This window comes from Coffea arabica, chromosome 4c, assembly GCF_036785885.1.
Source record: "Coffea arabica cultivar ET-39 chromosome 4c, Coffea Arabica ET-39 HiFi, whole genome shotgun sequence".
NCBI classification, from domain to species: Eukaryota; Viridiplantae; Streptophyta; class Magnoliopsida; order Gentianales; family Rubiaceae; genus Coffea; species Coffea arabica.
The window spans coordinates 7,215,452-7,359,630 of NC_092316.1; the positions used below are offsets into that span (position 1 = coordinate 7,215,452).

The following is a 144,179-nucleotide window of genomic DNA, read 5'->3' on the forward strand; positions in this document are numbered from 1 at the left end:
CCTCTTGGGACTTTTCTTTCTTTTTCAAACTTGCCCCAGTGTGGGGTTGGCGATTCTCTGGGGTTGCCAAACGAAATAACTTATTCTGAAAGCTCAAAAGGGATAACTAGGGATAGAATGTCCGATTGGAAAAGAAGATGGCCTGACTTGTATTCCGTTCCTTACAATAACTCTGAAAGGAAACTTCCATTGATGGGAAATTTCTTGCATATATCTAAATTAAATGACTGAGGAAGACCCTTGTTCGTCCATATTGGTGAAACGTAGGCGATCTACGCGGACAAAACTCTTCCCTTTCTTCCTTTTTTTCAAAATTGAAACCCAAGTGGAATCAAATTTCCCAATTTGCGGTTCCCTCCTTATTCTAGCATTTTTGCTTTTCCCCTTTTTGGAAAAATTCTGCAATCTCCCTCCCCAATGCGGAGTGCGATCATATGTGCACTCGAAAAGAACCATCAATTTTTAGCTCAAATGAGGATGCAAGGGATGATCAGTGTTTAGATTGTAGAAATGACGGCCAAAGTATCATTCTTACACCTCATGACAACCAAAGTAACGAAATGGTCATTGAAAATCCATTCCTCTTTTGATATTTGAAAATTTTCCAATGAAGGGTAGTAATCATTAGGGCTCTTAATTGAAACGAAATTATTCTTTCAAAAGCTCAAATGGGAGAGCAAATGATAAAATGTGTATAGGTAGAGAAACGAATGCTCGAAGTATCATTCCAAATTTTCAAAACAAACAAGAATAATGCACATTTTTGCATTCACTTAGATGTGAATTGAATCTGGTTAAACCAATAGGCATTTTTCAAGCAAGGATGGCCCCAATTTGTAATTTATCAATCAATGTGACTGATTTTCTTTTGGGGTTTAATGAAATGGGCAAAATATGAATTGTACAGTGAATTGTACAGTGAATGAGAAAATGTATCTCATGAGGCCTTTGGAGTGACCATTCACCTTTTTCTGAGCACTCTTATTATATGACTCGGATCACCAATCGAGTGTAAGGATTTTAGGAAGCATACACTTGTGAATTTTCAGGCTGGAGGTTGAAAAAATCTCAATTTAGTTTTATTTCTCAAAATTCATCATGAAATCTCCAATGAGTAAGAATAAAGAATGAAATGTACATAAATATACACAAAACAATAATTGTCCAAAAATTTTATTGTTGAAAAAGTTTGAAACAAAATTCCTCATTCAATTATGATACAAATGAGAAAAGAGAAACTTGTAAAGGGCTCCACATATACACTTTTCATCTCCTTTTCTTTTGGAACAAAATGTATTAACAAAACAGAATTTCCTTTTGGAAAATAATTACAAAATCTCTCAGAGGCTTTAGCATAGAGCTTCTAGATAGATCATTTATGTTTTCATTGTAGGATCTACCCAAGAATCAAATAACACTTGCAGTTTTGACACTTTATTAGATCGGAAGTGCCATCAGATATAGAAAAATATTTTCCATTTATTGAAGTATTTTTATGAATGCAGGGAAGGGGGAAGACAAAAGAAAAATACCCTGAATTAGTAAGAAAGAATATAAAATCGGTATGCATGTCCTATGGGGGAACCCTTTTATGCCAAGGGTAGGCCTAGCATGAAAATGCAATCCTCCAGAGCAAGCACTATACAATACCTGACGGATCCAATCAGCTTATGGAGTAAAAAATAATTTGAAAAATTTGGCCCATTGGAATGAGAAGAGACGTTTGTCAAAATGAGGATCTCGTCCGAAGAGATTGATCACTTTTATTCGATACAAGAACTTGCAAAAACGCACGGGTTTGACCTTGACGAACTTCCTATCGAAGAAATTGGAATTCGTTTTGACAACTTTTCTCAGTGAAGCACGGGTCAAAACTCCAACTGATCAAAATGGCTGGATGCAATGGATGTTTTTCTCAAAATCGACTAGGTTTTCCATTTTGAAATTCGACATTGAAATTCTAATTGGTCAAATGAAATTGACAATTTATTAAAAATCGACCGGATTACCCTAAAAAGGGAAACAGGTCAAATGAATTGAATGAAATTTAACTTATCCAAAATTAATCAGATCACCCTAAAAAGGGTAAATTGATCAAATAGATTGAACGAAACTTGATTTATTCAAAATCGGCTCGGTTGCCCTAAAAATGGGTAAATCGGCCAAATGAATGAAATTGAATTAGTGATTTATTCACAAATCGGCCGAATGACCCTAAAAAGGGTAAATTGGTCAAATGAATTGACAATTTATTCAAAATCGACCGGATGACCCTAAAAAGGGTAAATTGGTCAAATGACCCTGAAAAGGGTAAATTGGTCAAATGAATTGACGATTTATTCAAAATTGACCAGGTGACCCTAAAAAGGGTAAATTGGTCAAATGACCCTAAAAAAGGGTAAATTGATCAAATGAATTGTCAAAATCGACCAGGTGACCCTAAAAAGGGTAAATTGGTCAAATGACCCTAAAAAGGATAAATTGATCAAATGAATTGACGATTTATTCAAAATCGACCAGGTGACCCTAAAAAGGGTAAATTGGTCAAATGACCCTAAAAAGGGTAAATTGGTCAAATGATGGTTTATTCAAAATTGATTATGAATTGACAAAATGGATCGATTGAATCGGCCGGCCATTGGTGGTTTCAGAAAATTAGTTTATGAACCTTCTAAAATCACGATTTGGCCTCAATTTATTTATCGTCTCAATAGGAGGAATTATTTGTGAATTTCTTCAAATTAATGTCCTTCACGCAAGGAATTTTTACCAATTTTTGATAAAATGGCCAAAAAGTGATTATTAGATGCTCATATTCCAAAGATCACTCTATGAAAATGATTGGATCCTACCTTACCTTGTGCACTACCCCTTTGGAAGGTACAAAATGTAAACGTGCAAGTCTCACTGGATTAAGTATCCGAGACACAAGGTGGTTTATTCCTGACACGGGATCCCCTAAATGGCATTTCCTTTCTAGAGTTATGCATGATGCCATTTATTAAAGCAGTAAAATATGCAATTTGAAATGAAACATGACCTAAGGGACCCTTTATTTGCCAGGGTAAGCCTGAAATGGCATGGCATTATTAATTTATGAATGAAATATATCGAAATTTCTAAATGTGCAATAACCTATCTATAAGGGTAGGTCCTAAAAGAGGATCGTGCCTGACCTCTTATTTCCTAACGTTTGTGAATGCAAAAGACAAGAAACAAGGAAAGTTAGTTCAACACATAATCACATAACACATTTGGACAATTAGATAACATAAAAAGCAACAAAGACAGATAAAGAAAGAGGGGTGGGACCCCTCCCCTCGTGAACAGTGTTTCCTAATTTTAGGGTAAGGTCGACTCTACCCTAAGCAATTCTAATATGGATGCATGAGGCTGTGGTTCGCTAATGCATCTAGACTCAATAAGCTCAAGTCCCCGAGCTTTCAGACTTAGAAACCAAGGGTCATCAATCCCAAGGTTCTTTGTCGGTGGCTCGAGCGATTCCCCAAACACCGCTACGCACATATCGTGTCGCGGCTACGTGTTTGAGTGAATCTATCAAAATCCTCAACCTTCGACTAAAAGCTAAAGGCTATCAACCCATAGCTTAAAGCGGAAGATTGAGTGACCCATTGGATCATGCTACACACACATCGTGTCGTGATCACATGTCCAAGTGGATCACCTAATCCTAATAGGGTGGAGTGGCGTGACAAGCCACTAAAAGGAAAATAAAAGAGGGATAAAAGAAGAAAAACGTATGCTCGTATGCTAGTGCTCGTTTTAGAGGGGAGGGGTCAAGAACCAACGCGAGACTCTAAGGTGACACATATCCCCCAAATGCAATGCAAGCGCGAGATAAGCAAGTAAACATACATCCAATCAACCAATCATACATTCGCGAGCGAGGGAGCAGTTGGACACCCGTGAAATGCAAAATCCTAAAAAAGGAAAAAATGCAACCTTAAAACACCCAAATGTGATATATGAAAATGTTAAAAGAAGAAAAATGTTGATTAAATCAAATTTGCTCGGACTCTCAAATGTACCCAGTGGAGTCGCCAACTGTCGCGCCCCATTTTTTGATAAATAAATAAATGGTTTAAAAATGTATTTTTTGATTCAATTTGTGATTGAAAAATGAATTGTGATTTAAAAGAAAAATGGGTCTAAATGGGGGTTTGAGAATGCGACGATTTGACCCAAAATTATAGTTTAAAAAGGGGTTTTTTTTTTTCCATCCCAAGCTTTTTTGGCCGTCCCCTCTTTTTTTCAGCCCGAGCCTTTTCTATTTTCTTGCTCTCAGTTTTTGACCCTCAGCCGCCAAGCTGCCCAAGTTTTCCCCAGTTTTCTTTTTTTGTTGTTCGGCCCAGCTTCCCCCAGACGAAAACCTCTTCCCTTTTCTCTCTTGCGGCCCTTTCATTTTTTCATCCGCCGCCCTCCTGAATTTTTCTCTACTCTCTCTCGCCTTTTTCTTCCGTTTCCCCTTGTTTTTATTTTTTAGCCCTCACAAAATTCTACTTTGACCCTCAAAAATTCCTTAACTTCCCAAATGTCCCTAACACCTCACCCCTTAGGTGCTTAGTTGTCTAAAACATAGAAAAGACACTTGTCCGAGTGCATGCAGTCCCACTTGTCATTTTCACCTTTTTTCTTTTTCCTTTTCTCTTTTTCTTTTGTTTTTCCTGAAATTTAATGTGAAGCCAAAAAATACACTAGAACAAAAAATAAAATAAATAACAATAATAAAAAAATAATAATAAATGAAAAACCTAAAATTGAAATAAATAAAGCTAAGATTAAATTAATTAAACAAATAAAGTCAAAAAATCAAAAATTTGGTGTCTACACAACTGCCACAGGTGCCCATGCTTTTCATTGAAGTTTTTGATACTTGGGGTATAGATTTCATGGGTCTCTTTCCAAATTCTTGTGAATTTTTATACATTTTACTAGCAGTGGATTATGTCTCGAAGTGGGTGGAAGCAAAAGTCACCCGCACTAATGATTCTAAGGTGGTTGCAGATTTCATAAAGTCTAACATTTTTATACGATTTGGAATGCCACGGGCAGTTATGAGTGATAGGGGGACGCATTTTTGCAACAAGACAATTGCTGCTTTGTTCAGGAGATATGGTGTACTTCATAAGGTTTCCACTTCTTACCATCCACAGACCAATGGCCAGGCTGAAGTCTCGAATAGGGAAATAAAGTCTATTTTGGAAAAGATGGTCCGCCCTGATAGGATGGACTGGAGTTCAAGGTTGGAAGATGCTTTGTGGGCATACAGAACCGCTTACAAGACACCTATAGGAATGTCTCCCTATAGGTTGGTATTTGGTAAGTATTGCCATCTTCCAGTGGAGTTCGAGCATAGAGCATTTTGGGCGGTAAAACAATACAATATGGATATTGAGGAGAGCGGAATTCAAAGGAAGTTACAGTTACAGGAGTTGGAGGAGATTCGCAATGAAACCTATGAGAATGCGGTGATTTATAAGGAAAAAAATAAGATTTTTCATGACCAACAGATCTCAAGAAAGACATTCGAGTGTGGGCAAAAAGTTCTCCTGTACCACTCCAAATTGAAGTTATTTTCAGGTAAATTACGCTCTCGTTGGATTGGCCCTTTTGTTGTGACTAATGTCTTTCATTATGGTGCAGTGGAGATCCAAAGTTTGAAAACTGAGAAGCAATTTGTAGTGAATGGTCACCGTTTCAAGCCATATTATGAAGGTTTTCCAATTGAGCGGGTGGAGATGATGCACTTGGAGGACTCGCTTAGCTTAGTTTAAGCAAAGTTTTGGACAACGCCTAGCCAAAAACGTTAAAGAAAGGCGCTTTTGGGAGGCAACCCAAGACTATCTGTTCAGTTTTCATGCATTTTTGAAGTTTTAGTTAAGTGTTAGTGTCAATTAATAGTTTGATGTTTGATGGCAGGAAATTAGTAGTTAGACGTGCCCATGCCAGGTGGTCACGCCTGAGGGAAAGAAATTTTCGCCCAGGATCTGCGGACTCCATGGCAGTTAGACGTGCCCCGCGCCTAAGACTGGGTTTCTTTGTAAAAATAAAAAAAAAATTTCAAAAGACACGAAACCCTATTTTCTTTCTTTCCTTCTTTTCTTCTTTTCCTTCTTTTGCTTGGTCCGCCGCTCCACACCGCGCCGCCACCACCACTCCTTTCTCGATCGCCGCAGCCCAACACTACAGCCGCACGATCGGCCGCCGCCATCGCGCCGCCCGATCACCTCGCTTCGTGCCGCCGCTCGCCGGACCAGCCGTACAGCAGCTCGCCGTGCGCAGCAAGCGGCCAGAGTACCAGCGCGCACTCCGCGCGCACGACCAGCCTTCAGCCTCAACAGCTCGCGACAGCCACGCCAGCGCTCCACCCCGCCTCGCCTCCAACCGAGCTCGCAGGTCGCTTCACCTCGCTTCGCACCGCCGCCCGCCGAACCAACCGTGCGCGCGACCACACCGCCCCCTTGCGCGCGAACTAGCAGATCGAGCCACCTCCAGGCAGAGCTCGCACCAGCCGCACAGCAGCCCACCGCGCGCGCAGCTCGCCCCTATCGCGTGCGACTCCGCCTGGCGCTCCGCACGCCGTCCATTGCAACCTCGACGCAAAACTCAGGCGCGCGGCGCCTGCCCTCCCAGCGCAACTCAACTGTCAGCACCAGCGAACATCTTGCGCGCGTCCCTCCTCAACCTGAAAATTTTTCTCCGGTGATATTTCTCTTTAATTTACTGTCACTAATTAACTGAGGCCAGATTATTAGTTCTAATTAGCCGAGGACAGATTTTTAAATTGTTAGCTGAGGCCAGACATTTTTGTGGTTGATTTGAGTGCTGTGATATCATCTGTAGTTGGTTGACGACTATTTGTCCAATTTTGGGATGGAATCTGAAGTAATTGGGGAAAATTTCATTGTTTCCATGTTTAATTAGTTTTTGGGTGAAGTTTTTATGTGTTTATCTACCTAATTAATTTTTGGGCTGTTTAGTTTCTATTTGTTCAAGTGTTGGTGTTTGGAGCTGTGTTTAGGGACCCATTGCTTTGTTGATTTTCCACCGCTTCATTTTACCCAGTTTCACCTTGTCTTCGCCCTCTCTTCTAATCCCCCAATGACTAAACCGAAAACTAAAGGCAAGAATAAGCCATCCACCTCCACCCCTCAGCCTACGGTCCCCTTAGGGGGACCTGCCCCATCGATTGGACCTGGAGGGCCCCGTACCCGTCTTGGACGGAATAGGGAGGTTCATATCTCCTCTCTAGCCCACTTTGGCAGCAATTGGCCTTCACCCGGGCTGCCGACAAGGAGCGGTATGCCTCGGCTTGCACAAGGAAGATAATTCCTTGTAAATACATCCATGGCCCTACACTTGATATGCTAAACTTGAGGAATGAGGTCGCGCAGCACTTGACTAACGTAGGTTGGACCCGCTATACTTCTATCAATCTACCTGCTTTTACTGAACTCACATGGGAATTCTATGCTACTTTTGAATTTAATATTCCTGATGAATTCTCCGTTACCACTCCTAGGGTAGTGAGGTTTCGATTAATGGGTAGAGAGTTCACCCAATCTATAACTGATTTTAATTTGGCTCTTGGATTCATTGATATTCCCTACTCCCAGAGTAAGGAATATATGCACAGTGCGTGCGAGTACACGGAGCCATTTTTCTCTCATTACATTGATTATTGGAGAGATTTGTCGGTTGACCGACACTGCTATGACCCCAGTCAGTCTAAGGTTTCTTATCTTAAGAGCGCCGCCTACCGGTATTTACATAGATTCATGGCCTATAGTTTCTCAGGTAGGAAGGATAGCTCGGGTACTCTGACCAAGCCCGAGTTCTTTTTCGTTTGGTGCATGGTCACTCGAACTAAGGTTAATTTGGGTAGCTGGTTTGCCCTCCACCTCCGAACTGTGCTAAGTAAGAAAAATAAGCCATTAATCTTAGGCTCATTTATTACTCAGTTGGCTGTAAATCTTGGGGTTTTGGACTTGAATAATCATAATTTACATCGTGCTTGTACTATGGAACCCCTCGATTTGGTTTGTTTGGAAAAAATAGGTCTTGTGAGACAGGTGGCGGGCGTTTTTCAGTTTGCTCCCTCGGGGCCAATCTCCGTTCCTCCAAAGCGCAGAGCTTCCAAAACCACTGACCCGGAGGCTGGTGGTCCTTCTACGGATACCCCCGAACCATCCTCTTAGGCACCTCCAACATCTTCCTCTGTCGATAGCCAGCTTGCAGCTCTTCGGTTCCAGATGCAGCACATGGACACTCGTATGGATCGGATGGAGCGTCAAATGGGCGGGATGGCCCAAAATTTACCACAGTATCTCCATCACGTGGGTTTCCGCCCGCCTTTCCCTCCACAACCGTGATTCATTTCTGCCCTCCTCCGTTTCAGGGAAGTATCGTTGCCCCAGTACCTCTGTTGTGATCTTCCTTTGCTTACATTGAGGGCAATGTAAGGTTTAGGTGTGAGGGAGGGTTGACTATGCCTTGGTTGTCTGATTACGTTTTTCCTTGCCTTAGTAGTTCATTTCTTTAAACGATGATGAATGCAAATTGAGATATGAGCGTACATAGTAAGTTCATGCCATGGGGTGTTCTACTTTCCTTGATACTGAATTGATTGATTAATATGCTGAACTTGACATAAATTTGACCACTTGTGCGATTTTTGGGTCTAATTTTTCGTTTGTTTGAGTGGTTATTGCACATGATTTGTCATTCTAGAACTTGCTCGGTTATGCATATTAAGGCTGCATTTATATGAGTTTAATGCGGTGAAATGATAGGGCACCTAGGAATGAGCCATTTTTGGACTTTATTAAAACCGACCCTTGGATTGTTTACTACCATTAGGAAGCCAAGTTGAGCCTTAACCCCTATTCTTTGCTTGAGACCTCAGCTTTTAGCCGCGAAACCTGTTTTTAGACTTTCTTTCTGAACCTCGTGTGAAGAAGTGTTTTGATTTCATTATACAGAATTGTGGAATAGTATCTGAGAGGCATTGCAATTTAAAAAAAAAAGCCACAAAAAGAGAAAGAAAAAAAAAAGAGGTGGAAAGAAGGCAAAATGCAAGAAAGCAACGAGTAAAGTTGATTCTTATGGTGCTGGTTGGGAGTTGTTAAAAAAAAAAGAAAAAAAAAAGAAAAAAATATAGAAAAAAAAGAGGAGAAAGGAAAAGTCGAAGGTCGTGGCAAGTGCCAATTTACTCTACTCGTGTGATGGTTGAGATGCCTTGAAATTCCCAATGTGCAAGAATCTGTGTAGTGAGTTTCTGAACACTTTTTTTTATACCTTTACACCCTTTTAATTCCTTTTTATCCTACCTTTTCACTCTAGTCCCATTACAACCTTGCAAAGTCCCTTGATTGCTGCATTTAAATTCATAAGTAAGTGGTGGAGATATGATATATGAGCAAGTTTATGGTAGTGTCATTCTATTGTGTTGATTTGAGAGCCATCTTATATATATATCCTATACACTTCGGAGTGAATGAGTGCACTTTGAACTATGAGCATTGTTGATTTGGTATATTTTGATTTCGACGAAGTTATTGGGGAATTTGGAGTGCCGTTTTTGGTATGAACTGCTGTAAATTGCTTCGTATCTTGATTGTATTTCTGAGATAATTATGCTTGAGGGCAAGCATGATTCAGGTGTGGGGGGAATTGATAGGGTATAATTTGTTAGTAATTTTATTATTTATTTCCCCTTTTATCCTTGATAAATATTGTGTTAATTGCTGATATTTACTCATATTTGGTATCTGGACTTAATTTCAGGAATGAAGCAGAAAACTATCAAAAAGGAAGGACTTTATGAAAAATTGGAGACTTCTAAGGGCTTCAGTTCTTGGACCCTTGAATTGGTGGGGAACCACAAGTTAGTGGAAGACATTTAATCATTTGGACTCTTCAAAGAAAGCAACGTAGAGAGACTTGGAAGAAGAAGAACTTTGGAGGCTTTGTCCACATGTGTGGGGACCACCTAGATAGCTTTAGTCTATCTTTCTTTTGTTTCTTAAATAGGGATAACGTAGGGAAGGAAGACACCACCTTTTAGTTTAGTTCTTAGCCTAGTCTTTAGTTTTTTCTTTTCTCTCTCCTGACTGGCCTCTGACACACGCCAGATGTTCGACAATATTCCCCAACGGAAAAAACACCTTTTATTCCTTGCTTCTTAATAGAAAACGCAATGCCTTTGCAATCTATTAATTCATGTGGTGATTTAATTATGCGGCGTGGCTAAACCTTCCATCTAGTCAAGGGTCAATTCGACGGCGCAGTTCCGAAAATCTGTGAGATCTAATTAGTTTTCACGTGTTCTTTTATTTATTAATATTTGCACGTTGTCTGCTTGAATTTTCATGGGATTATTTTATTAATTGGATGTCAAGGGCCCGATGTTCAATGTGATTTATTAATCTCGTGCCAATTTAGTCAATTAAATCCGTAATTGTTTAATTGATTAATATTAGTGGCAACTGGTGTGTTTACGCATTAGGAGAACGTGCAATCTAATTTAAATAACCCTCGTAGCGTGTTATTGATTAGAGTTAGGTTTTTCTAGTTATTAATGCAATTGAAAAATTAATTCTTACGGTCGTACCTAGGAATACTTTTCTGGTTAGGGGTGATTAATGGTCGTACCTTGGTCATCTATAAAATAAGGAAAAATTGGTCATTAGAGCTCCTCGATGGCTATAACTAGTCTATTAATGAATTAAGTGAACCTCTCTTGCATCAATGATCGGATAAATGGATTGTGCCCAAATAGTTGCATCCTTGGCTAGAATTTGTTTAGTCTTGATTTAATTCCTGCTCAATTTGTGCTAGTTATTTGTTCATTTTTAGTAAATTGTTTAATTATTTTTAGTTTCATTTCGGTGAAATCCCCCCTTACCAATTGGCATTTAAAAGAGACAAATATCTCCAGTCCCTGAGGAGACGACCATACTTGCCACTGTCTACTATTCAGTAATTTTTGCCAACTAATTAATTCTGATATATTGGATTCAGCAAACTCTTCGGGAACAGGGTGAATCAAGTAACCCATTGCACACCTAGAGTCCCTGCTCCAGTACCTAGGATTAATTATTGACAGCTTTTTGGTGGTATTTAGGTTATTATTATTATTACTATTGCGCAGGTTTGACGCCCTGTCAGGTATCAGAGCAGGCTGAATCCTTGGAATAACATCTAAATCAATGGCGGAAAGTACCAGATTCAAAACCTTGGAGGAACAAATCAAGAAGCAGGAGATCAGACTCCAGGAGGTAATGGCAGATCTACAATCTTCACAGTTACAACAACAGCCAATGCAGAAGGAAATTCGCTCGGAACTGGAAGAAAACAGCAAAAGAGTAGAGAACCTAGTAGCGAAAATGATGCAGGAATTCAGCGCCTTTATGAGAGCCATGATAGGCAAGGAGCGAGCTGTTCCAGAAGATGATCGACAGAGGATGGAACAAGCACCACTCTTACCAACTCCTCCAATGAACCAGAGACTACAGATTGGAACAGACAGCAACAGATCCGCAAGGAAAGAAACGAGTAAGCTTCTGGTACCTAATCCTCCTAGAATTGATTTACCTATGTTTACTGGTGAGAATCCGAGGGAGTGGATTCGGAAATGCAATAAGTATTGCCTAAATTACCAAATTCCGGAGGATCAAAAAGTTGATGTTATAGAAATGTATTTGGAAAGGAAGGCAGATAACTGGTTCCAGGGGGTTAAGATAGAAAAACCAGGAATGACTTGGAAACTATTTGAAGAATTGCTATATAAGAGGTTTGACAATAGAAACGGGAGAGATGTGGTAGAGGAATTCAACAAACTGAGACAGTCTGGTAAGGTGGAGGAATACCAGGAAAGATTTGAGGAACTTAAAACCTTGATGATGGTTAGGAATCCGCATCTGGATGAAAAGTATTATGTATCTAGTTTTGTCAGTGGACTTAAGGACGAAATCAGAACTATGATCAAAATGTTAAAGCCTACAGGTCTGTCAGAAGCATTTGAACTAGCCGTACTACAGGAGGAGGCCTTGAGACTTCAGAATAGGACAGGCAAAGAGGGAGGAAAAACTGCGTTTGAAGATAGGTTTGGAATTTCCAGGAACTCTTCCCCACACCAGATCCAAGGTTCGCAGTATAGGGTACCTCCTACCAGCACCTTTAGGAACACTCCTTTCAAAGGGAAAACACTGACCGCATCAGGATCTGAACCTAAGAGACTTTCAGCAGAGGAGTTGCAATACAGAAGGAGTAATGGACTTTGTTTCAAGTGTGGAGAGAAATTTGGGCAGGGGCATCAATGCAAACCTGGCCACCTAAATCTTTTAGTTACTGAGGAAAAAGAAGAGGGGGAGTTTGAAGACGCGGTGGGGGAGCAGGATGAGTCCACAGGGAATCCAGGTCAAGTCATGGAAATGTCTTTGCATGCTCTGTCAGAGGCCATGCAGAGAAAAACAATCACACTGGTAGGGAAGTGGGATGGGGAAGAGATGCTTATCCTAGTGGATACAGGAAGTTCAGACAGTTATATCAGTAGTGAGAAGGTGATTGCCTATGATATTCCCTACCAACTAGTAGAACCATTCTCTGTGATAGTGGGAATGGAGCTTGTGTGACCAGTAAGGCCATCTGTCCTAAGGTGACCTGGGGAATCAATCAGCATCAGTTCTGTTTTGATCTCAAGCTGATGGATCTAAATGGTTGGGATATGGTGCTAGGAGTGGACTGGATGACTCACTTTAGCCCCATTACGTTCGACTTCCATCAGTTGACTATATCCCTACACAATCAAGGTGAAGTAGTGCAACTGAGGGGGCGGGCAGAGAACTGTGATTTGGATCTGATCAGAGGGAGTGACTTGAGAAATTTCATTGAATATAAAAAGCAAATGTGTCTAGCTATGAGGATGAGCCAAGATCAGCTGACAGAAGAATCTAAGGTGCCTGTTGAAGTCCAGCAGGTCATTGAAGACTTTAATGATGTGTTTCAGACCCTTACTGAGTTACCACCTACCAGGGAGATAGACCATGAGATTCCCCTAAAGTAAGGATCACAGGCTTTCAAAATGAAGCCGTATAGATATCCTCACTCCCAGAAGGGTGAAATTGAAAAGCAGGTGAAGGAAATGTTGCAGCATGGGATAATTATTAACAGTAATAGCCCCTTTGCCTCCCCAGTATTGTTGGTCAAGAAAAAGGAAGGAACATGGCGCTTTTGTGTGGATTACAGGCGTTTGAAAGAAATGACTGTTAAGGACAGGTATCCTATCCCAAATGTTGATGAACTGATCAATGAATTAGCAGGATCCAAATACAAGACCAAATTAGACCTAACATCTGGCTACCATCAGATCAGAGTTAAGCCTAAAGACACTCACAAGACTGCCTTCCAGACTCACTGTGGTCACTATGAATTTCTGGTCATGCCATTTGGGCTGACCAATGCACCAGCAACCTTTCAATCCCTTATGAATCAGATTTTTCAGCCATATCTCAGAAAGTTTGTTCTGATATTTTTTGATGACATCTTGATTTACAGTGCCACCCTTGAGTTGCATTTGGAACATCTGAAGTTAGTATTGGCTGTCCTACGAGAGCACAGTTTATTTGCAAAGAAGTCCAAATGCTCCTTTGCTCAGCAGAAGGTGGATTATCTTGGCCACACTATAACTACAGATGATGTATCCATGGATCAGTCGAAAATAGACAGCATTATGAACTGGCCTACCCCCAAAACCTTAAAGGAGTTGAGGGGATTTTTGGGACTGACTGGATATTACAGGAGGTTCATCAGACACTATGGGATCATCTGCAAACCACTGACAGACTTACTCAAGAAAGACAACTTTCATTGGAATAAGGAAGCACAGGAGGCCCTCGATTCACTGAAACACATTATGTGCAAGGCTCCTGTACTTAGACTGCCAGATTTCCAGAAGACTTTCATTATAGAAACTGATGCTAGTGGAGGGGGAATAGGAGCGGTGTTAATGCAGGAGGGTCACCCTATAGCCTTCCTCAGCAAGGCTTTGTCACCTAGGAATCTGGGGTTGTCAGCTTATGAGAAGGAGCTATTGGCACTCGTAATGGTAGTAACCAAATGGAGACATTTTCTGCTGGGATGTCACTTTATTATCAGGACAGATCACCAGTCCTTGAAGTATCTGCTAGACCAAAAACTGACCACTACTCTGCAACACAAATGGTTGGCTAAGCTGCTTGGCCTAGATTATGAAATCCAGTACAAGAAGGGATCAACAAATAAGGTTGCTGATGCACTGTCTAGATTGTATGACAGAAACACTGTTGAGATTCCTCCATAAGGGTCTTGCCTAGCTATCACCTCGGTTACCCCCTTGTGGATACAAGAGCTTCAGAGAAGTTATGAGACTGACCCTCAATGTCAGGATATTATCTCTCAATTGTTACTAGACCCTAATGCTCAACCACAGTATGAGTGGAATCAAGGATTGTTGAAATACAGAGGTAAGCTTTATGTGGGCGCTGCCTATGGATTAAGAGAGAAACTGATTCAGGCTCTCCATGCATCTGCTATTGGGGGACACTCTGGACAAAAAGGGTGTTGGCAAAGGATGAGGGCTCTATTTTTCTGGCCTAACATGAAGCAGGATGTCATCAGATTCGTCCAAGCTTGTGATACCTGCCAAAGGTTTAAACCTGAACATGTCCCATATCCTGGTCTACTGCAACCTCTGCCTATACCCCACCTAGCCTGGACTCATCTTACTATGGATTTTATAGAAAGTCTACAAGAATCCCAAGGATACAATACAGTGTTGGTTATCATCGACAGGCTCACCAAAGTGGGACATTTCCTTGCTTTGGCTCATCCTTTCACAGCCAAACAGGTGGCTCAGCTGTTCCTTGACAACATTTTTAGATTGCATGGCATTCCAGAGTCCCTCGTGACTGACAGGGATAAGATTTTTACTAGTGCTTTCTGGCAAGAGCTTTTCAGATTGGCAGGCACGGAACTAAGGTACAGCTCTGCTTACCATCCCCAATCAGATGGTCAGAGCGAAAGACTTAATCAGTGTGTGGAAACTTACCTCAGATGTATGACTGGGGAGTTTCCTCACAATTGGAGCAGGTGGCTCCCCTTAGCAGAATGGTGGTACAATTCTTCCTATCATTCTAGCCTGCAACTCACTCCTTTCGAAGCACTGTATCGGTACAAACCTCCTCCTTTACCTTTAAGACCTCACCTGGAAACCATCATACCAGTAGCTTCTCACTTTCTCCAGGAGAGGTTGAGGATTTCCAGTAGCATCAAAGACCACCTTGCGAAGGCACAGCAGCGAATGAAGCATTTTGCTGACCAGAAGCGCACTGAGAGACAGTTCGAGGTGGGTGATTGGGTTTTCTTGAAACTGCAGCCTTACAGGCAACAATCAGTTGCCATCAGGAAATGTCTTAAGCTGTCAGCCAGATTCTATGGTCCTTTTCAGGTCGAGGCCAAGGTGGGATCAGTGGCTTATCGCCTCAAGTTACCTGCAGGGGCACGTATCCACCCTGTTTTTCATGTGTCACTGCTCAAAAGGAAGTTAGGACCACTGCAGCCAGTTGCAGCTACTCTGCCTGAACCTGATGACAATGATCAATGTCCCTTGCTTCCTAAACGGATTATGCGAAGGAGAGTGATCATGCGGAATGGGCAAACTGTTATCCAATTTTTGATCAAATGGTGTCAGCTCGGTGACGAGGAAGCTTCTTGGGAAGATCGGGATTTCATTCACACTCAGTTTCCACAGTTTCAGCCTTGAGGACAAGACTATTAAAGGGAGAGGCAATGTCAGGAACACAACCCAATTGAAGCCAAAACGTTGTCGTTTGTCAGGAACACAATAATTTCCCCAATTGAAGCCAAAACGTTGTCGTTTGCATTTATTTGAGCAAATTAGGTTTGATTGTACTAGAATAAGTGTAACGGCGCCGTATAGTTTAGAACCTATGAAAACGACGTCGCGGCACTGTAACAGAATTAGTTACACAATTTCATTGAGTCGGTTGTCCAGCTTATTTGTACGCGTACGATTGGCCAAGAAGGCATCAGATGAAATAACAGAAATTCATTTCTTTCCCTCTCACTTTCTCTCTCTAATCTTCCCTCTCTTTCCCAGACCTCTTTCCTCTCTTCCCTTCTCTGCCAAATTCTTCCCCAATCTCCAACTCAACACCTGACTAAGGCCATCCATGGAGTCAGTAGCCTGACACTCACGTTGCATCATTAACTCATACAAACTTGCCCACTTGATAATGTCCAGTCATGTTATCTTGGGGATAAAAGTAACCCACTCGAGGTTATCCAAGACTCAGCGGGTGAGCCAACCAGCTCGCCCAGTGGCAATTTCTCCAGGTAGGATTGCAAATGAGTCAAGCCGCTCGTTCGTGCTCGTAATTCGGTTCGATCAAATCTCGATTCGAGCACGGATAACATTGAACTCGAATTGAATTCGAGATCGAGCTCGAGCTTAGAAAAACTTAGCTCGTTAGATCACGAGCCGCTTGATATTTTATATATGTATACATATTATTTTTTATTTTATTAGTAAAATAATATATATCCCTAATATTTTATTATTTTAAAGAAAAAATGCCATTTTATTTATTTATTAAAAAATAAATAATTATATTTTATTTTTGAAAGCTCGAGTAGACTCGAGTTCAAACGCTATTCGACTTGAATTTGAGGTGGAACTCGAGTTTAGTGTTACATTGAGAATTCGTTGAACTCAAATTTGTAAAATTGAATCGAAACTCGATTTGATTAAATTACAATTTGAACTGAATCGATTCGTTTGCAATTCTACTTTAGTAAACTACAAGAAATGTCCAATTCGGATCTCAATAGACCTAAACAATAATTATGTTCTCAACAAAACTTGTAACGTCTATCCATATTGATCATTTTGATTCTTCAGCTGTCGACACTATTCCTAAAATAGGTGGGAAGGATAGAAAGGAAAACCAGGTCCAATACCATATCACATGGACCGACCCAAATCATATTTATTACAGATGTTGGCTGAAGATTGACAAGATTTTGGGCTTTGATCCAGTATTGTTAAATTCAGACTGGACTGACTGGTATGATCGGTCCGACTGTAAACCAGCTGTCTTTTTGAACTGATTTGTAGTACAAAATCGTTTTGGTAAAAAATTATTCAAAATCATCAAAAATCGGTTAAACTAATGACCCAATTTGACTGATTGACCCGTTTCTCAAATTTTTCTTTCTTGTTTTTTTCCAAACATAATTTGATTTACCTAAATTTTAACACTTTTATTATTAAGAGGAATAAGAAAACGCCATCCAGTTAGTGAAAATACCAAAATCACTCGTTTTCATGAATGATCTCTAAATCAATATGTTTTCATCCCTATCATCTTATCAGTTTAGTACCAGTGATTCTAGTTTGCATTAATTTGTTTTAATTTAGTTTTTCAAGGAGTTTTCGAGAATGGACATATTTTAGCTATGAATTTACATTTTTATACATAATTATTAGGTGTATATTTGATTGCAAGTCTAATATTTTTGGCAAATTTTGTATGATTAACATAATATAACCAAGAGCTTAATTTCAATGTTTCTGAAACTTATAAAATAAAAAATAATTATGACATCATGCTAACGTTAACAAATTTTTTCAAGAAAGATTCGACCGATTTGAGCAGTTAATTCTTGACATAATAGTTTAGCTGAGTCGCTATCTGATCCGAGTTTAACAACCAACAGTGCTTTGATGTAAGCTTGTTTAATGCCTATAGTTTGCAGGCATCGTGACAACTAAAATAGAGATTGAGAAATGACATTCTTTTCGTTTCGAAGATTAAATTCTAAAATTTATGTTTTTAATTTGAACACGTGTTTATTTCGTTTAGTAGACCAGTTTTTGCATTATTTACATCACTAAAAAATACAACATGAAGTGGTTCCAACCGCACTGGCAAAAAGGTTAAGACTTTTGAAGCCGAAAACGAAGTGCACCAAGGATCAATTTCTTTGACTTGATGCAAACGCACTCCACATGTTACAATTGGCCGAAGTACTAAGATATGGACCGGCTTAAAAGATAAATTGGCATACTTCTTGTTCACAGTAATATTACTGCGACATTTAGGCAATGAAGATCTTACTCTTGAGTGCTGGCTGACCTAAAAGACTGCAATCCATCCCTGATCAAGTTCAAACGGTGGCTAAAGCCCGCCTGTAGCTTTTAATTGGTTTTGAATCTACCTGTTTGTTTATACAAACTTGATAGAATTAATCAGTTCAGAGCGATAAAATCAGTCAAAATCTATCCAATGAAATGGAAATGCAACAAATGTATTCGGAAAATCAATTTCAGGCAGCCCACACCCTCCAGTGTTTTTATGGTACATGACATACTTAACCCATTTGGACTGGCATCAGCTATTTAAGCAGAAGATTGTAGCCATTTTCCACATCCTCAAACACTGCAATCTTTTCTTGGTTGATTGATAAGCTAAGAAATACTAGCAATGAAGATATCTCTACTCTTCTTGATTTCATTCCTTCCATTTTTCATTTCCACAGTCTCCTCCTTCGCTTCAGCTGCTGAACCCGAGCCGGTGCTCGATGTTGCTGGAAATGTGCTTCGAACTGACCTCTACTACTACATATTACCTGCCAATGTCCGCGGTAGGTTCAGAGGTGGAGGGCTTACATTATCCAGCATTGGCAATGACACTTGCCCAGTTGGTGCGTTTCAAGAATTGTCTGCGCAAAGAAATGGCATCCCCGTGACATTTTCGCCTGTGAAACCGAGAAATGGTGTTGTTCGTATCTCGACAGATTTAAACATCGAATTTGCTTATCCAGAAACCTGTGGCGAATCTCCAGTTTGGAGGGTTGATAATTATGTTGACCCATCGGCTGATAGTTTTGTATCCATCGGTGGAGTTGTTGGAAATCCTGGTCCTGCGACTTTAGGCAGCTGGTTCAAAATTCAAAAATTTGGCTATGACTACAAGCTTGTTTATTGTCCCACAGTCTGCAGCTATTGTGATGTTATTTGCAAAGATGTTGGCATATTGTACCAGAATGGGGAAAGACGTTTGTTTCTGATCGATTATCCACTCAGGGTCGTATTCAAGCAAGCATGATAATCGTGAGATTCGAGATCAGTTGATTTTCTTGGATGTATTCTATGTAATGCTGTAATAAGGAAATCTCCTTGGAAAATGGGGGAAAACCATGTAATAAGGAAGCATCCTAAGTGCTTTTTTCTCAAGTACTAGTTTCGTAGCATATTTGTTAGTGTTACATATCGCATGTCTCGTGCATAGTAACTCTTAGGGTTACTATAACTTTATCCCCTTAATATTCTATGTCATTATCAATTTTTCCATTAATGTTATCTTTTAGTTACTTTATCTCCAAAACTAACGGTCAAATCTAACAGACTTTGTTAATTAAAGTGAAAAGACATGTTTAACCCTTAAAGTTATTATCAATTTACCCACATAAACTATAGTATCATTATCAATTTATCTCATAGAATTATTTTTTAGGCAATTTATCCCACCATTAAACCAACTTAATAAGTTAAAAAATGTTAGAAGAAAGTATCCCCTTTTTGTATAATAAAAATAATAAAAAATTTAGAGTAACTCTTCACCTTTTTAGTATCAAGAAAACAATCAAATGTATTAATCTCTTTCTTCTTGATAATTTTATTAATATTAATGAATAGACAGATAGGGAGGGGGAAGAGAGAGAGAGAGAGCTCAATTCTTTGTAATTTTTAAAAAATATAAAATTAAATAGTTTTGTTATTTTAAAATTATTTCACTTTTCTATTTACCACCAAATTCCAATCCTAATCCCAACAACTTTAAAGTAATACGATAATATTAGACTCTTCTTTTTTTTTTTCTTTTTTTTTAAATCTAATTTTTTGCCTCCTTCTTTCCTACCTCTTTTTCTTTTTCTAGTATTAATAGGTGTGAAAAAAGAAATTTGAGAAATCCTTTTATTTTTATGTTTTTGGATCTCTTAAGGTGAAAAAAGGAAGGATAATCATTCCAGTTTTTTTGAAAATCATAAGGGGGTTATATGGTAAAGTATTAAACTATAAGGGGGTTATATGGTAAAATATAAAAATCATAGGGGGTTAATGTGTCATGTATTTATAAGGGTAATTTCGACATTTTTAGAAGTTCCGTTACGAGTGACTATTTCCGTTACTTTGACACTTTAATCCAAACCATGAGGGGGTTATGTATAGGTTTTAAAATCATAGTGGAGTTATGTAAAAAAAGGGTAAACCACAGGGGGGTAAAATGTAATTTACCCTTTTAATTATATATATAAAAGGGTAAATATATTTAATTTTTTTTACCACACTAGTTAGATTAACGATGAAGTGAAATGCCTAGAAAATTATGTTAGGAATTGAAGCGATTATATCATTATAATTTAAAGGGATACAATAATAATAACAATGTAGTGATGCTATAGAACAAAAGGATATTTTGTCCAAAACTTCTTAATATGTTGAGTTGGATTACTTATGGAGGTGAAGTAACTAAAAGATAACGTTAGGGAATAAACTGATAGTAGTGATATAGTTTAAGGTGTAAAGTGACAACAACCCTAACTCTTGTTAGCTAGTTACTTTTTAACGATAAATAAAGCGAGTGAAATATATTCTACATCTTTGATTTCGCTTCAAATTTTTCCACAAAGTAAAAGTATTCAAGGAAAGAGTTCTGCTTCCCATAACACGTGCAGGACAATAAATGCAGTAGTAGATACAAATAGAAGTTCTCGATTTTATAGCAAAAGTACCATGTTATTTCTTCACACTATTTAATTCTTGTAGTTTTCATTTTTTTTTCTTTTTTTTTTCCACTTAAAGAGTGAATTTCACTTGCCTTCTTGAACACTAGTTAGTGTATATAATATCAATGTAAGAAAGATTAATTCTTTATACAAATGTTGTGAGAAGACCTGATTTACGACGAAAGCCTAGTAATGTCGTCTGAGGAGGTAGCATTCTATTTGAGCACTTTTGTTATTTTAAATTATTTCACTTTTCTATTTACCATCAAATTCCAATCCTAATTCCAACAACTTTAAAGTAATACGATAATATTAGACTCTTCTTTTTTTTTTCTTTTTTTTGTAAAATCTAATTTTTTGATTCCATTTTAGAATCAGGAATAAGAGATGAAGTTAGCCTGCAGCACAAACCGTTGAGAGAGATTGAGAAATTAAACATCAAACACTAAAATATGTAGTGGTCAAATTTAGCTTAAAATTACTTCAAAAACAATAATGAAGCAATTCCAACCCACACCAAGGACCTCCACGCCCCCCCCCCTACCGGGGGTTCCCCAAAAAAAAAAAGAAAAAGAAAGAAAGAAAGAGTAAAGCAGTAAGTTGTGAAGCCGAAAAACATGCACCAAGGGCCAACTTCTTTGACTAAATGCAGCTCCTTGGGACGCGTTCCACAGTACTATTGGCTGAAGTGCTAAGATTTGGACCAGTTTAAAAGATAGATTTGCATATTATTACTTAAATAATTACACAAGAATATTACTCCAATTGACTTTAGGCCAGCGAAGATGTTAATCCTGAGTACGTACTTGTGGCTGACCTGAAGAAGTATAAAAAATGATCCTGAAGAAGTTAAAACAGCAGTTAAAGCCCGCCCGTAGCTTTGCATTGTTTCGAATCTACCTGTTTCTTTGACAAATTGGACAGAATTCATTAGCTTAAAGCAATAAAACGAGATAAATTGCGTCCAATCAAAACTGGAATGGAAGAAACTGTGTTCGGAAAATCAGTTTCAGGCAGCCCACAGCTCCATTGTCGTAGATACCGTACATGCAACCTGAATTTTTTTTTGAACAGGCAGTAGCTATATAAGCAGAAGGTAGGAGCCATTTTCTACATCATCAAACACTCAAATCATTACTTGTTAAGTGATAAGCTAAGAAGTGCTACTAATGGTGAAGGCATCACTACTCTTTATCCTTTCATTCCTTGTCTTTTCCATTTCCGTTTCCACAAACTCCTCCTTTACTTCAGCTGCTGGAGCACCCGAGCCAGTGCGCGATGTAGCTGGAAAGATGCTGCGAACTGACCGCCACTACTACATATTACCAGCAGCCAATGTCTTTGACAAATTCAGAGGCGGAGGTCTTACACTATCCGGCATTGGCAAGAACACTTGCCCAGCGGCTGTGTTTCAAGAAACGTCTGAGCAAAAAAATGGCATCCCCTTGGCATTTTTGCCTGTGAACCCGAAAAAAGGTGTGGTTCGAGTCTCCACAGATTTAAACATCAAATTTGCTTATCCAGAAACCTGTGGCCAATCTCCAGTTTGGAGCATTGATAATTATGTTTATCCATCCGGTGACAGCTTTGTCAACATCGGTGGCGTTGTTGGAAATCCTGGTCCTAAGACTTTAAGCAGCTGGTTCAAGATTGAAAAATTTGGTTATCAGGATTACAAGCTCGTTTATTGTCCCGCGGTATGCAGCTATTGTAAAGTTATTTGCAAAGATGTTGGCATAGAGTACCAGAATGGCAAAAGACGTTTGCATCTCACAACTGATTATCCACTCAGGGTCGTATTCAAGAAGGCATAAAGATGAGATTTTAGGTATAAAACACAGGAGATAAAGAAGCCTCCCTGGAAAAATGGGAAAAACCATGTAATAAGAAAGCATTCAAGTGCTTTTGTTGATGTATAAAATATGCAAGTAAACCATCTGAAGTTGCTTGCTCTTCCTTGTTTCTTAAATTCATAATAAGGCAATAATTGTAACTACAGAAAATGTCCAAAATTTTGAATTACTCGGGTGCCTTTTAGAAATTAAATATATAGTGGGAAGCATTGAAGCAAAAAAAAGAAAAGTTGGTTAGGAAACCCAGTAACTATCATCTTCCAACAGGTCATGGCCTCATGGGCCCATTCTTTATTCTTCGTAAGGTTGACAATATGGAATCAAGAAGGGTTAATTTCAGAAACCTCTCGTGAAGTTTCTAACAATTTCACTGGCATTCCTTGAGTTATGAAAAGTTATACTGATCTCCTTTAGTAGAATAAAAGACTCATTTGCTCACATCACTTAGCTTGAAATTACTCATATACCCCAACATATTATCTTAGATTAGAAATAGAATCTAAGAATTAAGTAATTAAGGCACAAATCAACTAATTAACAGAATTATCTGCTAACAGCATAAATAGTATTGTGGAAGATATAAAATGCTGCGAATTTGCTACACCAATTGGCTCAATTTTGTGATTGACTGGATTTGACATAACCAAATTTCAATCATATACAAGAAAGGCTCGGGCAAAATGAAAGAAGCACAGAGGAGAGAAATAGAAAAACAAGTATGTTCTTAAGGATTTTTTCCCTTGGTTTAAAAACTAAAGAGATGGTCTTTTCATTAGAGTAATTTCGTGGAAGTGGTTGAGAAAAGTGGTAGAAGAAAAGGAAAATTAGAAATTCTTTTCTATGCAAAATCACAAAAGGCAAGCCCTAAATCAGTTAAACAATCTCTACTATTTTTTAGTTTAATATTTAAAAGTTATAATCTTAGTTAAAAACCATAAGAGAGTTTGGCTCTGAGTAATCATGATCCTTTCAAACACCCTTTTTCTCCGAGTAGCTCCGAGTAATCTACTATCCAAACAGCCTATTCTATTTCCAGAATAGCAAGAGAGTTTGGCTCTGAGTGATCATGATCCTTTCAAGGTTGCATTCAAGAAGGCGTGATGGATTGATCATTGAATGCGGAAAAACGGCATATGCACCCAAGAGATGTTGTCACAATTGATGCTTTGTGGTTTAGTTTTTGAGGTTTTTGAAGCATGATTTTGTTACTTTTACCTGGTTTTCTTGTCAAATAATATCTTGGGAAAATTATTGTACTATTCGGCCATTTCTTATTTAGAAATTAAAATGTAGTAGGAAGTATTGATTGAAGCTAAAAAAGTCGGTAGGAAATCCACTAACTATTCCATCTTAGCTTACAACAGTAAAAGGCATATATATTCGTTATCCTTCATAACGTTGACTTGCTACACAATTTGCTCTTGATACAATTATAACAAACCTTATTGGCTATTGCAACTTGCAAATGCATACCCAATTATGTCTAATTTGGGGGATGAAAATTTTTAATATTTAAAAGTTTGTTTTATTTTCTGAGATTTAAATTTCTGCCATCAAGTGTAGCATGTCTGCTTAGGATGCTAGATTCTGGTGATGAAATTAACTGTGATTAATATCATCTCGCTATGAAAAAGGTGCTTTTGCAGAATTGAAAAGCTAGTTAATTTGCAACTCAAAAAGATAAAGTGGAATACCATTTGAAGAATTACATGACCTATAAATGCTCAAGTTACGCATCCTTTTCTTTTGGTTGACTTGACTCCTACCATGGGATATTTCGTCAAAAAAAAATTTTTTTTTTTGTTTTCCCGGTACTTGTATGAATGAGGAATAAAGGAATGAAGGGCTTCTAAGAACTTTCTCTGTTTCAAAAGGCATTTATCCAACCCAATCCATACGGTGTTATGGCAACTATCGCAATTGCCCAGTCTTTCAACTAAGAATTTTTTTTGGGATAATTTCAGAAACCTTCCTTGAGATTTCTGACAATTTTACTCAGCTTCCCCCAATTTTAAAAAATTATACTGACCTTCATTGCTTTTACTATTTAAGTAACATTATAGACCCATTAGGCTAGAATTATACTTAAGTGTCATAAAATACCCTTGTGCAATATCATAACATCAAAAGAAAGTGAAAGAAGATTTAGTGATCAATTTAACCAAAAAAAAAGTAACCAACACTTTTATCCAAATTTGCTATGCTTTCACGATAATTGTAAACCCAAAATCTCATCAACCGTTCAAGCAAACTCCAATTTAATTCCCAAATTCTATCAATTTTGGTATCACTAAAATTCCAAATTTTACCAAAATCGTATTCCAACTTAATCCCCAAATTCTATCAATTTTGGCATCATCAAAATCCCAAATTCTACCCGAATCACTTTACAAATAGACCATAACCACCACCAACAACTAAAATACTTTCAAAAGTTTCTTGCCCCAAATTAACACTATATGTTGTTTATTGGCTAATCTCACACCTCAAATTATGAATCCAACACCTATCGCATATCACCTTCCTTGAATAAAAGATCTGGCCAACCACTATTGATGTTTATACCAAAAGTAACCCCATACTCCAATGGCGTTAGGAATAGAGAAACTAATCTTTATGACAAACCACCACCAATACTTGTAAATCAAACAAAAATCAAACTAAATGATCTAGTGCGTAATAGACATAATAGCATAACTCAGAGTCATCCCTTTTTCTCTTCCAACCATAGCCCATCAATTTCATTTTTTTTCTCTCTCTCACAACCATCTTCATCATCTCCGCTAATTTGACCATGAAATTTTCATTTGCTCCCTCAATTTATAATTTGGAAATTTTGATTCTTTAATAGATGCAAATAATTATACGAGAAGAAATAAACAATGAGGTTGATAGTTAAGTACTACGAAAAAAGAGAAATAGACAAGAAATAAACACTTCGGGTAGGTTTGTATGGTATTGTAGTTGATGAGTGGAAGAGATTATGGGGTTATCGATAGGAAGGAGAGAATCATAAGAGGTAGAAAAAAAGGGAGGGAAAGAGAAAAGAAACTGTAGTTAATAAAAGTAGGATTGGAGATGATGACGAGTTATTGTAGGTTTTTATATTTTCTTTTACTTTTGGTTTGGTTTTTGTATCCCACATATGTAGTAAATTATCTATTAAGTAGAGGGTATTGTAGTCATTTTATTGAACCAAGGGAGGTTAGTGTAATTTTCTAAAATTGGGAAGAGCTAAGTGAAATTGTTAAAAACCTCAAGGGAGGTTTCTGAAATTATCCCTTTTTTATAATAAAATGGAAGAATTTTTAATAACACTTATTCAACTAAGAATTTGAAAAGCCAAACATGCATTTCTCTATTATTCAAAGTAAACACGGGAGAAGTCAAGCATAAGCCAAGTATACGGTGAGAAACAAGCACGCGTCAACCAGCTGAAAAATAAAGATCACCGCAGATCACGGCCAAACAGAGAATTCACATAATATGATGAAGAAAGAGATTGTCTATCCTAAATTGGGTCAGTTTGTACTTTGAGCAAAGGCAAACCTTGCTTCCGTATATTCTTTATGCAAGCTCATAAGCCAGAACAACCAGCTTAAGTCAAGCAATGATGGTTGTAGAGCAGAGATTATGTTTTGCCTTTTTTTCTTGCTAGTCTGCTTCTGTCGTCCTCATCATCTCTGAATGATCCGAAAAAGAAATTATATTGCAACTGCCCATCTTCCCGCTTCGTGGGTTAACCATGCCTCTGGGGCCGTGTTGCTCATTGGCACGGGTACAGTGGTTGGGCGTGATGGGCAATTAAAGGTATGCCAGTGGGGATCTGTGGGATTTACGGAGGTAATTGATCTTTTGAACAGATATGCCGATGATTGTGGATACCCTATGGTGTGTGGCAACTATGGGGGTCTGTACGAAGGGGCAATGTGGTTGTATTGAAGCAACAAATGCCCACGAGAGCCAAATAAATTTCAGACAACCAGAACTTGGATGTTCTCTGTTCACTCCAATTTCTTGTGATCACGTCCACGATCATAGTCTTTTGGAGCTAAAGAATGCATCATACTTTGCATTTCAAACTAGTTTTGCAGTTAAAAGTGGCTTGGACAAAATGCACACCATCATGGAGGACTGCAAAAGTAGGTGTCAACGTAACTGTTCATGCAAAGCAGCTGTGTTTTCCTATACAGATCCGCGGCTTAAACATTTAAGAAGCAACGGAAGTTGCTTATTGCTAAATGAAGTTTTTCCTATCATTAAAAATGAGAATTTTGGCTGATCAGCTTATAATACAACTCTTCTTGTTAAGGCACAAAATGCTTCTGTCAAAGCATCAAGGCGTAAAACAGTTATACTGGCCTCTACATTTGGGGCCTTTTTTTTGGGGTGATATGCGTTTAATCGGCTCTTGCCTGGTTTTTTTTAAGCAAAAATTTTAGGGTATCCGAAGAAATTGAGGGGGACTTTTTGAACAAGTTATCAGGAATGCCTGCTAGATATTCTCGTGAGAACTTGAAAGCAATGTCAGAAGATTTTAGCAAAAAACTTGGGGAAGTTGGATTTGGTTCTGTTTATGAAGGGGCACTAAGTAATGGCCCGAAGATAACAGTCAAGTGTCTTGATGGTTTGTCTTGATAGCAGTCAAGCAGTCGTTTATGAAGGGGCACTATTAGACCGTACACTTTCTTTCTTCATTTTCCCCAATTCTTCTACGTCTGCATAGCATGTTAAGGGAATGGTGAGAATATGACCAAGCTGGTACAAACTTGTGGTGCTAGATTTTGCTGCTGAGTCCACGAACTTGAACTTAATTTCAGAAGGCTGATCATAATTCGATAACTCTTGGGCAATATTTAACAAATTTTGTTGAGCCACTCACTCTATTATTGATCATCTAAGTGTACATCAAATGTCGTTGTATGCTGCTGCCACTGGAATACTAAAATAATGCTAGTTACTGGTAGTTGTCTAAGTTACTCACCATTAGCGACAATTTTGATCCTTTAACATCTTTTCGGATTCCATTAAAATAATAATTATAAATTCTATGTAAGTTTTTTAATTAAAATGGTAAGTTTGTTCACTAAATTTGTAGTAACTTTAATCATTCATCAAATTTACCAATTTATTTGTAAAAATTATCATTTTTTAACAAAAGCTTACCGTTATTTGAATTAAACTTACAAATTATAATTGTTGTAGCTTTCGTAAGTAAAATGGTAAGTTTGCGAAATAAAGTAGTAAGTTTGGACAATTCATTAATTTACCATTTTATTTGTAAAACTTACCATTTTTTCAACAAAAACTCACCATTATTTGAGTTAAACTTACTAATTATAATTGTTGTAACTTTCTTAAGTAAAATGGTAAGTTTGTGAAATAAAACAGTAAGTTGGAACAATTCACCAATTTACCATTTTATTTGTAAAACTTACCATTTTTCAACAAAAACTTACCATTATTTGAATTAAACTTACTAATTTTAAAGTACTAAGTTTCGTTGGAGAAGTAGTAATGTTCGGTATTTAAAGAGAAAATTTATATCACATTTATAAGTTACCAATTTTATTACCAAATTCACCATATTACCATCTGATGTTGTAAGGCCTGGTGCAACCCAATGAGTACAAATAATTTCACAATGATGCACAAAGATATATCAAATTTAAGCACAATAAAGAAAACTTAATTACAGAGAAAAGATAAGAAATGCAAACCAAATATCAATCCAATAGCCTCTTCAATAGATGGCGATGCTAACCAAGATGTACAAGTGAATGCTCACTCCTTCCTCACCCCAAACACACTTTGGTTGAACCAAGGAGTTTTACAACTATTCTAGTTAACCCTCAACAACTTACACTTGAAAGATCACTCACCCAATTAAGAACTATTTTATACAAATGAGACAACCTTCACCAAGGTTTTACCACTTCAAGTGATAGGTTCACCTTTACCAAGGTTTTACTCCTCCTAGAGAGTAACTTTCACTTCAGCAACCTCACAACCCAACTTTCCCAACCCCTTATACAACCAACAAAGAATCTTACTATTCAAAAATCTCACTTGTAAGCTTGTATTTTGTGTTGGTAAAAGTCCCTAGTCTTCTTGTGCTTTGGAGTATTTATAGAAGGTGAGAAATAACTCCAAAAGGCTCTCCAACGGTCAAATATTAAATGCTGTCAAAACTAGCCGTTGGCCTGTTGGACGTCCGAACCACCTGTCGGACGTCCGAACCCTGCGTCCAAACCACCTGTCGGACGTCCGAACCCTGCGTCCGAACGTCGTCAGAGAGTCATCAAATCTTTGCGAAATTTCTCGGACGTCCGATGCGATTGATATGCGTCCGAGGCGTGCGTCCGATCCTTCCGGACGTCTGATGCTTCCTCACGAGCGTCCGACAGAGTTTCCTTCTTGATGTTTTTCATCCTTTCGGACGTCCAATAGCTTCCTTTCGGACGTCCGACATGAGTGCCCTGTTTTTGTTTCTTCTTTTGTGCCACAAGAATCTGTTCTAACAAATTGCTCACATAAAAACATTAGCCCAAATCTACATTTTGGTTTGTAAATCATCAAAACCAAGGATTGATCAACCAAGGTCAACAATCTCCCCCTTTTTGATGATGACAAACAAAATGAAGATTTCTTTTATCAAATAAGTTCAAATAAAGCTCCCCCTTAGAAAGTGCCAACATACAAAGAAATTTCAATAAATCCTACTCCCCCTTTTGGCATCAATCAAAAAAACAAACTCCCCCTTTATTTTTCAAATCAAAACCATATTGAATATCAAAATTTTCAAATGTACTTACAACCATTTAGCACTTCTTGGATCAAATCTTCATGATGTACCTAAATATGAGAAATTTCATTTGGTACCCTTTCTTTATAGGGTTCTTGGGAGTTAATACGACATGATCTAGCAATCCACATGGATTTCATGCCTTTTCTCATATTTTTCTTTACATAGCAATCATTTTGCATATGTCCAAATTTGCAACAAAAGTGACACATGATAGAAGTATTTTGCACATAGGTGGATTTAATGCAACTAATTTTCTTATTTCTTATCATAGCAAACTTATTTGTGCCTTGAAAAGATTTGCTTTCTTTTGTTTGAGAAAACTTTTGTTTTTCATTTTGGAGAAACTCATTCAAGTCATTAATTCTTTTTTTTAACAAATTTTGTTCCTCCAACATTTTTTCATAAAACTTTGTTTTCTCTTCCAACTTCCTTTTCAAATTATTTTTGCAATCAAAAATATTTTTTTGATTTTTTAAATCATCATTTTCCATTCTCAAACATTTGTTTTCTTGAAAAAGTTTGGAGTTTTCTTCCAACAAATCATTTATTTTTGTTTTCAAATCTTTATTTTTAGCATAAGATTTTCTCAAACTTTTATGCATTTTAATCATAAGAATTTTCACATCATCATCTTCATTATTTTCATCACAAGAAGAGTGATAAGAATTTACCTCATCTTCTCCAAAGGCCATTAGTGCCATTTGTGCCAACTCTTCTTTTTCTCTTTTTGAATTGCATTCATCCCATGTAATTTTGCAATCTCCTCTTGAACTTCTCTTGTTGAAGATCTTCTTGAAACTTTTGATGTGAGGAGTTATATCATTGTCCACTTCCATGTTTTCATTACCCATGAAGGATGGGTTATCCCCCACTTGAGATGCTTTAAAAGCTATGCCTCTCTTATACATTCTTGCATTTTCTTCCTCTTGCACTTTGAATTTCAGTTTTAATTCATAAGAGGTTAGGGTATCCACAAGAGATTCAATGGACATAGAATTTAAATCATTTGCCTCTTCTATAGCATTTATTTTGTTTTCCCATTCTTTTGGCAAGGCATTCAAAATCTTTCTATTTTTCTCACCCAAAGAATATTCTTTTCCAAGCAATTTAAGATCTTGAATAATGTCACAAAATCTACTACACATCTTATCAACATTTTCAAGAGGATGCATTTTGAAAAATTCACATTGAGAAACAAGTAAAGATGATAGGGTGTTAATTGTTGGTTATTTTATTATTAATTTCCCTTTTTATCCTTGCCAAATATTGCTTAATTGTTAAATATATATTTATATTTGGTATTTGAATCTCATTTCAGGAATGGAGCAGAAAACTACAAAAATGAGGGACTTTTTGGAAATAATTGAGACTTCAAATAAGCCACAGACTTGGCCCACATGGTGATATACGTGGACTGCATTTCTTTTGCTAATTGGGAGTGTCTTGAGTACTTAAGAGTCCTAAGAGCAATGAAAGACGAAAAAGAGGAGGAAACATCAAGAGGCATTGCCTTTTGTACTTTGATTTGGAATCTGCGGCGGGGACCACGGGAAAGCATTGAGTCATTTTCAGCTTTGGAAGGAAAGAAACGTAGGGAGTTTTGAGAGTTGTTTTTGTTCTTTATTCGTGGGGACCACTGGATAGATAGCTTTAGTCATTTCCTTTGGCTATATAAGGACAATCGTAAGAAAGGCTACGAGGACCTTTTTTTTAGCATAGTTTAGTTTTTATTCTTCCGCATGGTTGTTCTCCATTAATGGAGGACTAACCTCTCAATTCTAGTCAAGGGGACAACTGAAGATTTGGTTCAACAATTACTGTGAGATCTAATTTATTTTAATTGCTTCCTTAATTTATTGGTATTTATATGTTTCCTGCTTTTAATTGCTATAGATCGTGTGAGTGATTGAATAGATACGCAATATTTAATTATTTACATAGGCTATTTTGCTAAATAGGGATAATTGAATCCGTAATTGTTCGTTATCTTTATCTCAGTAGCAACTGGCGTAATTAGGTTTATGTCAGGGGAGCATACGATCTAACTTAAACAAACCCTCGTAGCGTGTTTGTTAGTTAGGATTGGGTCTTTCTAATTATTAATGCAATCTAGAAATTAAATCCTACGGTCGTACCTAGGGTTGTTTTTGGGTTAGAGAAATAGTTAACGGTCGTACCTTAACTATCGAGAAATTAAGAAAAGATTGGTTGTTTATCGCGTGCATGACAACTATAACTGGTCTATTAATAAATGTGGAATTATCTGTGAATCAATGATCAGTGCCTGAACCATTTCTGAAGTGTACCCTTGGCTAGAGTTTTCCCTTAATTATTTCTCTTAATCAATTATTTTCTGCAGTTAATTTATTTAGTTAGCATTTAATCCAAAACCCCCCATACCTTGGACTCTAGAAGAAACGAATTATCCCCAGTCCCTGTGGATTCGACTCTACTCACCGCTATATACAAAATCTGTATTTTTCTCGAGTAGGTATTTATTATTGCACAGGTTCGGCACCTGTCAAAAGATTTCTTTTGTTCTTTAATATCTTGGTTACCTTCATGAAATTCACACAATTTATCCCAAATATCTTTAGCTGATTTACAACCTTTAATCCTACCAGATTCATTTACATCTAATGCAATGCACAATATATACATGGCCTTGGCATTCAAAGAAAGATGTATCTTGTTTTTTTCATTCAATTCTTGTCTAATCTTTAATCTACTCAAATTAGTGGTAGAGTCAATTATTCTGGCTTCATAAGGACCATCTTTTACCACATACCATAATTCAATATAAACGGATTGTAAGAAAATCATCATTCTTTGTTTCCACATGCTAAAATGAGAACCATTAAACATAAGTGGTCCATCAATAGATTGCCCTTCTAAAAAAGAAACTTTTATGGTTGTCATGATCTTTACTCTAAGCGGTTAAGCTTGATCAAAAGAGACCAAACTCTGATACCAATTGTAAAGCCTGGTGCAACCCAATGAGTACAAACAATTTCACAATGATGCACAAAGATATATCAAATTTAAGCACAATAAAGAAAACTTAATTACAGAGAAAAGATAAGAAATGCAAACCAAATATCAATCCAATAGCCTCTTCAATAGATGGCGATGCTAACCAAGATGTATAAGTAAAGACTCACTCCTTCCTCACCTCAAACACACTTTGGTTGAGCCAAGGAGTTTTACAACTATTCTAGTTAACCCTCAACAACTTACACTTGAAAGATCACTCACCCAATTAAGAACTATTTTATACAAATGAGACAACCTTCACCAAGGTTTTACCACTTCAAGTGATAGGTTCACCTTTACCAAGGTTTTACTCCTCCTAGAGAGTAACTTTCACTTCAGCAACCTCACAACCCAACTTTCCCAACCCCTTATACAACCAACAAAGAATCTTTCTATTCAAAAATCTCACTTGTAAGCTTGTATTTTGTGTTGGCAAAAGTCCCTAGTCTTCTTGTGCTTTGGAGTATTTATAGAAGGTGAGAAATAGCTCCAAAAGGCTCTCCAACGGTCAAATATTAAATGCTGTCAAAACTAGCCGTTGGCCTGTCGGACGTCCGAACCCTGCGTCCAAACCACCTGTCGGACGTCCGAACCCTGCATCCGAACGTCGTCAGAGAGTCATCAAATCTTTGCGAAATTTCTCGGACGTCCGATGCGATCGATGTGCGTCCGAGGCGTGCGTCCGATCCTTCCGGACGTCCGATGCTTCCTCACGAGCGTCCGACAGAGTTTCCTTCTTGATGTTTTTCATCCTTTCGGACGTCCAATAGCTTCCTTTCGGACGTCCGACATAAGTGCCCTGTTTTTGCTTCTTCTTTTGTGCCACAAGAATCTGTTCTAACAAATTACTCACATAAAAACATTAACCCAAATCTACATTTTGGTTTGTAAATCATCAAAAGCAAGGATTGATCGACCAAGGTCAACAGATGTTACTTTGAATATTGATAACCTGAACGAACAGTTGTGCAATTGTAGTTAAAGATCCTAATCTTGGATGTTGGGACCACTATTAAGCAGTTGTACGAGTATTTTAATGTAAAATATTCACAAGTTATGGTAATAAGATCGTCACTATAGCATTATCCTAGAAGCAAGTCATGCAAAATTTCCAGAGTAAAAGTGGGAATGAATCATACACAGTGAATAACGAGTTTCTTGTTAAACATCTGACCCCCATTAAATCTTCCTTATTTAACATGCCACCTTGTCATTGCATTATGCGTTCCAAAATATGTTCATTTAGATAATAAATAAATATTAGTATTTAGTTTTTGAATCTCCACTTAATGAGAAAACTATTTTTTTACTAGCTAGTTAATAATATTATTTTGTCCAAATCTCATAGTTCTATCCATCCTATATTTGTCTTGTAGGATTTTTTTTTTTTGAGGGATTTGTCTTGTAGGTTAGTGTGTCTAATTTGCTGTTGCTTGTTATCACTCACGTTGCATCATTAACTCATACAAACTTGCCCACCACTGTTTGGATGGGAGTATTTTTCAAAAACTAATTTTTTAAATATAATAAAATTTTTGAAATGTACTCTAAAAGATAATTTAAAAATTAGTTTAAATTTTTTTAAAATTTTAAAAAAATTTCTCAAAATATATTTTAGATATTCTTCTACTCTTAAATATCTCAAAATATTTTCTGAAAATATCTCAAAATATAATCTAAAAATTCTGCTACAGCAAAATTTTTTTAAAAACACCCTAAAAAACAGCTAATCCAAACGGATAAGGGACTCGAGGTTATCCAAGACTCAACGGGTGAGCCAACCAACTCTCCCAGCGGCAATTTCTCTAGGTAGAGTTGCAAATGAGTCAAGGCACTCGCTCATGCTCATAATTCAGTTCGATCAAAACTCGATTCAAGCTCAAATAACATTGAATTCGAATTGCATTCGAGTTCGAGCTCGAGTTTAGAAAAATTGAGCTTGTTAGATCACGAGCCGCTTGATATTTTATATATGTATATATGTTATTTTTTATTTAATTAGTAAAATTACATATATATCACTAATATTTTATTATTTATTAAAGGAAAAATTTCCATGTTATTTATTTTTTAAAAAATAAAATAATTATATTTTATTTTTGAAAGCTCGAGTAGACTCGAGTTCGAATGCTATTCGATTTGAATTTGAGATTGATCTCGAGTTCAATTTTAAATTCCAATTCTAATTCCACAGCCAGATTCTCGTTGGGTCAACACGCGGACTTTAAATGGGTAAAAACTAAAAAACGGGTCAACTATAAAGCTAGATTAAGGAAACAAAGCTAGCTTCTTCCTCTGTCTTCATTAGCAAATCGCCATATGCTCCAGCGTTCTCTGTCGTTGCTGCCGCCGCGCCTTCTCCTTGTCCCAGCACCTCTGCCGTAACCCCTACAAGCCTTTCCTCCCTCTTTTCCTCCCTCTGCCGCAACATCGAGTGGGTGAAATTTACAGATTGAGTTATATTTTGGTTTCCTTTCTTTCGTTTCCTATTAATCTTGAATTGTGCCTCCTGCTTTTACCTTTGCCGCCGCTTCCATTGCCGTCACCACCACCACCGTCGCGTCCTATCGTCCTCACTCTCCTTCCGCTCCTTCAATTCTCAATTCTCGACAAATTTAGGGTTTATGATGGTATATTCATTTTTAAATTTTTGCCAATCAAAGATTGATTTTTTTTGGTTGTTCCTCTGATAATGTTTGCCATTAATGTTATAAATTTGCTACTGTTTTTTTGCTTCTAATTCAACATTTGGATGAGGATAGAAAAAAAGGTAGCACTCTGTTGCCCTGTTCTTCTAGATTTAACGTAACCAAGCAAAATCTTTTTTGTTTTTGATACAGTAGCAACCAGGTTTTTGTTTGAGATTTTTCCAATAGCTAATTTGGTCTTTTGAATTAATAGCTAGTTTGGAATATATAATGTTAGTTTAAAATCATATTGGTGATGAAGATGAAAGGGGTAATCTCGTATGTCTTCCTTAAAATGGTTTTTTGAGATCTATTAGAAGTTTTTGCATTGTGGAACCACAAATTGATACTGCATTTTGATTCTACACTGAAAGATGAGATATTTAGCTTTGTTGTGGTTCATGTCTGCTTCATATCCTGTATTTTGTGCAAGCAGTGTTCTAGTAAATTATCAATATTCTGCAATGTATATTATTTCTCCATCATCTAGATAAGATTAATGTCTCATATGATTTACGGAAACTTGTTCTCCATCATATGATTTTTCTGGTGCATATTTGCCTCCCGCTTTTAGTTCTATAATGCAGTGGCTGTTGAATCTATTCTTAAAAACATGACATTGTGATGTTTTTCTGGTGCATATATTTGCCTTAGATATGGCATCTGAAGCAACATCTCAGTCAAAAGGGAAAGGCAAAGGGTATTTCACTTGGACTCCTGAAATGGATCGTGTAATGGGCACCTGTTTTATTGACCAAATAAACCAAGGAAACAAATTGGATGGTAAATGTGCATGGAAAACAGTAGCCTACACCGCAGTAATGAATGCTTTATTCGATAAACTCAATATATCTATGACAAAGACTAATATTATATCTCGTTTGAAGACATGGGAGAAACACTATGACATCTTATACCCACTGCTCCAGTCCTGTAACTCTGGGTCTACGATAATATGAGACTACTCTAGAGGTAGAATTGATGTTCGTAATGAGGATGTATGGAATGCTCGAGTTGGTGGGTATGTTCAGATCTATGAGAGAGCTGGTGGGCATGTTCAGATCTTGCAAGAGAGCATCCAGATTCCATTCTTGATGGGAAGCTTGTTGTTTCTGGTAGGAGCAATCCTTAACAGCAGAGAGCAGACAGGGCATATCCATCACGGTATGAAATTATTGGTAAGTCAAATTCTTTGTGGGGCTGAGCACAAAATCCTGAGCCAGAGACAAGAGCAGTACCCATGCTTGAAACTTTGACTGATCTTCCAGCTTTGCTTCTATTCGGGAAGTTGATCTCTATATTTCACGTATTGGTTCGCAGGGTTTGACGTGGATATGGATTGGCATATTTGGGAGCCTGTTATTCTTCGCTAGGGGCCTAGCAAATCTTGTAAAAGTGTTCAAGATGCAGCAAGGTGATGGATTACAGTTGGAGAAACTGCGAGGTGGAGCACAAGAGCGACTGCTTGACTTGAGAGAAGGCCAGGTGCCGTTCATCTTGGAGGAGTCCTCTAGGAGGAGGGAAGGGCCTGCGGAGGAAGGGAAGATTGCTATTGTTCCTGCAACTCCTTACAAAGATGTTCTCCTTAGTCAGACCTGAGTATTTGGTGCTTCAATATCGTCTGTCTGTACCTGTTTCTTCTCCACGACTTGTAACATGATTCTGAAGTAGTAATAGTGTCCAGTATAACTCAAGCATGTTAGATTTTTTTTTCTTTTTGGTCCTTCCACCTTTCTCCACACCCTTTTCCACCATCAACTGTTAGATTCAGAATTCGAATAGTAAACTGAATTTATTTGTTGAGAATGTTAATTAAATTGTTTTAGAAACGTACTATTTGAGTTAATTAGTGACTAATTCACTGTCTAGTATTCTACCATGTTTTAAGAAATATGTTAGTGTCATTGGGGATTTACTTTGAAGGGGGTGAGGTCCAGTTTTGGTTGGATGCCAATATGTATACCATACTTGAACAAAAGAAGGCAGTCAATATGATATGAGAGTGGGAAAAAATAAATTATTAAAGGCACAAATTGGTTCTTTCTTTTAAATCTTTAGTAAAAAATAGCTAAATGTAAGAAAAAAAAGAAATTATTATATAAAAAAGAAAAAAAAAGAAAAATTTTATGTAAGCAAATGTTTCATGAAAACAATTCTAATTCCTAATGAATTCTTCTCTCATACAAACAAAGAATTTGGAATTTCAAATAAATTCCGTATCAATTCTATGCATTTCCCAAACGAAAGAATTGAAATGACTTGGAATTCTAATTCATAGAATTCCAATTCTATAGAATTTCAATTCTAATTCAATTCTAATTCTGTAGAACCAAACGTACCCTGAGAGTTTGCTGAGCTCAAACTTGATAAAATTGAATCGAGACTTGATTTGATTAAACTAAAATTCGACTTGAATCGATTCGTTTACAACTCTACTTTAGTGAACTACAAGAAATGTGCAATTCGGACCTCAATAGACCTAAACAATAATTATGTTCTCACCAAAACTTGTAACGTTTGTCCATATTGATCCTTTTGATTCTTCAGCTGTCGACACTATTCCTAAAATAGGTAGCAAGGGTAGAAGGGAAACCAGGTCCAATACCATATCACATTGACGGACCCAAATCATATTTATTACAGAAGTTGGCTGAAGATTGACAAGATTTTGGGCTTTGATCCAGCTTTGTTAAATTCAGACTGGACTGACTAGTATGATTGGTCTGACGGTAAACCGGCCCTCTTTTTGAACTGATTTGTAGTACAAAACCGTTTTGATAAAAAATCAGTCAAAATTGTCAAAAATCGGTTAAAGTAATGGCCCAATTTGACTGATTGATCTGTTTCTTAAATTTTTCTTTCTTTTTTTTTTCCAAACATAATTTGATTTACCTGAATTTTAACACTTTTATTTATTAAGAGGAATAAGAAAACGCCATCCAATTAGTGAAAAATATCAAAATCACTCACTTTCATGAATGATCTCAAAATCAATATGTTTTCATCCCTATCATCTTATCAGCTTAGTATCAGTGATTCCAGTTTGCATTAATTTAGTTTTTCAAGTAGTTTTGGAGAATGGACATATTTTAGCCATGAATTTACATTTTTATACATAATTATTAGGTCTATATTTGATTGCAAGTCTAATTTTTTTGGCACATTTTGTATGATTAACAGAATATAACCAAAAGCTTAATTTCAATATTTCTGAAACTTATAAAATAAAAAATAATTATGGCATCATGCTAACGTTAGCAAATTTTGTTGAGAAAGATTCGACCGATCTGAGCAGTTAATCCCTGACCCAATAATTTAGCTGAGTCGCTATCTAATCCGAGTTTAATAACATTGCTTTGATGTAAGCTTGTTTAATGCCCTATAGTTTGCAGGCATCGTCACAACAAAAATAGAGATTGAGAAATGACATTCTTTTCGTTTCGAAGATTAAATTCTAAAATTTATGTTTTTAATTTGAACACGTGTTTATTTCGTTTAGTAGACCAGTTTTTGCATTATTTACATCACTAAAAAATACAACATGAAGTGGTTCCAACCGCACTGGCAAAAAGGTTATGACTTTTGAAGCCGAAAACGAAGTGCACCAAGGATCAATTTCTTTGACTTGATGCAAACGCACTCCACATGTTACAATTGGCCGAAGTACTAAGATATGGACCGGCTTAAAAGATAAATTGGCATACTTCTTGTTCACAGTAATATTACTGCGACATTTAGGCAATGAAGATCTTACTCTTGAGTGCTGGCTGACCTAAAAGACTGCAATCCATCCCTGATCAAGTTCAAACGGTGGCTAAAGCCCGGCCGTAGCTTTTAATTGGTTTTGAATCTACCTCTTTGTTTATACAAACTTGATAGAATTAATCAGTTCAGAGCGATAAAATCAGTCAAAATCTATCCAATGAAAATGGAAATGTAACAAATGTATTCGGAAAATCAATTTCAGGCAGCCCACACCCTCCAGTGTTTTTATGGTACATGACATACTTAACCCATTTGGACTGGCATCAGCTATTTAAGCAGAAGATTGTAGCCATTTTCCACATCCTCAAACACTGCAATCTTTTCTTGGTTGATTGATAAGCTAAGAAGTACTAGCAATGAAGATATCTCTACTCTTCTTGATTTCATTCCTTCCATTTTTCATTTCCACAGTCTCCTCCTTCGCTTCAGCTGCTGAACCCGAGCCGGTGCTCGATGTTGCTGGAAATGTGCTTCGAACTGACCTCTACTACTACATATTACCCGCCAATGTCCGCGGTAGGTTCGGAGGTGGAGGGCTTACATTATCGAGCATTGGCAATGACACTTGCCCAGTAGGTGTGTTTCAAGAATTGTCTGCGCAAAGAAATGGCATCCCTGTGACATTTTCGCCTGTGAAACCGAGAAATGGTGTTGTTCGTATCTCGACAGATTTAAACATCGAATTTGCTTATCCAGAAACCTGTGGCGAATCTCCAGTTTGGAGGGTTGATAATTATCTTGATCCATCGGCTGATAGTTTTGTATCCATCGGTGGAGTTGTTGGAAATCCTGGTCCTGCGACTTTAGGCAGCTGGTTCAAAATTCAAAAATTTGGCTATGACTACAAGCTTGTTTATTGTCCCACAGTCTGCAGCTATTGTGATGTTATTTGCAAAGATGTTGGCATATTGTACCAGAATGGGGAAAGACGTTTGTTTCTGATCGATTATCCACTCAGGGTAGTATTCAAGCTGGCTTGAAAATCATGAGATTCGAGATCAGTTGATTTTCTTGGATGTATTCTCTGTATTGCTGGTAATAAGGAAATCTCCCTGGAAAATGGGGGAAAACCATGTAATAAGGAAGAATTCTAAGTGCTTTTTTCTTAAGTACTAGTTTCGTAGCATATGTGTTAGTGTTACATATCGCATATCTCTGCATGGTAACTCTTAGGGTTACTATCACTTTATCCCTTTAACATTATGAGTCATTATCAATTTCTTCTTTTAACGTTATTTTTTAGTCATTTTACCTCCAAAATTAACGGTCAAATTTAACGGAGTTTGTTAATTAAAGTGAAAAGACATGTTTAACCCATAAAGTTATTATCACTTTATCCCCGTAAACTATAGTCTTATTATCAACTTACTCCATAGAATTATTTTTTAGGCAATTTATCCCACCATTTAACCAACTTATTAAGTTAAAAAATTTTAAAAGAAAATATCCCCCTCTTTGTATAATAAAAATAATAAAAATTTTGGAATAGCTCTTCACCTTTTTAGTATCAAGAAAACAATCAAATGTATTAATCTCTTTCTTCTTGATAATTCTATTAATATTAATAAATAGAAAGATAATTCTATTAATATTAATATTAATAAATGTATCCCCCATTGTTTTTTTCTTTTTTTGTAAAATCTAATTTTTTGATTCCATTTTAGAATCAGGAATAAGAGATGAAGTTAGCCTGCAGCACAAACCGTTGAGAGAGATTGAGAAATTAAACATCAAACACTAAAATATGTAGTGGTCAAATTTAGTTTAAAATTACTTCAAAAACAATAATGAAGCAATTCCAACCCACACCAAGGACCTCCACGCCCCCCCCCCCCCCAATCCAAACAAACAAAAAAACTACCGGGGGTTCCCCAAAAAAAAAAAAAAGAAAAAGAAAGAAAGAAAGAGTAAAGCAGTAAGTTGTGAAGCCGAAAAACATGCACCAAGGACCAACTTCTTTGACTAAATGCAGCTCCTTGGGACGCGTTCCACAGTACTATTGGCTGAAGTACTAAGATTTGGACCAGTTTAAAAGATAGATTTGCATATTATTACTTAAATAATTACACAAGAATATTACTCCAATTGACTTTAGGCCAGCGAAGATGTTAATCCTGAGTACGTACTTGTGGCTGACCTGAAGAAGTATAAAAAATGATCCTGAAGAAGTTAAAACAGCAGTTAAAGCCCGCCCGTAGCTTTGCATTGTTTCGAATCTACCTGTTTCTTTGACAAATTGGACAGAATTCATTAGCTTAAAGCAATAAAACGAGATAAATTGCGTCCAATCAAAACTGGAATGGAAGAAACTGTGTTCGGAAAATCAGTTTCAGGCAGCCCACAGCTCCATTGTCGTAGATACAGTACATGCAACCTGAATTTTTTTTGAACAGGCAGTAGCTATATAAGCAGAAGGTAGGAGCCATTTTCTACATCATCAAACACTCAAATCATTACTTGTTAAGTGATAAGCTAAGAAGTGCTACTAATGATGAAGGCATCACTACTCTTTATCCTTTCATTCCTTGTCTTTTCCATTTCCGTTTCCACAAACTCCTCCTTTACTTCAGCTGCTGAAGCACCCGAGCCAGTGCGCGATGTAGCTGGAAAGATGCTGCGAACTGACCGCCACTACTACATATTACCAGCAGCCAATGTCTTTGACAAATTCAGAGGCGGAGGTCTTACACTATCCGGCATTGGCAAGAACACTTGCCCAGCGGCTGTGTTTCAAGAAACGTCTGAGCAAAAAAATGGCATCCCCTTGGCATTTTTGCCTGTGAACCCGAAAAAAGGTGTGGTTCGAGTCTCCACAGATTTAAACATCAAATTTGCTTATCCAGAAACCTGTGGCCAATCTCCAGTTTGGAGCATTGATAATTATGTTTATCCATCTGGTGACAGCTTTGTCAACATCGGTGGAGTTGTTGGAAATCCTGGTCCTAAGACTTTAAGCAGTTGGTTCAAGATTGAAAAATTTGGCTATCAGGAATACAAGCTCGTCTATTGTCCCGCGGTATGCAGCTATTGTAAAGTTATTTGCAAAGATGTTGGCATAGAGTTCCAGAATGGCAAAAGACGTTTGCATCTCACGACTGATTATCCACTCAGGGTCGTATTCAAGAAGGCATAAAGATGCGATTTTGCATTCAATTGCTTTGGTTGATGTATAAAATATGCAAGTAAACTATCTGAAGTTGCTTGCTCTTTCTTGTTTCGTATGTTCATAATAAGGCAATAATTGTAACTACAGAAAATGTTCAAAATTATCACTAAACTATTTAGAATTTTTTATTTTGGCCATTAAAGTTTATATTTAGCCGAAAGTGGCACTCAATTAATTGGAACATACATTTTGCAGCCGAAAATTTTGTATTACTTGGGTGCCTTTTAGAAATTAAATATATAGTGGGAAGTATTGAAGCAAAAAAAAAAAAAAAAAAAAAAAAATAGGTTGGTAGGAAATCCAGTAACTATTCCATTGCGGCGTACAACAGTTAAAAAATGACGATCATATTCCAACGGGTTTTGGCCTCATGGGCCCATTCTTTATTCTTCATAAGGTTGACTGTGTGGAATTAAGAAGGGATAATTTCAGAAACCTCCCCTTAGGTTTCCAACAATTTCGCTAACCTCCCTTGAGGTATAGAAATTTACACTGGTCTCCCTTGGCAGTGCTGACATCACTTAGCGTGAAATTACTCATGTACCCCAGCACATTATCTGAGATTAGAAACTAAAATCTAAGAATTGAGTAATTGTGGCACAAATAAACTAATTAACAGAATTATCTGCTAACAACATAAATAGTATTGTGGAAGATATAAAATGGTGTGAATTTGCTATACCAATTGGTTCCATTTTGTGATTGACAGGATTTGACATGACCGTATTTCAATCGTATACAAGAAAGACTCGGGCAAAACAAAAGAAGCACATAGGAAAGAAATAGAAAAATAAGTATGTTCTTAAGGATTTTTTTCCCTTGGTTTAAAAACTAAAGTGGTTGAGAAAATAGGTAAAAGAAAGGCAAAATTAGAATTCTATTCTGTGCAAAATCACAAAAGGCAAACCCTAAATCAGTTAAACAATCTCTACTATTTTCAATTTAATATTTAAAAGTTATAATCTTAGTTGAAAATCATGAAAATTTCGAGACCATCGTAACTGCAATACACCTTGACTGATAATTGTTTGCAATTGATAATCATTTTTACTAATACATTTTGATTGGAGTGCATAAGGGGCATTTGTGGAACAAAATTTTCATTTCTCTCTTGGAAGTAATTTTTTAATTATTCTTTTTCAGAGATGGACTGATTTTTTACCAAATCTTAAATCTCAAGGAAGATTAGTATAATTTTTCAAATTTTAGAAGTGGTCGGTGAAATTGTTAGAAACCTCAGGGGAGGTTTTTGAAATTATCCCTATTAAGAATGAAGGATTTCTAAGAAATTTTTGTCTCAAAAGGCAGTTATCCTTCATAAGTGAATTGTAAAGCATTGGCTCTTGTTTGGTTCCGAGTGATCATCCTTTCAAACACCTTTTTACTCCGATTGGCTACGAGTAATCTACTATCCAAACACCTTAGTCTTTTCCAGAACGGCAAGAGAGTTTAACTACGAATGATTATGATCCTTTCAAGGTTGCATTCAAGAAGGCGGCATGATGGATTGATCATTGAATGCAGAAAAACGGCAAATGCACCGAAGAGATGTTGTCACAATTTGATGCTTTGTGGCTTAGTTTTTGAGGTTTTGAAGCATGATTTTGTTACTTTTACCTGGTTTTCTTGTCAAATAACATCTTGGGAAAATGTTTGTACTATTCAGCCATTTCTTATTTAGAAATTAATATGTAGTAGGAAGTATTAATTGAAGCTAAAAAAAGTAGGTTGGAAATCCTAACTATTCCAGCTTAGCTTACAAGAGTAAAAGACCTATATCCTTCATAATGTTGACATGCTACACAATTTCCTCTTGATATAATTATAAGGGTTTTTATTCCCTTTAAACTATATTACTACTATTAATTTACTAGGGATGGCAATCAAGTCCAAAACGGGTTGACGAGTCGGGTTGAGACTTGGATATAACAAAAAACCCTGATAGGTTGCAATTTATTCATTTATTTTATTATTAATTTTCCCTATTACCTGACTTGATATGGATTAATTGCTGGATTCTACTCAATTTTAGTATTTGGCATTTATTTCAGGGAGTAGAATAAAAATATGATAATAAGTACCAATTTAGCAGAAAAGGAACCCAAGTGATGGAGCTTGTTCCAGGGGTATTTTTGGAAAAGAAGATGTTACGCCTATTTTGGTAAATTCCGCGAGCAAAGGACGGCTGAAGGGTTTTTTTGGTTCTGCTGAAGTGCCGCGGAAATAAAAGGGAAAAGGAGGAGGCAATAGAAGGGGAGAGTTTCTAGCCGCAATGGCGGATTTTTCCCTTGGGGTGCTTTTTGGCTCCTTTCTCTTACGCAGACGCATGGCAGAGGACTAGCATGACTGCTATGTTCTTTTTCCTTTCTCTTGTAGCTTTGACTTTTCCTTTCTTAGCATTTTAGTAGGAGTTCTCTCGTTGGTGATGATAAGGAAAACAATGGAGTTCCTTTAGCTTTCTTTGACTTTTTTCTTTCGTCTTTTGTGGCTGCTCCCTGCGCATGTCAGGGAGAATTAGGAATTAACTATCACTTCTGGTAGTTTGCTTTTCGTATCGATTGGGACGAATTGAATTTGCCCACGCAATGGCCGCAGTTGTTGTTTCGATTTTGCATGGGTTTCCCTCGTCAATAATGAGCTAAACCCCTTTTTCTAGTCAAGGAGCAACGGAAGCTTTGATTCGCCTAAACTTGTGAGATCGATTTAATTTTATTTTTTTCTCTTATTTATTGGTATTTGCATATTCCCTGATTACAGTGTTTATGATTGTTTAATTAATTGACTGTCTTGGATCCGGATAATTAGTTAATTCAATAATCTATTGTCAATTAGGGCATTAAATCCGTAATTGTTTAATTGCTCTAAAATAGTGACAACTGGCATGATTAGGTTTGTGTCAGGGGAATACGCGGGCTAATCTAAAATAACCCTGGTAGTGTGTTATTTGGTTAGAATAGGGCTCCTCTAATACGTAAGGCAATTGGGGAATTAAATTCTACGGGCGTACCTAGGATTGTTTTCCAATTAGAGCAGTGATTAACGGGCGTACCTTGATCACCGACACAGTAAGGAGGGGTTGACTGTCATCGCTTGTTTGGCAGTTATAACCTATTTATTAGTAAATAATTGGAATTGCCTTTGCTTATCGATGATCAATTAGGTGAACCATTGCTGAAATTATTCCTTGGCTAGATCCTTTGATTTTAGTAAATTGTTATTTAATTTCATTTTGGCTATTTTATTTTTATTATTTTACTTTTAGTTGGATTGCTTAAATTGTCACCCCTGAGATAAAAACACCCCCTTTGTCACTTTGAATTTGGAAAGGAACAATTACTCCCAGTCCCTGTGGATTCGACCCTGCTTACTGCTATCTACAGAAATTACTTTTAGTTTGAGCAGGTTTTATTATTGCACAGGCTTCGACAACCTGTCAATTTTTGGCGCCGCTGCCGGGGACTGGTGCCAGATTAATTTGTTTCTTTTTGAGTTTATTTTGTTTTTATTTTTTCTTAATTTATTTTATTTTTCTTTGATGGCTGCTAACATTCCATATTTTGATGATAGACTAGACTTTGTTCCTGAATGGGGTTATGAGACTCATGTTTTTCCTAATGATCAATGGGCTGTTGCAAATTGTGGAACTTATTTTGATTCAGGTTATTCAACTGACACATGCCCCGCATTTCAAGATAATCTAAGCGCTCCAATTGATACTTTTGGAGATTTTTCACCCCAATATCAAACGCAGTATGACCCTTATTCAAACGGGTATGATCAAGGATGGTGGGATAATTTCAATTTTAATTATGCGACCGGGCCAATGATTTTTCAACAGCAAGAGTCTCAGCAATCATCCTCCGTGTCAGGTATGTCTCTTGAAGAAATGATGGGATTACTAATTGCTAATTCAAATCGATTTCATCAGGAGACACAAGCGAGCCTAAATCGATTTTATCAGAAGACACAAGCGAGCCTTCGCGACCTGGCGGATCAAATGCGTCAATTGACATCCAGGATAGATCGATTGGCTTCTCAAATGGAAGAATTGCCCGCACAAACCAATATCAATCTTGAGGAAGATGAGAGTGCAATTGTCCGGCAAAATGACATGGAACTGCAAGAGTTTCAAGAAAACGGATTTAAAGATGCAGTTGAAAAGGAAGCTGAAGTGCAAGAAATGAGACTCCAAGATCAACTCGTTCAAGTGAATGAATCCAGTGAACAATCTCCAAATACGGTGACATCTTCTCCACTCCTTCATCAATATTCTCCTGACTCTTATTCTTCAATTCCTGTTAACGAAATTGACTTTATTATACCAGACAATTTTGAATTTCATGACAGGAATAAATTAAGAGTGGCGATGGCAAGATATCTTGAACCAATAAATGCAAATGAGGGAGAAGTGAATGGAGAATGCAAATTATCATCGACTCGTTTGGCGCCATTCACTAGTCCATGGAAGCTCGTAACTCGTATGCTCAAGGATTATTCTATTTACGAGGGTTATCAGGACTATATAGAGGATGAAGCATTAAAACGAGTCACACGATTTTATCCTCCATGAGCAAAACGTGATAATGTCTAGCCAAAGACAGTAAAGAAAGGCGCTCATTGGGAGGCAACCCAATTGTTTCTTTTAGTTGTTTGTTGGTTTCGTGTCATAGTTTAAATATGTTTTCCTTGAATTTGACCGATTTTGGGTGTTAATTTTCGTTTTTGCTGATTTCTAGGTGACCTTCACTCATGACGCGCCCGCGTGGTGACGTGCATGAAGCTCACGATCAGAAACTTCTGGGAGCTCTCTTACCCTCATGACGCGCCCGCATGGTGATGTGCAGGAAGCTCACGATCAGAAACTTCTGGGAGCTCTCTTGCTCTCTTGACGTGCCCGCGTCACGTTCGCGGGAAAGGTAAGGATCCAAAAAAAAAAAAAGGGAAAAAAAGAAGAGAAAATTTTCTCAACCGTAGCTAGGTTTCTCAATTTAAAAAAAAATAAAAGAATTTTTTTTTCTTCTTCCCTTTTCACCGTAGCTCAGTTTTCCAAAAAAAAAAAAAAAATTTTTTTCTTTTTTTTTCTTTCTTTCTTCTTTCTTCTTTCTTTCTTCCTTCTCCCCTGCTCTCTCTCTGTTGTCCGAATCCCTTCTGCTCGCCGCCCACTCGCGCCGCCCACCTCACTCGCCGTCCACACTGCCATCGCCCACACCAGCGGTCACCCTCGCAGCCAAGACGCGCCACCAATCTCCCCTAGCTCTCCTCCACTCTGCCCAGGCTCTACGACCACAACCACCATTTCTCCTCCTGCCCAGCAGCGCACCACCACGCAACCTCCTCCAGTTCACCACCCTCTCGGCCACCTCAGCTCACGTTCCACCAAAGCCACAAGCAGCCGCGCGCATCTCCCGTTCTCTTCCATTGCCGCACGTCATCACCTGTCAAAATTGACAGGTGGAGGTATTGTAATTTCTTCCCCGATTAGCATAAATTTCTGGAATTTGTGTTTGGGTTTCTGATGATTAGAAGAAGGTGTTGTTTTGGGAAATTTCTAGGGTAAAATTGTGGACGGAATTGGGTTTAATTGCTGCCATATGTGGGGATATTTCCTGATATTTATTGAGTTGCTGCTGTTTGATTTAAATCCTCCCTGTGTGTACACCAGTGGTACTGGTTGTGGTGTTGACTAAAATTTCATAGTCCTTTATGCTTGACTGCCTACTTGATTCTTGGGTTTTAGACTTTTAGTGCTTAAATTGTTTCTCAAATTCTAAACGGTGGTTGCTGGAATTGCCAGTTGCTTGGCTCAATTGCTAATTTTGGTCGGTTGAATTGGGTAATTAAATGTCCAATTGGTGACATTTGTTGAATTTCACTTGCTCCAATTGGTTGAATTCTTTGCTCTGTTGGGGTCCCTGTTGGTATCACTTGAGTTCTGCTTTGTTAGTTTCTGTATCATGCCCCTTGATCTTATTTTGACTGAATGGGTGACCCAGTGCATATTCATTCAATTTGCGGTGTTGTTATGGTACTTTTCTAGCCTTTGGGGTGCTTCAGTTGTGCTTTTTATTCATTGGGTTGGCCATGTGGTTCCCTCCTTTCCTGTGTATACACCAGTGGTACTGGTTGTGCTAATTTGCTTACAATTTCTTATTTCGATATGATTGAGCATCTGTGACTGAGTATCCTTCGATCTTGCTGCTTTGTTGGGATCGTTTTTGGTGTCAATTGAGTATCATTTGGTACTTTCTGCCTGGAGTTTATTGAGCTGCCTTTGGTTGGGGTTTATTGCATTTAATTGATGCATTGGAAGGCTCCTGTGCCATTTCCGTTGCTTATTGAAGTAGGTTGCCTCTATTTGCCTTGGGAGTTATTTGCCCAATTGACTACCATTTTGGTCTTTTCGATTTCTGGTACTGCTTGGCGTTGCTTGGAATTATCAATACTTTGGGTTGGTCATTTGCTTTAATTTTTCCCTGTGCCTCCACCAGTGGTACTGGTTGGAGTAATTGGACCTGGATTTGTTACTTTTATTTGGTTGGTTGCCTGCCTAATAGCTACGAGTTTGTAATTGAGATACTGAGGTCAAAGTTGTGCGCTACTTTGCTGGATTATGTTGGTTTCGAAGGTCATATGCTTGTTACTATGAGCGGTTATGCTTTATGGGAATGTTCGCAACTAGTGGTTGGGTGGATTTTCCTTGGATTGCTTGATAGCAATTGGTAGAGTACATTTGAATTGGTGGGCTGTGGTTTCAATTGTGGTAGCTGGCCTGTTTTGTTCTTGTCAAAATTTGGATCTACTATTGCTAGAATTGTCGATTTTGAGTTGAGATACTCACTGACCAATTGGAGCCTTTGTTGAGATTTTGGGTGGACAGAGTTTGGCATTTGCTGGTTGAATTGAGTTATGATGTCTCAGAACTTGGGCGCGTACTTCCACCACATTGGTTTCCCTCCATCGTCCCCGCCTACCCCGTAGCCACTTGAGAGGGAAGTTTCGTTGTCCTCTTCACTTTAATTGCTTTAATTCCTCCATTGAGGACAATGTAGGGTCTAGGTGTGGGGGAGCAGCTGTGCTAGTTTCTTTTTCTAGTTTTTAGTTTTCAGATATTTTTCTTTTATTTTTAGTTTGTTATTTGTCTAGTTTTCGCCTACTTTTTGTCATTTATCTGTCTAGCTCTACCAAGTTTGATGTTGGATTATTGCCTATATTTCTACTTTTGTCAAGTTTTAATAATAAAAGGGTATCAAGTTAATGTGGTTGAATCCAAAAACATCTCTTTGGTGAATATCGATGATTGTTTTACTCTTATAATTTTTGGTTAACTTTCCTAGGCATAGGGAATGATTATTGGCATTTTCATGTGAATTGGTCCGGTTATTAACTTTAGTTCTCCATGTTTGAAAATGAGGCTAGCTGATGCAAGTTTTCTTTTGGTTCTTGTGTTATATTGAGTTTTTGTGATTTTTAGCTATGCATAAACTTGACTGTACTCCGCTATTAGTTACTACTGAGTAACCGGGGATCTGCACCTAAAAGTGTTGATTCTCGCGTCAAAAGGTAGTAATTCCTATGAGTTCGTGGTCACGTGGCGATAGAAGCTGAGTAACCGGGCTCCTTCATCTGGCCAATGTTGGAGTTCGCGTCAAAAGGCTCAAATGGCTAGCGACTAAGTCTCTTGTTACTATAAAAAAAAAAAAAAAAAAAAGAGAAAAGGAGAAGAAAAATGTGAAAAAAAAAGTGAATGTTGTGTTAGTGTACAATAAAAGTCAGCTTGCCGATTTATGGATTTAATGTTGAGATTTTGGTTAATAGTTGGACCATTTGCTGATAAATGTTATGTGTCATTCCTTTTTCTTAGATTAGTTAACCTGAAATTAGAGGAGTTTGTGGTTTAGAAGCTAACCAAAGTGATATTTCTTGGATCTTATTCACTGATGCTTGATTATTGTTTTTCTTGGTATCTTGGCAATTTGTGAAATAGAGCAATAGTCACTATCAAATATTGGTACTTGTCTGCTGTTCTCATGCTTGAGGACAAGCATGGTTCAGGTGTGGGGGGAATTGATAGGTTGCAATTTATTCATTTATTTTATTATTAATTTTTCCTATTACCTGACTTGATATGGATTAATTACTGGATTCTACTCACTTTTAGTATTTGTCATTTATTTCATGGAGTAGAATAAAAATATGATAATAAGTACCAATTTAGCAGAAAAGGAACCCAAGTGATGGAGCTTGTTCCAGGGGTATTTTTGGAAAAGAAGATGTTACACCTATTTTGGTAAATTCCGCGAGCAAAGGACGGCTGAAGGGTTTTTTTGGTTCTGCTGAAGTGCCGCGGAAATAAAAGGGAAAAGGAGGAGGCAATAGAAGGGGAGAGTTTCTAGCCGCAATGGCGGATTTTTCCCTTGGGGTGCTTTTTGGCTCCTTTCTCTTACGCAGACGCATGGCAGAGGACTAGCATGACTGCTATGTTCTTTTTCCTTTCTCTTGTAGCTTTGACTTTTCCTTTCTTAGCATTTTAGTAGGAGTTCTCTCGTTGGTGATGATAAGTAAAACAATGGAGTTCCTTTAGCTTTCTTTGACTTTTTTCTTTCGTCTTTTGTGGCTGCTCCCTGCGCATGTCAGGGAGAATTAGGAATTAACCATCACTTCTGGTAGTTTGCTTTTCGTATCGATTGGGACGAATTGAATTTGCCCACGCAATGGCCGCAGTTGTTGTTTCGATTTTGCATGGGTTTCCCTCATCAATAATGAGCTAAACCCCTTTTTCTAGTCAAGGAGCAACGGAAGCTTTGATTCGCCTAAACTTGTGAGATCGATTTAATTTTATCTTTTTCTCTTATTTATTGGTATTTGCATATTCCCTGATTGCAGTGTTTATGATTGTTTAATTAATTGACTGTCTTGGATCCGGATAATTAGTTAATTCAATAATCTATTGTCAATTAGGGCATTAAATCCGTAATTGTTTAATTGCTCTAAAATAGTGACAACTGGCATGATTAGGTTTGTGTCAGGGGAATACGCGGGCTAATCTAAAATAACCCTGGTAGTATGTTATTTGGTTAGAATAGGGCTCCTCTAATACGTAAGGCAATTGGGGAATTAAATTCTACGGGCGTACCTAGGATTGTTTTCCAATTAGAGCAGTGATTAACGGGCGTACCTTGATCACCGACACAGTAAGGAGGGGTTGACTGTCATCGCTTGTTTGGCAGTTATAACCTATTTATTAGTAAATAATTGGAATTGCCTTTGCTTATCGATGATCAATTAGGTGAACCATTGCTGAAATTATTCCTTGGCTAGATCCTTTGATTTTAGTAAATTGTTATTTAATTTCATTTTGGCTATTTTATTTTTATTATTTTACTTTTAGTTGGATTGCTTAAATTGTCACCCCTAAGATAAAAACACCCCCTTTGTCACTTTGAATTTGGAAATGAACAATTACTCCCAGTCCCTGTGGATTCGACCCTGCTTACTGCTATCTACAGAAATTACTTTTAGTTTGAGCAGGTTTTATTATTGCACAGGCTTCGACAACCTGTCAAACCCACTGACCCGAATCCGACCCGTCAACTCGAAATGGGTCAGGATACTAGATACGAACATGAAAATTTCAAGTTGGCGGGTTGGTGGGTCGATCCAAATGACCTGAAACTCAATTTTAATTTATTAATTTACCATTGTAATTTCTAATAAAATCAATTTAGCACAAGAATAATTACATAATGAAGTAATAACAATTTAAATAAAATAATCCCAAACCAAATCTAAAATAAATTAAAAAAGTATAAAAGTAAAAAATAATGTAATACATTGTTTGTCCAAATATAATAATTTCAACTTTACACAAGTTAAATAAATTCATTTAAAATTAAGTGATTAATGCCTTTGGAAAAAAGAAAAACTTAGTTTAGTTAGATAAAATAATTTTTATGTTTATTAAATTATTTTTATTTCGTAAACGGGTTATCGAGTAACCCACGGGTTGACTTGAATTCGACCCTTTTCTTTTCGGGTTCATTGGGTTCGGCCCAATTTTAACTCGAACCCGCGAAACCTCAACTCAAACCCATTAATTTCGTGTTAGATTCGTGTCGTGTTTTCAGATCGTGTCAAAAATTGACATCCCTATAGTTTACTTCCTAACGTTATCTTTTAATCACTTTACCCCCATAAGTAATTCAACTCAACATGTTAAGAAATTTTAGACAAAAATACCCTTTTATTTTATAGTATTACTACATTATTATTATCACTTTATTCGTTTAGATTATAGTGATACAATCACTTTAGTTTCTAACATTATTTTTTAGGCATTTTACCTCATCGTTAATCTACCTAGTATGGTCAAAAATTTTTAAATATATTTACCCTTTGTATATATATAATGAAAAATAAAAAATTTGGAATGGTTATTAGTCCTTTTTTTCACTTTAAGAGATCGAAAAATATAAAAATAAAAGGGTTTTCTCAAATTTCTTTTTTTCACACTTATTAATATTAGAAACAGAAAAAGAGAAAGGAAAGAAGGAGACAGAAAATTAGATTTTACAAAGAAAGAAAATAAAGAAAAGTCTAACATTATCGTATTACTTTAAAGTTGTCGGGATTAGAATTGAAATTTGGTAGTAAACAGAAAAGTGAAATAATTTTAAAATAATAAAAGTATTTAATTCTTTCTTATTTGTAATTTTTAAAGAATTGAGCTCTCTCTCTTCCCCTCCCCCTTCCCCTCTCCATCTTTCTTTTTTTCTTTAATATTAATAAGATTGCCAAGAAGAAAGAAATTAATACTTCAACTTTTTTTTCTTGATACTAAAACGGAGAAGAGTTACTCTAAATTTTTTATTATTTTTATTATGCAAAGAGGAGGATATTTTCTTCTAAAGTTTTTTAACTTGCTAAGTTGGTTTAATGGTAAGATAAATTACCTAAAAAATAACTCTAGAGGGGTAATTGATAATAAGACTATAGTTTATGGGGGTAAAGTGATAATATTTTAAGGGTTAAACATATCTTTTCACTTTAATTAACAAACTTTGTTACGTTTGACCGTTAGTCTTGGGGGTAAAGTGACTAAAAGTAATGTTAAGGGAGAAATTGATAGTGGCACCAAACGTTAAGAGGGTAAAGTGAACCCTTTTTAACAAACCTTATTGGCTATTGCAACTTACAAATGCATACCCAATTATTTCTAATTTGGAAGAGGAAAAAAATTTTAATGTTTAAAAGTTTGTTTTAGTTTCTGAAATTTAAATTTCTGCAATCAAGTGTAGGATGTCTGCTTAGGGAGCGAGATAATAGTGCTGAAATTAACCGTGATTAATATCATTTCGCTATGAAAAAAGGGCTTTTGCAGAACTGAAAAGCTAGTTAAATTGGATCTCAAAAGATAAAGCGGAATACCATTTGAAGAATTACATGACTTATAAATGCTCAAATTACATATCCTTTTCTTTTGGTTGACTTGACACCTACGATGGGATACTTCGTAAAAAAAAAAAAAAATGTTTTCACGGTACTTGTATGAGGAATAAAGGAATGATGAAGGGCTTCTAAGAAATTTCTTTGTTTCAATAGGCATTTATCCAACCCAATCCATACGCTGTTGTGGACAACAATCGCTATTGCCCAGTCTTTCAACTAAGAATTTGAAAAGCCAAACGCGCATATCTCTATTATTCAAAGTAAACAACGGAGAAGTCAAGATACTGGGAGAAACAAGCACGCATCAACCTGTTGAAAATGAAGATCACCGCAGATCACGGCCAAGCAGAGAATTCACATAATGTGATGAAGAAAGAGATTGTCTATCCTAAATTGGCTCAGCTTGTATTTTGAGCTGAGGCAAACCTTGCCTTCGTATTTTCTTTATGCAAGCTTATAAGCCAAACAACCAGCTAAGTCAAGCAATGATGGTTGTAGAGCAGAGATTATGTTTTGCCTTTTTTCTTGCTAGTCTGCTTCTGTCGTCCTCATCATCTCTGAATGTCCGATAAAGAAATTATAATTCAACTGCAAATCTTCCCGCTCTGAATGTCCAAAAAAGAAATTATAATGCAACTGCCCATCTTCCCGCTTTGTGGATTAACCATGCTTCTGGGGCCATGTTGATCAATGGCACGGGTACAGTGGTACCCATCCTCCTGAGGGAAAGTGATGGACCAACTTATGTGTGCAGCTTTTACTGTAACACAGGAGATAGTGATAGTGAATGCCTCTTTGCCTTTGGAGTTCTCATCTCCCAAGGTCGGGTAATTAATATTGATGGACGTGGATTTCTGCAGGCCCCAGAATTAGTCTGGTCTGCTAACGGGAATAATCCTGTTCAGAGTAATGCAATATTGCAACTTAAGGAAGACGGAGATCTGGTCTTGGCAAACTCTAATGGCACCTTGATATGGTCCAGCAATACGAGGGGAAGGTCTGTTTCAGGCTTAAACTTGACAGAAATGGGAAATCTCGTACTGTTTGGGCCCAACAATGAACCCATTTGGCAGTCTTTTGATCATCCCACCGACTCGTTACTTCTGGGACAGAAGTTGGCTCGTGGGCAGAAGCTGGTAGCTAGTGTTTCCGCATCCAATTGGAGTCAAGGTCCGCTTTCTCTTGCTGTTGGCTCTGATGGCTTGTCAGCTTATATAGAGTCTGATCCACCACAAAGATACTATGTGTCTGGCATCAATAGTTATCCTTATTATGAGTTCAGGAACGGAGGCTTCAATGACTTTACCATTCCTCTAGCATCAGTAGCTCAATTCATGAAGTTTGGGCCTGCTGGGCATTTAAAGGTATATCAGTGGGGATCTAATGGATTTACGGAGGTAATTGATCTTTTGAACGCATATGTCGGTGCCGGTGATTGTGGATACCCTATGGTGTGTGGCAACTATGGGGTCTGTACTCTGTACAGAAGGGCAATGTGGTTGTATTGAAGGAACAAATGCCCACGAGAGTTATTTCAGCTAAATAAATTTCAGAAAACCAGAACTTGGATGTTCTCTGCTCAATCCAATTTCTTGTGATCACGTCCACGATCATAGTCTTCTGGAGCTAAAGAATACATCTTACTTTGCATTTGAAACTAGCTTGGACAAAATGCATACCGTCATGGAGGAGTGCAAAAGTAGGTGTCTAAGTAACTGTTCATGCAAAGCAGCTGTGTTTTCCTATACAGATCCATGGCTTAAACATTTAAGAAGCAACGGAAGTTGCTTATTGCTAAGTGAAGTTTTTTCTATTATTAACAATGAGAATTATGGCGGATCAGCATATAGTACAACTCTTCTTGTTAAGGTACAAAATACTCGTGTCAATAAGGCAAGGCGTAAAACAGTTATACCGGCATCAACATTTGGCGGTTTCTTTGGTGTGGCATGTCTAGTCGGTTCTTGTCTGGTTCTTTTAATGAGAGTATTCAAGGAATCCAATGAAATTGAGGTGGATTTTCTGAGCAAGGTACCAGGAATGCCTGCAAGATACTCTTATGAGAACTTGAAAGCAGTGACAGAAGATTTTAGCAAAAAACTTGGGGAAGGAGGATTTGGTTCTGTTTATGAAGGGGCACTAAGTAATGGCACGAAGATAGCAGTCAAGTGTCTTGATGGTTTGGCTCAAGTGAAGGACTCCTTTATAGCGGAAGTGCAGATAATTGGTAGCATCCACCATGTTAACTTGGTAAAACTTATTGGTTTTTGTTTTGAGAAATCGCACCGGCTTTTGGTTTACGAGTACATGGCAAGTGGATCTTTGGATAAATGGATCTATGGTGGAAAGGAGAAACAATCTCTTCCATGGAGTGCAAGGAGAAGAATCATCACAGACATTGCTAAGGGATTAGCTTATCTCCATGAAGACTGCAGTTATAAAATAATTCATTTTGACATCAAGCCCCAAAACATCCTCTTAGATCAGAACTTCAATGCAAAAGTTGCTGATTTTGGATTGTCAAAGCAGGTTGAAAAGGATCAGAGCAGAGTCATTACAAGGATGAGAGGAACACCAGGGTATTTGGCTCCTGAATGGTTGAGCTCCGTGATCACAGAAAAAGTGGATGTTTACAGCTTTGGCATCGTGATGTCGGAAATCCTTTGTGGGCGGAAGAATTTGGATTGGTCTCAGATCGAGGAAGACAGGCACTTGCTGAGTGTTTTCAACAGAAAAGCAGAAGAAGCAAGACTTGAAGACTTGATGGTGTGCTGTTTGGTGACTTAGACTACGAATCTGTCTGCTCCACATTTTTTTGGTTCATCAATCCAGTCAGAAAAACAGGGCAAATCTTTTTACATAAAAGTAGAAATAAAACAAGGAAAGGCAGAGCGTTGAGAAGCAGCGCAATTTAAACTATGTGGCCATTCAAGTAACTAATAAGTAGCTTTGGACTCTCCGAAGTATATGAAATATGAAAATTACTAATGAATGATAGTGTAATTTCTCATTAATTATGACTTCGACAGACATTAGCATTGACATTAGTGTTCTGCTATAACCATTGGCTAAGTTTATAGCCAGTCATGCAAAGTTTCCAGAGTAAAAGTGGGAATGAATCATACATAGTGAATAACGAGTTTCTTGTTAAACATCTGACCACCATTAAATCTTACTTATTTAACATGCCACCTTGTCATTGCATTATGCGTTCCTAAATATGTTCATTTAGATAATAAATAAATAAATATTAGCATTTAGTTTTTGAATCTCCACTTAATGAGAAAACTATTTTTTTTTACTAGCTAGTTAATAATATTATTTTGTCGAAATCTCATAGTTCTATCAGTCCAATATTTGTCTTGTAGGCTTCTTTTTTTTTTTTTTTTTTTTTTGAGGAATTTGCCTTGTAGGCTAGTGTGTCTAATTTGTCGTTGCTTGTTATCACTCACGTTGCATCATTAACACAAACAAACTTGCCCACTTGATAATGTCCAGTCATGTTATCTCGGGGATAAAAGTAGCCCACTCGATGTCATCCAAGACTCAATGGGTGAGCCTACCAGGTCTCCCAGTGGCAATTTCTCCGAGTAGGGTTGCAGATAAGTCAAGCCGCTCGCGGGCGCTCGTAATTCAATTCGATCAAAACTTGATTCAAGCTCGGACAACACTAATATTTTATTATTTGTATATATATTATGAGCCGCTCGATATTTCATATATGTATATATATATTATTTTTTTATTTTATTAGCAAAATTACATATATATCCCGAATATTTCATTATGTATTAAAGGAAAAATTGCTATTTTATTTACTTTTTAAAAAATATAATAATTATTGTTTAATTTTTGAAAGCTTGAGTAGACAAGAGTTCAAACGCTATTCGACCTGAATTTGAGGTTGAACTTTAGTTCAACTTTACATTGAGAATTCGTCGAGTTCAAACTTGGTAAAATTGAATTAAGACTCGAATTGATTAGGCTAAAATTCGATTCGAATCGGTTCGTTTGCAACTCTACTTTAGTAAACTACAAGAAATGTGCAATTCGGATTTCAATAGACCTAAACAATAATTATGTTTTCACCAAAACTTGTAACGTCTGTCCATATTGATCATTTTGATTCTTCAGCTGTCGACAGTATTCCTAAAATAAGTAGGAAGGGTAGAAGGAAAACCAGGTCCAGTACCATATCACATTGACGGACCCAAATCATATTTATTACAGAAGTTGGCTGAAGATTGACAAGATTTGGGCTTTGATCCAGCGTTGTTAAATTCGGGCCGGACTGACTAGTATGATCGATCCAACTGTAAATCGGCCTTCTTTTCGAACTGATTTGTCGTACAAAATCATTTTGATAAAAAATCAGTCAAAGTCATCAAAAATCAGTTAAACTGGTGACCTAATTTGACTGGTTGACCCATTTCTCAAACTTTTCTTGTTTTTTTTCCAAACATAATTTGAGTTATCTAAACTTTAAGACTTTTATTTATTAATAGGAATAAGAAAATGTCATTCAATTAGTGAAAATACCAAAATCACTCGCTTTCATGAATGATCTATAAATCAAGATATTTTCATCCCTATCATCTTATTAGTTTAGTACCAGCGATTCCAGTTTGCATTAATTTGTTTTAATTTAGTTTTTCAAGTTGTTTTGGAGAATGGACATATTTTAGCCATGAATTTATATTTTTATATATAATTATTAGGTGTATGTTTGATTGCAAGTCTAATATTTTTGGCACATTTTGTATGATTAACCGAATATAACCTAGAGCTTAATTCCAATATTTCTGAAACTTATAAAAATAAAAAATAATTATGACGTCATGCTGATACTAGAAAATTTTTTAGAATGGTCCGACCAATCTAACTAGTTGATTTTTGACCCAATAGTTTAGCAGAGTCGCTATACGATTCGAGTTTAACAACATTGCTTTTATATAAGCTTGTTAATGGCCTCCAGTTTGTATGTAGGCATCGTCAAAACTGAAATAGAGACTGAGAAATGACATTCTTTTTTGTTGGAAGATTAAATTCTAAAATCTATGTTTTTAATTTGAACACTTGTGTTTATTTCTTTTAGTAGACCAGTTTTTGCATTATTTACATCACTCAAAAATGCAACATGAAGTAGTTCCAACCCCACTAGCAAAAAAGTTAAGCAGTAACTTTTGAAGCCGAAAACGAAGTGCACCAAGGATCAATTTCTTTGACTTCGTGCAAACGCACTCCACATGTTACAATTGGCTGAAGTACTAAGATTTGGACCAGCTTAAAAGATAAATTGGCTTACGTCTTATTCACAGTAATATTACTGCAACATTTTGGCAATGAATATCTTGCTCCTGAGTGCTGGCTGACCTAAAAGACTACAATCCATCCCTGATCAAATTCAAATGGTAGCTAAAGCCCGCCTGTAGCTTTTAATTGGTTTTGAATCTACCTGTTTGTTATACAAACTTGATAGAATTTATCAGTTCAGAGCGATAAAATGAAGTCAAAATCTATCTAATCAAAATGGAAATGTAACAAAATGTATTCGGAAAATCAGTTTCAGGCAGCCCACAGCTCCAGTGTTTTTATAGCACATGACAACCTTAATCCATCTGTACTAGCATTAGCTATTTAAGCAGGAGATTGTAGCCATTTTCCACATCCTCAAACACTGCAATCTTTTCTTGGTTGAGTGATAAGCTGAGAAGTACTAACAATGAAGATATCACTGCTCTTCATGATTTCATTCCTTCTATTTTTCATTTCCACAGTCTCCTCCTTCTCTTCAGCTGCTGAACCCGAGCCAGTGCTCGATATAGATGGAAATGTGCTTCGAACTAACCACTACTACTACATATTACCTGCCAAAGTCCGCGGAAGGTTCAGAGGTGGAGGGCTTGCGTTATCGAGCATTGGCAATGACACTTGCCCAGTTGGCGTGTTTCAAGAATTGTCTGAGCAAAGAAATGGCATCCCCTTGACATTTTCGCCTGTGAAACCGAGACATGGTGTTGTTCGTACCTCGACAGATTTAAACATCGAATTTGCTTATCCAGAAACCTGTGGCGAATCTCCGGTTTGGAGGGTTGATAATTATCTTGATCCATTGGTTGATAGCTTTGTATCCATCGGTGGAGTTGTTGGAAATCCTGGTCCTGCGACTTTAGGCAGTTGGTTCAAAATTCAAAAATTTGGCTATGACTACAAGCTTGTTTATTGTCCCACAGTCTGCAGCAATTGTGATGTTATTTGCAAAGATGTTGGCATATTGTACCAGAATGGGGAAAGACGTTTGTTTCTGAACGATTATCCACTTAGGGTCGTATTCAAGCAGGCATGAAAATCATGAGATTCGAGATCAGTTGATTTTCTTGGATGTATTCTGTGTAATGCTATAAGCTTGTGACAAAAAATATAAAATAATACTGGTAATAAGGAAATCTCCCTGGAAAATGGGGGAAAACCATGTAATAAGGAAGCATTCTAAGTCCTTTTTTTTTAAAAGAACTAGTTTCGTCGCATGTGTGTTAGTGTTACATATTGCATATCTCGTGCATTGTAACTCTTATTAGCTATGTTAATTTTTAACAATAAATAAAGTGAATGAAATATAATCTACATCTTTCATTCCGCTTCAAATCATATGTTCCTTTCTTTCTTTCTTTTTTTTTCTTTTTTGTTGTGATATATAATTTTTCCATGAAGTACAAATATTCAAAGAAAGAGTTCTGCTTCCCAAAACACATGCAGGACAATATATGCTGTAGCAGATACAAATAGAAGTTCTCGAATTTATGGCAAAAGTACCATGTTATTTCTTTACACTATTTAATTCTGGTAGTCTTGATTTTTTTTTTCTTTTTTCCACTTAAAAAGTGAATTTTCATTTAGTTTCTTGAACACTAGTTGGTGTATATAGTATCAATGTAGGAAAGATTATTCATATTGCATATCTCGTGCATTGTAACTGTTATTAGTTATGTTACTTTTTAACGATAAATAAAGCAATGAAATATAATCTACATGTTCAATTTCATATGTTCCTTTCTTTCTTTTTTTTTTGGGTGCAATATAATCTTTCCATGATCCCATTCTTTTGTAAATAGTTTAGCAATAGAGTTGGATTAACGTTCAATCTGTGATGTAAATTGATATGGGGAGCCCCAATCTTTGTGTAAACTCAACAACTTATCAATAAAACTATGAAACGTACAATATATATATAATCTTTCCACAAAGTACAAGTATTCAAAGAAAGAGCTCTGCTTCCCATAACATGTGCAGGACAATATACAGAGAAGTCGACACATATAGAAGTTCCCAAATTTTTGGCAAAAGTACTGTGTTATTTCCTTACACTATTTATTTCAGGAACTAGGCATAGGAAGTTCAAGGGCTGTTGAAGACAAATGTACAGTATGAAGTTCAAGGGATGGTTGAAGATTTTGTCGCGGCTTTTGTTTTCCTTCTTTCAACTTGAAGCCAACCCGTTTACTTATAATCTCTCTCACCTTACCATCTAGCCCAACCGTCTCCCAACTCTTGTTTTCCTTTAAAAGAGTCTTTCCTCACTTATTTCCTTGAAAATCCACTAATGTATGCACTATAGTTCAAGAAAGATTAATTCTTTGCAGAAAAGTCACGAAAAAACTTAATCTACATCAAAAGTCTGACAACATAGCATTTTGTTTGAGCAATTTAGGAACTAGGACCAAGAGATAAAGTTAACCTGCACAAACAGAGAGAGATTGAGAAGTTACTTTCTGATAAGCCGAACGAACACTTAGAACTCTTCTAAAATGTTCAGAGGTAGCTACAAAGAGTCAAGAGAGAACTCTCTCACACATACATATGTTTTGCTAGAAAATACTTGTCTCTTTGATGAAAGAACATTTAACCCCTTTTTATAGGGTTTACAAGACAGGAAACTGATTCAAACTAGGAGACCCTAGTGACTACTTGCAGCCTTGTGTCTTTCCAAAGTTGGCCGACTATAAAACTCCTAAAATAACTAGGAAAACCAAGACTAAACAACGTAAAATTGACTCACTAACAAAGACTACCAATCGGACTACAGTATATGAACTTTATAACAAATGACTAAACTGATGTGCCCACGCCTTGTCGAACGCAAGTATTCTGACCAATGTCTTGATCAACCCGAATGGCATTAACACTTGAGGATTCTTCTTGAATAAGAACTTCAATCGTGTTAGAACCTTCAAAAGTGCTAATCATGTAATTTGAATGGAACCTGGCGAGGGAAGGGTATCCGGAAGGAAAGAGAGAAATAAGAAAGAAAGAGAGAAATAAGAAAGAAAGAGAGAGAACAGAGAGAGAGAAATGAGTAGAGAGGGAATTAACGAATTCAGTTATTTTCTTGTCTGCTGGTACACAGGTGGGCCCACCTTTAATACATTCATCCGACTCAGCAATTAGCCGCCCTACCCAATATCATTTCTATTAAATGAAATGACATCGTTTCATGCCCTCAATTCCTGACCCGAATTCCCAATTTCTAACCCAATTACCCGCTCCTAACAATTCCTCCCTCACAAGAACAGACTTGTCCTCAAGTCTGGAACTCAGGAAACTGGTTGTCAATGAACGACTTATCTTCCCACGAAGCTTCATCATAGCCCAAGTGATTCCACTTGATCAAGAATTGGATGACAGTCCTTCCTTCACGCAGGATAGCCCTTCGCTTAAGTATGGTTTCTGGTCTCAATGGACATTGATCACAGTCGTCCAGTTCTGGTAACTTAGGAGAGCTGGATTTCAGCGGTCCTAGCTTCCTTTTTAAAAGAGAAACATGGAACACAGGGTGAATTTTCGCATCAGCTGGTAGTTTAAGCTTGTAGGCTACTGCTCCCACCTTCTCCTCAACCTGGAATGGTCCGTAATACTTGGCAGCCAATTTGAGACATTTCCTTACTGCTACAGTTTGCTGCCTATAAGGTTGTAGCTTCAAGAACACCCAATCTCCTTCCGAGAAACTCCTCTCAGTCCTGTGCTGGTCCGCATAGTGCTTCATACGCTGTTGAGCTTTCGCAAGATGTTCCTTGATGTAGCTTGAAATCCTGCTTCTCTCTTGGACCATATCAGTCACTGTAGGTACCACTGAGTCCAGATATGGCCCTAGTGGCAATGGTGTAGGTTTGTAGCCAAACAAAGCTTCAAAAGGGGTCATATTCAAGCTAGAATGGAAAGTGGAATTGTACCACCATTCTGCCAGTGGTAGCCACTTGCTCCACTGTGAGGGTAGTTCACCAGTCATGCACCTCAGATAGCTTTCTACACACTGGTTTAACCTTTCACTCTAGCCGTCAGTCTGAGGGTGATAAGCTGATGAATAATGAAGACTCACTCCAACTAATTTGAAAAGCTCCTTCCAGAACACACTGGTGAACACTTTGTCTCTATCAGTGATAATAGACTCTGGCAGTCCATGCAGCTTGTAGATATGGTCTAGGAAAACCTGAGCGACTGTCTTAGCTATGAAGGGATGAGTAAGTCTGATGAAGTGCCCAGACTTGGTGAATCTGTCTATTACTACCAGAACAATGTCATACCCTTGTGACTTAGGCAATCGCTCAATAAAATCCATAGTGATGTGAAGCCAAGCTTGTTGAGGAATAGAAATTGGTTGTAGCAATCCGGGATAAGGAACATGCTCAGCTTTATTCTTTTGGCAAGTATCACAGTTCTGCACATATGCAATCACTGCCTGCTTCATTCCAGGCCAATAAAACAAGGATTTGAGCTTCTGCCAGCAGTTCCTTTGGCCTGAGTGCCCCCCCAAGGCAGAGTCATGCAAGGTCTGAATCAGTTGGCTCCCCCTACATAAATCTTTCCCTGATACTTCAGAATTCCATCCATCAGGCTATACTCCGCGTGTGCATTAGGGTGTAGAACCAGTTGGCTCATGATATCTTGGCATTGCAAGTCCCCTTCATAGCTCTTCTGCAACTCCTTCATCCATCCAGGTTTAACCGATGAGATGGCTAAGCAGGACCCCAGCTCAATTGGTTGTGCAGGTTCATGCCTCCTGGATAAGGCATCCGCTATCAAATTTTCAGCTCCCTTCTTATATTCTATCTTATAGTCCAACCCCAAGAGTTTAGTCATCCACTTGTGTTGGATAGCAGTGTTAAGCTTCTGGTCCAAGAGATATTTCAGTGACTGATGATCAGTCCTTATAATGAAATGGTTGCCCACCAGATAGTGTCTCCATTTTGTGACAGCCATTACCAGAGCTAACAGTTCTTTTTCATAGACTGAGAGTCCCAAGTTTTCGACTGAAAGTGCCTTACTCAGGAAGGCAATGGGGTGTCCTTCCTGCATTAAGACAACTCCAATTCCTCCCCCACTCGCATCTGTCTCAACCACAAAAGGTTTTGTAAAATCTGGTAACTGCAGAACTGGAGCTGAGCACATCAATTTTTTTAAGTGTTCGAATGCACCCTGAGCTTGACTGTTCCATTTGAAGTTATCCTTTCTTAGTAATTCAGTGAGTGGTTTACAAACCAGACCATAGTATTGGATAAACCTCCTATAATACCTTGTAAGACCCAGAAAACCCCTCAACTCCTTAACTGACTAAGGCACAGGCCACTGCAGAATGCTGCTAACTTTTGAGCAGTCCATGCTAACACCCTGATCTGTGATAGTATGCCCTAAGTAGTCAACCCTCTTCTGAGCAAATGCACACTTAGATCTTTTCACATAAAGTTGGTGTTTCCTTAGAATCTCGAATACAGCCCTCAAGTGTTGAACATGAGCATCCATGCTAGGGCTATATACCAGAATATCATCAAAAAAAATCAATACAAACCTCCTCAGATGAGGTTGAAATATCTGATTCATCAATGATTGGAAAGTAGCTGGTGCATTAGTAAGCCCAAAGGGCATGACCAAGAATTCAAAGTGCCCACAGTGAGTTTGGAAGGCAGTCTTGAAGGTGTCATGAGGCTTAACCCTGATCTGATGGTACCCTGCGGTGAGATCCAATTTTATCTTGTAAACAGACCCTACTAACTCGTCCGGTAGTTCATCCACATTGGGAATTGGAAACCTGTCCTTGATGGTCATTTCATTCAATTTTCTATAATCCACACAGAAACGCCAAGTCACTTCTTTCTTCTTAACTAGCAGAACAGGTGAAGCAAAAGGGCTGTTGCTGTACTTGACTATTCCTTTCTGAAGCATTTCTTCCACCTGTTTCTCTATTTCCTCCTTGTGGCAATGGGGGTACCTGTAGGGCTTCAACTTGAAGGGTTGTGCCTCCTTTTTGAGAAGAATCTCATGGTCCACACTCCTGTGAGGGGGCAAGGATTTTGGAGTCTGGAACACATCATCATAATCCTGAAGCACCTCCCTGATTTCCTGGGGAATAACTGTTGCTTCTTCTTCTACCTCCTTCTTACAGTTCAAAGCCAAGCACATCTGTCTTTTATACTCTATGAAGGTTCTCAGGTCTCTTCCTCTGATCAAATCCATATCACAATCTTCTGCTTGTCCATGTAAGTGAATTTCATTTCCTTCATTGTGTAAAGATATCCTGAGTTGTTGGAAGTCAAACGTGATAGGACTAAAGTGTGTCATCCAGTCCACCCCTAAAATTATGTCCCATCCCTCTAACTCCATCACCTTCAAATCAAATCTGAAACTATGTTGGTTAATTTTTCAGTGCACATTGGGATAGATAGCATTGCTGGTCACAGTAGTTCCATTTCCCATTATGACAGAAAATGGCTGTTTAACCATTCTGTAAGCAATATCCATCCCAATTACCATTTCACTGTTGATATAACTGTCTGAACTACCCGTATCTACCAAAATAAAAACTTTCTCCCCATCCAGGTTGCCTGTCAATGTGATTGTTTTCCTTCTCAGGGATTCAGACAATGCATGTAGGGACAGCTCCATAGTTTGTCCTGGATTCCCTGTCTGTTCATCCTGCTCACCCACAGCATCTTCAAATACTGCCTCCTCTTCATCCTCCAATATCATACAGTTTACATACCCTCGCTTACACTGATGTCCTACACCATATTTTTCCCCACACTTGAAGCACAGTCCCCTACTTCTTCTATACTGCAGCTCCTGTGTTGAAATCCTCTTCACGTCCTTAGCATCTTCCTGCACCTTGTTACTGTACCTAGGGCCCTTAAGAGCATTACTGACAGGGACCTTGTAAGTGTTGCTGTCTACCACTGATGTATTACTCCTTGAAAATCCAAACCTACCCTCTCCCAACTGTTTAGAGTTTTTATTCTGCACCTGGAGTGAGCACTCCTGCCACTGAGACAGTTCGAAAGCTTCAGTCAAAGTAGCAGGCCTCAGCATCCTAAGCATAGGTTTGATCTCCTCCTTCATGCCACTAATGAAGCTAGAAATGAAGTAGGTTTCATCTAAATTCCTGTTCTTAATTAACATTAGTGGTTTCAATTCTTCGAACTGCTCCTGATATTCCTTCACACTGCCTTCCTGTTGCAACTTATTAAATTCCTCTACTATATCCTTGCAAATACTGTCTGTGAATCGTTTGCATAACAGATCTCCAAATTCTGTCCAACTCAACTCAAGCCTTTCAAGTTTAATACCTTGGAACCACTTGTCCGCTCTTCCATCTAAGTACATTTCTATGATTTCAACCTTCTAATTTTCCAGAATTTGATAATTCATGAAGTATTTATCACATTTGCGCAACCATTCCCTAGGATTTTCTCCACTAAACAGTTGCAAATCTATCTTAGGAGGATTAGGAAGTTGATACTTACTCCAGTCTCTTCTGTAGGAATTCTGTTGATCTCCTTCAGGTTGCAATCTTTGATGAGGTGGCGGCGTAGGAAGAAGTGATCCTTGATCCATCATGATTCTTTCTCCTCTGTCCGCTACTTTTTCCTGCGCAGTAGTCATCCTGGATAGCAGTGCATTGAATTTCTGATCCAGAGACTTGCTGAAGTTCTGTTCCATTCCTGACAACATATTCTCCATCCGTTTGTTGTTTTCTTCCAATTCCATTGTTAAGTTGTTCTTGAGCTGTTGCTGCTCCGATTGATGTGAAAGTAGAGATTCCATCAGTTCTTGGAGTTTGATTTCCTGCCTCTTAACTTGTTCCTCCAATGTTCTGAATCTCGTACCTTCTGCCATGGATTTGATCTCACTCCAAGGATCTAAAGCTCTGATTACCAATTGTTAAGCTCTGAAGTGCTAATCATGTAATTTGAATGGAACCTGGCGAGGGAAGGGTATCCGGAAGGAAAGAGAGAAATAAGAAAGAAAGAGAGAGAACAGAGAGAGAGAAATGAGTAGAGAGGGAATTAACGAATTCAGTTATTTTCTTGTCTGCTGGTACACAGGTGGGCCCACCTTTAATACATTCATCCGACTCAGCAATTAGCCGCCCTACCCAATATCATTTCTATTAAATGAAACGACATCGTTTCATGCCCTCAATTCCTGACCCGAATTCCCAACTTCTAACCCAATTACCCGCTCCTAACAGTTTTGCTGGAAAATACTTGTCTCTTTGATGAAAGAACATTTAACCCCTTTTTATAGGGTTTACAAGACAGGAAACTGATTCAAACTAGGAGACCCTAGTGACTACTTGCAGCCTTGTGTCTTTCCAAAGTTGGCCGACTATAAAACTCCTAAAATAACTAGGAAAACCAAGACTAAACAACGTAAAATTGACTCACTAACAAAGACTACCAATCGGACTACAGTATATGAACTTTATAACAAATGACTAAACTGATGTGCCCACGCCTTGTCGAACGCAAGTCTTCTGACCAATGTCTTGATCAACCCGAATGGCATTAACACTTGAGGATTCTTCTTGAATAAGAACTTCAATCGTGTTAGAACCTTCAATTATCTCTAGAGTAGCACGAACCAAAGTGTTAAGTTGACTGGCCAGCTTAGCTCACAATCAAGTAATGAAACCAAGTTGAATTGGATCATCTTGAACTCAACAGGTAGCTTGCACTTTCCTTTTGATTTCGAGAGTTATAATAAAGAACATAAGCTGTTGACATCAAATTTTAAAATATGTATTGGTCAAATTTAATTTTAAATTTCTAAAAATTCGAAACAATTCCATCCTGTGTAACATCCGCCCCAAACAAAAAAAAAAGTAAAATAGTAAGTTGTGAAGCCAAAAACTATGCACCAAGGACTAACTTCTTTGACTAAATGCAGTTCCTTGGGACGTACTCCATAGTGCTGTTGGCTGAAGTACCAAGATTTGCATGTTATTATTTATTACTTAAAACATCACTCCAGATAATTTTAGGCCAGTGATGATGTTAATCCTGGGTACTGCTGGCTGACCTAAAACATTATAAATTGATCCCTGAAGAAGTAGAAAAAATAGTGAAAACCCACCAGTGGCTTTTGATTGGGTTTGAATGAACCTGTGTATTTAGACAAATTTGATAGAATTCATTAGCTCAAAACAATAAAACGAAGCCAAATTCCGTCCAATCAAAAGGTGAATGGAAGCAAATATGTTTGGAAAATCAGTTTCAGGCAGCCACAGCTCCAGTGTCCTACGGTACTACGTGCAACCTGATCCTTCTGGACTGGCATTAGCTATTTATAAGCAGAAGATGGAAGCCATTTTTTACATCGTCAAACGTTCAATCTTTACTTGGTTAAGTGATAAGCTAAGAAGTACCACTAATGTTGAAGACATCACTACTTTTCACCACCCTTTCATGTAATATTTTCCATTTCCACAAACTTCTCCTTTCGTCAGGTGCTGAAGCATCCGAGCCAGTGCTTGATGTAGCTGCAAAGAAGCTTCAAACTGACCTCTAATACTGCATTTTACTAGCCACTGTCAACTGCAAATTCAGAGGTGGACGGTTTACTTTATCCAGCATTTGCAATTATACTTGCCCTGTTGGTGTTTTTCAAGAAACGCTGAGCAAAGAAATGGTATCCCCTCGAGATTTTCTGATAGGGTGTTAATTGTTAGTAATTTTATTGTTAATTTTCCTTTTTATCCTTGCCAAATATTGCTTTAATTTGCTTTAATTGTCAATATATATTTATATTTGGTATTTGGATATAATTTCAGAAATTGGAGCAGAAACCTCTTGAGAAGATTATTGTGAAACTTTGCACAATTTTGGTGCAAACCAACGTAGAAGAATGGAATTGCATTTGGGAATTCAATTTGGCTAGACAACATGTCAAAGTTGGTGGGGACCGCAAATAAGTTGTATTGTCTAAAGTGTGCTTTCTTTGCACATTTGTGGTTTTGCTTTCTTGTTGGTGAACGTGTGCACTTGGTCAAAAAGAAAACCGACAATTGCTTTTGTTTTGAGTGGAATGGAAATGATTGTGTAGAGAAATGATGACCTCTTTGAAGGACGTGGGGTGATGTCTCCATTTTGGCTGGTTTTTTATATATGAAGAAATGGGACGAGCTTCAGAAGACATTAGACTAGTTTTGAGTTTTCTCTCCAGAGAAGCTCCGTAGGAGGATAGAGGAGTTTTTAGTTTTCTCTCCGAGGGATGTTCCAGAGGAGAGAATATGGAGTTGTTTTGGTTTGTTGAATTCTAGTGTGCAATTTTCTTATTCTCTTCCGAGAGCTTTGTTATTCACTCTCTCAATTAGCGAAGAAAGATGATGTCTTTAAATTCAATTGAATTGCGTGGGAATTTTCTTATGAGGCGTGGCTAATCTTCTCCTCTAGTCAAGGATCAACGCGAAGACGCAGTCCCAAATATCTGTGAGATCTAATTAATTTTACGTGTTCCTTAATTTATTAATATTTGCATGTTTTCTATTTTAATTTCCATGGGATTATTTTGTTAATTGGATATCAAGGGCCCGATGTGCAATTTGACTTCTTAATCTCTTGTCAAATTAATCAATTAAATCCGTAATTGTTTAGTTGGTTAATATTAGTGACAACTAGTATTTTCACATACTAGGGGAACATGCAATCTGATTTAAATAACCCTCGTAGCGTGTTATTAATTTGGGTTAGGCTTTTCTAGTTTTTAATGCAATTAGGAAATTAATTCCTGCGGTCGTACCTAGGAGTATTTCCTGGTTAGGGGTAATCAACGGTCGTACCTTGGTTATCAATAAATTAAGGAAAAGCTGGTCGTTAGAGCTTATCGGCGACTATAACTAACCTGTTAATAAAATTAAGTGAACTTTCTTTGCATCAATGATCGGATGAATGGACTGTGTCTACGTAGTTGTATCCTTGGTTAGAATTTATTTATCATTTATTTAATTGCTATTTACAATTGTATTAATTAATTATTTATTTTTGGTTAATTATTTTTAGTTAAATTGTTTAATTATTTATTTTTAATTTCATTTTGATAAAAATCCCCCATGTCTCGAATTTAAAAAGAATCAAATTTTTTTCCAGTCCCTGTGGATTCGACCCTGCTTATTACTATACACAGAAAATTTATTTTTTTTAAGCAGGTATTTATTATTGCACAGGCACGACACCTGTCAATTTTTGGCGTCGTTGCCGGGGACTGGCGTTAATTATTTGTTTCTTTTTAAGTTCATTTTTGTTCTAATTTTCTGGTATTTTTTTTTCTAGTTCATGTCTCGCTCTTCTCGTACAGGTGAATTAATTTTCGACCCTGAAGTAGAGAAGACCGCGCGTAGAACGAGAAAAGAAACCAGGCGGCTCAGAGAAGAGCAATACGGTATTGCATCTCAGGGACTTGATCCAGAGGTTGAGCCGACAAATTTGTCTGGTGACAATTCGAGTGATTCAGACCAAGAGGAAGTCACTATGGCAAATACACGAACATTAAAGGAGTTGGCTGCTCCTGATTTAAATCAGCAGCCCTTGTGCATTACTTTTCCAAATTTAAATGATGACACTCCCTTTGAACTAAAATCTGGTTTAATTCATCTCTTGCCATCTTTCCATGGTCTACCAGGTGAGGAGCCCTACAAGCACTTGCAAGAGTTCGACGTCGTTTGCAACAGTATGAAGCCTCCGGGAATTACAGAAGAGCAAATAAAGATGAGGGCTTTCCCCTTCTCTTTGAAGGACTCCGCGAAAGACTGGCTCTACTACCTACCGCCTGGTAGTATCACCACGTGGGACCAATTGAAGAAAAAATTTCTGGACAAGTACTTTCCGGCGTCTCGAGCTGCGAGCCTAAGGAAAGAGATATGTGGCATCAAACAACACCCAGACGAGTCACTCTATGAGTACTGGGAGAGGTTTAAGAAACTATGCACCAAATGCCCTCAGCATCAGATAAGTGAGCAACTGCTCATTCAATATTTCTATGAGGGGTTGCTTTTCAGGGACAGAAGCATAATCGATGCTGCAAGTGGAGGGGCGTTGGTGAACAAAACTCCTCGAGGAGCATGGGAGTTGATTGAAGGGATGGCTGAGAACTCACAACAGTTTGGTTCAAGAGAGGACATCCCGACGCGCAGGGTGAATGAGGTGGAAACGTCCTCTATCCAACAGCAGATCTCCGAATTAACATCTTTTGTAAGACAATTAGCTGTGGGGAATGCTTCACAAGCCAAAGTGTGTGGGGTGTGCACTGCCGTGGGTCATCCTACGGAAATGTGTCCACTGGTTCAAGAAGAAACTGCAGAACAGGTGAACATGGCTGGCCACGCGCCCGCGCCAAGAAAGCCGTATGATCCATACTCAAACACCTACAATCCTGGTTGGAGGGATCACCCCAACCTTAGCTATGGAGGAAATAGGCAGTCTAATTTTGTGCCAAATAGACAGCAAGGACACCAACAGCAGTACCATCCTCGCCCACCACCACTACCACCCCCTTCAAATTCAAGTCCGTCCATGGAAGAGATGATGAAGCAATTACTTGCTAATCAACAAAAGACGGATTCAGACCTGCAAAGCATGAGAAATCAATTGGGACAGGTGCAATCATTGCAAAATCAAATGAATCAAATGGCTATAACAATCAATCGTTTGGAGTCCCAAGTTCAAGGAAAGTTGCCATCTCAACCTGAGGCAAATCCAAAGAATGTAAGTGCAATGACCTTGAGGAGTGGCAAGGAAGTTCAAGGATCCGAACCGGTGATTCCTAAAGACAAGGACGAGGAACGGATTGAGAAAGAATTGGAAGAGGAGGGCAGAGACAACAAAAATGCAAAGGTACCCTCGAACCCAATTCCTACAGCTAAAACTAATCCACCTCCCTTTCCTAGCAGGTTAGAGAAACCAAAGAAGCAAGACAAGGAAAAAGAGGTCCTGGAGATCTTTCGCAAGGTGGAGATCAACATACCCCTACTGGATGCGATTAAACAAGTACCCAGGTACGCAAAATTTTTGAGGGACCTGTGTGCCAACCGCAAGCGGTTGAAGGGAGATGAACGAGTTATAGTTGGGGAGAATGTTTCAGCAATTCTACAAAGAAAGCTTCCACCGAAATGCGGAGATCCAGGTATGTTTACTATTCCTTGTAGGATAGGTAATATTATGATTGGAAAGGCCATGTTAGATCTAGGAGCATCGATTAATGTCATGCCAAAGTCCATTTATGCTTCATTGAACTTAGGCCCTTTGAAAGAGACTGGGATAATAATCCAATTAGTTGACAGGACCAATGCATACCCTGACGGGTTGATTGAAGATGTTTTGGTAAAAATTAACGAATTGGTTTTTCCAGCTGATTTTTATGTGCTCGACATGGAGGATGAACACTCCCGTGATCCATCACCTTTGTTGTTAGGTAGACCCTTTTTGAGCACAGCCCGAACCAAAATTGATGTTAATAAGGGTACTTTGTCTATGGAATTTGATGGTGAGAATGTTCATTTTAACATTTTTGAGACCATGAAATATCCATCCGATTCAAATGTTGGCTTTGTTTTCTCGGTAAATGTTATTGACCCTGCTATACAGGAGGTTTTTGAAATTGAAGGCAGGGATGAGTTAGAGGTCGTTCTGACCAGGCACTTCGAGTCCGAAACAACCTCTGGAGTAGAGTTGAGTGAAGAGCTTAAATGCGTGATTGGATCGTTGCAAACGTTACCAACCACGAAGACAAGGTATGATCTCGCACCCATTTTTATACCTGAACCTCACAAAAGGTTACTTCCATCTGTGGTGCAGGCACCTATCTTGGAACTGAAACCGCTGCCGAAACACCTGAAGTATGCATACTTAGGTGAAGGGGAGACACTTCCAGTGATCATCTCCGCGGGTTTATCAAAGGTTCAAGAAGAGAAACTACTTCGAGTTCTTAGGGAACATAAGCAGGCGATAGGATGGACCATCGCCGACATCAAGGGAATTAGCCCCGCGGTGTGTATGCACCGAATTCGACTCGAAGAAAATGCTAAACCCGTACGGCAAGCTCAACGGAGATTAAATCCTCTCATGATGGAGGTCGTAAAGAAAGAGATTTTAAAACTGCTGGACGTTGGAATTATATTTGCAATATCAGATAGCCCGTGGGTAAGTCCAGTACAGGTGGTCCCGAAGAAGGCAGGGGTGACAGTGGAATCAAACCAAGAGGGTGAGCTCGTACCAATTCGAAAGCCCACCGGATGGCGACAGTGTATCGATTACCGAAAGCTAAATGCCGTCACGAAAAAGGACCATTTCCCCCTCCCTTTCATTGACCAAATGGTGGAGCGATTAGCATGTCGAGCTTACTATTGTTTCTTGGATGGATTTTCAGGTTATTTTCAAATTGCCATCGCACCCGAGGACCAAGAAAAGACTACTTTCACCTGCCCGTTTGGAACATTTGCATACCGAAAGATGCCATTTGGATTGTGCAATGCACCTGCTACCTTCCAAAGATGCATGGTAAGTATCTTTTCAGAATATGTTGAGAAGATTATTGAGGTTTTCATGGACGATTTCAGTGTATATGGTGAAAGTTTTAAAAATTGTCTAGATAACCTGAAATTGATCTTAGTAAGGTGTATAGAAACTAATCTCGTGCTTAATTGGGAAAAATGTCATTTTATGGTTGAACACGGGATAGTTTTGGGTCATGTTATATCATCTACAGGTATTGAGGTTGATAAGGCAAAAATAGATGTTATATCTACTTTACCTTACCCCGCGAGTGTGCGGGAAGTTCGTTCTTTCTTGGGTCACGCAGGTTTCTATAGAAGGTTCATCAAGGACTTCTCGAAAATTGGAGCACCCTTGTTCCAACTTTTGCAAAAAGATGTATCCTTCGAATTTGATGAAACATGTAAGGGGGCATTCAATAAGTTAAAGGAGTTATTGACCACCTCACCTATTATCCAACCCCCTGACTGGAACCTCCCATTCGAAATCATGTGTGACGCCAGCGACTATGCAGTAGGTGCGGTATTGGGTCAAAGAGTAGGAAAGGCAGCTCATGCTATCTACTACGCATCTCGAGCCTTGAACGGAGCTCAATTGAACTATTCAACCACCGAAAAGGAGCTTTTAGCAGTTGTTTTTGCCTTAGAGAAATTTCGATCTTATTTACTTGGTACTAAAGTTATAATTTTTTCTGATCATGCAGATTTGCGGTATCTGTTGACCAAGAAAGAGGCAAAACCGCGATTGATACGGTGGATATTGTTGTTACAAGAGTTCAACCTGGAGATCCGAGATAAGAAAGGGGCAGAGAACCTGGTAGCAGATCACTTGAGTCGAGTACAAGTCGTCGAAGAGGACCTCCCATTGAGAGAAGCATTTCCCGAGGAGCATTTATTTTCTATTAATTCATCCTTGCCTTGGTATGCAGATATTGTTAATTTTCTAGTCACTGACAAATTTCCTACAGGATGGCCTAAGGCAAAGAGAGACAAGTTGAGGAGCGATGCAAAGTTATACATTTGGGATGATCCTTACCTCTGGAAGCGGGGTGCCGATCAAATCATCCGTAGATGTGTAAGTGAAGTTGAATTTCAATCTATTCTAGCATATTGTCACTCTTTTGCTTGTGGAGGTCACTTTGGACCGAAGAGAACGGCTCGTAAGGTGCTAGAGAGTGGATTCTATTGGTCAACTCTATTCAAGGATGCCTACTCATTTTGTAAGTCATGTGATAAGTGTCAAAGAGTGGGTAATATCTCTCGTAGGGATCAAATGACTCAAACCCCAATGATTTTTGTTAAAATTTTTGACGTTTGGGGCATTGATTTTATGGGTCATTTTCCTTCGTCCTTTGGTTTTTTGTATATATTGCTTGCTGTAGATTATGTTTCGAAGTGGGTAGAAGCAAAGACCACCCGTACTAATGATTCCAAAGTGGTTGCAGAATTCGTTAAGTCTAATATTTTTGTTCGCTTTGGGATGCCGCGAGCAATTGTAAGTGATCGGGGTACTCATTTCTGCAACAAAACGATCGCTGCAATTTTTAGGAGATATGGTGTCTTGCACAAAGTCTCTAAATCCTACCATCCTCAGACAAATGGTCAGGCGGAAGCATCGAACCGAGAGATCAAATCAATTCTAGAAACGATGGTCCGACCCGATAGGAAGGATTGGAGTGTGAGACTAGAGGATGCACTATGGGCATATAGGACGGCATACAAGACACCTATTGGCATGTCCCCTTACCGATTGGTATTTGGAAAACCATGTCATCTTCCGGTAGAGTTTGAGCATAGAGCGTTTTGGGCGGTCAAGCAATGCAATATGGATATCGAGGAAGGCGGAATTCAAAGGAAGTTGCAATTACAAGAGTTGGAAGAAATCCGAAATGAAGCATACGAGAATGCAGTGATCTATAAAGAGAAGAATCGGATCTTTCATGACCAACAGATCTCTAGGAAGACATTCGTCTGCGGGCAAAAAGTTTTACTATACCACTCCAAATTGAAGTTATTTCCAGGTAAGCTACGTTCTCGTTGAATTGGTCCCTTTGTTGTAACTAATGTCTTTGATTATGGTGCAGTGGAGATCCAGAGTCTGAAGACGGAGAAGAAATTTGTGGTGAATGGTCATCGTCTCAAGCCTTATTATGATGAGGCTCCAGTTGAGCGAGTAGAGATGACGCATTTGGAGGACCCAATTTGCTTGGTTTAAGCAAATTATGGGCTATGTCTAGCCAAAGACATTAAAGAAAGGCGCTTTTGGGAGGCAACCCAATTTTTGATTTTGTTGGTTTTTGTTGTTCAATTCGTTAAATATGTCGTTTCTCATCTGGGTATTGTTTAAATTTGATATTTTCTCTACTATGATCAGGACAGGTGATCATGGCGTGCCCGCGCGGAGAGGGCACGCATTAATCTTACAAGTTCCAACTTCAAGGTCAGAGAATGTTTTCTAATCTTGGCGTGCCCATGCCATGTTTGACGAACTAAAAAAAAAAAAATCAAAATGCTGTTATTTTCCTTCTTAACATTCGTTTTAGTTTTTCAGCAATTCAATTCTGAAAAAAAAAAAAAAAAACTGTAAGATCAAAAACTATTTTTTTCCCCTTTCTTTTTCTCTTTTCTTTCTTTCTTTCTTCTTCTTTTCTTTCTTCTCTTCCCGCTGTCCCTTTCTTTTTCTTTCTTCTTCGGCTGCGAACCGCACCCTACCGCCGCCCACTGCCGCCCACCCCAGCTCTTCTCGCCGCTGCCTCGGCTCTCCTCGCCAAGGGTGAACACCAGCTCATCTGACCTCCTTCACCCTTGCCGTAGCCACCGCCTCCAAGATCCGCCTGAAGCCCCGAAAGCCGCGCACCACCAGATCCAGCTGCCGCAAACTCTTCTCTCTCACAGCCACCACCTTCATCGCACCACTGGCTTCGTATGCACGCGCCTGCCTCAATCTCTTTTTATTATTTTTTTTATTTTCTTATTTTATTATTGCAGCATGTTTTTATTATTTTTATTACAGTACATTTCTGAAAGTTTTGCGTGTTTAGACTACCTGACATTTCTATTCCTCCTTAGTTGGGTACTTCTGTGTTACTTTGCTTGTTTCTTTTTACTTTGCTTGATTTTTATTTATTTAGTACAATTTGGAAAGAATGGTGAAACCACGATCCCGACCCTTTGACCTCCGCTCCGCCTCCTCCAACTACAGGTGCTAATAGCTGGCACCAGCTTCAGGGGAGTTCCGTTGTCCTTCTTCTTATTTTTACTGTTTCATTATCACATTGAGGGCAATGTGTGATTTAAGTGTGTGGGGGGGGATTTGGGTTTAGTTTTGATTGGTGTTTCTTTAATTTACTGCCTTTCTTACTAGTGTTTTGATGAATAAATATGGCAATTCATTCGTTTATTGCTGGTTGTGATTTATCCTATGAATTTTGTTTAGATGGCAAGTAAACGCATGTTATCTTGGTGAATATCATGAGTTTAATGACTTGGTGCAAATTGTGGTTAACTTGTTTAGGCAAATTAAATATTTTATTAGCAATTGTTATGTGGATTGGGCAATTGTTGATCTTAGTTCTCCATATTAGGAGATGACGTGGGCCATGATCTTTAATTATCTGGTATTCTGATACTTTAATTGTGGTTAATAAATGGCTCTACTCCGCTAGTGTCATCACCCAGTAACCGGGAGTTTTCACCACAAGTGTCGACTTTCGCGTCAAAAAGTGGCGATATCTATGAGTAGGTAGTCCTGAATCTGTGAAAAGTTGAGTAACTGGTCTTTCATCTAAAAATGTCAGAGTTCACGTCAAAAGACTTGAATAGCTTGGGACTGAGCATTTATTCTAAAAAAAAAAAAAAAGAGAAAAAAAAAGAAAAAGATATATATATATATATATATAAGAAGAGAATAATATGTAAGCTTATGATCATGTTGGCCTGCCGATCCTTGTTCTTCAATGTTGAAATTTTGGTTGTCAGTTGACCCAATTTCTAACTTTTGCTAGTTTAATATTTTGATTTCTTAAACGAGTTAGCTATGAATTGGACGAGTCTATGATTTCAGGAGCTAACCGGGAGAAATATGTCTTGACACTTAACTACTAAAACTTGATTTTGGGATAAGCATAGCTTGGCAGTAAATGAAATGAGAGTTAGCCATTGTTGAATTTAGTTATTCCCATGCTTGAGGACAAGCATGATTTAAGCATGGTTTCTGGTCTCAATGGACATTGATCACAGTCGTCCAGTTCTGGTAACTTAGGAGAGCTGGATTTCAGCGGTCCTAGCTTCCTTTTTAAAAGAGAAACATGGAACACAGGGTGAATTTTCGCATCAGCTGGTAGTTTAAGCTTGTAGGCTACTGCTCCCACCTTCTCCTCAACCTGGAATGGTCCGTAATACTTGGCAGCCAATTTGAGACATTTCCTTACTGCTACAGTTTGCTGCCTATAAGGTTGTAGCTTCAAGAACACCCAATCTCCTTCCGAGAAACTCCTCTCAGTCCTGTGCTGGTCCGCATAGTGCTTCATACGCTGTTGAGCTTTCGCAAGATGTTCCTTGATGTAGCTTGAAATCCTGCTTCTCTCTTGGACCATATCAGTCACTGTAGGTACCACTGAGTCCAGATATGGCCCTAGTGGCAATGGTGTAGGTTTGTAGCCAAACAAAGCTTCAAAAGGGGTCATATTCAAGCTAGAATGGAAAGTGGAATTGTACCACCATTCTGCCAGTGGTAGCCACTTGCTCCACTGTGAGGGTAGTTCACCAGTCATGCACCTCAGATAGCTTTCTACACACTGGTTTAACCTTTCACTCTAGCCGTCAGTCTGAGGGTGATAAGCTGATGAATAATGAAGACTCACTCCAACTAATTTGAAAAGCTCCTTCCAGAACACACTGGTGAACACTTTGTCTCTATCAGTGATAATAGACTCTGGCAGTCCATGCAGCTTGTAGATATGGTCTAGGAAAACCTGAGCGACTGTCTTAGCTATGAAGGGATGAGTAAGTCTGATGAAGTGCCCAGACTTGGTGAATCTGTCTATTACTACCAGAACAATGTCATACCCTTGTGACTTAGGCAATCGCTCAATAAAATCCATAGTGATGTGAAGCCAAGCTTGTTGAGGAATAGAAATTGGTTGTAGCAATCCGGGATAAGGAACATGCTCAGCTTTATTCTTTTGGCAAGTATCACAGTTCTGCACATATGCAATCACTGCCTGCTTCATTCCAGGCCAATAAAACAAGGATTTGAGCTTCTGCCAGCAGTTCCTTTGGCCTGAGTGCCCCCCCAAGGCAGAGTCATGCAAGGTCTGAATCAGTTGGCTCCCCCTACATAAATCTTTCCCTGATACTTCAGAATTCCATCCATCAGGCTATACTCCGCGTGTGCATTAGGGTGTAGAACCAGTTGGCTCATGATATCTTGGCATTGCAAGTCCCCTTCATAGCTCTTCTGCAACTCCTTCATCCATCCAGGTTTAACCGATGAGATGGCTAAGCAGGACCCCAGCTCAATTGGTTGTGCAGGTTCATGCCTCCTGGATAAGGCATCCGCTATCAAATTTTCAGCTCCCTTCTTATATTCTATCTTATAGTCCAACCCCAAGAGTTTAGTCATCCACTTGTGTTGGATAGCAGTGTTAAGCTTCTGGTCCAAGAGATATTTCAGTGACTGATGATCAGTCCTTATAATGAAATGGTTGCCCACCAGATAGTGTCTCCATTTTGTGACAGCCATTACCAGAGCTAACAGTTCTTTTTCATAGACTGAGAGTCCCAAGTTTTCGACTGAAAGTGCCTTACTCAGGAAGGCAATGGGGTGTCCTTCCTGCATTAAGACAACTCCAATTCCTCCCCCACTCGCATCTGTCTCAACCACAAAAGGTTTTGTAAAATCTGGTAACTGCAGAACTGGAGCTGAGCACATCAATTTTTTTAAGTGTTCGAATGCACCCTGAGCTTGACTGTTCCATTTGAAGTTATCCTTTCTTAGTAATTCAGTGAGTGGTTTACAAACCAGACCATAGTATTGGATAAACCTCCTATAATACCTTGTAAGACCCAGAAAACCCCTCAACTCCTTAACTGACTAAGGCACAGGCCACTGCAGAATGCTGCTAACTTTTGAGCAGTCCATGCTAACACCCTGATCTGTGATAGTATGCCCTAAGTAGTCAACCCTCTTCTGAGCAAATGCACACTTAGATCTTTTCACATAAAGTTGGTGTTTCCTTAGAATCTCGAATACAGCCCTCAAGTGTTGAACATGAGCATCCATGCTAGGGCTATATACCAGAATATCATCAAAAAAAATCAATACAAACCTCCTCAGATGAGGTTGAAATATCTGATTCATCAATGATTGGAAAGTAGCTGGTGCATTAGTAAGCCCAAAGGGCATGACCAAGAATTCAAAGTGCCCACAGTGAGTTTGGAAGGCAGTCTTGAAGGTGTCATGAGGCTTAACCCTGATCTGATGGTACCCTGCGGTGAGATCCAATTTTATCTTGTAAACAGACCCTACTAACTCGTCCGGTAGTTCATCCACATTGGGAATTGGAAACCTGTCCTTGATGGTCATTTCATTCAATTTTCTATAATCCACACAGAAACGCCAAGTCACTTCTTTCTTCTTAACTAGCAGAACAGGTGAAGCAAAAGGGCTGTTGCTGTACTTGACTATTCCTTTCTGAAGCATTTCTTCCACCTGTTTCTCTATTTCCTCCTTGTGGCAATGGGGGTACCTGTAGGGCTTCAACTTGAAGGGTTGTGCCTCCTTTTTGAGAAGAATCTCATGGTCCACACTCCTGTGAGGGGGCAAGGATTTTGGAGTCTGGAACACATCATCATAATCCTGAAGCACCTCCCTGATTTCCTGGGGAATAACTGTTGCTTCTTCTTCTACCTCCTTCTTACAGTTCAAAGCCAAGCACATCTGTCTTTTATACTCTATGAAGGTTCTCAGGTCTCTTCCTCTGATCAAATCCATATCACAATCTTCTGCTTGTCCATGTAAGTGAATTTCATTTCCTTCATTGTGTAAAGATATCCTGAGTTGTTGGAAGTCAAACGTGATAGGACTAAAGTGTGTCATCCAGTCCACCCCTAAAATTATGTCCCATCCCTCTAACTCCATCACCTTCAAATCAAATCTGAAACTATGTTGGTTAATTTTTCAGTGCACATTGGGATAGATAGCATTGCTGGTCACAGTAGTTCCATTTCCCATTATGACAGAAAATGGCTGTTTAACCATTCTGTAAGCAATATCCATCCCAATTACCATTTCACTGTTGATATAACTGTCTGAACTACCCGTATCTACCAAAATAAAAACTTTCTCCCCATCCAGGTTGCCTGTCAATGTGATTGTTTTCCTTCTCAGGGATTCAGACAATGCATGTAGGGACAGCTCCATAGTTTGTCCTGGATTCCCTGTCTGTTCATCCTGCTCACCCACAGCATCTTCAAATACTGCCTCCTCTTCATCCTCCAATATCATACAGTTTACATACCCTCGCTTACACTGATGTCCTACACCATATTTTTCCCCACACTTGAAGCACAGTCCCCTACTTCTTCTATACTGCAGCTCCTGTGTTGAAATCCTCTTCACGTCCTTAGCATCTTCCTGCACCTTGTTACTGTACCTAGGGCCCTTAAGAGCATTACTGACAGGGACCTTGTAAGTGTTGCTGTCTACCACTGATGTATTACTCCTTGAAAATCCAAACCTACCCTCTCCCAACTGTTTAGAGTTTTTATTCTGCACCTGGAGTGAGCACTCCTGCCACTGAGACAGTTCGAAAGCTTCAGTCAAAGTAGCAGGCCTCAGCATCCTAAGCATAGGTTTGATCTCCTCCTTCATGCCACTAATGAAGCTAGAAATGAAGTAGGTTTCATCTAAATTCCTGTTCTTAATTAACATTAGTGGTTTCAATTCTTCGAACTGCTCCTGATATTCCTTCACACTGCCTTCCTGTTGCAACTTATTAAATTCCTCTACTATATCCTTGCAAATACTGTCTGTGAATCGTTTGCATAACAGATCTCCAAATTCTGTCCAACTCAACTCAAGCCTTTCAAGTTTAATACCTTGGAACCACTTGTCCGCTCTTCCATCTAAGTACATTTCTATGATTTCAACCTTCTAATTTTCCAGAATTTGATAATTCATGAAGTATTTATCACATTTGCGCAACCATTCCCTAGGATTTTCTCCACTAAACAGTTGCAAATCTATCTTAGGAGGATTAGGAAGTTGATACTTACTCCAGTCTCTTCTGTAGGAATTCTGTTGATCTCCTTCAGGTTGCAATCTTTGATGAGGTGGCGGCGTAGGAAGAAGTGATCCTTGATCCATCATGATTCTTTCTCCTCTGTCCGCTACTTTTTCCTGCGCAGTAGTCATCCTGGATAGCAGTGCATTGAATTTCTGATCCAGAGACTTGCTGAAGTTCTGTTCCATTCCTGACAACATATTCTCCATCCGTTTGTTGTTTTCTTCCAATTCCATTGTTAAGTTGTTCTTGAGCTGTTGCTGCTCCGATTGATGTGAAAGTAGAGATTCCATCAGTTCTTGGAGTTTGATTTCCTGCCTCTTAACTTGTTCCTCCAATGTTCTGAATCTCGTACCTTCTGCCATGGATTTGATCTCACTCCAAGGATCTAAAGCTCTGATTACCAATTGTTAAGCTCTGAAGTGCTAATCATGTAATTTGAATGGAACCTGGCGAGGGAAGGGTATCCGGAAGGAAAGAGAGAAATAAGAAAGAAAGAGAGAGAACAGAGAGAGAGAAATGAGTAGAGAGGGAATTAACGAATTCAGTTATTTTCTTGTCTGCTGGTACACAGGTGGGCCCACCTTTAATACATTCATCCGACTCAGCAATTAGCCGCCCTACCCAATATCATTTCTATTAAATGAAACGACATCGTTTCATGCCCTCAATTCCTGACCCGAATTCCCAACTTCTAACCCAATTACCCGCTCCTAACAGTTTTGCTGGAAAATACTTGTCTCTTTGATGAAAGAACATTTAACCCCTTTTTATAGGGTTTACAAGACAGGAAACTGATTCAAACTAGGAGACCCTAGTGACTACTTGCAGCCTTGTGTCTTTCCAAAGTTGGCCGACTATAAAACTCCTAAAATAACTAGGAAAACCAAGACTAAACAACGTAAAATTGACTCACTAACAAAGACTACCAATCGGACTACAGTATATGAACTTTATAACAAATGACTAAACTGATGTGCCCACGCCTTGTCGAACGCAAGTCTTCTGACCAATGTCTTGATCAACCCGAATGGCATTAACACTTGAGGATTCTTCTTGAATAAGAACTTCAATCGTGTTAGAACCTTCAATTATCTCTAGAGTAGCACGAACCAAAGTGTTAAGTTGACTGGCCAGCTTAGCTCACAATCAAGTAATGAAACCAAGTTGAATTGGATCATCTTGAACTCAACAGGTAGCTTGCACTTTCCTTTTGATTTCGAGAGTTATAATAAAGAACATAAGCTGTTGACATCAAATTTTAAAATATGTATTGGTCAAATTTAATTTTAAATTTCTAAAAATTCGAAACAATTCCATCCTGTGTAACATCCGCCCCAAACAAAAAAAAAAGTAAAATAGTAAGTTGTGAAGCCAAAAACTATGCACCAAGGACTAACTTCTTTGACTAAATGCAGTTCCTTGGGACGTACTCCATAGTGCTGTTGGCTGAAGTACCAAGATTTGCATGTTATTATTTATTACTTAAAACATCACTCCAGATAATTTTAGGCCAGTGATGATGTTAATCCTGGGTACTGCTGGCTGACCTAAAACATTATAAATTGATCCCTGAAGAAGTAGAAAAAATAGTGAAAACCCACCAGTGGCTTTTGATTGGGTTTGAATGAACCTGTGTATTTAGACAAATTTGATAGAATTCATTAGCTCAAAACAATAAAACGAAGCCAAATTCCGTCCAATCAAAAGGTGAATGGAAGCAAATATGTTTGGAAAATCAGTTTCAGGCAGCCACAGCTCCAGTGTCCTACGGTACTACGTGCAACCTGATCCTTCTGGACTGGCATTAGCTATTTATAAGCAGAAGATGGAAGCCATTTTTTACATCGTCAAACGTTCAATCTTTACTTGGTTAAGTGATAAGCTAAGAAGTACCACTAATGTTGAAGACATCACTACTTTTCACCACCCTTTCATGTAATATTTTCCATTTCCACAAACTTCTCCTTTCGTCAGGTGCTGAAGCATCCGAGCCAGTGCTTGATGTAGCTGCAAAGAAGCTTCAAACTGACCTCTAATACTGCATTTTACTAGCCACTGTCAACTGCAAATTCAGAGGTGGACGGTTTACTTTATCCAGCATTTGCAATTATACTTGCCCTGTTGGTGTTTTTCAAGAAACGCTGAGCAAAGAAATGGTATCCCCTCGAGATTTTCTGATAGGGTGTTAATTGTTAGTAATTTTATTGTTAATTTTCCTTTTTATCCTTGCCAAATATTGCTTTAATTTGCTTTAATTGTCAATATATATTTATATTTGGTATTTGGATATAATTTCAGAAATTGGAGCAGAAACCTCTTGAGAAGATTATTGTGAAACTTTGCACAATTTTGGTGCAAACCAACGTAGAAGAATGGAATTGCATTTGGGAATTCAATTTGGCTAGACAACATGTCAAAGTTGGTGGGGACCGCAAATAAGTTGTATTGTCTAAAGTGTGCTTTCTTTGCACATTTGTGGTTTTGCTTTCTTGTTGGTGAACGTGTGCACTTGGTCAAAAAGAAAACCGACAATTGCTTTTGTTTTGAGTGGAATGGAAATGATTGTGTAGAGAAATGATGACCTCTTTGAAGGACGTGGGGTGATGTCTCCATTTTGGCTGGTTTTTTATATATGAAGAAATGGGACGAGCTTCAGAAGACATTAGACTAGTTTTGAGTTTTCTCTCCAGAGAAGCTCCGTAGGAGGATAGAGGAGTTTTTAGTTTTCTCTCCGAGGGATGTTCCAGAGGAGAGAATATGGAGTTGTTTTGGTTTGTTGAATTCTAGTGTGCAATTTTCTTATTCTCTTCCGAGAGCTTTGTTATTCACTCTCTCAATTAGCGAAGAAAGATGATGTCTTTAAATTCAATTGAATTGCGTGGGAATTTTCTTATGAGGCGTGGCTAATCTTCTCCTCTAGTCAAGGATCAACGCGAAGACGCAGTCCCAAATATCTGTGAGATCTAATTAATTTTACGTGTTCCTTAATTTATTAATATTTGCATGTTTTCTATTTTAATTTCCATGGGATTATTTTGTTAATTGGATATCAAGGGCCCGATGTGCAATTTGACTTCTTAATCTCTTGTCAAATTAATCAATTAAATCCGTAATTGTTTAGTTGGTTAATATTAGTGACAACTAGTATTTTCACATACTAGGGGAACATGCAATCTGATTTAAATAACCCTCGTAGCGTGTTATTAATTTGGGTTAGGCTTTTCTAGTTTTTAATGCAATTAGGAAATTAATTCCTGCGGTCGTACCTAGGAGTATTTCCTGGTTAGGGGTAATCAACGGTCGTACCTTGGTTATCAATAAATTAAGGAAAAGCTGGTCGTTAGAGATTATCGGCGACTATAACTAACCTGTTAATAAAATTAAGTGAACTTTCTTTGCATCAATGATCGGATGAATGGACTGTGTCTACGTAGTTGTATCCTTGGTTAGAATTTATTTATCATTTATTTAATTGCTATTTACAATTGTATTAATTAATTATTTATTTTTGGTTAATTATTTTTAGTTAAATTGTTTAATTATTTATTTTTAATTTCATTTTGATAAAAATCCCCCATGTCTCGAATTTAAAAAGAATCAAATTTTTTTCCAGTCCCTGTGGATTCGACCCTGCTTATTACTATACACAGAAAATTTATTTTTTTTAAGCAGGTATTTATTATTGCACAGGCACGACACCTGTCAATTTTTGGCGTCGTTGCCGGGGACTGGCGTTAATTATTTGTTTCTTTTTAAGTTCATTTTTGTTCTAATTTTCTGGTATTTTTTTTTCTAGTTCATGTCTCGCTCTTCTCGTACAGGTGAATTAATTTTCGACCCTGAAGTAGAGAAGACCGCGCGTAGAACGAGAAAAGAAACCAGGCGGCTCAGAGAAGAGCAATACGGTATTGCATCTCAGGGACTTGATCCAGAGGTTGAGCCGACAAATTTGTCTGGTGACAATTCGAGTGATTCAGACCAAGAGGAAGTCACTATGGCAAATACACGAACATTAAAGGAGTTGGCTGCTCCTGATTTAAATCAGCAGCCCTTGTGCATTACTTTTCCAAATTTAAATGATGACACTCCCTTTGAACTAAAATCTGGTTTAATTCATCTCTTGCCATCTTTCCATGGTCTACCAGGTGAGGAGCCCTACAAGCACTTGCAAGAGTTCGACGTCGTTTGCAACAGTATGAAGCCTCCGGGAATTACAGAAGAGCAAATAAAGATGAGGGCTTTCCCCTTCTCTTTGAAGGACTCCGCGAAAGACTGGCTCTACTACCTACCGCCTGGTAGTATCACCACGTGGGACCAATTGAAGAAAAAATTTCTGGACAAGTACTTTCCGGCGTCTCGAGCTGCGAGCCTAAGGAAAGAGATATGTGGCATCAAACAACACCCAGACGAGTCACTCTATGAGTACTGGGAGAGGTTTAAGAAACTATGCACCAAATGCCCTCAGCATCAGATAAGTGAGCAACTGCTCATTCAATATTTCTATGAGGGGTTGCTTTTCAGGGACAGAAGCATAATCGATGCTGCAAGTGGAGGGGCGTTGGTGAACAAAACTCCTCGAGGAGCATGGGAGTTGATTGAAGGGATGGCTGAGAACTCACAACAGTTTGGTTCAAGAGAGGACATCCCGACGCGCAGGGTGAATGAGGTGGAAACGTCCTCTATCCAACAGCAGATCTCCGAATTAACATCTTTTGTAAGACAATTAGCTGTGGGGAATGCTTCACAAGCCAAAGTGTGTGGGGTGTGCACTGCCGTGGGTCATCCTACGGAAATGTGTCCACTGGTTCAAGAAGAAACTGCAGAACAGGTGAACATGGCTGGCCACGCGCCCGCGCCAAGAAAGCCGTATGATCCATACTCAAACACCTACAATCCTGGTTGGAGGGATCACCCCAACCTTAGCTATGGAGGAAATAGGCAGTCTAATTTTGTGCCAAATAGACAGCAAGGACACCAACAGCAGTACCATCCTCGCCCACCACCACTACCACCCCCTTCAAATTCAAGTCCGTCCATGGAAGAGATGATGAAGCAATTACTTGCTAATCAACAAAAGACGGATTCAGACCTGCAAAGCATGAGAAATCAATTGGGACAGGTGCAATCATTGCAAAATCAAATGAATCAAATGGCTATAACAATCAATCGTTTGGAGTCCCAAGTTCAAGGAAAGTTGCCATCTCAACCTGAGGCAAATCCAAAGAATGTAAGTGCAATGACCTTGAGGAGTGGCAAGGAAGTTCAAGGATCCGAACCGGTGATTCCTAAAGACAAGGACGAGGAACGGATTGAGAAAGAATTGGAAGAGGAGGGCAGAGACAACAAAAATGCAAAGGTACCCTCGAACCCAATTCCTACAGCTAAAACTAATCCACCTCCCTTTCCTAGCAGGTTAGAGAAACCAAAGAAGCAAGACAAGGAAAAAGAGGTCCTGGAGATCTTTCGCAAGGTGGAGATCAACATACCCCTACTGGATGCGATTAAACAAGTACCCAGGTACGCAAAATTTTTGAGGGACCTGTGTGCCAACCGCAAGCGGTTGAAGGGAGATGAACGAGTTATAGTTGGGGAGAATGTTTCAGCAATTCTACAAAGAAAGCTTCCACCGAAATGCGGAGATCCAGGTATGTTTACTATTCCTTGTAGGATAGGTAATATTATGATTGGAAAGGCCATGTTAGATCTAGGAGCATCGATTAATGTCATGCCAAAGTCCATTTATGCTTCATTGAACTTAGGCCCTTTGAAAGAGACTGGGATAATAATCCAATTAGTTGACAGGACCAATGCATACCCTGACGGGTTGATTGAAGATGTTTTGGTAAAAATTAACGAATTGGTTTTTCCAGCTGATTTTTATGTGCTCGACATGGAGGATGAACACTCCCGTGATCCATCACCTTTGTTGTTAGGTAGACCCTTTTTGAGCACAGCCCGAACCAAAATTGATGTTAATAAGGGTACTTTGTCTATGGAATTTGATGGTGAGAATGTTCATTTTAACATTTTTGAGACCATGAAATATCCATCCGATTCAAATGTTGGCTTTGTTTTCTCGGTAAATGTTATTGACCCTGCTATACAGGAGGTTTTTGAAATTGAAGGCAGGGATGAGTTAGAGGTCGTTCTGACCAGGCACTTCGAGTCCGAAACAACCTCTGGAGTAGAGTTGAGTGAAGAGCTTAAATGCGTGATTGGATCGTTGCAAACGTTACCAACCACGAAGACAAGGTATGATCTCGCACCCATTTTTATACCTGAACCTCACAAAAGGTTACTTCCATCTGTGGTGCAGGCACCTATCTTGGAACTGAAACCGCTGCCGAAACACCTGAAGTATGCATACTTAGGTGAAGGGGAGACACTTCCAGTGATCATCTCCGCGGGTTTATCAAAGGTTCAAGAAGAGAAACTACTTCGAGTTCTTAGGGAACATAAGCAGGCGATAGGATGGACCATCGCCGACATCAAGGGAATTAGCCCCGCGGTGTGTATGCACCGAATTCGACTCGAAGAAAATGCTAAACCCGTACGGCAAGCTCAACGGAGATTAAATCCTCTCATGATGGAGGTCGTAAAGAAAGAGATTTTAAAACTGCTGGACGTTGGAATTATATTTGCAATATCAGATAGCCCGTGGGTAAGTCCAGTACAGGTGGTCCCGAAGAAGGCAGGGGTGACAGTGGAATCAAACCAAGAGGGTGAGCTCGTACCAATTCGAAAGCCCACCGGATGGCGACAGTGTATCGATTACCGAAAGCTAAATGCCGTCACGAAAAAGGACCATTTCCCCCTCCCTTTCATTGACCAAATGGTGGAGCGATTAGCATGTCGAGCTTACTATTGTTTCTTGGATGGATTTTCAGGTTATTTTCAAATTGCCATCGCACCCGAGGACCAAGAAAAGACTACTTTCACCTGCCCGTTTGGAACATTTGCATACCGAAAGATGCCATTTGGATTGTGCAATGCACCTGCTACCTTCCAAAGATGCATGGTAAGTATCTTTTCAGAATATGTTGAGAAGATTATTGAGGTTTTCATGGACGATTTCAGTGTATATGGTGAAAGTTTTAAAAATTGTCTAGATAACCTGAAATTGATCTTAGTAAGGTGTATAGAAACTAATCTCGTGCTTAATTGGGAAAAATGTCATTTTATGGTTGAACACGGGATAGTTTTGGGTCATGTTATATCATCTACAGGTATTGAGGTTGATAAGGCAAAAATAGATGTTATATCTACTTTACCTTACCCCGCGAGTGTGCGGGAAGTTCGTTCTTTCTTGGGTCACGCAGGTTTCTATAGAAGGTTCATCAAGGACTTCTCGAAAATTGGAGCACCCTTGTTCCAACTTTTGCAAAAAGATGTATCCTTCGAATTTGATGAAACATGTAAGGGGGCATTCAATAAGTTAAAGGAGTTATTGACCACCTCACCTATTATCCAACCCCCTGACTGGAACCTCCCATTCGAAATCATGTGTGACGCCAGCGACTATGCAGTAGGTGCGGTATTGGGTCAAAGAGTAGGAAAGGCAGCTCATGCTATCTACTACGCATCTCGAGCCTTGAACGGAGCTCAATTGAACTATTCAACCACCGAAAAGGAGCTTTTAGCAGTTGTTTTTGCCTTAGAGAAATTTCGATCTTATTTACTTGGTACTAAAGTTATAATTTTTTCTGATCATGCAGATTTGCGGTATCTGTTGACCAAGAAAGAGGCAAAACCGCGATTGATACGGTGGATATTGTTGTTACAAGAGTTCAACCTGGAGATCCGAGATAAGAAAGGGGCAGAGAACCTGGTAGCAGATCACTTGAGTCGAGTACAAGTCGTCGAAGAGGACCTCCCATTGAGAGAAGCATTTCCCGAGGAGCATTTATTTTCTATTAATTCATCCTTGCCTTGGTATGCAGATATTGTTAATTTTCTAGTCACTGACAAATTTCCTACAGGATGGCCTAAGGCAAAGAGAGACAAGTTGAGGAGCGATGCAAAGTTATACATTTGGGATGATCCTTACCTCTGGAAGCGGGGTGCCGATCAAATCATCCGTAGATGTGTAAGTGAAGTTGAATTTCAATCTATTCTAGCATATTGTCACTCTTTTGCTTGTGGAGGTCACTTTGGACCGAAGAGAACGGCTCGTAAGGTGCTAGAGAGTGGATTCTATTGGTCAACTCTATTCAAGGATGCCTACTCATTTTGTAAGTCATGTGATAAGTGTCAAAGAGTGGGTAATATCTCTCGTAGGGATCAAATGACTCAAACCCCAATGATTTTTGTTAAAATTTTTGACGTTTGGGGCATTGATTTTATGGGTCATTTTCCTTCGTCCTTTGGTTTTTTGTATATATTGCTTGCTGTAGATTATGTTTCGAAGTGGGTAGAAGCAAAGACCACCCGTACTAATGATTCCAAAGTGGTTGCAGAATTCGTTAAGTCTAATATTTTTGTTCGCTTTGGGATGCCGCGAGCAATTGTAAGTGATCGGGGTACTCATTTCTGCAACAAAACGATCGCTGCAATTTTTAGGAGATATGGTGTCTTGCACAAAGTCTCTAAATCCTACCATCCTCAGACAAATGGTCAGGCGGAAGCATCGAACCGAGAGATCAAATCAATTCTAGAAACGATGGTCCGACCCGATAGGAAGGATTGGAGTGTGAGACTAGAGGATGCACTATGGGCATATAGGACGGCATACAAGACACCTATTGGCATGTCCCCTTACCGATTGGTATTTGGAAAACCATGTCATCTTCCGGTAGAGTTTGAGCATAGAGCGTTTTGGGCGGTCAAGCAATGCAATATGGATATCGAGGAAGGCGGAATTCAAAGGAAGTTGCAATTACAAGAGTTGGAAGAAATCCGAAATGAAGCATACGAGAATGCAGTGATCTATAAAGAGAAGAATCGGATCTTTCATGACCAACAGATCTCTAGGAAGACATTCGTCTGCGGGCAAAAAGTTTTACTATACCACTCCAAATTGAAGTTATTTCCAGGTAAGCTACGTTCTCGTTGAATTGGTCCCTTTGTTGTAACTAATGTCTTTGATTATGGTGCAGTGGAGATCCAGAGTCTGAAGACGGAGAAGAAATTTGTGGTGAATGGTCATCGTCTCAAGCCTTATTATGATGAGGCTCCAGTTGAGCGAGTAGAGATGACGCATTTGGAGGACCCAATTTGCTTGGTTTAAGCAAATTATGGGCTATGTCTAGCCAAAGACATTAAAGAAAGGCGCTTTTGGGAGGCAACCCAATTTTTGATTTTGTTGGTTTTTGTTGTTCAATTCGTTAAATATGTCGTTTCTCATCTGGGTATTGTTTAAATTTGATATTTTCTCTACTATGATCAGGACAGGTGATCATGGCGTGCCCGCGCGGAGAGGGCACGCATTAATCTTACAAGTTCCAACTTCAAGGTCAGAGAATGTTTTCTAATCTTGGCGTGCCCATGCCATGTTTGACGAACTAAAAAAAAAAAAATCAAAATGCTGTTATTTTCCTTCTTAACATTCGTTTTAGTTTTTCAGCAATTCAATTCTGAAAAAAAAAAAAAAAAACTGTAAGATCAAAAACTATTTTTTTCCCCTTTCTTTTTCTCTTTTCTTTCTTTCTTTCTTCTTCTTTTCTTTCTTCTCTTCCCGCTGTCCCTTTCTTTTTCTTTCTTCTTCGGCTGCGAACCGCACCCTACCGCCGCCCACTGCCGCCCACCCCAGCTCTTCTCGCCGCTGCCTCGGCTCTCCTCGCCAAGGGTGAACACCAGCTCATCTGACCTCCTTCACCCTTGCCGTAGCCACCGCCTCCAAGATCCGCCTGAAGCCCCGAAAGCCGCGCACCACCAGATCCAGCTGCCGCAAACTCTTCTCTCTCACAGCCACCACCTTCATCGCACCACTGGCTTCGTATGCACGCGCCTGCCTCAATCTCTTTTTATTATTTTTTTTATTTTCTTATTTTATTATTGCAGCATGTTTTTATTATTTTTATTACAGTACATTTCTGAAAGTTTTGCGTGTTTAGACTACCTGACATTTCTATTCCTCCTTAGTTGGGTACTTCTGTGTTACTTTGCTTGTTTCTTTTTACTTTGCTTGATTTTTATTTATTTAGTACAATTTGGAAAGAATGGTGAAACCACGATCCCGACCCTTTGACCTCCGCTCCGCCTCCTCCAACTACAGGTGCTAATAGCTGGCACCAGCTTCAGGGGAGTTCCGTTGTCCTTCTTCTTATTTTTACTGTTTCATTATCACATTGAGGGCAATGTGTGATTTAAGTGTGTGGGGGGGGATTTGGGTTTAGTTTTGATTGGTGTTTCTTTAATTTACTGCCTTTCTTACTAGTGTTTTGATGAATAAATATGGCAATTCATTCGTTTATTGCTGGTTGTGATTTATCCTATGAATTTTGTTTAGATGGCAAGTAAACGCATGTTATCTTGGTGAATATCATGAGTTTAATGACTTGGTGCAAATTGTGGTTAACTTGTTTAGGCAAATTAAATATTTTATTAGCAATTGTTATGTGGATTGGGCAATTGTTGATCTTAGTTCTCCATATTAGGAGATGACGTGGGCCATGATCTTTAATTATCTGGTATTCTGATACTTTAATTGTGGTTAATAAATGGCTCTACTCCGCTAGTGTCATCACCCAGTAACCGGGAGTTTTCACCACAAGTGTCGACTTTCGCGTCAAAAAGTGGCGATATCTATGAGTAGGTAGTCCTGAATCTGTGAAAAGTTGAGTAACTGGTCTTTCATCTAAAAATGTCAGAGTTCACGTCAAAAGACTTGAATAGCTTGGGACTGAGCATTTATTCTAAAAAAAAAAAAAAAGAGAAAAAAAAAGAAAAAGATATATATATATATATATATAAGAAGAGAATAATATGTAAGCTTATGATCATGTTGGCCTGCCGATCCTTGTTCTTCAATGTTGAAATTTTGGTTGTCAGTTGACCCAATTTCTAACTTTTGCTAGTTTAATATTTTGATTTCTTAAACGAGTTAGCTATGAATTGGACGAGTCTATGATTTCAGGAGCTAACCGGGAGAAATATGTCTTGACACTTAACTACTAAAACTTGATTTTGGGATAAGCATAGCTTGGCAGTAAATGAAATGAGAGTTAGCCATTGTTGAATTTAGTTATTCCCATGCTTGAGGACAAGCATGATTTAAGCATGGTTTCTGGTCTCAATGGACATTGATCACAGTCGTCCAGTTCTGGTAACTTAGGAGAGCTGGATTTCAGCGGTCCTAGCTTCCTTTTTAAAAGAGAAACATGGAACACAGGGTGAATTTTCGCATCAGCTGGTAGTTTAAGCTTGTAGGCTACTGCTCCCACCTTCTCCTCAACCTGGAATGGTCCGTAATACTTGGCAGCCAATTTGAGACATTTCCTTACTGCTACAGTTTGCTGCCTATAAGGTTGTAGCTTCAAGAACACCCAATCTCCTTCCGAGAAACTCCTCTCAGTCCTGTGCTGGTCCGCATAGTGCTTCATACGCTGTTGAGCTTTCGCAAGATGTTCCTTGATGTAGCTTGAAATCCTGCTTCTCTCTTGGACCATATCAGTCACTGTAGGTACCACTGAGTCCAGATATGGCCCTAGTGGCAATGGTGTAGGTTTGTAGCCAAACAAAGCTTCAAAAGGGGTCATATTCAAGCTAGAATGGAAAGTGGAATTGTACCACCATTCTGCCAGTGGTAGCCACTTGCTCCACTGTGAGGGTAGTTCACCAGTCATGCACCTCAGATAGCTTTCTACACACTGGTTTAACCTTTCACTCTAGCCGTCAGTCTGAGGGTGATAAGCTGATGAATAATGAAGACTCACTCCAACTAATTTGAAAAGCTCCTTCCAGAACACACTGGTGAACACTTTGTCTCTATCAGTGATAATAGACTCTGGCAGTCCATGCAGCTTGTAGATATGGTCTAGGAAAACCTGAGCGACTGTCTTAGCTATGAAGGGATGAGTAAGTCTGATGAAGTGCCCAGACTTGGTGAATCTGTCTATTACTACCAGAACAATGTCATACCCTTGTGACTTAGGCAATCGCTCAATAAAATCCATAGTGATGTGAAGCCAAGCTTGTTGAGGAATAGAAATTGGTTGTAGCAATCCGGGATAAGGAACATGCTCAGCTTTATTCTTTTGGCAAGTATCACAGTTCTGCACATATGCAATCACTGCCTGCTTCATTCCAGGCCAATAAAACAAGGATTTGAGCTTCTGCCAGCAGTTCCTTTGGCCTGAGTGCCCCCCCAAGGCAGAGTCATGCAAGGTCTGAATCAGTTGGCTCCCCCTACATAAATCTTTCCCTGATACTTCAGAATTCCATCCATCAGGCTATACTCCGCGTGTGCATTAGGGTGTAGAACCAGTTGGCTCATGATATCTTGGCATTGCAAGTCCCCTTCATAGCTCTTCTGCAACTCCTTCATCCATCCAGGTTTAACCGATGAGATGGCTAAGCAGGACCCCAGCTCAATTGGTTGTGCAGGTTCATGCCTCCTGGATAAGGCATCCGCTATCAAATTTTCAGCTCCCTTCTTATATTCTATCTTATAGTCCAACCCCAAGAGTTTAGTCATCCACTTGTGTTGGATAGCAGTGTTAAGCTTCTGGTCCAAGAGATATTTCAGTGACTGATGATCAGTCCTTATAATGAAATGGTTGCCCACCAGATAGTGTCTCCATTTTGTGACAGCCATTACCAGAGCTAACAGTTCTTTTTCATAGACTGAGAGTCCCAAGTTTTCGACTGAAAGTGCCTTACTCAGGAAGGCAATGGGGTGTCCTTCCTGCATTAAGACAACTCCAATTCCTCCCCCACTCGCATCTGTCTCAACCACAAAAGGTTTTGTAAAATCTGGTAACTGCAGAACTGGAGCTGAGCACATCAATTTTTTTAAGTGTTCGAATGCACCCTGAGCTTGACTGTTCCATTTGAAGTTATCCTTTCTTAGTAATTCAGTGAGTGGTTTACAAACCAGACCATAGTATTGGATAAACCTCCTATAATACCTTGTAAGACCCAGAAAACCCCTCAACTCCTTAACTGACTAAGGCACAGGCCACTGCAGAATGCTGCTAACTTTTGAGCAGTCCATGCTAACACCCTGATCTGTGATAGTATGCCCTAAGTAGTCAACCCTCTTCTGAGCAAATGCACACTTAGATCTTTTCACATAAAGTTGGTGTTTCCTTAGAATCTCGAATACAGCCCTCAAGTGTTGAACATGAGCATCCATGCTAGGGCTATATACCAGAATATCATCAAAAAAAATCAATACAAACCTCCTCAGATGAGGTTGAAATATCTGATTCATCAATGATTGGAAAGTAGCTGGTGCATTAGTAAGCCCAAAGGGCATGACCAAGAATTCAAAGTGCCCACAGTGAGTTTGGAAGGCAGTCTTGAAGGTGTCATGAGGCTTAACCCTGATCTGATGGTACCCTGCGGTGAGATCCAATTTTATCTTGTAAACAGACCCTACTAACTCGTCCGGTAGTTCATCCACATTGGGAATTGGAAACCTGTTCTTGATGGTCATTTCATTCAATTTTCTATAATCCACACAGAAACGCCAAGTCACTTCTTTCTTCTTAACTAGCAGAACAGGTGAAGCAAAAGGGCTGTTGCTGTACTTGACTATTCCTTTCTGAAGCATTTCTTCCACCTGTTTCTCTATTTCCTCCTTGTGGCAATGGGGGTACCTGTAGGGCTTCAACTTGAAGGGTTGTGCCTCCTTTTTGAGAAGAATCTCATGGTCCACACTCCTGTGAGGGGGCAAGGATTTTGGAGTCTGGAACACATCATCATAATCCTGAAGCACCTCCCTGATTTCCTGGGGAATAACTGTTGCTTCTTCTTCTACCTCCTTCTTACAGTTCAAAGCCAAGCACATCTGTCTTTTATACTCTATGAAGGTTCTCAGGTCTCTTCCTCTGATCAAATCCATATCACAATCTTCTGCTTGTCCATGTAAGTGAATTTCATTTCCTTCATTGTGTAAAGATATCCTGAGTTGTTGGAAGTCAAACGTGATAGGACTAAAGTGTGTCATCCAGTCCACCCCTAAAATTATGTCCCATCCCTCTAACTCCATCACCTTCAAATCAAATCTGAAACTATGTTGGTTAATTTTTCAGTGCACATTGGGATAGATAGCATTGCTGGTCACAGTAGTTCCATTTCCCATTATGACAGAAAATGGCTGTTTAACCATTCTGTAAGCAATATCCATCCCAATTACCATTTCACTGTTGATATAACTGTCTGAACTACCCGTATCTACCAAAATAAAAACTTTCTCCCCATCCAGGTTGCCTGTCAATGTGATTGTTTTCCTTCTCAGGGATTCAGACAATGCATGTAGGGACAGCTCCATAGTTTGTCCTGGATTCCCTGTCTGTTCATCCTGCTCACCCACAGCATCTTCAAATACTGCCTCCTCTTCATCCTCCAATAGCATACAGTTTACATACCCTCGCTTACACTGATGTCCTACACCATATTTTTCCCCACACTTGAAGCACAGTCCCCTACTTCTTCTATACTGCAGCTCCTGTGTTGAAATCCTCTTCACGTCCTTAGCATCTTCCTGCACCTTGTTACTGTACCTAGGGCCCTTAAGAGCATTACTGACAGGGACCTTGTAAGTGTTGCTGTCTACCACTGATGTATTACTCCTTGAAAATCCAAACCTACCCTCTCCCAACTGTTTAGAGTTTTTATTCTGCACCTGGAGTGAGCACTCCTGCCACTGAGACAGTTCGAAAGCTTCAGTCAAAGTAGCAGGCCTCAGCATCCTAAGCATAGGTTTGATCTCCTCCTTCATGCCACTAATGAAGCTAGAAATGAAGTAGGTTTCATCTAAATTCCTGTTCTTAATTAACATTAGTGGTTTCAATTCTTCGAACTGCTCCTGATATTCCTTCACACTGCCTTCCTGTTGCAACTTATTAAATTCCTCTACTATATCCTTGCAAATACTGTCTGTGAATCGTTTGCATAACAGATCTCCAAATTCTGTCCAACTCAACTCAAGCCTTTCAAGTTTAATACCTTGGAACCACTTGTCCGCTCTTCCATCTAAGTACATTTCTATGATTTCAACCTTCTAATTTTCCAGAATTTGATAATTCATGAAGTATTTATCACATTTGCGCAACCATTCCCTAGGATTTTCTCCACTAAACAGTTGCAAATCTATCTTAGGAGGATTAGGAAGTTGATACTTACTCCAGTCTCTTCTGTAGGAATTCTGTTGATCTCCTTCAGGTTGCAATCTTTGATGAGGTGGCGGCGTAGGAAGAAGTGATCCTTGATCCATCATGATTCTTTCTCCTCTGTCCGCTACTTTTTCCTGCGCAGTAGTCATCCTGGATAGCAGTGCATTGAATTTCTGATCCAGAGACTTGCTGAAGTTCTGTTCCATTCCTGACAACATATTCTCCATCCGTTTGTTGTTTTCTTCCAATTCCATTGTTAAGTTGTTCTTGAGCTGTTGCTGCTCCGATTGATGTGAAAGTAGAGATTCCATCAGTTCTTGGAGTTTGATTTCCTGCCTCTTAACTTGTTCCTCCAATGTTCTGAATCTCGTACCTTCTGCCATGGATTTGATCTCACTCCAAGGATCTAAAGCTCTGATTACCAATTGTTAAGCTCTGAAGTGCTAATCATGTAATTTGAATGGAACCTGGCGAGGGAAGGGTATCCGGAAGGAAAGAGAGAAATAAGAAAGAAAGAGAGAGAACAGAGAGAGAGAAATGAGTAGAGAGGGAATTAACGAATTCAGTTATTTTCTTGTCTGCTGGTACACAGGTGGGCCCACCTTTAATACATTCATCCGACTCAGCAATTAGCCGCCCTACCCAATATCATTTCTATTAAATGAAACGACATCGTTTCATGCCCTCAATTCCTGACCCGAATTCCCAACTTCTAACCCAATTACCCGCTCCTAACAGTTTTGCTGGAAAATACTTGTCTCTTTGATGAAAGAACATTTAACCCCTTTTTATAGGGTTTACAAGACAGGAAACTGATTCAAACTAGGAGACCCTAGTGACTACTTGCAGCCTTGTGTCTTTCCAAAGTTGGCCGACTATAAAACTCCTAAAATAACTAGGAAAACCAAGACTAAACAACGTAAAATTGACTCACTAACAAAGACTACCAATCGGACTACAGTATATGAACTTTATAACAAATGACTAAACTGATGTGCCCACGCCTTGTCGAACGCAAGTCTTCTGACCAATGTCTTGATCAACCCGAATGGCATTAACACTTGAGGATTCTTCTTGAATAAGAACTTCAATCGTGTTAGAACCTTCAATTATCTCTAGAGTAGCACGAACCAAAGTGTTAAGTTGACTGGCCAGCTTAGCTCACAATCAAGTAATGAAACCAAGTTGAATTGGATCATCTTGAACTCAACAGGTAGCTTGCACTTTCCTTTTGATTTCGAGAGTTATAATAAAGAACATAAGCTGTTGACATCAAATTTTAAAATATGTATTGGTCAAATTTAATTTTAAATTTCTAAAAATTCGAAACAATTCCATCCTGTGTAACATCCGCCCCAAACAAAAAAAAAAGTAAAATAGTAAGTTGTGAAGCCAAAAACTATGCACCAAGGACTAACTTCTTTGACTAAATGCAGTTCCTTGGGACGTACTCCATAGTGCTGTTGGCTGAAGTACCAAGATTTGCATGTTATTATTTATTACTTAAAACATCACTCCAGATAATTTTAGGCCAGTGATGATGTTAATCCTGGGTACTGCTGGCTGACCTAAAACATTATAAATTGATCCCTGAAGAAGTAGAAAAAATAGTGAAAACCCACCAGTGGCTTTTGATTGGGTTTGAATGAACCTGTGTATTTAGACAAATTTGATAGAATTCATTAGCTCAAAACAATAAAACGAAGCCAAATTCCGTCCAATCAAAAGGTGAATGGAAGCAAATATGTTTGGAAAATCAGTTTCAGGCAGCCACAGCTCCAGTGTCCTACGGTACTACGTGCAACCTGATCCTTCTGGACTGGCATTAGCTATTTATAAGCAGAAGATGGAAGCCATTTTTTACATCGTCAAACGTTCAATCTTTACTTGGTTAAGTGATAAGCTAAGAAGTACCACTAATGTTGAAGACATCACTACTTTTCACCACCCTTTCATGTAATATTTTCCATTTCCACAAACTTCTCCTTTCGTCAGGTGCTGAAGCATCCGAGCCAGTGCTTGATGTAGCTGCAAAGAAGCTTCAAACTGACCTCTAATACTGCATTTTACTAGCCACTGTCAACTGCAAATTCAGAGGTGGACGGTTTACTTTATCCAGCATTTGCAATTATACTTGCCCTGTTGGTGTTTTTCAAGAAACGCTGAGCAAAGAAATGGTATCCCCTCGAGATTTTCTGATAGGGTGTTAATTGTTAGTAATTTTATTGTTAATTTTCCTTTTTATCCTTGCCAAATATTGCTTTAATTTGCTTTAATTGTCAATATATATTTATATTTGGTATTTGGATATAATTTCAGAAATTGGAGCAGAAACCTCTTGAGAAGATTATTGTGAAACTTTGCACAATTTTGGTGCAAACCAACGTAGAAGAATGGAATTGCATTTGGGAATTCAATTTGGCTAGACAACATGTCAAAGTTGGTGGGGACCGCAAATAAGTTGTATTGTCTAAAGTGTGCTTTCTTTGCACATTTGTGGTTTTGCTTTCTTGTTGGTGAACGTGTGCACTTGGTCAAAAAGAAAACCGACAATTGCTTTTGTTTTGAGTGGAATGGAAATGATTGTGTAGAGAAATGATGACCTCTTTGAAGGACGTGGGGTGATGTCTCCATTTTGGCTGGTTTTTTATATATGAAGAAATGGGACGAGCTTCAGAAGACATTAGACTAGTTTTGAGTTTTCTCTCCAGAGAAGCTCCGTAGGAGGATAGAGGAGTTTTTAGTTTTCTCTCCGAGGGATGTTCCAGAGGAGAGAATATGGAGTTGTTTTGGTTTGTTGAATTCTAGTGTGCAATTTTCTTATTCTCTTCCGAGAGCTTTGTTATTCACTCTCTCAATTAGCGAAGAAAGATGATGTCTTTAAATTCAATTGAATTGCGTGGGAATTTTCTTATGAGGCGTGGCTAATCTTCTCCTCTAGTCAAGGATCAACGCGAAGACGCAGTCCCAAATATCTGTGAGATCTAATTAATTTTACGTGTTCCTTAATTTATTAATATTTGCATGTTTTCTATTTTAATTTCCATGGGATTATTTTGTTAATTGGATATCAAGGGCCCGATGTGCAATTTGACTTCTTAATCTCTTGTCAAATTAATCAATTAAATCCGTAATTGTTTAGTTGGTTAATATTAGTGACAACTAGTATTTTCACATACTAGGGGAACATGCAATCTGATTTAAATAACCCTCGTAGCGTGTTATTAATTTGGGTTAGGCTTTTCTAGTTTTTAATGCAATTAGGAAATTAATTCCTGCGGTCGTACCTAGGAGTATTTCCTGGTTAGGGGTAATCAACGGTCGTACCTTGGTTATCAATAAATTAAGGAAAAGCTGGTCGTTAGAGCTTATCGGCGACTATAACTAACCTGTTAATAAAATTAAGTGAACTTTCTTTGCATCAATGATCGGATGAATGGACTGTGTCTACGTAGTTGTATCCTTGGCTAGAATTTATTTATCATTTATTTAATTGCTATTTACAATTGTATTAATTAATTATTTATTTTTGGTTAATTATTTTTAGTTAAATTGTTTAATTATTTATTTTTAATTTCATTTTGATAAAAATCCCCCATGTCTCGAATTTAAAAAGAATCAAATTTTTTTTCAGTCCCTGTGGATTCGACCCTGCTTATTACTATACACAAAAAATTTATTTTTCTTAAGCAGGTATTTATTATTGCACAGGCACGACACCTGTCATTTTCTCCTGTGAACCTGAAAAAGGTGTCATTCGTGTCTCCACAGATTTAAACATCCAATTTTCTTATCCGTATACCTGTGGTGAATCTCCAGTTTGGAGAGTTGATAACTATGTTTATCCATCGGATGATAGCTTTGTTAACGTCGGCGGAGTTGTTGGAAATCCTGGTCATGAGACTTTAAACCATAGTTATTAAACCCGGCCCGACCCGATGGTCGAACCGGTCAAACCGGTGAACCGGCCATTGGGCCGGGCCGAGTCTTAAATTAGATCGTTTGGGCTACGGAACCGTTGACTAGTCAACGGCCCGGCGATCGGACCGGGCTAACCCGGAAACCCGGCCGGGTTTGTCCACGGACCGTTCCCGGCCCGTTTTTGGTGAAAAAATTTTATTGCCTTTGTCAAGGCTCGAACCTTGGACCTCCACCAATCAATAATGCATGCTTACCACTAGGCTACTCCGAAATTTGTTAATAAAAGGTCTTTATTATAATATATATATGTTTTTTCAATTCTATCTTTCTTTCTCTAAAATAAATTTATTTGAAATCTTTTAATAAAAATTAGTACCCTCCAAACTCTATAATTTATAAAATGAATTTCAAAAATAACACATTACATAATTCATTTCAAAGATAAATATTAATTTAATAATTTTTTACACTTAAAATTCATAAATAAGCTACATTATTACACTAAATATAGATAAAATTTTACACTTGAAGTTTGGTGTATTACTAAATAACTTTATATTTAATTGATTCTTATATGAATTAATTATTTTTATAGCAAATTAAATTAAATGAGCTTTTACTATGGCATTATTTATTACAATTTATATCATATATCTTATATAAAAAATTATGAAATATAATATTTAAATATATTTAGTGACCCACCGGTTCAACCACTCACCCACCGGTCGAACCAGTAACCCGTTGACCCACCCCCTTCGCCGGGTTCCTTCCCGGGTTGGGTTTAATAACTATGCTTTAAACGGTTGGTTCAAGATTCAAAAATTAGGCTATCATGATTACAAGCTTGTTTTTTGTCCCACAGTATGCAGCTATTGTGAAGTAATTTGCAAGATGTTGGCATATTATACCAGAATGGGGAAAGGCGTTGTCTTTGAGGACCGATTATCCACTCGGGGTCGTATTCAAGCACGCATAAAGATGAGATTCGAGAAAGTGTTAATGCTTTTGGATGCATTGCAATACGGTAGTCCTGTGAGTTGTGACAAAAATATGAATGATATAATAATAAGGAAGCCTCCCCGGAAAAATGGGAGAAAACTGTGTAATAAGGAAGCATTCAAGTGTTTTTGTTGATGTAGAAGCAAGGAAAATATCTCAACACTACAACAAAAATGGCTTTTCCTGACATGCCTATGAGGACACTTGTTGGTTTGTGTCATTATAGCACTTCAATTATGACATTTGTTATTAACTCAATAATATGCACTTTAATTTTTTTTAATTTTATCTAATATAAGAATGATAATGTGCCTTTAGACTACCTATCATGACACTTGAGAAAATGTGAGATATACCAAAAAAAAAAAGGCACAAAACAACATCATATATAGTGAATTGGCGGAAGATTCATTTGCTATGAAATATTCAAAACTTTCAATTTGCCGGCCAAAACACTTAGTCAAATTTTGCTTCTTTTGATCTCTCTCACAAAAAACACACTCTCTCCGCAAACTAAAACTCTCGGCAAATTATCTCTCAGCCAAGTAGGGGCGTTAAGATCGGAGCTTTATGTAGATGGCGCAAGGCGATTGCAGATGGGTAAAGAAACCTGGAAAATAATAGACCACCGAGGTACTAAAGGAGACTTTCTTCCACTTTCTTTCCTTTCGCTCTTTATGGCTCCTGTGACCAGTTAAAGTAACGAACAATCAGCCACGGGAACTGTGAAAGAGTTCCAGACTCTCCTTTCTAAGAGTATCCCGCCTTTCCTAGCATGGGGAGCGATTACAACCAGGACGAGAAAGCCACAGCCGAATCCTTGATTTGTGAGTACCGATACCCATCCTCTAGCCTAGTCTGTTTGAGATTGAAATGGATATAGTAATTGTTTATAATTTGAGTGCACTTGTTGTTTAGCTTTATTCCTCTTGGTTGTCTACTTGGTTCATGTGACTATTTTGTTATGAATTTGTTGTCTATAACCTGTTCGATAAAATGTCTAGACAACCGAGAAACTGGTGAATCTTAGAAAAGTGATTACAAATAAATCTCATGTGACCAGATACTTCGTGTGAAAGAGTCTTAAAAGGATACATGTTGACAATCCAGTGAAAGAGAGAAGCCTAGTTTATTCAATTTGAATTAATCATAGTTTACATAGTTCTAAGGGGTGAAACTTTTTAGTTATTTGCATGTTATTACAAGCTCGACAATTACATCTGCCAAGAAAAATAAAAGCTATGACTCCATTGAATTGTGATTAATGGTGGCTTGGTTTGCTAAAGTAGGAAAAGTATGCCTGAATTGGACTGGGACAAGGCCGAGACTGATAATGGGGAAGGCAGAGCTGATGAGGCTGATATTGAATGACAAGGATGGTCACTTCCAAAAGCCTCCACAGAACGCTCTTGTGGACCTTTTAACGCTGGGAGTCTCAACCTTGGAAGGTGAGAAATGGGCCAAGCGTAGAAGGTTAATTACTCCTGCATTCCTCCATGAGAAGCTGCCGGTAATCCCTGTTTTCTTCTAGATTACTGTGGAATTTTTCTGATTTTTTCTGTCCCACTGCAGTGTAAGTAATGCTTCGTGGAATGCTTCATATCTTATTCTGGTAGGCTTTTGGCTATTTAGTTGGTGTCTTATAGACTAATGGTCGGAAAAGCAGGGTAGACAATTCTTTTTTAGTACATTTGACCAAAAAGAATGTGAAACATAACTGAACATTCTTTAATTAAATGCATTGCAATAAAAAGAACTTTTCTGAGGTCAACAAGTTATGCTAAGGAAGAGCAAAAGTGCATTATCTTGATCAAGTTGCATGCCTAAACTGTTAATATAAGTGAGCTTCATCCCTATGTACTTATGACTTAAAGAAAGCAGGGAATGGTGCCAGAGTTTTTAGCAAGTTGCTGCAACCTGATTGATCGATAGAAGATGTTGGTTGCATCCGATGGATGGAGTGAAATTGATATCAATCCTGAACTGCAGAGCCTTTCTACCGATGTGATTTCTAGAGCAGCCTTTGGAAGCAGCTATAAAGAAGGGAAGAAGATATTTGAGCTTCAAAAAGACCACCGAGTTCTGGATACATGTTGACAAGCCAGTGAAAGAGAGAAGCCATGTTTATTCAGAAATTTTTTTTAAAAAAACAAATGATTCAATCATTCCTTTCTTGTTCAGTTGTTTTTACTGTTTTGTAGTAAATTCCTTTCAAGTTTCTGTTTCTATTCCTAATAACTGGCAATAATCTTCTGGTGATTAGTTGGAGCTTCTGTCCTTCTTGATCGTTGAGTTGTGCCTCGTCGGGTATGAAATGCTTAGGTTCCCCCGTCTCTCTTAGCAGCTGCAGCAATCTTTACTGCACAATGCTCTGTCAATGGATTCAAGAAGTGGATTAAGGCATGCGAGAGGACACAAACTACACTGAAGATCAGCTTTGGTAAGTGGTTCCTTATGCTTTTCACACATTAATGAATTTTATTGCTAGCTATGATGATCTAATAATCCCAACAAACTTTGTGCATAGGTGGAACTAGCTGAAGATTGATGGGGTATTCGTGGTTATGACTGAAGGCTCTCATTTCATTGGAAAGTTTGGAAGCTACTGCAAGTTCTTTCTACTTGTTAGTGAAGAGAATCTTTTAGTTTGTGCACATGAGGATCTTTTAGTTTGTGCACAAGAGAATCTTTCAAATTTGTACTTGTTAGGGATTTGCTATGATAGTACTTGTTACTGACTTTTAGTTCAATAAATTATATTTGAGCATTGACTTTTGTTTTTAGATTACTATATGCATTCTGTTTTTTGGGATAATTTTACAAGTCTTTTGGGTTTCTGATTTACAGAATGTATAGCAGAGAGCACTACCTACAGGTTACTTCTATATATAAAAAAAAAAACTCCTGACAATTAAAAGTGTCAGCATAGAATTCGATATCCTAATATTATACTATAGCTATCCTGACACGTTTGAATGCTACGAGCCTATCCCCACATTGGAAGGGACAACACTCGTCCGAAGTGTCAGAAAAGGTAAAGTGTCAGGTTAAATTATCTATACTGACACTTTTAAATGCCGTTAAAGGTCATTTTTGTTGTAGTGCAAGTTACTCTTTTGTATTTCTTAAGTTCAATAAATGACTATGTTGAGGAGAAAGAGAGGTTCATCATAAGTATCTTATGTATGTCACCAATGTACAGGTGAAAGAGAAAGATCATGGCGATTGGCGAAGACGATGTTTTCAGAAAAAGTAAAACAAAGACTTCCAATGGTTTACCAAGTAAAAGAAGTTAGTTAATTTAATTAACTTTAGCATGGTTTCTGTGATAGGTGAGAAAGGACTTGGCCAACTTGAAATGGGGAAATTGAGTTCTCTGCCAGAAGGATCGCTTACTTAGGCATTGTCAAAAGGTAAAGGATGTCTGGGATTTGGCGGAAGAGGATGGTAGAAGAGCTATTATGGAAGTCTAGCATTTGGTGAGGGATTGTTGGGGATAATACAATAGAAAATATCTAAAAATTACAAAACAAATAATACGAAAATATTTCAAATTGTGACTCAAGTAGAATTTAGTGTGTAAAGTAAAGATATTGGACAAATATCCTTTAGGATAATTTGAAAGGTGTTTGCCTTTGATTCTTGTACAAATTTAGACAAACCTGCTTGAACTATGGTGTGCTTTTACAAATAATTTTAATAGTAGGAAAATGGTCTTCTGCTGCAAATCATCTTTGCTAGACACTTTTGCAGAGAATTCTAATAGTAGGAAAATGATCTTCTGTAACAAATTATCTTTACAAGACCTTTATAGAGTTGAGATTAAAAATGATTAAGAATTGCAACCTTCCTCCATTAGCTTGTGACTTTCCTTGAATTGTGTTGGTCAAAAGGTTCCTCAATATTAATGCAAGTATACAAACTACTTTTGGATGTTTGGATACCATATGGCAATTAACCTTCAAAATATGAAGACATACCAAATAAACTTGAACAACTTCTGACCATTGCAGGAGCTAGACAATGGTGAGTCTTATACCGGATTCAAAGTTGGCCCCCAACATACAAATGATCAAATTTTGAAAAATATCTAACTAAGATGTCTTCCTATCAAATATCTTTGTCATGCTGCGTACCCAAAATGTAACACCGCCACACCCTAAACAAAGTTAAAGGCATAAGGAAAACAAATTTCCAAACCAACTACATTAACTTTTATATTAGCTTCCTAAATCTGCAAATATTAGATCATTCATAATAGCAATTCTACATCTTCCAAAATAAAAAATAAAATCAAATCTTATACAATATATATAATATTCAAATTCTATCAGAAACTATCTTATATAGAAGTGCAAAAGTCATTCTTTAATCAAAACCCATCTCCATCTCTACTACCATCCCCATGAGCTATCAAGATCCACCTCAATGAACTCATCATTAACTGCACAATAAGAACAAAGGGGTGAGCAAAAATATTACTCTCTCTGTCCCATTTATTTGGTTATGTTTGCGGAATCCAACTTTTTAATAATAGTGGTTTGATTGTAATGTTTATGTTTCTTTTTCCAATTTTACCGCTACAAATTCAAATTTTAAATTTAAATAGTAACATGCACATGATTAAAAAGAATGGTTATATTGGAAAGAGAGTCTAAAAGATACTTTGACTTTTCTAACATGACAATTGTTTTGGAACATCCCAAAATAAAAAGTATGACACTTTCAATGAGATGAAGGGAGTACTTGATAAGTAATGCATGTATTTTATTATTGGCCTGATCATGTTATATACATAATACATTTCTAACACCATTAACTTACGCATATAACCTTATAAGAACATGGTCATTATAAACATTTCAATGGCATATTTACATCACAAACATAAAGAAGCTTCAACCATAAGATAACAATTGATCCCGAATATCCAGTTGTTAAGTTAACAGGTTAACAGGGTTCATAGTGCTAACAATCACGCAATTAGCCTATTTCATATTGTTAACTACAACACGGTTAACCCGTTTTATTGATAGGTTGCAATTTTATCATTTATTTTATTATTAATTTTCGCTATTACCTGATTCGATGTGGATTAATTATTAAATTCTACTCATTTTTTGGTATTGTGCATTTATTTCAGAGAGTAGAACGAAAAAATGATAACAAATGCCAATTTGACAAGAAAGGAGTCCAAGCCACAGAGCTCATTCCAGGGGCATTTTTGGCAAAGAAAAACTTACTCCCATTTTGGTAATTTCCGCAAAAGCAAGGACGGACAGAGGGCTTCTTTTTCCTGGTGTGCCGCCGCAATTGCGATAGAGGGCAATTAAATAGGAATTAGAATTAGGAGCCGGGGACTTCTTTTTCTTCTTTAGCTTAGCTTTTGTTGACTTTTCCATGGGATCGCTTTTTGCTTTTTGATTCTTACGCATGGCAGGAGCAAAGGGTAGAGCCTTTGACTTTTCCTTTCATCTTTAGTTGCTTTTCTTTTCTTTTCTTTTTCGTAGGAGTAGATAAGGGATGAGTTAAATTTCTTTGTCTAGTCAAGGAACAACGGAGGATTTGATTCGCCTAAAAATTGTGAGATCGATTTAATTTTATCTTTTTCTTTTATTTATTGGTATTCGCATATTTTTTATTTCAGTATTTATGGTTATTTAATTAATTGATTGTTTTGGATCCGAATAATTAGTTAATTTGGTAATCTATTGTCAATTAGGGCATTAAATCCGTAATTGTTTAATTGCCTTGATATAGTGACAACTGGCATGATTGGATTTCTGCCAGAAAAATATGCGGGCTAATCTAAAATAACCCTGATAGTGCGTTATTTGGTTAGAATAGGGCTCATCTAATGCGTAAGGTAATTGGGGAATTAAATCTTACGGGCGTACCTAGGATTATTTCTCAATTAGAGCAGTGGTTAACGGGTGTACCTTAATCACCGACACAGTAAGGAGGGGTTGACTATCATCGCTTGTTTGGCAGTTATAACTTATTTATTAGTAAATAATTGGAATTGATTTTGCATCGATGATCAATTAGGTGAACCATTGCTGAGGTTATTCCTTGGCTAGATCATTAGTTATCATTCATTTGATTTTCGTAAATTATTATTTAATTTTTAGTAGTTGCTTAGATTTTATTTGAATTTCTTTATTTGTCGTCTTCTGCACAAAAATACCCCCTGGTTATTGTGAATTTGAAAAGAAGCAATTATATCCAGTCCCTGTGGATTCGACCCTGCTTACCACTATCTACAAAAATTACTTTTAGTTGAGTAAGTTTTATTATTGCACAGGCTGACAACCTGTCATTTATATACTAACTACATATGAGGAACTAATCACGTCAAAAGTTGCTTACATAAGAACTCAATAAATATAAAATTTCATCTCACAAATGACCATGGTAAAAGTAATAACAAATATCACAAATTATGCATGCTCATGCCACTTTAGCAATTAAACAAGTAATTTTCAAAAATCATCCTTCAAAAGATAAAGAATACATGCACTACTTACCTTGGTCCAACGGATGCCCACGCTAGTTCAAGTTATCAAAATACTCATCTAGACATAATAATAAAATACTCAATTACAACCTTAAAGATACCAGTCTACTCCAAATTATCATAAAAGGAGTCTAATACTACTCTTAACCACTAATTTCTAACAAAAGATCACTCCCTCATCAAAGCAGAACAAAAAGGTTAACTTTAAAGGGTCACTGACTTTCAAAAAGATAGAAACAGAGTGAGATATTTATACAAAGTTAAAGCCCTCAAAATCTAGTTTCCAACACAACACACAACACCTAAATCTGAATTTCTACATCAAGTTATGGCCAAAACACTGACATATGTCTACAGAAAATTAAATCTGCTAGTATTTTTGGGTAATCTAACCATGAATTTTCAACACATTTTCAAGGCAAAAAACAAGTTCCAAATTCAATATTCAAGTTCTATTTCCACCTTAAGTCATCTTCCAACCTCCATAGTTGTCAAAAATCAACAAATTTCAGCTTCCAAAATCATGTAAATGCATAAATAATATTAAAAATGAAGTACTAGCACAAGTCATTCATTTCCCTCAACATTTCTCTTTTTCATATTCGTGATGAACCTATATCCACATGAAAATAGAGAACAAAACAAACTCTATACACCATAACCATGGAAGTAACTAAGGATTTGAACCAAATATCTTCCAATCACCACAATCAAAGAAAAACTACGATCACGTTTAAGGTTTCAAGAAAATACCTTGATTAGTTGGCAAAGTAGAATCTCCTAACTCCTCACTCATTCTTTGTGCTTGATTTGTCAAGAATCCTCCTTGATTATAAGAAAAAAAGAGAGAATAAGAAAAGGTTTTGTTGGAAAAAGAAGGAAGAAATGAAATGAAGAAGATGAAGAAATTTTGGTAGAAATGAATAGTGAAATCCCACTACAACTTTTATTCTTTCAAATTTCTCTTATTAACACATTAGTCACTCAACTTTAGATCTTTTACTTTTCACCATAAAATTGTATTTCTTTACACAAAATCCTCTACAAGACACTTGGGTATCACAATCTTGGTGTTCCCCTCATAAGTGGTAGTGACAGCCAGTGATTGCAGGCCTTCGTTTGAAAAGATTACGAACCGGAGTTAAATCCTGGTCCAATAAACTGCTCTCTTATGCTGGACGTATCCAATTAGTCAGCTTTATTTTGTTCTCAATGCAGGTGTACTGGTCAAATATCTTTATTCTCCCAAAGAAAGTTATTAAACAAGTGGAAAGCATCTTGAGATCCTTCCTTTGGAAAGGTACCAAACTCAAACAATCTGGTGCTGAAGTGGCATGGAAGGATATTTGTGTCCCTAAATCTGAATGTTGGTTGGGAATAAAGCGATTAGAAGAATGGAATAAAGCTGCAATATCCAAGCTGATTTGGAGCATTCTAAGTAGAAACACAACTTCTAGTTGGGTACAGTGGGTTTATTCTCATCTTCTCAAAGGTAAAAGTCTGTAAATTGATCAAATTCCAGGTAATTGTTCCTGGACTTCGCGGAAAATTCTCAAATTAAGAGACATTGTGAGAAATCATTTCTTTCATGTGATTTGAGATGGACGAACAACTTCTCTATGGTATGCTAATTGGTTACCTGGCGGTCCAATTTTTTCCTCTAGAAGTGATATTATTCGTTTATCAGGCCTACGCAATGATGCTTTGGTTAGTGAAATTGTTGAGGTTGAAGATTGGAGATGGCCTATTTGCAGCAGAAGGCATAATAATAACTTGCAGAATTTGATCTCCACCATGCCTACTGGTATGAAGCCTAATCTCAATATGGGGGATAAAATTCTATGGGATAATCATCATTTCTCTATCTTATTTGCTTGGAGAATTATTCGGACAAAGCACCCTATTATTCCTTGGGGTGAAGTTATTTGGAATGATACTTTGCCAAGGCATGCTTTCATTCTATGCTTGGCAATGCAGCATAAATTGTCGACTCAAGATCGATTGTTTTCTTGGAGCTTAATGTCAAGAATGAGTTGTCTTTAGTAGATTACCGATTGAAGATCATACTCATTTTTTGATTGTACATTCACAAATGGCATTTGGATGTCATTTCACTCTAAATGTTCTATACAGTGGCCTCTTTTTAGTTGGGAGAAATTGATTATTTGGGTTGGAAATAATTTGAAAGGCAAATCTATAGTCAAAATTCATTGTCGCGTTCTCCTAGCATGGCAGCTGCGGTATATTGCATTTGGAGGAGAACGGAACTATAGGCTTATTAAGACAATCCAAAAGGAGATATTTGAAGTTAGATGTATACTTTTTTCTCTACATAGAGTTAAGTCGTCTAACACAAACCTTTGGCTTCATAGGAATTGATTATTACGAGACACCATTTTTACTAGTTGAGATGTTCTAGTACGTTAATGATTTTAATAGTTTTTTGGCTGACTGGTTTATTGTGATTGCATTTCTTGGAATATGCCCCTTGTAGTTTTATATCTCCTTCGGATATCAATAAATTTCTTACCCACCCCAAAAAAAAAAAAAAAAATTAAGTAGAGGAATATGGCTGCCAGCATTTGATAAGATGTGGGTCTTATTTAATTTCAACCTACAGCATTTTCATGAATTATGAAATGGGCACGATAAGTCTAGCACATCACCTGTCCATTAATAAAAAGGCGATCAGACAGTAGACGCTAAATCTGCCCTACAATTACTATCCACCTCATAAAAACTCTTCGATTTAGTGAAGAATTGAGGTAATAAACAAATGGTAGATGAATATACTTCAAGAGAAGAGCCAGGTAAAGCCCATACTTTAGAGACAAGAGGAATCCGCAAGGAAATTTAGGAGTTAATGCCGAATTTTTGCAAATAAGCCAACCTCGACTCTTCAAGAAGTAATTAATTAACTTTTTGTCTATTTCGCAAATCTCTTGTATTTGTAGATCCTAAGATCTGATTGCATATTTTTCATTAGTGTAGATTTATAAAAAATTTTAAACTACATTGAGTATCACTTAGAAAGCTTATTTTCTTGAATCTTGAGATATATATTTCGTCAAGCTCCAGGACCGAAATTTGTTAAACAGCCAAAGTTATTAAAGGTAATCAAATTCATGAGTAGAACTCTAGCACACAATTTGAGCCTCATAGTTGAGCTATGTGTGGTACAAAAAAATAAGCAATTTTTATTTCTTTCTATTCTTTTATTGTAATTTGCAAATTTTAGATTTTGCTTTAAGGTTTTAATTTTATAGTAAAATTTGTACTATTAATCTATTTTAATCTTCCAAATACATTGTTTCTTTTTATATTCTTTTCATGGTTTTATAGAATATTTAGTTTGCTAGTAAAATCAAATTTTAACATAGTTAGATACATGACAAATAATTTGAATTTAAATTTGAAAATCAAATTGTGCACATATGTCATGCATTCAATCGTGGTGGTATATAAGATAGTATATATATCATGCGTCCAACTATTTGTACATATAAGACTAACACATTTTATGACAAAGGTATTTTATAAAAGAAAAAACTAAAATACTAAATCAACAAATCAAATTTGTTTTTTAATATAAAGTAGATGTAGACATAGATGGTTGGGTTCACTTCTTATGCAGAACAGTCTGCGGATTATTTTCTTAAATTAAAGGGTAAATACTCAAAGCCTTTGTGCTCTTGTATGATATCATATGGCCTTCCTAAGGTTTCAATATATATATATATATATATATATATATATATATATACATATATAACTTCTGTATGATTTTATATAAGGGAAAATTTGATAGAAAATAGTTTCCATAAAGGCATTAGTTGAAATGCCTATACTGCCCTGACTTAAGCACTAAATTAAATAAAAGTCTAGCCATTTTATATAAAATTATAAGAAGATTACATTGATAGATGCAAAACTAGAACTAGATTAAGGAGATACTTATGTAAAATCATACAAAGGTTAAGTGGTTATTAAGATTTCATTACAAGCATTCTTGGTGCGCATCTCGGTCAATCACTGTGATTGAATATGCTTTCCGTTCACTTTTCATTTTATATAAAATTATAGGGGAATTAAATAGACATTTCAAAACTTTAAAGGAATTATCTGGTACTATACAAAAGCACAAGGGCTTATGAGTAATTTGCCCTAAATTAAAAGTAAAACCTGCAGCAGCTCCAAGCCTCGTTCCTAAGACTACGTAAATGGAAGACGAGCAGTGACTTTTGAAGCCGAAAACGATGTCCAACCCAGAACCACTTTCTTTGACTTCATGCAATTCTTAAAAATGCATTCCATATAACTATTGACTGGAGTACTAAGATTTGGACTCGCTTTAAAGATAGATTGGCATATCACTTAATCACAATATTCTTGCTCCAACTTTGGGCATTGAAGATGTTAATCTTCAGTGCAGGCTGACCTAAAAAAAAAAAAGACTACAATATCATCCCCGATCGAGCTATAAAGTAGTTAAAGCCCGCCAGCAGCTTTTGATTGGTTTGAATCTCCCTGTGTGTTTAAACAAATTTGGTGGGATCAATTAGTTTAAAGAAATTAATTTGAGTCAAAATCTATCTAACCAAAACGGAAATGGAACGAAATGTATTCGGAAAATCAGTTTCAGGCAGCCCACAGCTCCAGTGGCATACAGTACGTGCAACCTGAATACTTTTGGACTAGCATTAGCTATTTAAGCAGAAGATGGAAGCCATTTTCTACATCCTCAAACACTCAATCTTTACTTGGTTAAGTGAAAAGCTAAGAAGTAGCTCTAATGACGAACACGTCAGTACTCTTCATCCTTTCATTCCTTGTAATATTTTCCATTTCCACAAACTTCTTCTCTTCAGCTGCTGAAGCACCCGAGCCAGTGCTCGATGTGGCTGGAAAGATGCTTCGAACTTACCTCAACTACTACATACTACCAGCCAATGTCTTCCGGGGCAGATACAGAGGTGGAGGACTTACACTATCGGGCATCGGCAATGACACTTGCCCAGCTGGTGTTTTTCAAGAAACGTCTCAACAAATAAATGGCATCCCTTTGACATTTTTCCCTGTGAACCCGAAGAAAGGTGTGGTTCGTGTCTCCACAGACTTAAACATCAAATTCGATTATCCAGATACCTGTGACGAATCTCCAGTTTGGAGCGTTGATAATTATGTTTATCCATCGGATGACAGCTTTGTTAACATCGGCGGAGTTGTTGGAAATCCTGGTCCTGAGACTTTAAGCAGTTGGTTCAAGATTCAAAAATTTGGCTATCGTGATTACAAGCTTGTTTTTTGTCCCACAGTATGCAGCTATTGTGATGTTATTTGCAAAGATGTTGGCATAACATACCAGGATGGGAAAAGACGTTTGTCCCTGACAACTGATTATCCACACAGGGTCGTATTCCAGCAAGCATAAAGATGAGATTCTAGCCGTGTTAATGCACTTTGGATGCATTGTAATACAATAGTCTTTCTACAAAGATATGAATAATATTAGTAATAAGGAAGCCTCCCTGAAAATATGGGAGGAAACCATGTAATAATGAAGCATTAAAGTGCTTGTGTTGATGAATAAGCAAGAAAAATGTCTGAAAGTTGGCCTTTTGCTGTTTTTAAGGTTCATAATAAGATAATTATAACTAATAGAGAACGAGGGTTACTTTTAACTTGGTAAATTTTATTTTTCAGTTCTTGCTAAATGTCTAAGAATGATTTTTTTTTTTGTCCGAAAAGATCTGTATAATTCTCACGTCGTTCAGAATTTGGAAAGCAGAATGAAGCCATCGTTGGTTGACAGCTAGCTTCTAGTTTACTTGTTCGTTGTCTGTTTAACAAAGTGTCTAATGTTTGTCATCACTCTACATGTAAAAGAGAATGAATACGGCAATTATCGGTAAAGAGCCGAATGTTGTTAGAGAAAAAGACTTTTGATGATTTTGCAAGTAAAAGAAATTTGTCAACTGAATCATGTTTAGCCTGATTTTGGAATAGGTTTCCAAGGACTTGGCCAACCTGAAATGAGGAAATGGAGTTCTCTGCCAAGAAGGATCGCCAACTCACGCGTTGGCAAATTTAATCTTTAATTAGAGGGATATGGAAACCAGCTTTAGAACGAATCTTTAGATGAATTATAGAGTACAAATCATAAAGTCTATAAGTTCTTACAGCATTTGATAACTGTAAATTTGAGGCAATGATGCATGTGATGGACTCTGTTATCCTCCTAAGTCATTGAATTTGAGAATGGGAACCATAAGTCTAGCACTTCATAATCCACTAATAAAAGAATAAATTACATATAACCCCCTATGTAAATTTATAGATTGTCATATGATTCCCTTAATAATTCAAAATACCCACATTACTCCCTTAAAGTTTCATATAAAGTGAAAATTTGACGAAAAATAGACTTCATAATGTCGTATGTTGAAGTACAAGTATTGTTCTTACTCAAGTATTAAATCAAACAACAGCTTGACCACTTGGCATAAAAGTATAGGAGGGTTATGTGGACAAAAATCACTTGAGACTAAAGTAGATATTCATGCAAAGGGGATAAGTAGATATAATGACTCCATCACAAACACTTTTTGAGTGCGGTTAGTTCAACCGCCATAACAGTCGATATTTTGTGTCCAATTTTCATTTTACATTAAACTATAGGCGGTTCATGTAGATTTTTTCAAATCTTAAGAGGGTAAAGTGGGAATGTGGAAAAACCATAGGGAACCGGTTATGTATAATTTACCCTTAACTATAAAGTCAAAGATAGAGTGGTAGAGGCTATATCTTAAGGACAATTACCAATTACAGTATAAAAGTTCATCGATTAAGTAAAAAGAAGTGAAGTAGCTAAGAAATGGCAGGTGATTACTCCAAAAGTCCAAAGAGAAGAGCCAGGTAAACTTGGTGAAGTCCACAATTTGGAGACGAGAGGAACCCGGAAGGAAAAAGAGGAGTTAATGCCATTCATGCAATTAAGTCAACCTTGACTCATCAAGAAGCAAGTATCAAGTAACTCTGGCCTTTGGGACGGTAAATGAACTACGAAACTTACTAACTTTTGCTGCTATTCATACAGCTATGAATAGTGTAATCTTGATTAAGACCTCCACAGACGTTGAAATTGACGTTGTTATTCTGTATCCAGTGGCTTTGTTCTTGTCTCAATCAGGGTACGCAGTGATATCATATCTTTTGTATTCAAATTTGCTTTTAGCCAGAATCTAATTTATCGACCAATAATCAATTTCAAACCGTACAATACACAAGCTGTCTACCCGTGTATAGAACAAGTTGCACATTTTATATGTGAAAAAGCTAATCCCCATCAAGCAAGAAACAATGTGCACCGACGGATTCCATTGACTTGATTGAGTCATTTTAGACTTGGAAGACGTTATTACAGGAATAGGAATTGTTCTATCTATGAATACCACAAGATTTTGCATCGCCGCTCATAAATATAAAAATATATAAAATAAAAAAAAAAACTTATTGTCGCTCATGAGCAAAACAAATAAGAAAAAAAAACCTTCACCACTAATCAAATGAGCGGCAATGGTTTGAAGGAATTAAAAAAAAAAAGGGGAAACTGAAGCAACCCAAAATAAATAAAAATAAAAATTACTTTTACTTGAAACTGCACATCGAAATTGCAGCGACCCCTAATCAAGAACCCTCCATCGGACAGCACCAATTTTATGACGATTTTTAATTTTAGCAATATTCTGAGAAATTTGCTGTATTTGTGCTTTGTAGCAATATTTTCGCTATTATTATGTTTTTGCTGATCATTTGGTAAAGATTAATTTTTTTATTTTCTATTGTTCTTTTTACACGTTTTAATTTTGTTTATGAGTTATTTTATTTTAATCTTCCAAATACATTGTTTCTCATTATATTATTTTCATGGTTTTATAGGATATTTAGCTGGCTAGCAAAATCAAATTTTAACATAGTTAGATACATGACAAAATTTTGAATTTGAATTTGAAAATCAAATTTTGCACATATGTCATGCATCCAATCGTGGTGGTATATAAGATAGTATATATATCATGCATCCAACTATTTATATATATAAGATTAACACATTATATGAAAAGGTATTTTAGAAAAGAAAAAACTCAAATACTAAATCAACAAATCAAATTTACTTTTTTAATTTAATGTAGATGTAGACATAGATGGTTGGGTTCACTTCTTATGCAGAACAGTCTGCGGATTATTTTCTTAAATTAAAGGGTAAATTACTCAAAGCCTTTGTGCTCTTGTATGATATCATATGGCCTTCCTAAGGTTTCAATATATATATATATATATCTGTATGATTTTATATAAGGGAAATTTGATAGAAAATAGTTTTCATAAAGGCATTAGTTGGAATGCCTATACTGCCTGACTTAAGCACTAAATTAAATAAAAGTCTAGCCATTTTATATAAAATTATAAGAAGATTATATTGATAGATGCAAAATTAGAACTAGATTAAGGAGATACTTATGTAAAATCATACAAAGGTTAAGTGGTTATTAAGATTTCATTACAAGCATTCTTGGTGCGCATCTCGGTCAATCACTGTGATTGAATATGCTTTCCGTTCATTTTTCATTTTATACAAAATTATAGGGGAATTAAATAGACATTTCAAAACTTTAAAGGAATTATCTGGTACTATACAAAAGCACAAGGGCTTATGAGTAATTTGCCCTAAATTAAAAGTAAAACCTGCAGCAGCTCCAAGCCTCGTTCCTAAGACTACGTAAATGGAAGACGAGCAGTGACTTTTGAAGCCGAAAACGATGTCCAACCCAGAACCACTTTCTTTGACTTCATGCAATTCTTAAAAATGCATTCCATATAACTATTGACTGGAGTACTAAGATTTGGACTCGCTTTAAAGATAGATTGGCATATCACTTAATCACAATATTCTTGCTCCAACTTTGGGCATTGAAGATGTTAATCTTCAGTGCAGGCTGACCTAAAAAAAAAAAAAAAAAAGACTACAATATCATCCCCGATCGAGCTATAAAGTAGTTAAAGCCCGCCAGCAGCTTTTGATTGGTTTGAATCTCCCTGTGTGTTTAAACAAATTTGGTGGGATCAATTAGTTTAAAGAAATTAATTTGAGTCAAAATCTATCTAACCAAAACGGAAATGGAACGAAATGTATTCGGAAAATCAGTTTCAGGCAGCCCACAGCTCCAGTGGCATACAGTACGTGCAACCTGAATACTTTTGGACTAGCATTAGCTATTTAAGCAGAAGATGGAAGCCATTTTCTACATCCTCAAACACTCAATCTTTACTTGGTTAAGTGAAAAGCTAAGAAGTAGCTCTAATGACGAACACGTCAGTACTCTTCATCCTTTCATTCCTTGTAATATTTTCCATTTCCACAAACTTCTTCTCTTCAGCTGCTGAAGCACCCGAGCCAGTGCTCGATGTGGCTGGAAAGATGCTTCGAACTTACCTCAACTACTACATACTACCAGCCAATGTCTTCCGGGGCAGATACAGAGGTGGAGGACTTACACTATCGGGCATCGGCAATGACACTTGCCCAGCTGGTGTTTTTCAAGAAACGTCTCAACAAATAAATGGCATCCCTTTGACATTTTTCCCTGTGAACCCGAAGAAAGGTGTGGTTCGTGTCTCCACAGACTTAAACATCAAATTCGATTATCCAGATACCTGTGACGAATCTCCAGTTTGGAGCGTTGATAATTATGTTTATCCATCGGATGACAGCTTTGTTAACATCGGCGGAGTTGTTGGAAATCCTGGTCCTGAGACTTTAAGCAGTTGGTTCAAGATTCAAAAATTTGGCTATCGTGATTACAAGCTTGTTTTTTGTCCCACAGTATGCAGCTATTGTGATGTTATTTGCAAAGATGTTGGCATAACATACCAGGATGGGAAAAGACGTTTGTCCCTGACAACTGATTATCCACACAGGGTCGTATTCCAGCAAGCATAAAGATGAGATTCTAGCCGTGTTAATGCACTTTGGATGCATTGTAATACAATAGTCTTTCTACAAAGATATGAATAATATTAGTAATAAGGAAGCCTCCCTGAAAATATGGGAGGAAACCATGTAATAATGAAGCATTAAAGTGCTTGTGTTGATGAATAAGCAAGAAAAATGTCTGAAAGTTGGCCTTTTGCTGTTTTTAAGGTTCATAATAAGATAATTATAACTAATAGAGAACGAGGGTTACTTTTAACTTGGTAAATTTTATTTTTCAGTTCTTGCTAAATGTCTAAGAATGATTTTTTTTTTTGTCCGAAAAGATCTGTATAATTCTCACGTCGTTCAGAATTTGGAAAGCAGAATGAAGCCATCGTTGGTTGACAGCTAGCTTCTAGTTTACTTGTTCGTTGTCTGTTTAACAAAGTGTCTAATGTTTGTCATCACTCTACATGTAAAAGAGAATGAATACGGCAATTATCGGTAAAGAGCCGAATGTTGTTAGAGAAAAAGACTTTTGATGATTTTGCAAGTAAAAGAAATTTGTCAACTGAATCATGTTTAGCCTGATTTTGGAATAGGTTTCCAAGGACTTGGCCAACCTGAAATGAGGAAATGGAGTTCTCTGCCAAGAAGGATCGCCAACTCACGCGTTGGCAAATTTAATCTTTAATTAGAGGGATATGGAAACCAGCTTTAGAACGAATCTTTAGATGAATTATAGAGTACAAATCATAAAGTCTATAAGTTCTTACAGCATTTGATAACTGTAAATTTGAGGCAATGATGCATGTGATGGACTCTGTTATCCTCCTAAGTCATTGAATTTGAGAATGGGAACCATAAGTCTAGCACTTCATAATCCACTAATAAAAGAATAAATTACATATAACTCCCTATGTAAATTTATAGATTGTCATATGAATATATGATTCCCTTAATATTTCAAAATACCCACATTACTCCCTTAAAGTTTCATATAAAGTGAAAATTTGACGAAAAATAGACTTCATAATGTCGTATGTTGAAGTACAAGTATTGTTCTTACTCAAGTATTAAATCAAACAACAGCTTGACCACTTGGCATAAAAGTATAGGAGGGTTATGTGGACAAAAATCACTTGAGACTAAAGTAGATATTCATGCAAAGGGGATAAGTAGATATAATGACTCCATCACAAACACTTTTTGAGTGCGGTTAGTTCAACCGCCATAACAGTTGATATTTTGTGTCCAATTTTCATTTTACATTAAACTATAGGCGGTTCATGTAGATTTTTCGAAATCTTAAGACGGTAAAGTGGGAATGTGGAAAAACCATAGGGAACCGGTTATGTATAATTTACCCTTAACTATAAAGTCAAAGATAGAGTGGTAGAGGCTATATCTTAAGGGCAATTACTAATTACAGTATAAAAGTTCATCGATTAAGTAAAAAGAAGTGAAGTAGCTAAGAAATGGCAGGTGATTACTCCAAAAGTCCAAAGAGAAGAGCCAGGTAAACTTGGTGAAGTCCACAATTTGGAGACGAACCCGGAAGGAAAAAGAGGAGTTAATGCCATTCATGCAATTAAGTCAACCTTGACTCATCAAGAAGCAAGTATCAAGTAACTCTGGCCTTTGGGACGGTAAATGAACTACGAAACTTACTAACTTTTGCTGCTATTCATACAGCTATGAAAGTGTAATTCTTGATTAAGACCTCCACAGACGTTGAAATTGACGTTTGTTATTCTGTATCCAGTGGCTTTGTTCTTATCTCAATCAGGGTACGCAGTGCTATCATATCTTTTGTATTCAAATTTGCTTTTAGCCAGAATCTAATTTTTCGACCAATAATCAATTTCAAACCGTACAATACACAAGCTGTCTACCCGTGTATAGAACAAGTTGCAGATTTTATATGTGAAAAAGCTAATCCCCATCAAGCAAGAAACAATGTGCACCGACGGATTCCATTGACTTAATTGAGTCGTTTTAGAACTTGGAAGACGTTATTACAGACTGAAGAATTCTTTATTAGATTGAGTTGCGGTTTTCATTGCCACAAGAACGTGATGTGCAAAAAAATCAAAGTCAAAACCCATGAACAATGTGCAAAGCCCTTTCATTGTGCACTTGGTTTAGCTATTTTAATACCGAATCGGCAATCCCTTTTTCCCAGTTCAGATCATCGTTTGAATTAAAGTCTGGCAACAAAAATGAAGGCCCCCCTCGTTCTATTTCCATTAGTTCTCATTTCCATATACACAAACTCCTTGTTCTGTCAAGCTGCTGCTGAATCAGTCCAGCCAGCAGCGGTCTTTGGTGTAGATGGGAAGGAGGTTCGGACAGACCTCTTCTACTACATCCGACCAGCCAACAACCGCGGCAAAGATAGAGGAGGAGGGCTCGGGCTGCGCAGCATTGGCAACGACAGCTGTCCACTTGTCGTAATCCAGGAAACAAACGAGCTCAGAGATGGCCTGCCGCTGACATTTTCACCGGCCGTGGCCCCTAAGGATAATGTGGTACGCGTCTCAACTGATCTCAACATCCAAGTTGCATTTCCGGATACATGTAACCAGCCTACTGTTTGGAGAGTTGATGTTTCCGATAAATCTAAAGGAAGGAAGTTTGTGAATCTTGGTGGGGTGATTGGAAATCCGGGGCCTGAGACTCTAGGCAACTGGTTCAAGATTGAAAAGGTTGGAGACCATGGGAACAAGTATAAGCTTGTCTATTGTCCAACAGTATGCAGCTATTGCAAAGTTAATTGTAAGAATCTTGGGATCGTTTATCAGAATGGGCTAAGACGATTGGCTCTGAGTCATAGACCCTTCAAGGTCATATTCACTCAAGCATGAATAATGCATATATCCTACGTGAAAAATTCTGCAAAACAAGAAATGATACGTAGTAATCTAATTTTATGTCATCATCCCACGAATCAAATGAGCTCGTTTTAAATATGGTATTTCTCATTTGACCAATTATTCTGTAATTCTTGGAAGGATTTATCGTCTTAAATATGCTCTATTTCTCTCTATCTTGGATATGGTTTCTTCCTTTTCTCGTGCCTTTTTTTTTGGGTAAATTCCACTTTACCCCCCTGTGGTTTAGCGTTTTTTCACATAACCCCCCTATGGTTTCAAAAGCTATACATAACCCCCTCATGGTTTGGATTAAAGTGTCAAAGTAACAGAAATAGTCACTCGTAACGGAACTTCTAAAAATGTCGAAATTACCCTTATAAATACATGACACATTAACCCCCTATGATTTTTATATTTTACCATATAACCCCCTTATGGTTTAATACTTTACCATATAACCCCCTTATGCTTTTCAAAATATACACATAACCCCCCTTGGTTAATACATAAATTTCAACCTTACATAAGGGTATTTTTGACATTTTAGGTGACGCCGTTACGAGTAACCATTTCCGTTACTTTGACACTTTAATCCAAACTATGAGGGGGTTATGTATAGTTTTTGAAACCACAGGGGGGTTATGTGAAAAAACGCTAAATCACAGGGGGGTAAAGTGGAGTTTGCCCTTTTTTTTTTGTCCTGCTTAACTTTTGGTCCTCCAATTCTTTCAGATTTAGTTATTAAATTTGGAATTTCTGAAGTCTATTTGGTATCTATGGTATGTGTAATGTATCATCTGCCATTAATGCAGATCTTAGGAACAAAATTATGAAATTTATCAAAAAAAAAAAAAAAGATTCTTGTAAAAGTGAATCTTGGAAGACAAATTTTTTTCTTTTTTTGGCGAGAATAATTTTGGACATTGTCTGAACCAATGGACTGGGTGGGCTTATGTCAGTGGAGGATTAAATAGATCCAACAAATTCCAAATATTTATCATTAGGAAACCCATTCCCTCAATTATTGCAGATCGTACTCCCGAACCATTATGGCCTGTAACTACCGCAATAGATCGCTTCCCCCACAACGCTAAAATATGTCCAGCACCGCTGCCACCTTCCCATTGGGCCTTTCTAGCTATGCAAGCCCTACATCTTTCACCATCAGGCATAAAGTAGGGTGGGATAGAGATTTTCTTTCTTTTTTTTTTTTTCATTGAAAAATGGAAGAAAGCATTCTTGTTTGAGAACTGAGACCCCATCATCTGCAATTTAGCAAAGGAAGAAGCAATCTGCATGATTTTAATTGACATGATTAACAGTGCCCAAACCAACATAAATTAGAAGGAATTTGTACCATGATACACTTTCTCATTTCAGAAATGATTTGAGTATTAGGGAACCCAAGAATCCACCCAAAGATAGTAAAGCATTTACCCCCTCCATAATCATAGCTCCCCTTGACAATATTCTTTCAGATTGGACTCTGATAGGTGCTCATCCACCAGAAGGAAGCAGGAAGGATCTTGTCTAGAGAGCAAGTCATTGTCAAGCTGGTGGTTGGGAAAAAGAGGGACTCTAAATTTGAGTGTTGGGGTATACAGGAATTGTCCTCTTTCAAGACACGAATTGCTTATTCGTGGGCACTTACTCTTAAAGCTAATAGATGAATCAAACTATTTGATACTTGAATTGAACTCGACTTGATAAGATTTGATTTGACAATTAGTCAATCCAAAATAGAACGATATTTTATGTATGATAACATTCAAACTCAATAAAAAAAAATCCGTTTCAATTTGGTTCGACAAATAAACAAATTAAATTTAAATAAATTTTTAAATTCATTAAAATAATTAAACAAATTTAAAAATTGGGATATTTGACGTGATTAGTTTCGTTTGCACCCCTACTTACTCTAGATTAAGTAACATCTGGAATTTCATCTTTTCATGAGGTTCGGGAACTACATTGAAGATAATTTGGTAACAACAAATAAAGCTCGAACAAAGAGGTTTCCTTTTTCATTTTTTCCTTTTTCATGAGGTTCGGGAACCACGTTGAAGATAATTTGGTAACAACAAATAAAGCTCGAACAAAGACGTTTTCTTTTTCATTTTTTTAATAGATCATCAAACATAATGATGCTTTATATAAACAAAATACTTTTCGCACATAAAAGAAGACTCCAATGTCCCCCCATGTTTACTGGCATATTGAACAAATTATTATGCTTTTATTGTCATTCATCAAGTGAGAGGCGTACCATATTTCATTTGTGATTCCTCTCGTCTCCAGATCCCAAACACTTTGGCTGGACAAAATGTGCATCAAGAAACTGTACCGATTTTGTGAGCGCCACAAGGTTCTGAATGTTATTATTGCCAATACACAACGGTTCAAGCTTCAACACCATCATCGCGAAAGTCTTGGTCTAGTTACCCTAGTAGTAGCTGATGTTGAAACTCTAGAATTTAGAAGTCCTGCGTTCTAATTTCCTTTCTCTTCCTTGCTTCTTAAATTTTACTGTTCTTCTATTTAAAAAAAAAAAAAAAACTTCTACATCGTCAAAAGTATAGTCTGAAGTCAAATGATACTGCCATAGTTGAATTTTTATCTCTGCATCAATTCTTGGTGAAATGATAAAAGTTATCCCTATCCAAATCTAAATCGCATTTCGACTTGTGAAGGTAGTTTTCATACTTCATTCAATAATAATTGTAGAAAATAAATTTACATTGTGACATTAACTCCACTTGGATCCAGAGCCTCCTAAGTTCCATTTTTGTACACCATATGTTGGATATTTTAATAAAAAATATCACATATTTATTTTGAATTCAAATTAAATAAATTACAAATTCTTTAAATAAATTTTCAGTTACAAATTGAAACATTTAAATGTGTAACTTATGGGATTTATGTCTTGCATTTGTAACTTATGTAATGATTAGGTTTTATGAATTCTTTTAGTAATTTTTTACCGTTATACAATGAATCCAGACTTTTTTATAACTGAAATATGAGGTGTTAATTCCTATTAATGTTGGAATTCTAATATTCCTAATTTCTTAGCCTATATATAAGGCATTTATCAACTAAACCATATATATACTTTGCTATCTCTTTACTACCTTCTATTTTTCCTCCACTACTATAAGAGTTTATAGGGCAAAAGAACAGTGTTAGTGTGAAGTTTCTGTCTTACTCCAATAGTGTAGATTGGAGTAGACTACAGTGTCTAAAAGGCTGGGCTATTATATCCTGGAGGCGACGTGCTTAGACCTACTACACCAGAAAATACTCCGTAGAGGCGCGAATCGTCTTAAAGAGAGCGACCTAGTCCGCGCTTCAACCCATGCCAAATTAACATTTTTATGGTACAGATTATTTGCATTTTTAATGCAAGATTAAGGTATGAATTTTTGTTAATTTATTTGTTAAATTTTATTAGAGAAATTATTGTGACTTATATGATTTATTTTGGTCTAGAACCAACAATTTTAAGACGATTTTGCTCCTATTTAAAAGTTTATTACTTTAATGTGTACGATCTCATAGCTTTGAAGTATGCCTAAAAGACTTGTATATGAGTATTTTCTTGGTTTCGCTTTTCAACGTGATTGCAAAAAAAAAAAAAAAAAATTCCTGTACAAAAGTACAAGTCTTATGACATTATAGTTCAAACAATAGTAAACCAGTAGGCCATCAACTTGAATTCAACTGCAGTCGAGATACACTAAACACAATGCATGTATAACTTGGAGTCAAGTTCAATTTCCAAGTCTGTTGACAGCTTCTTTTTAAACAACGATGATCTCAAAATATATGAATGACTTTGCAACTATTTAGCTGTTGAATGTGTGTGATTTTAAAAAAGTCAAGTTTTTTTTTTATGTTAATGTGTGATTTGTACCCAATAAGATGGCTCTTATGCTTATGTACTACTTTGAGTGTATATCATTTTGAGTACCTAGAACACTATTTCTGCACTATCTTAACATATGAACTCCATGAGTAGTCTTGAATGAATAATTGTTAGAAATAGTGGCGGTATGTAATTACATGATTGCATTCTTCAATTGAGTGCATGACTATGACAACGTTGAAGAATAGTGGTATCAAGATGTATCAAAAAAAAAACTGCAATTATGAGGGTTCAAGTTATATTTAAATAGTGGGGGTTTAAAAGTCTCTAGTTTTGCCTTGAATTCATATGATCTCAGTCAAACTTGAGGTTTGCATTTTCACAAGCAATAAACAGTATTGATAATACATAAAGAAAAGATTACACTGTCACCAAGGAAAAATTATATACATGGATAATAGCTTTAGTGGCTTGAAGTTGTGAAATATAAAGTTATTAGCCATATAATTCTCAACAATTCTATTCTCTTGACTTGTATTTTGTTAAAATTGTGAATATGAATTTTTGAGTTGAAAATGTGATATTGTATATTGAAAAATATGTATTCGAGTCAAAGGCCATCAATTTGCAGGCAACCAACAACTTTTGGATTTATATTAAATTATTTCATGTTGTTTGCTATGTGGTTGTCTTTGTATTTAATGCAAACTGGAATACTTAATTTCCTTACCAAGCATGACTATAGTGAGACTATGCTTAGATGGAAACGCGGACAGTGGATGTTGACTAAGCTGGTAGCTATGAATTTTGAAACCCTTGAAATTTTTCATTATAAGGCTTGCATTACTTGCAGGTTGAATTTTGAAATTAAAGCATAATAGTGCATTGCTTATTATATTTTTTGAATTTTCTGAATCTCTAATTTGAGTTGTGCATATTAAAAAGTGAGGCATGATTTGGATAGAGTTGAATTATTTATGAAGTTTTCTTGCAAAAGAAAATTCATTGAGGACTATGAGAATGGCTTCTAGTGCATCACTAGACTACTGGCCATAGAAAAAATTAAAAAAATTAATTATGAGTAAATATACGCCTACACTATTTGGCAAAAATATATGGATGAGAAATTTTCTCATCGAAGGTTGGTTCCATGTATTTGGACCACTAAGAGATTATTTGAAAAAATTTGAGAATATCATATCTTTGTTATTTTATTTGTGTTGAAAAAATAAATCTCAAACTTTAGTTAAGGATATGATACACATCGAGGGGGATAAGACAAAAGTCCAATATATGTTAAAAATCACCTATGAGGATACAACCACCTAGGGACTGGAGATCCCAAGAACTAGGTTGGAAACAAACGAATCATAGAGTGATTTGGTTGATTAATATGCACTACTTTGATTATATTATCTATCCCTATGATGTAAGTGCATTTGTGATCCTATGACGATAAGCGAGGTTGGGATTTTTATTCCCTTAATGAGTTCTATAGCCCTTATGGATGGGATGTCTAAGTCATAGGAGCATCCTTGATAGACTCACCTATATGAGTATAGAAGTAAGGCCGCTTCCTATGAGAATTTGGGCTGGTTCTCTAGAGCACTCATGAAAATCGCGATAAAGCACAAGGCCATAAATGTGCTGGCTTATGAAACCTATTTTAAAATACTGAAAGATTCACGTGTGTGATACGATTTCACGTGCCCTCAAGTAGTCATCGTTTAAAGGCTAAGTCCACTTTGACTCTAGCACAGGAATTGTTGAGCACTAAGTGAAGGTTTAAAGGCATTGCCACCTTCATTATGCATGAATTTTTAATCTTTGCCCTATTAAGTGTCAAGTTTTGAATATTATATTTTTTTATTAAAATAAGTGGGGGATTGTTGGATATTTTAATAAAAAAATATCACATATTTATTTTGAATTCAAATTAAATAAATTACAAATTCTTTAAATAAATTTTCAGTTACAAATTGAAACATTTAAATGTGTAACTTATGGGATTTATGTCTTGCATTTGTAACTTATGTAATGATTAGGTTTTATGAATTCTTTTAGTAAATCTAGACTTTTCAATTTGTAACTGAAATATGAGGTGTTAATTCCTATTAATGTTGGAATTCTAATATTCCTAATTTCTTAGCCTATATATAAGGCATGTATCAACTAAACCATATATATACTTTGCTATCTCTATACTACCTTCTATTTTTCCTCCACTATTATAAGAGTTTATAGGGCAAAAGAACAGTGTTAGTGTGAGGTTTCTGTTTTGCTCTAATAGTGTAGATTGGAGTAAACTGCAGTGTCTAAAAGACTGGGCTGTTATATTCTGGAGGCGACGTGCTGAGACCTACTACATCGGAAGATACTCTGTAGGGGCGTGAATCGTCTTAAAAAGAGCGACCTAGTCCGCGCCTCAACCCATGCCAAATTAACATTTTTATGGTACAGATTATTTGCATTTTTAATGCAAGATTAAGGTATGAATTTTTATTAATTTATTTGTTAAATTTTATTAGAGAAATTATTGTGACTTATATGATTTATTTTGGTCTAGAACCAACACCATACTACAACTTATTTGTACCATATTTATGACTTGTTGACACTACATTCTTACTCATTCATCTCTAGGGTAAATTAATTTGTTTGAAATGAAACTTGTGAGCCAACGCACATTTCACTAGCTGATTTCTTGTCAATGTAGCCTATAATTTAGTTATCCATGTAATGCCTAGGGTTGCATTCGAAAACTTGTGACGTTTGGATTGTATGCCTAGGGTTGCATTTGATGACTTGTGCCTTTTGGATTGTACGAATAGGTACATTGCTGCCCACCAAAAAAAAAAAGAAGGATATCAAAGCTACTTCACTCCATACTTTTTTTTTGTTATATGGGAGAACTGGCTATATATCAAGTATACCGGACCACTTTGAACAGATAAATTAGTGGTTTTAATGATGAAAAGCAATAGTTTCGAGAAAAGAAAGCCGCAAGATTCAGTAAATGGAAGTGTATCTGTCAACTTGAAGCCGGAAAGTGAAGAAAACAAAACTGTGGATTCTCAATTTGACTTTGTCTGAATGGCACATGCACCACTTGATGTTGGTTAATTAGGAAGCCCATTATTTATTTATTTTTTTTATTTTGGACAGCCTAACATGAACTTCATCGCAACGCATGCATGAGATTACACAATATATAATAATTGCCCGAATTTAGAGCTTTTGCCACCACCAATCCCAATTGCATAGTACAATGCAAATGGCAATATAATAAGAATGGACACTAACATATTAAATAAATACAGACATTAACACAATAATTTATTAAGAATAATAAAATTTGACTTTTTTTTGAAAAAAAAATCGTGTTTCAAAATGAATCGCATATATTTGCTCTGTGAAGAAATGGATTGGATAATTCAGAAGCAGGAAATTTAAGTGAAGAGTTTCGGATTCGAAAATTTGAAGATTCATAATTCGTAATTTCAATTGGCACTTGGATACCTTTATGTACAAAGAATTGAGGTTTCATGCATATTTAATTGTCTTAACAATCCTAGTCCATTCATCGAAGAGTAATCCTAATTAGTAATGACCCTAGTCAACTGTGAAGTATGAAGCACTCTGGAAGTTCACTGTCATTATTGTTTTGCATCCCAACTTCTTGACTAGCATAGTTTGGCTTATCGCACCACCGTCCAGCAAAACTGGGACCAATGCTCCTCCTGAAATCCATGTATCAAAACTTCAAAAGTCTCATGAATGATAATAATAATGGCTTTGACACGTTTGGGGACATTACATGCCTCTAGTAGACATGCAGCTTTTCTTCCTCTTCTATGTTTGTGTGGGATGGTTTCTTCCACAAATATGTACATATATATATATATATATATATATATATATATATATATATATATATATATATATATATATGTATGTAATTGTTCATCGATCTTCATCTTATGCAATGGACAATTGTTAGTGGATGGATGTGTTGTTCCGCACTAAATTACCTGAATCAAACCAGATATTCGACACATAGTGCTTTGGTTGGATAATGTTAGGCCAGTGCACACTGCACCAACCCCCACATCCATATCAAACAATCTCTCTATGTCACGCTATTAAAGAACAAGAAGATCATTGCAAGATGAGAAAAACTTGCATGTAACAATTAAGATCTTTGAGCTTTGGATCAGTTAGATTAATACAACTCATATTTATCCAATTAAGATCTTCAAAGTGTATACGATCCTCGTGATATTTTTTTTTTTTCTAGTAATAGGATTAGTTAAAGAAAAGGAAAATTCATGTCCATTTATAGTATGGATGCTATCACAATAGAAGTGCATAGAACTATGTGCCTCTTTTTCAAACATTTTCTGTTTATAGCTAGTATGGTGAGAATTATAAATTATTAATGAGTGTGTTTGGATCGTATATTATTTGAGAAGATTTTTTGAGAAAAAAAATACTGTAATATGTTTTTAATGTGATGTATATAAGATAACAAGATAATTGACAAATATATTGACGATGGAAGCAAATAAAATTTGATAAATATTTGTCTTTGAAGAATTTTGAAAAATAGATTTATAATTTTTCTAACAAACCTTACTATATTATCCAAAATGGTTCGCCCATCTTTTTTCTTACATTTTCTTACATTTTCGTCCATCCAAAATGGTTCGCCCATCTTGCAATTTGACTTTTGTGGAGCAGTATTTACACTGCTATATTTGTCAGATATCGTGCACTAGTATCCCTGTACTTATCTCTTCCTTTCCATTATAAAATCCAAGTCTCATTGACCAGAAAAAAGAAAGGAAAAAATATTATAATTTTGTCGACTATAAAAGCACCCTTCTGTTCATTCTTCATCTTCTCAATCCACCAATCTGAGAGTTCTTTGCCTCTTTCCCTCTCCACCTTTCAAGATCCCCTTTTATTCTGCTCTATGAATCATGGATCACAAAACTTTATTTAAGTTGCTCCTTCTGTTATTGGCCTTTTCTTTAGTATTCTCAAGTAAGTAAAAGAGTTGAAGCTTCTTCAATCCAGCTAGTAATATCTGCTGAAGCTCCTTCAATCCAGCTAGTAAAATTTGCTGAAGTCTTTCTCTTAGATTGAGAAATCTTATATGCCTTTAATTCTGTGGCTGACAGGAAACCTCAAGGCAACAAGCTGGGACGGGGATAGTCCATCAGTTGTCCAAGAATTACATAAGCAGGTCCTTCTAATTTTCTTTTATCACCTTTCTGCCCAATGAACTCCATGTACTTCAGTGTCTTTGTTTCTTTCTTTCTTTTCGTGATTCTTTTGATATTTTAGTTGAATTAATACCAAATATCACATCAAACATCTAAATAGCTACATGATTATCTTTTATTTTTCAGTAGTCCAGTAGATGAACAAACATGGAAATTAAACTGCCAAGAAATTTTTTTTGACCTACTATGATATAGAAGAACCACAAGGTCTCCAACAACCTAAACCACGAAGTATGATTCATATTCAAGTACAAATTCTTGGTCTGTTTATTTATTTATTTTTGTCTTTGGGACTTGGAGAAAATGTTCTAGCTCTAATTGTTATTAAACTGTATTGAGGTTTATCAGAGATCTTGATTCTGAATCTGAAATGATAATCTAAACTCTGTTTTTTTTTTTTCCCCTTTTCTTTTTCTTTGGTTTGCGATGGACCAGCATTTGTCCAGGGCGCTCCTAGAGGAGAATGAATCATCATTTTTAGAGGGGAGAATGGACATTGAAAGCCTAGACTATTCGGGCGCAGGTGCAAACAATCACCATGATCCTAAACCCCCTGGAAGCCTTTAGTTAGTTCCCGGATCAGAGTCTGCTTTTGTTCGTGTAAATGATGTGTAACGATGATTAGTAGAGATTTTGGACCAAGATTATCTATTTTGTGCTAAGGACGCATTGCTTCTCCAAAATTTGAGCGTTGAAGTTTGTATTTGTGAGATTACCAATCAATAAAAGAAGATGTTATCTGAAAACTATACTGCTATTCAACACCTTAAAAAACAAAGCAAACCAAACCAAAAAAAGAAAGCGAAGCAGCGCAAAGAAAAAGCGAAGTAGCACTCATTTGTTTCACTTGCTGGCAAGTTGGGAGCCATTTCCAAGAACTTCCTCCCTGTTTCAAAAGATTGAGCAGAACTTTTAAGATGCAATTTTATAGTACTTTAAGTTGCTATAAAGTGATTTCTAGTCTAGTGGTGATAACAATTGATTATTAGTACTTTTAATTAAACTAATGGTTGAACCTAATCATTTCTGGAAAGCATGCAAAGTGGAGTTTAGCGATGGTTCTTGCTTGGAAGGCTCCGGACATGACTTGCTATTTTATTCGTCATGGTTACCGCACAATTTTAACTGATTAGTTTTGTTCGAGTACTGACGAAGTAATGGACAAATAAGAAACTATAACCCCTTCAAATTTTGTGCAAAAGTATAAGCCCACCGGCTTAGTCTTTGACAACAATGCCAGGTCCACCTTTAGAAAGCTGAATCACAGACGTGGGCTGTCCACTGATAAACATCATGATCTGATGAACTTAGGGCCCCCAACAGATGGGAGCCTAAGTCTTAATAATAAGCCCATGCGCTTTCCACTCAAGGGAATTGCTGCTGAAGGATCTAAGGACCCCCTATTGGTAATATTCCTTGATTGCAGCAAATATGAGTAGCTTTTTTTTTTTTTCCGTAACGGTAGTATTTGTATAACTTACTCTAGTTTAGTTTAGGAAGGAAATTTTTAACTGACGGTTTTCTGAAAAAAGCCACTCAAAAGTGACAATTATAATTAAATAACATGTATATGGTGGAAGGCAAAAGTTGAATCTTTGATCTCCCACCTCCACCAGGACTTTAAGAGACTATTGGCAAATGAGCGGCGAATACGAGTGGTTGGCTGGGACAGTATTGTTGAGTTGTGATTTGTCACGGGCCATTCAGAATATGGCGATCTATATTATTGAGTTGTCGAATGGACTTAAAATAAATACAGAATCTTGTAGGCCTTTAATAGGGTGTTAATTGTTAGTAATTTTACTGTTAATTTCCTTCCTTGTCCTTGCCAAATATTGTTTTAATTATTAACATATACTTGTATTTGGTATTTGAACCTATCTATAGGAAGTGGAACTGAAAAGTGTTAAAAAGAGGGATCTGCGGAGGACAAATTCTCCACGCATAGGGAGTTTCCAAAAGAAAATACAGGCCGGGCTCCGCAGGGTGATACAAACGGATTTCCTACTTTTTTGCTAATGAAGAGTGGCCTTGTACTAGGAGTCTACTAGCAATAGGAAACGAATTAGGAGGGAACTTCGGCAGTGGGAGTAGGGCTACAAACGAGCCGAGTCGAGTCGAACTTTGGGTTAATCGAACCGAGTCTCGACTAAATTTTACCAAACTCGAACTCGAACTTGAGCTCGACGAGTCGGCAATTTAAAGCTCGAGCTGGACTTGAATTAATTCGAGCTGAGCTTGAGCTCGAAAAAAAAAATTATTTTATTTTTTAAAAAATAAATAAAATAATATTTGTTCTTAATAAATAATAAAATATTAACAATATATATGTAATTTTACTATTAAAATAAGAAAATAAAAATATATATATACTGAAAATAAAATATATATGTACTTAAAATAAAAAAAAATAAAAAATATTATATATATATATACTCGAGCTCGCGAGTCGGCTCGAGTTCGACTCGAGCTTGACTCGAGCTACTCGCGAGCGGCTCGATTCGTTTGCAACCCTAAGTGGGAGTGTTGGAACCTTTTTGTTTTTGTTTGTTTTTGCTCCTTATCCGGCAGGGGACCATGTAGGGATGCGTGAGTCATTGTTTTTAGATATGACAGTTTTCATTCTTGTGGGGCGGGCCTCGTTTTGCCTTTTCTTGGTTTTCTTTTTTGCCGTCTCTTCTGTTAGGACAAGGGGAACAGAGCTTTGTCTTTGAGAATTACTGCAATTTTGCATGGGATTTTCTCCATGAAGATGAACTAACTTCTTTTTATAGTCAAGGGTTAATTTGAAGACACGGTTCCAAATATCTGTGAAATCGAATTATTTTACTCATTTCTTTTATTCATTGGTATTCATACGTTTTCTGATTGTTTTGTTATTTGAATGTCAAGGGTCCAATATTCGAATTAACCTAATAATCTACTGTCATATTAATTGATTGAATTCGTAATTGTTCAATTGAATAATACCAGTGGCGACTAGCGTGATTGGTTTCATGTTAAGGAAACGTATGATCTAACTTGAACAAACCCTCATAGCGTGATTGGTTTCATGTTAAGGAAACGTATGATCTAACTTGAACAAACCCTCATAGCGTGTTTGTTGGTTAGGGTTGGATTTTTCTAATTATTAATGCAATCGAGAAATTAAATCTTACAGTCGTACCTAAGATTGTTTCTTGGTTAGAGAAATAGTCAACGGTCGTACCTTGGTTATCGATAAAGTAAGGAAAAGTTGGTTATCAGAGCTTGTTGATGGCTATAACCAATCTAGTAATAAGTAATTGAATTATCTTTGCATCGATAATCAGTTGAATGGACCGTGTCTGAAAAGTTGCACCTTTGGCTAGAGTCGTATTGGCTATTGATTAATTCTTGTTTAAGTCTATTAGTAGTTTCATTAGTTAGTTAATTAATTATTTTATATTCTCCAAAAATCCCCCATACTTCGGACTCTAGAAGAAACAAATTATCCCCAGTCCCTGTGGATTCGACCCTACTCACTGCTATATACAAAATTTGTAATTTTCTTGAGTAAATAATTATTATTGAACAGGTTCGGCACCTGTTAGCCTTTATTGATATTTGGGTGACATTTGGCAATCCCAAAAAAAGCAGCACAATTGCACAAAGGGATAATGTGAGGTTTCTTAAAGTTGCACTCACCTCCCCTAAGGTTTAAAAAATAGCACTAATTTCCCCTAGCATGGATTTGGGGTATATAGTTGACATAAAATAGGATGAATTTACTTCTATACCCTAAGAGTTTAAGGTTGCTAGTAAACAAATTTGGAGCAAAAAAAATTAGTGCAATAAACAAGTCTAAAATAGTTAATTAAACAACATTAACGGTTATTTTTTGCTTTATTAGGCACTGTAAGTGCACTTACAAAATGGCGCCAATTGATACTCTAACATGGTGCCATATTGTGATTGACAACACTTGTGAGGATACTGCAAATCATATATTTTCTACATAGAAAAGAAGCAGAAGCAAGAATAATGTAGGAGAAATAAACCTCAAGACAAGGCTTTTTGGTTGAACTTATTTCATCTTATGCATTCATGAAATAAAAGAAGAAAGAAAGCAAAAATCAAGGCAAAATTTAAGAATTTTTCTATTAAAAATCTGTGGCAATCAGAAGATAATAAGCAATCCTTTATCATCTCAACTTAATACACAAAATTGTGGTGTTAGTTATAGTATGATGAAATTGTTGTGTCAATCACGAGAGAACATAATTGTGTACGAAATATCGTAAATAGTGTGAGATCGATATACTATAAAGTATGATAATAAGAAACTCTCTTGTACTGATCAAAGGTAAATATTCTTACTTGAGCAACAATCACTTTATATGCTTTAGAATCTTAGATTTTTGAACATATGTTTGTTGCTTTTTGTAGGTTTTACTGCTGTCCTTGATCTTTTTGCACACATATCCCCTAAGTTTCACTAATTGTTTTCATCTCTTAATGTTGTTTATTCTTTTACTAATACAACCTCATAAGAGGCAAAAAGGATACAAATGGAACAAAATTATTATTTCACTTCTCAAAAGACTTTTTTAATGGCACTTTCTCTAACATGGGCTAAAGTTGCTATCAAAATCTTAAGTTCAGGAGAGATTAGTGCTATTTTCCAAACTTTAGGTGAGGTTTCTGCAATTATCCCTTGCACAAAAAACATTAAATCTTGTTTAAAAAATGGTCATGTAATTGAAATTAATATGTCGTTACTACATCTTAATTCGCATGCTGTACTCGTACAAGTAGGCTACAATTGAGGTTGGGAAGTAATCGAATCCTAGGGGTGAATCTAGCTATTTATGTGCTTCTCGGTCAAAGCTGAGATCGAACTCGCATTGAACAAGTCCAAGCGAATTTGAATAATTAACTTGAAGAGTTCAAACTAAAGTCTTATATATGATGCTCAACCGTTTGTCTAACTTAATCGAGTTCAATTAATCTTTGATTGAAATTATATATCTATTAGTGTGAAATGTATCTTGTATTTGTTGTTTAGAATTGCATAAAATATTAATTTATACCATTTAAGTTTGATTGGCCTTGATTTAGCTATTATTTGATCAAACTCAAACTCAAGTTCCTATAAACGAATATTATATGGAATTCAAATTCAAGCTCAAGTTTTAAGAGTTTGACGAGTTTGAGTTCAAGTATTTTAGTCGAAACCGACATTGAGTGGTGTACTATTCAAGTTTGACTTAGCTAGTTTTCACCCATATTGAATCTGATTCCTCCACTGTCCAACTTAATATCCTTGTTAAATCCATCAAAATGATAAGACTTCATATTTAAGAAACTTTTTGCACAATAGATTTGAGTAAAGAATGATCTGCACTATCAATCGTGCTCTTATGCAGTTAGAAATGAAAAAAATGTAGCCAAAAATTACAATGCCATGACTATTGTATCATAGCTAGTTCTGGTTTTGCTTCATCCGTCAACTTTCGCGTCCAGGGCCTCCAGGGCATGCATTGACATACTTGCCATCAGACCATCATCGAATCGTCTAAGCTCTGTCTTTTACAATTCAAACTCGTATGCCTTGCGCTAGATATATAACACAAAGGATCTCGAAACAGCTAATCAGATTTAGGATATGATGTTTATTCTGGACTCTGGAGTAAGTTTCAGCTTTTAGCTACAAAAGATCATAAAACCTTATCACAAATTCACCTTCATACAGCCGTGATTCCTGACTATTGTACCCATAAGAGAGAAGCAATTAAATTTTTGACACGTCCTCATTACCCTACTCATTGCAAATCTATAAATACCTGCCCTTTGGGAAGGAACCTATTCATGCAAACATTGACTACACTGAAAATGAAGACAGCAAGCTTTATATTCATCTCTTGCTTTCTTTTCACACTGTCAGAGAACTTTTTGCCAGGCACAGCACAACCTACTGTTCCTGATCCGGTTCTTGACACAGCTGGTCAGCCCCTCCACCGGGGGTGCCAACTACTATATCTTGCCGGCTGAGCACGGCAACGGGGATGGTCTAAGTGTCTAACACTAGCAAGTGGCAAAAATGGCAGCTGCCCATATGAGATTGTGCAGTCACTGAACGAGGGTGCTAATGGCCTCCAATTAACATTCTCACCAGTTGATAATGATACCACAATCCGAGCTAATACTGATCATAACATCAGGTTCATCAATTTCTCGTCTCCTAAAATTTGTCCTCAATCCAATGTCTAGACAATGAATCGCGGTCTCCACTTTTGTTACTATTGGTGGAGTTGAAGGGAACCCTGGACGTGACACCTTACCAAACTGGTTCGAAATTTAGAAATATCAAGATGCCTATCAAATCGAATATTGTCCCAGTGCCCCCTGTCAACCCTGCAGAGTTTTGTGTGGAAACATTGGAATCTATATGTACAATAGGAGGAGACGTTTGGCAATAAATCAACCACCATTCAAGATTGTCTTCAGGAAGTCCTAATGATTAGAGTCTTGTGTTTTTAACATTTTAATTACAGTCATGTCCGACCGAATAATGTAGTATGTATAAAGTTCGTTAGTAGTGGTCTGACTCTCCGTCTTTATATATATATATATTTATAACAATAGAACAATGAACTTTAGATAAAGTAACTCAGTAATCAACTTGTTTTTGGTAAGTTGGTCACTAAGAAATGATTTAAAATCTCTTTTAGATTGTAGATCGGGTGTTTGAATCTCCACACTTGTACTAAAAAATCCAGAGAAAGTCTAGTAGTGCATCTTTCTAATTTAGATGGGTCTTTCACTTCTAACTCCTCATATAGCCTAGCTGGACTTCCCCCTCTTTAGAATAGGATAAATAGGTTATAGATGTTGGCATTTGAGAAAAAACGAAAAAAATGGGGGAACTCATTAAGTCATATTCAACTCAATTATGAAAGGCCAATTGAATTAAACCTTGCTCAGATTATTTTCAAAAGAATAACTGACTAAATTGAGCTTTATGTAATATTCTCAAGGTTTCTGAGATATCAACCAAACGTTGGATTTGGCAATTGGCTAGCATATTTTGTGATCCCGATCGAAGCGATCATTATATAGTTTCTGCATGGGATTGAGTGAAATTGGAACTTGGTCAATAACTGGTAAGAAGCTGCTGATCATCTGAAAATTCTCAAGCTGAAGTTGTAAAAGATTCCAACGTTTTTGGGGCGTACAGCATAAAGTCTATGGTGAATGGCAGCATCTAACAAATTAAAACCCTACCAAGAGTGTACATGTCCTACACATGTCAGCGTACTGTTTCACTGTATCTATAAGTAATGCAGTAATAAATTTGTAAAATACCATTTAAGCTATTATTTCGAATGGAGCTTTTTTAAGGACCAACGTGAAATTTGGGCAAAACTTTTTGTCCCATTGCACCAATTTTCCCACTACAATAATGGCTGAAGTATTACTTTGCAAAAGACTAGGCTGCTGGAAGTTTATGCACCCTAGATTATGAGGGTAACCGTTTACATAACCCCCATTTAATTTCATACAATGTTCTTCTTCTTTTTTATTTTTTAAAATTATGTGAAATTAATAAAATACCAATAATTAAGCTCTGACAGTTCAAGTTGTTATGCCAGAATTAATGAAGAGTTCAATGTGTATTAGTCTTATGAGGTTTGCACAACGGCAAAAAAAAAAAAAAAAAAAAAAAAAAAGAGCTTATGAAACCAAAAGTGTAAACTGATATATCCTAAATAATTTTGGTACATAACTAGATGAGGCCGTTCTAATTCATCTTAATGTTTCCACCAATAGGAGTTCAATATGATGGATAAGAACTAATTAGCAGAAACTGATTGCTGCATAATGGTTAACAAATCTGAAAGCTGTGATTTGATCAGTTCTACTTTTAGCTTTTATTCATCTTTTCATGCATTCCCGTCAACTTTGACATGACCTAATTAGGCTGCAAGATGATCCAGTAGTCGGCTCTTATCGGATAGCTCTAACATTTGACATCATTGCTCAAAATATTGAATAGAAATAAAATACAGAAAACTGTATAACGTGGATAAAGAAAATTCAACGATATAAAATGATAGTTCTGGTTTTCTTGTTTGGCATATATATTATATTAAGCCTTTTGGTAGAATAAGTTTCTATATTAGTAATTAGCAGTTTTTGTTGGTCAAGTTTCTAGTTATTGTTTAGCATTTTTTTTGGTCAAGTAAGTTTCTCTATTATTGCTTTCTTTTGTTGGACAAGTAAGTTTCTATATTATTAATTAACTGTCTTTTTTTTTTTTTTGTCTTGTTCAGTTTTTGGTAGATTGAATATTGTATTAGATAATTTCTCATAGTTGAATATTGTACCGGGTAATTTATCCTGTGATGGTTTTTTTTTTTCTTTTTTTGTTGATCAAGTCATATAATCTATAAGTAGAGTGTCTTGTTATCACTATCAATGGAGACAGATGAAGAGTTGAAAAATATTAGAGATGCATTGAAAAATAAATTTTTTTCTTATAATTAGAGATGCATTGAAAAATAAAAAGTTTACAGAGTAGTAGTTATCATGATACATGAAGAAAAGTGTTTAGATTGGGGAAAAGTTATGAAGAAAAGTGTTCTAAGTTGGAGAAAACTTCGGGTATCTCCAGCAGTCTGCTTATATACAGGTACAAGAATTGTGACAAAAAGGGAAGATACAATCATTCCTAAAATCATGTAATGGAAAGCTAAAACTACTCCTACAATTATGTCATGACAAAAACATATATGGTAACAATATATGCAGCTGTATGATTGCATATCTCAACAATACAGCCATCCTAGGGTTATCATAGTACTCTCATCTTCCGCAAGAAAGGAAGTCCACAGGGGAAACTGGGATCATAAGATATATGCCAGTAACGTGGCTTAATCTGTTACTTTAATCCTAGGGTGGAATACCTGTGTTACTTCTGTTAAATTCAAAGATTTAATACCATACGCAATGCAATGCAAAGCCTAACAAATCTATCTACCTAGGGTATGAACTGGACTAACCTTGAATAATTTTTCCTCAAATTTATCCCTTTTTATTCTGAGCCAGCCACTATTGATGACCTGAAGTACCTAGATCAAACTTGTAAGTTGTAAGGCAGATATTCTACCATGTATCATGTGCCCTGATGCCCTCATCCTCAGATAATCCCTCCCCCTGCCAACTCTATTAATACCATCCCTTTGGCAAACAAAATCTTCACTGCTTTATTCGATCATCCTATCATCAAGAAATTAAGTTCAGAGGAGACAATGAAGACCCCAGTTTTGATTAATCTCCTGATTTCTTCCTTTCTTTTAGCTTTCTCAGTTAACTTTCCACTAGGCACAGCTCAAAAATTTCCTGCTCCAGTTCTTGACACTGCTGGACAGCAGCTTCGTAGTGGTGTCAACTACTATATCTTGCCAGCAAAGGGCGGCAACGGTGGTGGAGTAACATTTGCAACCGGCGTAGATAGCCGCTGCCCATATGAAGTTGCGCAAGCATCTGACAAGGGTGATAATGGAATCCCAGTAATGTTCGCACCATTTGATGGTGATTCCATAATCCGAGTTGATACTGATTCAAACATCAGGTTCATCGATTTCAGGCCTCCAGTAACTTGTCCTGAATCCCATGTATGGACCCTTAATAGCAATAGAACATTTATTGAAACTGGTGGAGTTGAAGGTCAGACGGGACCTCAGAACATAAACAACTGGTTCAAAATTCAGACTTATGATGATGCATACCAGCTGCAATACTGTCCTGGTACTGATGTGTGTGGCAATCCCTGTGGAATTCTGCTTCTTTGTGAAAATATTGGCATCCTCGCGGACAATGGAAAGAGGGCTTTGGCACTAAATCAACCAGCGCCATTCAAGGTTGTGTTTACCAGGGCCTAGAGATTTTATACATCTTTAGACATTCCTCCAAGTCAACCTTGAATTAAATAAATTACTGTGACTGTTGATTCATGTACACTTTATACTATTGTTGAAATAAGTGAATACTACCATCTCCATACTATTGAGATCTCTCTTTATACTTCCTCTTAGTTTCTGATTTATTTGCTCATATGGCGGTGGAGCCATGCTGCTAGTCATGTTTCGTGGTTTTACAAATTACAAGCTGTTTCCCTTTTCAACTGAAAATGATTGAGTACATATCATTTAGATTTCTTTGAGTTCTTATGCTTCCTAACAAACCTAATACTGTATTACTGAAACCAAAAAAAATAAAAAAGGAACTATCTTAAGAAAAATTGTACACCAACAGGATTAAATACACGGATGTAATGGAAAACTGCTGAATTTCGTCACAATCACGATGAAGAAGACATTAGCATACAATTTGCCACTTTTTGTAGTAAATAAAATTATTTAATAATTGAAGGATGAACCTTTTAAAAAAGGTATAGGACCTCTGAGCACAATTAACCTTCAGCTGTTTGATTGCTTTCTGAAGCATTACCTGAATATAAGTAGGTATAACTGTATTAGAACAAATAGAAATTAGAAAAGCTTACGTTAGCTATCCAGATTAAGAAAGAAGAATTGGGTGGAGCTTCATTTAGTTACTATTGTGCTGTACTAATTTTTATGAACTTTACATAAAATTGAAATCGAGTTTTATCACACGCCAAGTCATTCTCTGAATATGTTGGGAAAACTCATCATTGCACTAATCTGGGTACGTGTAAATACGTTTAAACATTTTACTTCTGGCTTTGTCTTTTTTTCTTTCTCCTTAATTTCCTCATTCTTATTTCTTTAGGTCTTGAACCAAATCAGTGACAAAAAGTAAAATATTTAGGCTTCTGCAGTATATTCTCTGGATTCTTGATATCCAATATTTTCCGCTCACAAATTCCGGACTGGTAACTGGTTAGTGCAATGGGAAAGATATAAGAACAGTGCATGATAAATTTTTCTCTTTTCCCGTAGTCAACAAATAAATGCAGAATTTTGCGTGGTCAAGCTACCAGGGCCTGCACATTCACCACCTTTGCAACTTCAAAAGCTTATTAAGGCTTGTGAAAAAGTCCAAGGTAGAACAGATTCTAGGCTTATTAGTCAAAGTCCTGACTATTCATAGAGACCTTTGAGCTGAAGCTATTTACTTATCCAGTACGGGAAGGACAATTCAACCAGAATAAGATGATATATCTGATTTTGCTTCTTTGGCAATTCATCGATTATGGTCCAAGTTTTCATGCTTGAAGGCATTTGTCAACCTGAGCCTAATTAATTAGAATCCAGAAACCTACCATAGTTGCAAATTTTGCAACTCACAGAAGTGATTTTTCACACCTTGATTTCTACTTCAAATTCAGGGCCTAATATTAAAGTAGGCCCCCTTGAGAAAATCAACTATCAAATCATTAAGGGTAAAAAACAAAAAGCCTTTATGGTAAATCTAATATGCAGAAAAATTTCGTGGTTTCAAAACGTATAAAACGACACCTTATGCTTTGAACTAAATTGTAAAGGTAACAGAATCCATTAAAATTAACGGAAATGACTTATTGAAATCTAAAAACAAATTTTTTATTTTTAAATTTTAACAAATATACATGTTCTACCTCTTATTTTCTCTCTTTAGAGAATGAAACAAATGATTTTGTTGAGTTGCCTTTTACTTAGTTATATCAGGGTATTTTTGTTATTTCATCCGTTCCCATTAATTTTAATAGATCCCGTCATCTTCAAAATCCAGTGCTGGATGTTAGGGAGAAACACTTGGATGGAGAAACACCTCGAGAGAGCTTATCAATGAGCCCAATATGTAAGTATGAAATCCAACTCTGACCCAAAATCTTAAACTATTAGGTTTCGGATCCTTATTTACATATTAACCGCACTTTTTCCGTCTTTCAAACTAATGTAGGATATAATCCTTTACTCATGAATCTAACAAATTTCCCTCTTCATGAATAGCTCGTCACATTAAACCCAAGTTTACAATCTCTTCTCCGAACTCGCTTCAATACTCAACACAAACTCATCTTAATACCTAAAGTCACCTCTTCTCCCAATCATGAACCCACTCTTTTTCAATATCTAAACTAGATTCTGAGCCCCTATCAATCCTTGGATCCTTGGTCTGACACCAACCAAAACTCCTGCCAAACTCATGGTGCACCTGGTCCAACATCAATCAAATTCTTTGACACTTCAATCCACCATTAAAAAGAGAGCTTTTACCGGCCCAGCTCTAAGAAGAATCCACTTGCTTATGAATAGTCCAGTTTCATAATCAGAAGTTCTGATACCACTTGTTAGAAAGAAACATCTCGAGAGAGCCCATCAAAGAGTCCAATATGTAAGTCAGAAATCTAATTTTAACCCAAAAGTTTAAACTGTTAGATCCTAAACCCTTACTTACATATTAACCACTCTTTCTTAACTAATGTGGAACATAATCTTTTATGTATGAACCTAACATTGGGCATTGATGGAAATGTCGTCCAAGTTGGTGTCGATTACTATATAGTGCCACCTGATGGCAGTATACAGGTGGTGGTGGGCTAGGACTACAAAGCAGAGGAAATCTCACCTGCCCACCTGATGTTATCCAAGTACTGAACCAGACATCCAATGGGATTCCACTTACATTCTCCCAGTGAACCCTAACGATCATATTGTTCCTTTAGGAACTGATCTAAACATTGAAGTCTTTGGCTCAACAGTCTCTGTTTTATCGACTATGTTCAGACTTGAGTACAATGATGATGTTCCAAATCAATTTTTTGTGACGACCGGTGGAGTTAAAGGAAATCCTGGACGTGAAACACTAAGCAATTGGTTTGGAATTCAAAGATATGAAGATGCCTACATCTTTTATTTTTGTCCTGCTGTCTGTAATATCTGCAGACCAGTTTGTTAGAATATTGGTGTTATTCTTGACAATGGCAGGTGACTTTTGGGCCTCAGTAATCAACCACTGAAGGTTACTTTCAAGAAAGCATAAAAAATTGTTGTACTTTAAAAAAAGGGTAAATAAGGGAACTTACTGTGCTGTTCTACGTACTGTTGTATTAATTGCACTGAATAAAGAGCCTCTTATTTTCCTTTTCTTCACTATATATCGAAAGAAGGAAATAAAAATCATATTAGAGGAAATGGATAGCAACACCCCACTATAGTGACTAAAACAATGCTTTTTAACATAAATTTCTGCAGTTTCGTAAGTATATCACTTGATAGTACCATGGCAACATCTCCAACCCTCTGCCTCCTCCGTGTCAGTCTTTCATTACCATCAGAAAATGCAAAGGTTTCTGGCTTACATTAATTCTTGCCTATTTGTTTCCTTTCCGTCTAAAAACAACTTAAGAACTAAGCGAGCATAATAATCATGTCACGTTTAAGTTAGACACAATTAACCTATCGTTTTTAGTTTTTTTTTTTTTTTGGGGGGTAACGAAGTCTTACGGTTGTGAAAACTTCAATCCCTTCTTGAAGAAAATATTGACCAGCTCCGACGTCCATAATTCACGGATTCAATACCGGATGAGTGCAACATATTTCTACTTTGTGGTACCTCACTCTTTAGGCAGTTCCGAGTCTTTTTCTTTAATTTAACCCTGGTTGTGAAACTCTTGAAAATTAATGCTAACTGCTTTGCAGAAAATTTATCAAGCAGGACAAGGAAATTGAACCATAAAAAACAATGACAATTGACAACAAAATGAGTTTACCAAAAGAAACTACATATGCTCAGTACGG

At 37.3% G+C, this 144,179-nt stretch overlaps 9 protein-coding genes, 1 long non-coding RNA gene, 2 other non-coding genes and 1 pseudogene across 14 annotated transcripts; 11 read left to right on the top strand and 2 right to left on the bottom strand.

Moving 5' to 3' along the window:
- The first annotated feature begins 22,010 nt into the window (after positions 1-22,010).
- LOC113738858 (kunitz trypsin inhibitor 5-like) lies at positions 22,011-22,794 on the top strand. The gene has a single exon (XM_027266136.2). It carries the CDS (start codon positions 22,041-22,043, stop codon positions 22,683-22,685), a length of 645 nt encoding a protein of 214 aa, XP_027121937.1. The 5' UTR covers positions 22,011-22,040; the 3' UTR covers positions 22,686-22,794.
- A 12,016-nt stretch (positions 22,795-34,810) lies between these two features.
- Positions 34,811-37,123, top strand: LOC140005209 (uncharacterized). 3 transcript variants are annotated; one of them, XM_072045791.1, is made up of 4 exons: positions 34,811-35,195; positions 35,907-36,035; positions 36,140-36,430; positions 36,573-37,123. In XM_072045791.1, the coding sequence occupies exons 3-4, from the start codon at positions 36,347-36,349 to the stop codon at positions 36,849-36,851; spliced, it is 363 nt and encodes a 120-aa protein (XP_071901892.1). In that variant the 5' UTR covers positions 34,811-35,195; positions 35,907-36,035; positions 36,140-36,346; the 3' UTR covers positions 36,852-37,123. The 3 variants fall into 3 exon arrangements, with proteins under 3 accessions (XP_071901892.1, XP_071901891.1, XP_071901893.1); XM_072045790.1 differs by having other exon boundaries at positions 35,907-36,430; XM_072045792.1 differs by having other exon boundaries at positions 34,811-34,999; positions 35,907-36,430.
- A 2,189-nt stretch (positions 37,124-39,312) lies between these two features.
- On the top strand, positions 39,313-40,234 carry LOC113738859 (kunitz trypsin inhibitor 5-like). The gene has a single exon (XM_027266137.2). It carries the CDS (start codon positions 39,374-39,376, stop codon positions 39,995-39,997), a length of 624 nt encoding a protein of 207 aa, XP_027121938.1. The 5' UTR covers positions 39,313-39,373; the 3' UTR covers positions 39,998-40,234.
- Positions 40,235-41,469: 1,235 nt separating this feature from the next.
- Positions 41,470-42,218, top strand: LOC113739477 (kunitz trypsin inhibitor 5-like). The gene has a single exon (XM_027266696.2). It carries the CDS (start codon positions 41,506-41,508, stop codon positions 42,148-42,150), a length of 645 nt encoding a protein of 214 aa, XP_027122497.1. The 5' UTR covers positions 41,470-41,505; the 3' UTR covers positions 42,151-42,218.
- A 12,090-nt stretch (positions 42,219-54,308) lies between these two features.
- Positions 54,309-56,477, top strand: LOC113738860 (G-type lectin S-receptor-like serine/threonine-protein kinase SD2-5; annotated as a pseudogene).
- Positions 56,478-59,350: 2,873 nt separating this feature from the next.
- On the top strand, positions 59,351-59,974 carry LOC113738861 (kunitz trypsin inhibitor 5-like). The gene has a single exon (XM_027266138.1). It carries the CDS (start codon positions 59,351-59,353, stop codon positions 59,972-59,974), a length of 624 nt encoding a protein of 207 aa, XP_027121939.1.
- Positions 59,975-70,793: 10,819 nt separating this feature from the next.
- On the bottom strand, positions 70,794-70,900 carry LOC113740500 (small nucleolar RNA R71). Its single transcript, XR_003460495.1, has one exon. It is a non-coding gene; the product is annotated as a small nucleolar RNA R71 (small nucleolar RNA).
- A 15,192-nt stretch (positions 70,901-86,092) lies between these two features.
- Positions 86,093-86,199, bottom strand: LOC140005419 (small nucleolar RNA R71). Its single transcript, XR_011813256.1, has one exon. It is a non-coding gene; the product is annotated as a small nucleolar RNA R71 (small nucleolar RNA).
- Positions 86,200-113,207: 27,008 nt separating this feature from the next.
- LOC140004894 (kunitz trypsin inhibitor 5-like) lies at positions 113,208-113,905 on the top strand. Its single transcript, XM_072045046.1, has one exon. It carries the CDS (start codon positions 113,237-113,239, stop codon positions 113,873-113,875), a length of 639 nt encoding a protein of 212 aa, XP_071901147.1. The 5' UTR covers positions 113,208-113,236; the 3' UTR covers positions 113,876-113,905.
- Positions 113,906-117,776: 3,871 nt separating this feature from the next.
- On the top strand, positions 117,777-118,474 carry LOC113738650 (kunitz trypsin inhibitor 5-like). Its single transcript, XM_027265891.2, has one exon. The coding sequence runs from the start codon at positions 117,806-117,808 to the stop codon at positions 118,442-118,444; it is 639 nt and encodes a 212-aa protein (XP_027121692.2). The 5' UTR covers positions 117,777-117,805; the 3' UTR covers positions 118,445-118,474.
- A 2,165-nt stretch (positions 118,475-120,639) lies between these two features.
- On the top strand, positions 120,640-121,284 carry LOC113738863 (kunitz trypsin inhibitor 5-like). Its single transcript, XM_027266139.1, has one exon. It carries the CDS (start codon positions 120,640-120,642, stop codon positions 121,282-121,284), a length of 645 nt encoding a protein of 214 aa, XP_027121940.1.
- Positions 121,285-130,032: 8,748 nt separating this feature from the next.
- On the top strand, positions 130,033-131,195 carry LOC140005210 (uncharacterized). The gene is made up of 3 exons (XR_011812965.1): positions 130,033-130,207; positions 130,345-130,409; positions 130,885-131,195. It is a non-coding gene; the product is annotated as an uncharacterized lncRNA (long non-coding RNA).
- A 5,107-nt stretch (positions 131,196-136,302) lies between these two features.
- Positions 136,303-140,354, top strand: LOC113740282 (kunitz trypsin inhibitor 5-like). The gene is made up of 2 exons (XM_072044779.1): positions 136,303-136,414; positions 139,771-140,354. The coding sequence occupies exons 1-2, from the start codon at positions 136,303-136,305 to the stop codon at positions 140,352-140,354; spliced, it is 696 nt and encodes a 231-aa protein (XP_071900880.1).
- The last annotated feature ends 3,825 nt before the right edge of the window (positions 140,355-144,179 follow it).

Coding starts and splice junctions, on each gene's coding strand:
- LOC113738650 (XM_027265891.2), top strand. CDS start 117,806: ATGACGAACACGTCAGTACTCTTCATCCTTTCATTCCTTGTAATATTT.
- LOC113740282 (XM_072044779.1), top strand. CDS start 136,303: ATGAAGACAGCAAGCTTTATATTCATCTCTTGCTTTCTTTTCACACTG. Junction 136,415..139,770: donor TCCGGTTCTTGACACAGCTG/GTCAGCCCCTCC, acceptor CCTTTCTTTTAG/CTTTCTCAGTTAACTTTCCA.
- LOC113738858 (XM_027266136.2), top strand. CDS start 22,041: ATGGTGAAGGCATCACTACTCTTTATCCTTTCATTCCTTGTCTTTTCC.
- LOC140004894 (XM_072045046.1), top strand. CDS start 113,237: ATGACGAACACGTCAGTACTCTTCATCCTTTCATTCCTTGTAATATTT.
- LOC113739477 (XM_027266696.2), top strand. CDS start 41,506: ATGATGAAGGCATCACTACTCTTTATCCTTTCATTCCTTGTCTTTTCC.
- LOC113738863 (XM_027266139.1), top strand. CDS start 120,640: ATGAAGGCCCCCCTCGTTCTATTTCCATTAGTTCTCATTTCCATATAC.
- LOC113738859 (XM_027266137.2), top strand. CDS start 39,374: ATGAAGATATCTCTACTCTTCTTGATTTCATTCCTTCCATTTTTCATT.
- LOC140005209 (XM_072045790.1), top strand. CDS start 36,347: ATGGGAAGCTTGTTGTTTCTGGTAGGAGCAATCCTTAACAGCAGAGAG. Junction 36,431..36,572: donor ATCACGGTATGAAATTATTG/GTAAGTCAAATT, acceptor ATTGGTTCGCAG/GGTTTGACGTGGATATGGAT.
- LOC113738861 (XM_027266138.1), top strand. CDS start 59,351: ATGAAGATATCACTGCTCTTCATGATTTCATTCCTTCTATTTTTCATT.